The sequence below is a fragment of the Calypte anna genome, chromosome 3 (assembly GCF_003957555.1).
Source record: "Calypte anna isolate BGI_N300 chromosome 3, bCalAnn1_v1.p, whole genome shotgun sequence".
NCBI lineage: Eukaryota > Metazoa > Chordata > Aves > Apodiformes > Trochilidae > Calypte > Calypte anna.
Genome location: NC_044246.1, coordinates 109,234,893 through 109,358,535, shown reverse-complemented (window position 1 = coordinate 109,358,535; position 123,643 = coordinate 109,234,893). Strand labels below are relative to the sequence as shown.

The window sequence follows — 123,643 nt, the reverse complement described above, 5'->3', positions numbered from 1 at the left end:
GAATATAAAAACACAGTTGGATCCATCTAGCTCTGTGTCTTGTCTCCAGCAGCCAGAACTGGATGCTTAATAAAACAGTGTAAAAATAGACCATGTATTCTTATATTTACCTTGCAATTTTCCAGCAATAGTCAGGTAGGGATTTCAGGAGCTCATGGTTGTATCCAATCTACTATGCTTAGTAGCAGCCACTGGTCCTGTTCTCTAGGAGTTTGTCTTAACTCTTTTTGAGCTCATTTGTGATTTTGCTTCCCAAAATGCTCCATGCCATGATAAGTTGTCAGGGTATAAAAACAATTAAAAGTTTTCTTCCTGATTGTTTTATTAAGTGTTCCTTTCTTACAGAGGCAGCAAATTACATTTCTTTTCTTCTCACTATCATTATTTTCCAGACTTTAATTGGATTTCCCCTAGCCATAGCCCTCTTACAAGCTAATGTGCTTTCCTTTATTTCCAGTGAGAAACTTTATCACTCTCCTTTCCATCCTTCCTGAGATTACTAGAAAACACTAATGACTTTAAAACTGATTTTACTGAAATGACTATTTAATTTTTAAATTATTCTTTAATTATTTAATTTTGGGGTCTGAAACAGGTAAGAGCTGTATGGCTGAGGGACTCAGAACTCAGAGCATATGGGTGATAAAGGTACCCTCTTCATCCTAATGGGGAGTTACAGATCCCTAACATTTCTTTTGTCCTTTTGACTGCTTCCTAACCTCACACTAAAATTTTCATTTTCCACTTCTACGTCCAGATCTCCTGCAGCAGAAGTGGCAGCTTGAACAAGTGTCTCTGTCTGCATATATAGTCAGGGTTATTTTTTCCCATGCACACTGCTTTGCACTTATCACCACTGAATTTCATCTGCTATTTTATCACCCAGTCACTCAGTACAGTGAGACAACATTGCCTTGACACCTCCTCAGTTCCATCCTGCATGTGGATAGCAACTGCAAAGCAGCTTAAATACGACATATTGCAGATGTTTAAATAAACATGTGCAAAGGAAAGATTGTCTCCTCTTTTTTTTTCTTTTTCTTTTTTTTTCTTTGTTTTTCTACAGAGCATTTTGCACAGTTCTGGGTGCAAGATTAATAATTGCACTCATGAAGAATTGCTGCAGAAACAGAGAGGATCCTTCACTTGCTGTAAAACTTCAGTGCCTGTACTGCCCTGGTACGTGATACTTCATGAGCAGGTTGATCATGGATCAAGGCCATTTCCTTCTTTGAGGACTTGGGGATGCAGGGAAGCATCTTTAGATGTGCCCAGGGATCTTGGTGCTCTTGAAATCCCAAATGTGGGGGTCAGACAAGTGGGGAGAACCTGGGGACCCCTGAGCTCCCAGCCTTGCAGTAGGACAGCCCCAGCATTTGGTTCTCTTTTTCCCTAAACTCTTTCTCTGGTTGTTTCTGAGCATCTTCAGGGTCAGACAAAGGTCAGACAGGAGGCTCGTGGGTTTTAAAGCAATGAAAACAGGAACAAATAGTCTTGACATTTTCCATCCACTTCTGAGAGTGAGAATTGCCTGGAAAAAACCCTCATTTTGGTTTGACATTGCAAAAATTCCATATCTAACAAGAAGTCCCTCAAAACAGAGCTTTATTATCTTACAGCTAACCCTTAGTAGTTTTGAGGACAACAAAAATGCCACATCCCAGTTTCTGATTAAGGAATATTTTTAACCAAGAGATGTTTTTTTTTTAGTCTAGATGCATGGTAGATGAAGGGGGAAAATGGGTTTAATTGACTTTTAAAAGAACCTCCATTTCAAGAAAAGGAAAAAAAATGCCTTTTGTTCTGTAACAAATACCATCCTTCAGTTCTCTCAAGTCTGAAAAATTATGGACAGGTTTTAATTCTCCCATTTGAATGAGAATGCTGCAAGGCAAGGGGGCTTTCATTTTGTTGAAAGACATGAGGTATTTAAGATGATTGTTTTTCCCTCAGGGCTGGTTGATCTCAGCTTCCATCTCTATGTGAACTGAAGGCAGCACTGTGGGACCTGCAGATGGTGTGTGTACCTGCTTCCAAACTTCCAAGCATCTCATGGTGTGAAGTCAAGTGATGACAAGCTGCAGAGGTAGGATGCTAAGGAAAATTATTGCCTTGTTTCTTTAACAGAATGTATTTTCCTCTGTGTTTTTTTCCCAGGCATCTCTCTGCAGAGTCTTAGGCTGTTTATTTCATAACTGGTTCACTCGGGTCAAGGCCTGTGCAAGCTACCATGGAAATTCAGAAGGAATCTTGGAGGTATAGTCCCAATTCCACAGTATGACTGATACTGTCAGCTCATATTCCTCGTGAACAAACTGTAGTTTACTGCTGTGTGTTAATAAGCAGAAGTATCTTGGATTTATTCAATAAAAACAGAGGAAACTAAAACATCTGTCTTGTCAATATGATCCTAAACTTATAGAAGAAATGACAAAGATACCAGACAAATAAAATCCAGGAAATGAGTGCAGTTTAACCAGAACATAAGTTCAGTCTCTAAACATCTTGTCTTACCTTTCTGGGGCACTGATTTCTGCCTTTTTTTTAGACTAAAATTCTCTGGGAAGGAAACTTCAGGTATTTGAGAAAGTGCTAAGTATCCTGATGGTAACTGGCAAATAACTATTATCACCTTTCCTGCTATTTCTTAAATTTGTGATGAGAATTATTAGAAGTGACTTGCCCATTGTGACCCAAATGGAAATAAAAAAAAAATATGCAATGAGCCGTAGCTATGTGACCTCAAGCCAAACACTTCAAATTCATGTACCTAAATATAGACACCTAAATAAATGGCCTGATTTTCAGAAACACTCTGCACGCTGAGACTTGTAGGTGCTCTGAAAAATCAAGATGCTCATTTAGGTATCTAAATACAGGGTAGGATTCTGAATATATTATTTAATCTGCTTTAGAATATAAACAACTGATAAAACAAAGGTACATCAAATACTATTTTTACATATGCAATGAGAAGGCCACAGTGTAATCAACTGTAAGACACAATTTACTTCTATAAAGTGAATAGTGTGGTAATTATTGTTTCTTAATTGTTAAGAAAGTAGAATTTTGGAGCCCTTGGTCTGAAGAAGGGCTAGATAGGTTTGATGGAAAAGTCTATTCTACCAGATTTCTTAGCCTTTTATTAATCTTTATCCCTAATTATCATAGAATTGGCTGGGTTGGAAGGGACCTCAGAGATCATCAAGTCCAACCCTTGAACCACCATTGCGGTTGCTAGACCATGGCACTGAGTGCCACATCCAGTCTCTTTTAAATATCTCCAGACACGGAGAATCCACTACTTCCCTGGGCAGCCCATTCCAATGTCTGATCACCCTCTCCGTAAAGAAATTCTTTCTAATATCCAACCTAAACCTCCCCTGGCACAACTTGAGACCCTGCCCTCTTGTCTTGCTGAGAGTTGCCTGGGAAAAGAGACCAACCCCCCCCCTGGCTCCAACCTCCTTTCAGGGAGCTGTAGAGAGTGATGAGGTCTCCCCTGAGCCTCCTCTTCTCCAGGCTGAACACCCCCAGCTCCCTCAGCCTCTCCTCATAGGATCTGTGCTCAAGTCCCTTCACCAGCCTGGTTGCCCTCCTTTGGACCCGCTCCAGGACCTCGATTATAGAGATTTACATAGAAATGCTTTCAAAAATGTCAGATTAAAGAGCTTTGTTTATATTGAGAGATCATGAATATTATTTATGTGTTTCATTCTCTACATGTGTGATCCATAGTCTTAAGGCTTTTTGTGTTTTTCTTTTCTTTCTGATATGTTCATTCATTATTCTGACACTTTTAGGTGAGTGTTGAAGGTCTAATTAGAATATCATTGGAAACAGATGAGTGTGAATGGTGAGGTATTAGTCAGCACATGACACAACATCAACATTTCATTTAATACAAAATAAGCAGCTCAAGCAAGTAAGTAGCAGCTGAAACAATTTTTGTGCCTAAAAAACTTAAACACACAACCTTTTCCAACATTTCTACTAAGACACCTTAAGTTTAAACACATTATGTTAGTGTATGCTTATATAAGTTATTATTGTATATGGTCTGGCACTGATCTTCCAGACTCATCATAGAATGGTTTGGGTTGTAGGGGACCTTAAAGCTCATCCAGTTCCAACCCCCCTGCATGAACAGGGACACCTCCCACTAGACCAGGTTGCTCTAAGCCCCATCCAACCTGGTCTTGAACATTTCCAGGGATGAGGCAGCCACAACCACCATGGCAACCTGTGTCAGTGTCTCACCCACCCCCATAGGAAAGAATTTCTTCCTAGTGTCTAATCTAAATCTCCTCTCTTTCAGCTTAAAACCATTAGGTCTTGTCCTAAGCCCCTCCCTAGCTTTCCTGTAGTGTCCCTTTCATATCCTGGGAGGTGCCCTAAGGTGTCCCAGGTGCCTTCTCCAGACTGAACAAACCCAGCTGTTTCACTGTGTCTTCATGGCAGAGCTGCTCCATCCATCCCTCTGACCATCATTTTATCCATCCTTTGGACTCAGTCCAACAGCTCCATGTCCTCCATATGTTGAGGGGCCCAGAGCTGGACATAGTACTCCATGTAGAGTAGAGTAGAGTAGAGTAGAGTAGAGTAGAGTAGAGAGCAGAGTCCCTCCATGAGTAGATGGACAGAATGACCTCCTCCAACCTGCTGACTTTTGAAGCAGCCCAGGAAAGAACTGTCAATCCAACAGTGATTGAGAGAGTTGTCCCCTAGATGATGCCAGTGCCTGTGTAATGTCACAAGCACTTCTGGCAGGTGTAGGAGCTCAGGGCAGATGCTTTAGTGAATGCATTTTGCACTGCATTCTGTCACTTGGATTTATTTTACCTCGTGGGTACCAATTAGCTCCTGTATGTACCTCCACGTGCAAGCTGTGCACGTCCCCAAAACCTCTGAACCAGACTGCAAGGCCAGAGTCTGTAAGAAGAACTCAGCAAAGCTGAAGGTGTTGATTAATACCCAGTTAATCCTCCTGCTTTGAGTCTTTTCATTATTTCAGGGAACAACCAGTTCATTGTGACAGGACTGTCTTTTAAAAAAGTGGTGCTTGATTTCAGTTCATGGTAAGCAAAGACCAGTTGCCAGGTTTTTCAGATAGTAAAACATTCTTTGGTTTATTTTCTTTGAGAAAGGAACTTCAAACCTCAGGTTTAATGCCTGAACACACCCATGTAATTATCCTTTTTTTTTTTTATCTACGTATTATTCCAGTTCTATAAACAAGCTTAAAATAGTAAATTATAATACCAAGATCTGGACAGAAGAAGAGCATCAGAAGCAATATCTTGAGCTGTAATGAAATTATCTTGCATTGCTCATCTATTCACTTTAACCTGGGAATCACCCTTGGGCTGCCATGTCACGATACAAGAGAACACATCATTTTCTTCTGGTATCAAGCAAACAGAAGGACACATTTAATGCTTTTCTGAGCAATGAGAGTTTTCAGAATAAAGGCTGGATAAAAGGCCAGTGCCTTGAAATTGCCTCTGGATCTGTATCAGCAGCAACAAAGACCAAAACTATTAACTCAGTGAAACTTTTGTGTTTAATTTGAAAGTCAAGGCTTGCTGTGATTGAGACCTTGACCATGAGAGAGTGACAGAGCATTCTTTGCCAGTGCAAGACCCCACAGCTGGAAGAGGCTGGAAATGCTGTGCTGATTGACCACATCCATAGAGCCTCACTTGGCTCTCATTTGGGTCAGATGTTTACTGAAATCATCAGTAATTGTCTCTGATCCAGGAACCAGGAAAAGATGAAAGCCAAATCTTGCCATTCCCTAATTACACTTTGAAAGAACACAATCCTTCTCCTTAAGTTTTAGTCTTCTTTGGTCAGCTGAGATTACCTGACTGCCTTGTGTGGAGGATTATCCCCTTAGAAAATATGTTTCCTCTCTTTGTAGGCTACCCCAAAATTGCTTTCTGGAAGTGGGATGCTTGTATAGAGAATTTAGGTCTTCAGATGTTTCTGATTTGTTTTACATATTCCTGAAAAGTATTCAGGTTGCCCTTCCTTTCTCTCTCCACCCCAGGTATGCACAGATACAAGATCAAAAGCTTCTGTTCCAGAAAAAATATGCAATTTTTTTTCAGAACTAGCAATAGAGAAATGTAATTTCAGGACATAATAAAACAATTTCATTTCGTTATTTGCATTTTTACCTTGTTTCAGGTGGGAATCTGTTTTCACTTTAGTCTGCTGCAGAAATGTAGAGCAAGCTCCAAAGGCCCATCCATTACTGAACAGTTCTATCCTCAGCTTATGCCCAAATCACTTCTGAGCATTCACTTTCTTAAGATAACCAGACTGACTCCAAGTCTTAGCAGGCCCAGCACCATTTCCATTAACTTTCTGATTTAGCTCTCATCTCTGAAATTTATCAGCAGCTTTTGTAGTCACAGCCAGGGTGGTGATGCTGCTATCAGTCAGTATTTCCAGCACAGAAGTTTTCATTTTCATATCCAAAATCCACATTACCATCTTCAGCCACAGGACCTTGGACCCAGTTGTTTGCCAAGACTCTTTCCTCACTTGTCTTTCTCATAGCTGCAAAAATTCAACAGGAATTGTTGCCCTGTACTTGTACATTTCTAAATGCTTCTTATTCCAGTACTCTGCTTGGTACTTGGGAAAGGTGCTGTACCAGATCTCTAATGCAGTAAAAGCAGTCAGTACACAAGTGAAAAAGCCTGATACAATTTAGGGAATTAGAGCAGAGATGTAGCTCCTGTCTCACAGGTAGCTGCTAGACAACCTTCCAGGTAACCCTCCTCTGTAGTGGTTGGTTTTATTAAAAAGGGATTGCATTTTCACTCAACAAGAAAGTTGTCCATAGTCTTTAAATTCCAATCTTTGCATTAAAACCAATATATTTCTAAAGATGTTTGGGGTACAGCTGTTTCATCAATGTGTGAGCTAAGGGATTTAAAGTATCTCTGGTGAATATTTTAATGGTAACTCTATAAGTAACATTATTTACATAATTTACCTGTAACACAAATATGACAGTTCCAATTCAGGAAAGCAGATAGCTTATCCAAAGGCTTGCAGACATCCATTACTGCCAATAAGCAGGCTTGAGTGCTCTGATGAGTATGAGCAATAATTACAACTTTAACCCACACAGACTTTGCAGCAGTGGGTAATGAGCATTATTACCCCTATGTATAGATAAGGAAACTGAGTCACTGATGGAGTAAGTGATTTGCACAGGGATTAAATAGGAGAACTGGGAATAAAGTGCAGAATTCCCTGTGTTATCCATTAGAGTCCTCAGATAATATCATTTTATAAATGCTCTATCTTTGTCAAGACTTCAGTGCTATAATTATCTTCCCAGGACTCTCATGGAAACAAGATATTTATAACTCCATTAAGCCCTTCTGAGTAATTTTATGATCAAAGTGAAAAAAATAAATACTGCTGTGCCAATCACTCGCCAATGTCCAATGTCATTCAGAGTGTCTGTGTGATGAAAGCTTCTCCTTGGCTGCTTCAGTTAAACACTCACTATCTTTTAAATGCCTCTCTTGTGTCTGATTCCTTTACCACTGCATGCTGGTGGAGAGGAAATATTTTTTGCCATGTGATGAGCCACACATTTAGAATGTACCAAATAACTGGGAAAGATGCTTGCTGCCATTGAAGTCTACTGGCTGAGGCTATAAATGGGACCATTTAAAAAAATGTTTTTCCTAAAAGCCCTTAATGTTTACTGGTTTCATCTGAAATGAGCAAAGCTTCCTCAGTATTTCCTCTCACCCTTGTATATCTTCTAAATTATGACACAGATGCCAAGGCTAACTGGAAACAAGGGGTTAGCAACTGAGGCATTTGGACCTTGGTTCAGCAAAGCACTTAAGCATGTGCTTAAACTGAAACCCATTCTTATTCTCCAAACCCATTTTAAGTGTTTGCTTAAAGCAAACCACAGGCTTAAGTCAAGTTTGGCTTGGCACAGTGCTTAAGCACAGCACAGAGCTGGGGCCTTGGAATTAGTTTCTTTTTTGAAGGGAAGTTGTTATTTTTAGCTTACCTCTCAAAGTCCACAGGCATATCTTTTAGTCCCCAGATATCTATTTTCAGGAGGGATACGTGCTCAGCCTAAACTTCTGGTTTCTGTGGCAATCAGTGGCACAGAACTGATACCCAATGCCCTTCCTTGCAGAAAGAAAGAGACCACTTGAAATACTTGACTGCTAAGTGCAGATGAGAGGGGCCTTCAGTGAGGCTCATTAGAGGGAAGACATAAAAGCAGTGTGATTATTCTGGGAGGTGGATGCTGATAAGGAAGGGTTATCTTTTCCCCATGCTGACTGAAGAAGGTTCACTTGCAGCAGGTCAACAATTTAACTCCAACAGTTTTGATGAGTTTTCTGTCAAGCTTTGTGTTTCCATGGGAATTTTATGATTTCAGGGAAAATGTTTGTTCCTTCCTCAAAAGTATCAAAAAGGTTTGGCTGCAATATAAGAGTTCCTGTGTTTTGTTTTTGTTTTTCCTGAAACTCCAATTTAGCATACAACGAAGTCCAGAAATTATTAAAGGAAATTTGATTTAACATAGTTTTATGGCTCATTTCTCATAACTCTAGATTTCCTTTCCCTCCTTAAGAAGCCTCCTGCCATTTGTTTCCCTTGCTTGGCTTAGACATGGGAGTTGTTATCCCAATATAAATGTTCCCAACACATAGTTCTGATCAGCCCAAACCACAGGTTTTGCCCTGATAGATCTGGCCTGTCTGGAGGAGAAACAGCTGCATTTTCTAAGAAGGTTTCTGAGGGATGCCCCACTATATTCCTTTTAACATCCATACTTCACCCAGAAAATAGAAATGCAGAGATAGGTCAAAATACAAGATTTTTTCTTTTCTTTGTGGGTTAAAAATCTTCTGCTTGTGGAGAGGAGATACCATCCTTCTTTTGGTGTATCAATAAAAACCTCATCCTAACTTCTCCTACTGCTACATGGCAAAACTTTCTAGCCACAGGGAGAGTCGGGTAAGAGGGCAAATGCCCCATGGAAATTCAGCACTGCTGTTATCAAAACCAGCCTGGAGAAACACTTGAGGAAGAATTAGCTATTGTTAAACCAGTCCTGAGCAGGGTATCATGATGACCTTTTACTACCCATTTCATCTTGTCCCAGTGGGAAAGTGCTGTCTTTCCCTCCCCTTGAAGCTTCTGAATTATTTCCAGGTAGGAGCTCTGTCACTTGACCACTGCATTTCTTGCCTAATCCACCTCCCTTGTTTTTTTCACCTAAGAAAGTGTGGCAAATTCATGGACCTGCCACCTACCACAGGGCAGTCCCAGTGATGGGATCCCAAAGTCAAGCCCACTTTTTGTTCAGCATGTCTCTGGCTGCCAAGAACAGGTAGTTTTTTCCTGCCAAAAGCCTACACTTCAGTAACTATATCCTGCCTTTCAGGAAAGATATTTTTATGACTGATTCTGGCCTCTTTTGGAGCTGCTAAATCTCACAACCAGAGAGGTGAGGCTGCTGAAGCTCCATGCCTCCGGGTCCATCCTGTAGTGAGGCTGCGCATGGATTCCCCTCAAACACACACCCAGCATGTGGGGATGCTCTGATGGCCCCACTGCCCAACAAAGAAAGACTCAGCACTCCCACAAACAGCACCAACAGCTTCGTCCCTCTCCTCTCTCTAGTAGATCAGTGTGTGAAATGTCTGTAAAAATCCACATATTTACTATATGGATCCCTCCAGAGGCTGGTCCTGTATCCTCACTCTCCCCAGCTGCCTCCTACCCAAGACACACACTTGCACACACACCGACAAGCCAGATAGCCAGACAAGCTTACCTGCTTACATGCAACTAACCTCTGTTACCCCCTTATCCCTATTTTTTTTTCTCCATGTTTTATCTTCCCCAAACCTCCTTCACCCCTCCCTTTCCCCAGCTTTTCTTCCTCCCCTAAAAATCCCATAAAAAGTCTTGCACGACTGCAAGCTGCTCCTCACCTGCATTCCACAACCTGTCCAAACTGATGCTGACCTTCAGGTTATACTTCTGTTTAGGGAGATTTCAAGTTTAAAGTCAACTTTGCCACTTTTAATTACCTCTCTTGGAGAAAAAAACCCAAAACCACAAAAAAACCAACAAACCAAACCAAAACAACACGCACACAAAAAAAGCCCCATAACAGAAAAATAAAAATAAATTAACATTAGGGAGAAAAAATATGCCTGCAAACCTACAAGGTACCTGAACAGGTATTGTGAACATTTCCAAATTATAAACTTAAAATATATATTTTTGGCTAATGACACGACATGAAACCAAAGTTTTCAGTTATTGAATAAATTCTGACACAGCAGCTAAGAGTGCAAAGATTGCAGATTTAACCCTTATGAGCTAAATTAAAGTTGGATTAATTGTTTTCCAGCCATATAGGTCATTAAAGTTTTTTAAATTACTGCATCCATAGGTGTGGTAAGCCAACTATTTAATGAATTATATGATGTGTTATTTTCCTATAGACACTATTCCCATAGTTTTTACTATTTTACTACTGTTGAAAGTCCATTTGTGGTTTTCTTACAAGAAATTCTAAACTGATGAACAGTCTTTACTTAAAAGACTAAAAATACATGCCAATTATTATCATATATGAAATGTGACAGCAGTTAAAGTGCTGGTATCTGTAGTTACTTGACAGCTTCTTTGAACAGCTTTTGCTGGCTGTTCTTTATAGGATTAAATATTTTTAGATTTGTGCAATTTATTCTATTAAGTAAGTAATGTTAAAGGAAAAGCAAAAGTGTTCCAGCTATTGGACAACCAATCTAATGAATAGCAACAGCTTCTCTTGCTTCATTAGAAGGCAGACATCACCACCAAACCTTCATTGCATATTCATGCAAGGACCAATCCTGAATGCTGTGGAGCAAATAAAGCTCAGTAGAAATTTTAGGTGCTCCAGTGGAACGAGACTTCAGACTTTCCTAATCCTCTCAATTTTCCATTAAAAACGCATTTTAATTGCAAAATGTTGGCACTGATTGTAGGCAGTGCTGGCCAGATCTTCACCTGGAGAGTTCAGTGTATCAGATTTGCAAAGTCTGTGATTCACTGGCCCAGAAATCATGGATGCAGGAGAGCTGGATTTTTATATAGTAGAAGGCAGTCATTTGGGTGAAGAGCACAGATTTATACTGGTATGGCAGACCATAAAGCTGGAATTTAAAGCTGGATTTAGGAATTGTTAAGGCACAGAACCTATCTGAAGATGGAGCACAGGGAAGCAGCTCAGTGGCCCATCCATCCAGAGCAGGGGAAGGCAAAGTAGTGCTGGGCAGATTTCATTCCCTGCATTTGTACTGGACCCTGAAAGGTGCCATGGGTTGCTGTGTCCCCACCAAATGTAAAGGGCTCTGCAAAAGGAAGCAAGTCATTAGAAACATTAAAGTTACTTCTGTTTGTGGAATTATCATTGTGCTTTAATATTAAGATAGCAACATATTCATGAGGATTTGTTCTGGGAGAACCAAGACTAAAAACACTGAGAGTATTCCTCAGCTCTGCTTCACAATTACTTTTATTCCACTCAGTCTGACACATGAGATCTTAAAAATTGATGGGGTTTTGCCTGTGGGTGCAGACACAAGTTACAATAAACTCCAGAGCTGGAGAGCTGATGTGGCAACACAGCATCAGTGAGGAAGAGGCAATCTTCCTCCATATTCCATGGACTTTCTACCTCTCAGCATCTCACATTCCTCAAGGAGAGGAATTCAGTTCTTCCAGCTTCCAACTTCCAGCCTTAAAGGAAATCATTCAAAGCCCCTGCCACTCCCTCTTTGTCCTTGGCAGTTTAGCTGTGGTTCACATTTAGGCTGTGACAGGTAGACCTGCTCTTTTAGCAGCAATCCATGTTTGTGAGGAACAAGGATTTTTGGAAAGTAGAAGGGCCATGGTGCAAATGGGAAAGGAAATTCCTACAAGGCAGTGGAGGCTGGGCCACTCCTTCAATGGTAAAAGCTCTCTGTGCCATGGCTGCTCCTTCAGTCTTACCCTAATAATTTATTTTCCACCACTGAATGTTGTAGAAGAGCACTGCAAGTTCTGCATCTGATTTCACATCTTTAAAGCATTAATAATCCAGTTCCATAATAATTGTATCAGTGACAGAAAGCAATTGTAAAGTCTCTTAAAATGTTAAGGCAATAGTAAGACAAAATACTCCTGTAGGTGCTTTCCTGTATACACTGTGCAGCCCTGATCACACTGCTGCACTTACTCTGGGTTTTCTGAGTTACAATTAAAGCTGAGGTACACATTCTATGTTTTATTGACACACCTCTCAAAATTTTCCTTCATTACCCATAATCATAGTTGAGCATGGTTACTCAGCTGAGTGGGATGGATGAAGGATAGAAAGATGTGGAATGCTATGTAAATGCACGGATCTTTTACCTCCTTTGGTACTGCATCCAAAAGCACAAATTCATATTTGTAGAGGAATAACACCACGAACATCTGGATTTCCATGATTGCAAACCACCTGCAAGAAATGGGAGGAAAAAGTTGGCTGTCCAGCCTGACCATCCCACAAGTGACCATCCCATCAGACAAGAAACAGGGGGGCTTTGACATGTTCTATACTCCATGAAGCCTTGTTTACTGTGTCCAGTTCTGGGCCCCTCAGTTTAGGAAGGATATCGAGGTCCTGGAGCAGGTCCAAAGGAGGGCAACCAGGCTGGTGAAGGGACTCGGGCACAGACCCTGTGAGGAGAGGCTGAGAGAGCTGGGGGTGTTCAGCCTGGAGAAGAGGCGGCTCAGGGGAGACCTCATCACTCTCTACAGCTCCCTGCAAGGAGGTTGTAGCCAGGTGGGGGTCAGGCTCTTTTGCCAGATGACTTTCAACAAGACAAGAGGGCATGGTCTTAAGTTGTGCCAGGGGAAGTTTAGGTTAGATATTAGAAAGAATTTCTTTACGGAGAGAGTGATCAGACATTGGAATGGGCTGCCCAGGGAAGATTCTCCATCCCTGGAGATATTTAAAAAGAGACTGGATGTGACACTCAGGGCCATGGTCTGGTAACCACAGTGGTAGTGGGTCAAGGGTTGGACTTGATGATCTCTGAGGTCCCTTCCAACCCAGTCGATTCTATGATTCTGTGATTCTATGATTACCCAGTGAAGAACACAGAAGTAGGGGCTGCCTCTTCTTTCTGGTGAAAGATTGGGCCAACAGGATCCCTCATACACCCTAGGTTAGACCAGACTTTTATCATTATGGTTCTTTTCTACTGTGTAAACATTTATGCTGGCTTGAAATAACTTCATGGGAGTGAGAAGACAAATATAGAAAAGCTTATATGACTAATTGTTCTATATAAAGTTACATAATACAGCTGGGAGCCTGATGACATCAGAGTAGCTGTGACAGCAGGAGTTACTGAATGTGTCAGCATTTGGATGCTCCATGAGACTCAAGGGCATGATTTTTTTTTTTTTTGACACTCTCAGGAAGGTCTTTCTTAGTCACTCTGGAGAAGATTTCAGCTAACTGCAGGTGAATTTTAGGTTTTCTGCATTCAGGCCCCAGCAGGGACTTATGCCAGGTCATGGGGTTATTCACTTGCAGAATTTAGGCAGAAGTCTTTAACACCTCATCAAAGTAGCAAAACCACCTTGGTCCTCTACACAGTTATCTGAGGTATGCTGGAAATTTAGGATAAAACAACATTTGGGGAAGTCACATGGGAAGGAAGGTACATGGCACCTTCAGGTGTGAAGAGGAAACTCCTAAGACCCACAAGACCCAAACTAACTCCTGCAGGGCCATCCAAACCAGTGCTCTGAGCTGCCCTGTGCTCCAGAGGGGGAAGAAGCTTGTTTGGTTTGGTGTAGTTTCAGACCCAAATTATCTCTGTGAATTCACACTGGAATTACCTTGAGATAGGGGAGCTTTTGGTGACCTTGAGCTCAGAGGAATCCAGTGCAGAGATGCTTCAATGGAAATCACCTCAGATCAGGCAGGACTTGCTCACCCAAACTCCATGCTGGTGGTACCATACATTACTGCTGTGTTTGTACAGGGGTACAGGGTAGCCTTGGGCTCATGATGCTTGGAGTTCTGCCCCTAAGCCATCCTGAGTGGGTCTGGCAAGGATACACTGTGATGCAACTCAGTGCCAAAATGCTTCTAGGTTGGCCTGAAAGTGGAAATGCTGGATGGACAGAGGGCTGTCCTGCAAACAAAAGCACAGCCAGATGTGGGCTGCCCAGCTCAGAACACCTCTGTACCTCTGGTCCAAGCACCAATGGATGCAACTGACAGAAGTGCAGCACTTCCCAAAGTTACACCTCAAAGTGTTTTCCAAGCAGGCTGCTGCTCTAATTCTGCTCTGCAAACAGAGATGCTGAGACCTAAGGGTGGTAAGCAACACCCATGGCCCAGGGTGGCCAGAGGGACAGCCCAGGAGGGAAAGGCAGAGCTGCAAAGTCCCACTGCATCCTCCTCCCCCCCAGCTCATTGCACTGAGCAGAAACCATGAGCTTTCTTGCAGCTAAAGGCCCATTAGTTCTCACCTCTTTTGAATTCATGGCTGGGTTCTAGAGTAGTTTTCCTGTAAAAACTCCAAGTCACTGATGCCTTCCTGTTTTATTTAGTGACCAGGGGGGGCTGGCAAAGATGGGCTTTCTAAAATCTTGCCCCCATTGCACTTCTACATGTTGGTGTTGTGCTGGGACCCAGGTGTAGATTGAATTCCTGCTGTAAATGAGTGAAACCATGGCCAGTGTGCTGGGGGGGTTGCAGTGTCAGGAAGAGAGGAGATAGCAGCCAGGCAACCACAGGAGCTTTTTTGCCATTAAAATTTTTTTGTAGGTAAAAAAGAAGATGGCTCAGAAATGGCTTTGTAGGAGTTCTTCCTATATCAGTTTTCTAGAATATTTTACAAATTATTTTCTAGCTTTCAGCTGGATTAAATTAGCTTTTAATTACATTATGAGCTTTTGTAATGGAAAAATAAAATGTTTCATACATTTCATCTCTAAATCCCTGTACTGAATTTAAGAAAAATGCATCCTTAACTTGAAATATCACTGTTTCATTCAATCATGCCAAGGAAATCTACAGCCTGAAGTATAGATACATCCCTCGGGTTCATTTTCTTTCTTCCAAGACCACCACTTCATTCTTCTAGAATTACTGCTGAAAAATGTGAAGGTGTGTGTTAGCATATGGACTGCCAAAGGGTTTGAAAGGCCATTTTGTCTAGTAGCAAGAAAAGGATTTTCCATCCATTATCTATGTGGAAATGTGGAAATTTTCTTTCTAACCACAAATTTTCAGATATTATCAGAGTCCAGAGAACATCCTGAGCAAATAAATAGGTCAGGATATATAAACAAGCAGCTTTCAGAAACATTGTTTTGCAGCTTGTCCTGTACCTGTGGATGCCTCTTGTGAATTCCTTGCTGGGAATGAGGTTGCTCTCATATTTATCTCAGAAAAATGGTACAAGTCAGGGAGGTACCAGCAGCAAGTGAGTACTTTCCTCTTTCAAGCCTAAATAGTGAATGCAGTTTTATTCATTTTGTTTATGTCTTTAATGCTTTCACAATGTTTCTCTGACAGTCATGTCCAGCCTGCTACAGGGTGCAGATTCAAGAATCCAAATCCTCTGCAAGACCCTCTAGACCCCTTGGTCCACATGGGACTCTTGATTTTAACTAATTATAAGGATTTTTGGTTACTTTCCTCATAGAGGACACCAGGTTTTGAAGGCTGAGAATTGAGCATAGAGATGTTTGAACACAGAAACAAGGAGCAGCTGGCTCCTTGGGACTTGTTCCAGGAAGAGGGACAGAAGAGAAAACAGCAGAAGGAATGCAGGAAGCACTGAGGCTGGCATTGCTGGAGGAGTGGAGAGAGATAGGATCTTAAATTTAAGTCATTGTAACAATTGTGTGGGCCTTAAGACAAGATTCAAACATTTAAACAGAGATGAAGTAGTTAAGATACCTGAAAATTACCAAAGATATCAATAGCTTCATAGAGGGTGGAAAGAGTCTCAGGCCACAGAAATGTTCTTTAACTAGTTCAGAACTGGTTTATAGCAACCTAAATAAATGCCTGTGCATGTTTGCAAGTGGAACAACTCCCCCCTGATGAGAAGGTGCCCCAGCAGCAGCAGAGCTAGGCTGACTTTCCTCCCTGGGGGATATCCCTTCATGGGCCAGTCTCAGATTCTGTTTTTACATCATGAATTAAGCTGTCTTTTCCAGGAATGAAACCACTTTCAAATCAGTTTAAACAAGGTCCAGATAATACTGAGCATTAGGGGGCTGACAAAAAGCAAAGCAATGAAAACACTTTATCTCCAAGTGTAAGAGGAGCCCAGTTCAAGAGAGCTGCTCTCTGCAGGGTTTGAGAATAAATAAACCCCAGCTGTTTCACTGACCTTCCTGGACACTGATGCTTCCCTCCTCCAAATGCCACAAAGCTGTCCAAGAAAGCATTCTTCTCTAAATTTGCCTCTTTCCAACGATCCTGTGGGAAGAAACTTCTTTTTCCAAATCAGTCTTATATAAATAAAGCTTAACTTTATTTCTCTAGGCTAAAAATGACCTTGGACAGCTAATCCTCAAGATGAAGTTGCACTAATACTATTTTTTGCATTCAACCTGTTAGTGTTAAGAGTCTGGATTCAGAAGTCAGCACCCACTCAAGGAAAGAAATGAGGGTCCCATTTGAAGCATACTTAGTGCTGGAGAGGTTTCCAGAATCACCCTTATAAAGCATTCTTCCTATACCACCCCATTTTTCTAAATCCTGTGTCTGGAGCTACTGAAATGCCTATAAAATTGCCACCTCCTTTTAGATGGATGGACACTCAAAGCAAAGGTTCAACCAGGACCTTTCCTCAGCCACAAGACTCTATCATGGCACATAAACAGCTTGTGTACACCTTGCACACAAACCATTTCTAAGACTCTGTGCCCAGATAAATGCAATGAGCAAGAGAACAGCTAGGACTGCACAGCCCCATTCTCAGGTGGAAGCCAATGTGTGAAAAAACAAACCCTTCTCAATGAAAAAAAAAAAAAAGAGCCTGTCTGTAACCCAGAGGGCTCCTTGCTCCATCCTGAGCTTCTTTAAGAGAAACAGAACAATATGAGGAGCAAAACAATGTTGGGTATAAAGTTTGGGGAGGTGACAGTGACAGAATTAAATATCCTGAATGCTGGGTGACAAACGATGCCAACTTCCAGAAACTCAGCACAGCTCTACCAAGGACCTAAAGTAACACCTCCTGAAGTTCATGGTGGCTAATTCCTCTGATGAAACTGTCTTCAAGATGTAATCTTGTCATTATTTATTTGGGATTCTTTTCAGCTTGTTTAGAGCTTTCTGAAGATGAAATCTGTTAGCATCAAAAACCAAGAAAAACACAAAAAAAATAAGCTTGGTGGTGATGAAGAAATGGGATACCATTTGACAGTACAACATCCATTGGGTTCTCACCTATTCCTCATGGAAGAAGGGTGAATTTCTAAAAAATAAGCTAGCTTGCTCTTTAGGAATGAAGTAACTAAAGAAATTCTGTCATTCTGTGGAATAAGGTGCTGCATCAAGGTTTCTGTTCAGGGTTTCAAACAGGCAGGATTTGTTATGAGTTTTCCAATCAGTGAAGACTTTGCTAGAAAGTAAGTTTTGTTTAAATTAAAAAAGACAAGCTGGTCTATAGCAGATGATGATAAAAAGAGCAGTTACAAGACTGCCCACACAGCCACCTGGAGTGGAATAATAATCAAGAAACTCTAGATGAGCTACTGAATTACCAGAGTGGAAAAAAGAATGACCCTGGGTAAATAACTGGAGATGAGCTTTACAGGCAGATGCCAGGGAGAGGAGAATACTTGGAGTTGGGTTGAACAGTGAAGTGTGATCTTTCCATGGTGGGCTTTGAATCAAGCTCAAAGTGATCTAAACTAATACCTTATTATGTGGAATATATAATTGAAATTAAAGTCTTGCTTATTCCTACAAGCTCCTCCTTTTTGTGCTCATCTTCTCTGTATACAAGGCCATGTTCCAGACAATTGGGAATACCCAACTTTGTCTGTTGTGAAAGAAGTGAAGAGGAAATGGGATAACAAAATACCCATGCTAAGAACAACAACTTACAGGTTTGAACATTTCTGGGTCAGGAAAATATTTCGGGTTCCTGTGCATCCAATACGGTGACAACATCAGCATGTCACCTGCAGGCACAGTGAAATTCTGAAAAGGAGAAAAATCTTTGAGAAAACCATGGTTTCAGCTCACAAAACAGTCCCTCCTTAGTATTCCTCTGCCACCAGCAGAAGCTCCTAGCAGAGGACAAGTGAAGGTGGCCAGGCCATGTTGGGCATATGACTTGTTTGAAGCTTCTTCTTGCTGTTGCCCTTTTTTCCACAAGATAAACCTAAACAGTGGAGAATGTGAAAAGCCTGGTTTTGTTCTCATTTGGTTTCTCAGGTACAGAGATAACAGAAATGTTATTCCTGTCCTTCCTGCTTCTTGACGTACCATGTGAACTGGTATTTTTTTTCTAAATCTTTGTTAAGCACTTCCTTCCAAACATAAAGAAATTAATGGAAAAACTTAAATGGCAATAGACCTTCATGGCATTCCAGTAACTTCCTAAATGGATGTGAGTGCTGATTCCTTAAGGGAGAGTGTTTCTCTCCTGAAATCTGTTAGACTCTTGAAGGTTCATATTTCTCCTCTATATGCCATGGAAGAAAACAAAGAAAAAAAGGAGTCTTACAAGTTACTAAATTGGCACCTTTTACTGCACTTATTTTGTCTGATTGCTGTTTCATATAGCATCAATACAGTACCTCCACCTCATTTCAATTTAATTTAAATTCAGTTCATAACCGAAGGTAAGACTACAAGTAAAAGAAGGAAAGCCACTCTTAAATTAAGGATTATTAAAATAATGATGAATAAATCTGTTGAGCTAAATGGAAGCTATATGTCAGATTGTAAAATATATCTCCTACTTTAATTTTATGTATATCTTTAGAAAAAAAAAAAAAGTGAAAATAAGGGAAATATAAAAAGGGAAAAAAAAAAGGGAAATAATTCTTATGGGGTTTACTCACTTGAATTCTTATTGGGTTTACTACTTTCTTGGTGATTGCACCTGGAGACCTCAGCCTTATGGCTTCCAAAGTGCACCACTTAATAAAAGGAAGCTTCTTAAGGTCCTCTTCAGAGACTTCTATTTTATCTTTACCTATTGTGGCATGAGAAGGAAGACACTGTAAAAATCAGACTTCAGATTTCATACCTGTTTTGATACATTATCTTGCTTTAGACCTTCTGATAGAATACCTCAAGACTCCAAGACCTGGCTTACACCCAAATATTTTCTTTCTATTTCAAAGTATTTGGCCTAAAACCAGTATGATTGAAGAAAAGCCAATGATGATCATTTAGTAACTCTAAGGTAGATTGGGTATTTGTCACAAGAGGCTAAAGAGAGATTATCTTGGAAGTTAAGAGTTCTTAAAACTTTGGTAGGACACTGCAGGGAAATCTCTGTAGGCACCAAGTAGTCAAGGCTGAGCTCTTGGGCTGTGTTAGCACTAGCAAATGCAACAGGGCCAGGAGAAAGGTTTAAGTATTGGTTCATTATTATCCTTATTCATTAATTATTGACATGTTCCTTTATGTGGTTTTGACCCATGGCAACTAAGAGTCTTACATGAAAGTCTCAGCATTGTTTAGGGGACTGCACGTGTGAATGACTGCTCCCAGTAGGTGACTGGTTTTAGAGGGAAAGGGTCATGTGGAGGTAAATCATGGATAAATTGGCCTCAGATGAGAGAAAAGAGAACAGTTCCTGGACTGTTTTTCCATAGAATAGCTGTAATTCTGGTGAACATCACACCATGAAAAGCAGCTGAATTGAAAGACCTCATCTGACCTTATAGAAAAAAGCACAAGCATGGTTAATAGGTCTAAATGATAGGTGTGAAATTAAGAAACAAATACATATGGTTCTTTTTTTACCTTCTTTTGCTAAAAATTATTTTTGCTTAAAAATATGTATTGAGCATATGCAGAGTAAAGAACTCAGAGCTGGACCCTGTGTTATCAGTAGTACCCTCAGCAGTGAAATTCATTACTCCCAATCACTGACCATCAGCCATGTGCTGGGCCAACACAGAATAAACAAATTCTAGGTTTCAGAAGTACATTATTGGATTTATTACCTGCTTTGCCAAAAACAGAAGCCAGGTCTTCCATGGTTTTCTTGTAAATGGAAGGATAAGACAGTATGAAAACAAGGGTCCAGAATGCAATCTGAATGGAGATAAAAGCATGGAGCAGAATTACAGCATCTTTGTAGCAAGTATTAGGGGCAGGTAAACAATTATATTCTTGGATGTGCCTGCTGCAGTTGGGATGCACAGGGAGCTGTGCTTTCAGGGTAAATCCACATTTAAGGGCTCAGATCCTGGGAGATTAGGTCTAGTCATCTGCTGTGTACTTATCTTCAGTGAACATTACATAGCTTTGGCTTTGAGACACAGAATCCTTTATTTAATTTCAAATAACTAGGTGTTAAAATTAATTACTAAATCATTGTGTGTGATTAGATTTAGCTGCTTGAATGGAAGAAAAATTAAATAGTAAACTCTACTAATATTAGCAGAAATGAGGTGAAATAATTTACAGGGCACTGCCACAGTGAGTGACACTAGAACAGGCAGGAAAAGTTTTAATTAACAGCAAAACAAGCTGTAGTACATCCCCTTTAGAAATAATTTGCTAACTGATTATGCAATGAAGTTGAAAATCAAGAAATTTAGGAAAGGAGAAAATCCTCTTAAGCAGGATGAAACCAGAAGGACTTGCAGCACTGCCAGGAGTCCCTCTCCTCTTGCTGAGCTAGCAGGAGGTGCAGTTTGCATGCAGATCTGGTCTCAGGCCATCTGTGCTGGTGAGGGATGAGAACTCCTACTGTTATTTCCCAAATAGCCCCACGTGGATGAGCCCTCCTTCTGCAAAACAAATCTGATGGCTCAGTTTCCTTGCACAGCTCTCGGATGCTGCAGCTTCACTCCAGGGGCTGAGGAGGGATAAAAGGGTTTAATGTGTTTGTAAAAATCCCCTTGGAAGGTGAAAAGTCTTTTTTTTCCTCATTCCTCATAGGGAGAGTGGCTGTGACTATTCTGAGAAACGAAGAAGTATTTGTATGTCTATTTACAGCTGAATATTACAGAAGTAAGTAATGAGAGTGCTGTGGAAGGAATGTCAGTTATCCTGATAACAGGCAGCAGGCTATGTCTGTCACTTACACCAACATGTTAATCCACAGGAACCTCACTGAAATGGATAAAATTCCTTTGGGGTAAATTGTGGTAATATCCAGCCTACAAAAACATAGATATACCCATTAGGAGTACATATAAAAATAACCCACTATCATTCTTTTCTAAATCACATCTGTAACTGACATAACTGTGCTGGAAAGAGCTTAGTAGCCATGGTAAATACAGGATGTTTTTGCTGCTATGGATTCTTAAGCTGAAAAACTCCTATAATTCTTCATTGGTCAGCCTAAACTGTGTTAGATACATTGGGCTTGTTAGCATACATACATCTGTATCATTAATCTGTCAAATCTCTAACACAGACAAGATTTCAGTGGCAGTAGAATCAAGCTATTGATTTTCTTCCCCTGAAGCAACAGCAGCATTTGAACAGCATATCCCCCAAAGAGCCAAATTCACTGAAGGATTTACACCCAGCTGAAGTCCCTCTGTATTATGCTTTTTGATATTCTTTACAATGGATAACACAGGGCTATTTAAAATAGAGCCTCTACTACAATGGAGCCACAGTGCCTCAAAATGCTCTTCAAAGCTTAAGACTGTTATCTTAATAGCTCGGAGACACATGCTCCCAAAATCTTATGATAGGGGACACAATAATTTAGGAAAAATACAAGAAGAGCTTTTCTTGTCATCGCTTCTGTGACACTGCAGCCTGGGTATATTTGTAGTGATGTGTGTGGGTGTGATAATCCCTTCCTTGGAACACATGTAGTGTTTGTGACCTCTGGTTTGAAGCCTTTACTTCTGAGCAGGATGGAGACAAGGTGTTTCTCTAGCTGATATACTTACAGGCACAGCATTTGCTTGGGAAGCCCAGAGCATTAGAAGACCATAATTGGGAGCCAGATGTTTTCCTTGCAAGTTATCCAGGAGATGTTGCAGTAGGGTCTGTTATAAATAAAAGATAATGTGTAAATAATAAAAATGTTAACATAAAAATTATGTTAAAATATGCTTTAGGGTAAGACTTAGTAGAATTCAAGGAAATAATGTAAGACTAGTTTGTTAAAGAGAAGTAATGTTATTTATGGGGTTTTTTTGCACTCACAAAGTAGAGATGACAGCTGTTAAGAGAGTGAGACTCACTCATAGGCAGAGAGCCAGAAGAAGTCAATGCACCCCATGAATCCCCACTGAATACTTGCACTGCCCTCCACTTTCTTAAAGTTTTATGAGAATTTGGTTCCTTCAATCTCCCGTTGTTGATTTTATGTGGAAGAAAGAAAAAGAGAAATATCTTCGTTTTTATTCCTGCTCTACTTAAAAAAAACCTGAAAATGGGACTGAACAGGTTGAGTGAATGGAAATGAAGAAAATAATCTCTCTGTTCCAGCCAAAAAAGTGCTTGTTATGGAAAGATAGACTGATATATCAGCAAACTCTCTAGTTATTAGTAACCTAACCAGTGACTTCAGTGGCTTGATAATCTCTGAAACCACTGCAGCTGAATCATGTTCTAGGATCAGCTTATTTCCTTAAATATAGGACAATCATGCATTCAGGGCAAAGCTTCCTGTCTGTTTTTTGGAGGGGAAAAGGCTGCTGACCTTGAGTAAAAAATGACTGCTCATTTTCTCAGATTCCCAATCTAAGACACCGAGTTTCTTCTTCCTACTTCTTGTACCTTCTTAGCTCCCACCATCTCTGCTCTAGCCCTCTCCTTCTTTCTATTATTCTGGTTTATTTTATGAAATGAATTGTGGTATGTAAAGCTTTTAGAGTCTAAATAAAACCTGGTTTGTTTAATGATAATAATTTGGTAGATCCAAATTCCCAGGCCAGTCTGCCCTCACGTGTGTCAGCCATGTAGACAGAATTCCCACCATAGCTGAGAATAACCAGGAGGACAATTTATCACAGCTTTGACACAATCAATATTTAGAGTACTTGGCTTCCAATCCAGTAATCTGCTATTTTCTACTAGTCTGGCTGCTGGAGGATCTACTCACTCTACACCAGGGTTTAAAAATAGTACGTAGAAGGTTTTAAAATTTCACAGCACGATGCTCTCAGAGAAACAACTGAAGAGGTCCTGCTCTCATCTCTTGCAACTGCTGACTGCAAATGCCATGCTGGAGGCTGGTGATGGGTCATAGCTCTGAACCCCTGGCTTAAAATTCCCCAGAAGATGTAAATTCTAAGAACTGTAGGAAATAAACCAACTTGAGAAGTAGGACTCAAAATTATGGGTCTGTCCTAACAGAGGTGACAGCAATACTGGTCAATAATGGAACAGCTTAGAATGGAATGGAATAATATTTGGCTTATTTCTTCCATTAGTGTAACTATTCTTGTTCTTCAACACTTCAGTCAGAACATGCAATGAAGTTACCTTATTTTATAGCCTCAGATGTTTACCTTGGATGTGGTCTCTGAAGGGTTGGTCCTTTCAGCATCTGCCACTACTTTCTCAAATAATTTTAGTAGCCATTTTTTGGATTTAGACCAACTCCTGTACAGAAAACCAACAAAGATGAAGAACTTAATTGAGGCAGCACAAACCAACATTTCATTTTTAATGAGAAGGACTCCTTGTTTTCTTTCCAAGAGTCCCCATGCAGCAGTCAGGTGGTGACCAGGCAAGTGTCAGTCTGACTGACTGTAGTGTTGACTTGAGGAACAACTTGTCTGAGACTTTTCACCTTGGCCAGACTCAGTTTTGCAGGACCCATGACTTCAGGTCTCTAGATTTTCATAGCTATTCTCCTACCACTTTTCATTGTGGCTTTTGGCAATATCTTAAGTGAATCTTGGGGCCCTCCCTGAGAAAATAAAGGTCACAGGTTTAGAGCATCATTAATTCTTCCTGAAAGCTGTTCTGAGGTGCTTGAGGTGCTGTCATGGCCCTGAGAGCACTGACAAGCTGTCCTCCTTGGAGTTTGCAGTCTTGCAGCCCTGTAACCTGGGATCAGTCTGCTGGGAAACCAGCTAAAGGTGTAGGAAAGAGCAGAGAAATGAATCCCTGGGGACGCCCTCAACTTAGAGGTCACGTTTAGGCTTGGACCTTTGCCCATCTCTGCTGCTTTCTGACAGGTCCAAGCTGGACTCTCCCCACCTAAGCAAGGTTGTTTCTGCTTTATGCCAGGAAAATGCATGAGACAAGGTTAGAATTTTTTTGAAGAACCTCACTGAAAGGCTGCCTGACCCAAGGGTGGGTGCACCAGTAATAAAGGCAGCACATCCTCCTCCTTCATGGAAAACATCTCTTAGGGCTGGTATCCCAGCAAGCAAAATGCCTGGAGAGGGTACACCAGAAGCATCATCTCTGCTCTGTTACCTCAGAAAGCACTCAGGCAGCTGAGAAGCATATTCAAAGTCCTCATCATACTTCTGAAAATGTTCTTCAAACTCCTTGATTTCACTCTGGCTTGTCGGGCAGATGCCTTTCCCAAACAAAGTGTTCACCACTGCTGGATACATGACATGCCTGCAAGGACAAGATCCCCGTGACTTACAGGGCACAAGGAAGCTGGGGCAGCATCTTTAGGTCAGGCTGTGGCACGTGGAGTTGTCAGCACCAATGTCTGGGACTCAGGTGTCTCGAGGCTGAAAGTAACCAGGTAGTGTTTGGTCACTGGAGCAGTGACAGAAGGGCTCTGGGTCACCTTCTCCCCATGAATCACCACTCTTATTTCAGGTGAGCCCATGTGGACCTTCTGAATGTTGCACAAACCCTTCTGCATCCAGGCACCCTGAGAAAACCTCTGCTTGCAGCGTTCTGGACTGAACAATACTTTTTTTTCTGTTTTTTTTTTTTTTTTTTCTTGTTTTTTTTTCTGGGGGCAGGGGGGTTGGGTTGTTTTTTGTTGGTTTTTTGTTTGTTTTGGGGTTTGGGGTTGTTTGTTTGTTTGTTTTTGTCACACTCTTTCCCTATTTGCTCCTCTGTTATGCAAATCCTAAGCCGCTTTTCCAGCCCACTTCACCTCTGCTCTTTAGCTCTGAGAAACCCTCATGCAGTTTTTCCTGGGTTCCAGCTACTGCTTAATGCATATTTCAGGCATAACTCTTCCACTTTCTTCCTGTTCAAAAGATCATAAGGAAGATGGAGCCACCTGCTGGCTCTATGGATTTATTTTTGAGGCAGCTAAATACCAGTTACCCAGGGCACTGCATTCCAGTTCTATATTCTGTGTTGTTTGGGAAAATTGTGAGAACAGATCACACTCAGAACCAGTTTTCCATGGATGTCTCATATGGATTCTGTAGTTCATCATCTAGCCTATGAGTAGAAGCAGATGTGATTTTGATCTCAGAAGACAAGCTGGAGGAAGATCATGGGATGTGTGGGGTTGCATCTCATTACTGACACCACTGGGAGCCTTTTTCCCCCATGTTTTCCCCTGGTTAATCCAAATCTCAGTGATTGACATTACAGATTGTCAAGACAGGAAATCACCTTTATCCTGGCCCAAACCAGGACACAGATGCTCAGTATTTTAGCTGCAGTAAAAAGCTGTACCTTAGATATTTGATGTCTTGGAAATAGGTCCAAGGCAAATGAAATTGTAGTCCTGAGGACCAGGCGAGATACAGGGGTTATCCCAGGTGCTCAGGAAGGGGGAGGAGTTCAAAGCCCTGATGTTGTCACATGAAACTGTAACAGTGCCATTTGAGGGATTTTTTCACAGAAAGATGATGTTCCAGCAGCAAAGTCAGTTGCATAAATCTTATTTAAGTTTTGGGCCAGGCTTGGCCCAAAACATCCAGAAAAAGTTTTCATCAAGCATTTTGTCTGAGTTCTTTATAAACTCAGGAAGCTTTTATCCCACGTTTCAGGAAACAGGGTTTGTTGGCAGATGCTGTGTTTATTTTTTTTTTTTTTTCACAAATAGGCAATTCAGATGTTTCTCCTAGCTGGGAGAAGCACCTTCAGATGAAACTCTGCCCACTATGTGAACCACCTCGCACTGGGAAGCAGTGTTGAGTATCCTGACACAGCTCTGCTAAACCTTTTGAGTCTGAGCTCCACCTGCTTTACAGTAACACCTCTGCTCCCATATGGGACACTCAAGTGTTAGAGGGGTCCTATAAACTGCCTTGCCTTACCTTACCTTACCTTACCTTACCTTACCTTACCTTACCTTACCTTACCTTACCTTACCTTACCTTACCTTACCTTACCTTACCTTACCTTACCAGGTCATTGAGGTCTCCTGTGCCCTCCCTGCCCAGGTGTGCCATGTGCTCATGCAGTTCCTTACACAAAGTGTCTGTGAACACGTGCAGGTTAGAAGGACCCATCTTTCCCTTCATCATGCTGTAGAGGTTACTGTGGTTCTGATAAAATGCTTCTGCAGGGACAGAAACTAAATTTAAAAAGAATAAAAAAAAAAACAAAGAAAGATGTTTTTGGAAAGCAAACAGATGAAGTGGATTTTCAGAGTGAAAATCTTTACACATAACTTGTGACTCTAATTGAAATGCCTTAACCCTCTTTTTCCTAGAGTGCAGTTCCCAGAAAGCTTCCTTCTGACCCTGGGGAGGGTTGTCAGGGAGCCCTCTGCTTCTGCCAGTCTGTGCAACAACCTCCTGCCTCATGAAGCTTCAGTGCCACCATCAACAGTCGAGAGGTTTCCCCTCTCCTTCCCTGTGCATGAGCTCCACAGAGCTGAATGACATGAAAAATAAATTAATCCAAGTAAAAACAGTTTGGGTCCTCATGCTCTAGTACATTCTCTCAATCCCAGCAGGAGAGGCTGAGTGTGCTGGACCTGTTCAGCCTGGAGGAGGCCCAGGGGGATATAATTAATGTGGATAAAAATCTGGTGATGGGAGTAAAGGTGGTGCCAGACTCTTCTCAGGAAAGGAGGTAATGGGAATACAGAAGATTCCATTGAAACACAGGAAAGTTTTTATTGTGACAATGGTCAAACACAGGAACAGGTTTCCCAAGAAGGTTGGAGAGTTTCCATCTTTGGAAATATTCAAATCCCAACTGGACACAGCCCTGAGCCACTTGCTGTTGCTGACACTGCTCTAAGCAGGTTCCTGGACTACCCAATCTCCAGTGGTGTCTTCCAGCCACAGGGTTTTTATGATTCTGTGATTTCACTTCACTGCCAACTTGCTTCTCTTTTATTTCACCATCCAAAACTTCCAAACTACTCAAATAATTCCTGTCTGTGTGATACTATATGGATGTAAGTACATGAGCTGATATACACCTCACCCCTTTCTGATGACTGCTGTACAACAGGGTAACACCTGGCTACTGCTACAACCTCATTTTCAAATTCAGTGAGAGGACAATATATTATAGCTCCAAATGTGGTAGATATGGATCGAGTGTCCAGCCACAGAAAAACACTTGTTACAAAACTGGGGTTGTTTAATGATGAAAGGAGTAATAGTGCCTGGATCAGAAACCTTGAGACTGAATCCACATCAATTTACAGGTTTGCAATGCTACCCTCTACATGAGGGAATTTCATTTTCCCTTCATTTTTTAGCATGGTCATGTTAAGAGAAGCATTCAAGGCATGATGAAAAAGCCAGTGGGCTTTGGATTGGGATTTAATGCTCCTGGGTAATTAGATTTGATATCCATTAAAAAAGAGCTAGGTCTCCATTACCTGCATTCTCGACAGCTTGTTGTACTGCCTGTTCAAAATTTAAGTCTTTAGACTTAAAAAAAGCTTCAGCTCCTTCTTCCTCAGTCACAAAGGTAAATCGCTTTCCCAGAGCAAATATTGTGAACACAGGTCCATGCTGGAAGAAACAAAACCTCATATTAATGTCCTGGTAACATCTTGGATGGAAGCCACGAGAGAGCTGCAGAGATCACTGAGAGAGCAGAAGGGAGAATCTGGTCCTTCCAGCTCTGGTCCAGCTTGGTTCAGAAGTGCACAAAGATGAAGATGAATCAGACAAAAATTTGTAGACTTACAGACCAAAAGGGAACAGGAGAGTGAGCTGCTTGACCTCTTGCAGAGTAGAAGAGATTCCTTTTCTGAGATGAGCATTTTATAATTGAATTACCTTACAGTACAAACAATACACGAAGAACCCAAGTGATGGATCAGCTACTGCATAACTTGGCTGCCATAGCAAAGTACTCATGTTGTAAAACTCCAGAATCCTACCTATTTCAATCTAATTATTATTAAAAACTCCCCACTCCTGCATATTTTCATAGTATTTTTTTCCCCTTTTCTAGTTTAAAGGTTCTGCTACTACAAATGGTTTCTTTCTTGTAGAGGTTTTTACAATTAGTATCAAAATAACTAAGAAGCTTTCAGCAGCATAGTTAAGAGTTTGCTGAGTCCTATAATTAGAGATTTTTGATGTCATAAATCATTCACTCATTTTCCCTTAATCTACTATTCTGGAGCCCTCTCAAAACTTTCAGTGATAGATATTCAGTTATGAATTCTGGCATTATGAAGGAGAATCCTGATATTGTAGATACTCTAACCTAGCAAGCAAGTGTTCAATACCTACTAGCTGTCTGATTTAAATCAAAATTAGGAAATGAAGCATCTTTAACATCTTTACTTGATCAAGGCAATTCCTGTTCACAGGCAAAAGCCTTGGAAATCAACAGTATTTACATTTAGATGAGTTTACCATTTCTTTTGTTGTCTGTGTCTGTATTGTAAAGCCTGCTTCATCAAAAGCTCTTTGAAGCCAAAGACAAGATCCCTCTTGACACAACTGATTTTTGATTGTGTTCTTCAAACTATAAATCATTAAAGAAAGAACAACTGATTAAACTCTCTGGGGGATAATAAATATTACACCATTTTAATAATAACTAAATTGTTAAGGTTGCTTTTTATGGATAACAGCACGTCCTCATCACCAGGCTGACTAAAAATCAGTGAATTTGTACTGTGTTTGTTTTTAAATTAGATTTTTAAATTTTAAATTAACGTTAAAATGTACTTAAACTTCAGGATAAAATTAAATTTGAACTAACAGCAACTGCAATAACACTTAAATATTCAATTAAGGTCACAGTCAATTAAAGATTGGAACCCTTTATTCTAGATGATGACATGTGAGTCAGATGCCAATAGAGATCAAGTCTCTGGAGCCTGGGGAGTCTAAAAATTGATTCATCTGACCATGATGAGAGGCAGATCTGAGCCTACACACAAGTAACACTCCAGAGAAACAAAAACTTCAGAAAGATGTTCTCCAAAATCCCACAGGAAGGAAATCAGGGAAATTACCATTTTTCCCAGGGGAACTATCAGGCAGGGAGCAACCACTCTCTCTTACAGTTCTGTCAGGAATGATGTTGGTGCTCTGGGCTGGTTTTTCTGTCTCTTGGGATGCAGACAGACACGAGTTCAATGCCATCATGTTCATCACATTCATGTCCCCTCCCAATCTCAGGGACTACTCTGCATGGGGCCATTAGAGACTCAGCTGTGGATACTTAATCTTCTGAAACATTCTACCAGAAGCCCCTTCTCTATCCTGTTCCCCTTCTACCAAACCTTATGCAGGATGCATGTCCCTTGCCACGTAACCCAGGGAGCCATCCCTCCTGCAACCAGCCACAGAGAATCAGGCTGAGAGGCTGAAATATGGAAATAATATGAAATATGTGAAATATGGATCTGCAGGCCCATTCAGCACTGCAGAACAATCTCATGGCTTTACCTGAATTTTTCTTGTTAGCTCAAGCTGAGTAGAACCATTTGGATTTTCTTATTAATGCTCATTAATGCTCTTATTAATGCCAGGCAAAATTGGGAACCATGTCCCTGGAAGCCCTCATTAAACAGCTGTCTGTATTTATATTGCATGGTGCCTCTGGTTATCCACCCCAAAATCACCTGCAAAACTGCTTTAACTTGGCAGGCAGCTTTAGGAAGAAGAGGTAGTATCATACAGCTCTTATTTAAGTGTGTACATCATATACCTCTTATGGGAGCTGATGCATGGTGCTTTAATACAAAACTGACAGCTCTTGATGTTTGTACACCTTGTACTTCATCTGATTACACTTGAACCCCTGCTTTCACTTAAAACAAGTTTATAACAACCACGGCTACAAAGAAATACATGCAAGTATAAATTTAATGCTTCAAAATGAAAAAGCAAAGTTTAAACATTCAGTATTTGTTAATATTTGCTTTCAGAGGATGCCCCAGTGGCTGCATTTTTAGCTTTTTCAAGTGGTGGGTGGTGTGATCCTTCAGTACTGAACAGCTGAGGCTGACTACATTGCAGTATCAGGTGATACCATCACTGAATAAAAATGGGAAATGGGGTTTTATGCCAGTATTAGCTGCCTGGAAATTAAGTATCTATTCTAAACTAATCATGTCAGCTCTCTCTATCAGACAGACACAGAGAAGGAAAGGTAAGACCAAGGAGCAAATCTTTACATCTGTCTTTGCCAAGTTTTTTTAGGGTGGAAAAAGCTGCCTGCCAAGGATTGCTGTGGGAGACCAGCTGCTCCTCAGAAATCTCACCTAGCTTTAGGTAGGCAAATAATTAGTGTCCTGGCCTCAGCACCTGGCACAGGACTGTCCACGTTTTTTGAAAACAAGATTAACAAGTAGCCAGATTGCAAAAGCAAACCAGCAGAGGTGCTGGTCCAAACAGGATGATTTCAGTACAGAGATCATACAGGGATCAAATCCACAATGGAGCAACATTCCTGGTGCAGAGATAGTTCTTCACCAGATACATGCTCCTGACGTTATAAAATCTGTCAGGAAAGGGAAACCTCAATGCAGAAGTTTCTCCTTGCTTTTCCCTTTGCAGGCAGCCACCCAGAGCACCCACCCAGCCACAGCCATTACCTTCCTCCTGGCTTGCTCTATAAACTCCAGAGGAGCTCTCCCGAACTGGAACGCAGCTCCAACCCAAGGGATCCAACTCCTGATGCAAGGAGGGGAACTTGGGTTTCTCAGCTGAAAAGAAAGAGCCTTGACAATGAGAAGTCCCAGGATTGCTGCCAAGAGGAAAGCAAGAGCCATTTTGCCTCTTTGCTGCCTGATGCTGCTGCTGTTTCCGTGCCTGTCCCGGCACCCATCACGCCTGCCCTGGCAGGGATTCAGCCAGGCAGGGAACAGAAGCCTCTTTTATCAGTCTTGCCAGCTGACCACTGCCATGGAGACAAGATGTCAAATCACCAAGCAGCCCAGAGGGCAAGTCCTTGTTTTGGATGAGGCAGAGCCAAGTCTCTCCCATTCTGGGATAGTGACCAAGTACACTGCTTGCAAAACTTAGATGTTGCCATGACAAATCCTTGGACTATGCACCAGTTGCTGGAGGGGGAGCTCAGCAGCCAGGGACACTGTGGCAAAACAGTGCTTTGCTTTCTTTAGTTTAAAAAAAAAAACAACTAATTTTTGGCAATAGCAGGATTACAAAGCAGAAGAGGCTGTGGTGTGCAGGCATTTAGCTTTCAGCAAGGCAGACTGCAAGAAACACCTGCAGGCATCACCTGAAGCAGTAAGCCTCAGGAAAGTTCTCTCTGACCCAGCTGAGATAATCTCAGCAAAGGCTAAAAGTGTATATGCAGTGTCTGAGAAGCAGGGAAAGGTTTGGGAGGTTGAACTGACAATTCAAAACTTGCTGGTGGCCACTATAATGTCACTGCAATGTCAGATTTCAGAGTGACCAGAGTAGTTTCTTTGCTTGTGTGGAACTGGCACACCAAAATGATACACAGAATTCATTAAGTATAAAAAAAAAAAACCTAGGAAGGGCTCTCACAGCCTACCCCTGCTCACCCAAGTTTGAAGAGAATACAAAACCAGAAGGAGCAGTTTCAGAAGAACCTCAGCAAGCTGGAGAGATGGGCAAAGAGGGACCTCCTGAAGTTCAGCAAAGGGAACCAGTAAGTCCTACCCCCTGGACTGGAACAACCCCATGTCCCATTACAGGCTGGGAGCCACCTGGGTGGAAAGCAGCTTCCTAGATCTGGTCAAACATGAGTCAGAAATCTGCTTTTGCATTCAACCCACTCTGGGCTGCATTAGGAAGCTTGTTGCCAGCAGGACAAGGGAGGTGATGCTCCTCTTCTGCTCAGTGCTGGAGAGATCCATCTGGAGTGCTGGGTCCAGCCCAAGGTTCCCCAGGGCAAGAGAGTGAGGGGGAACCCAGCAAAGTGCCAAAAAGTTCAGACACTGAGGGAACAAGGACAGTGCAGGCTGGGGAAGAGAAGGCTCAGGGGGATCTTTTCAGTGTCTATGAACACCCAAAGGCAGAGTGCAAAGATGATGGAGCCAGGCTATTTTCAGTGATGCCCAGTGAGAGGAAAAGAGGCAATGGGCACAAATACAGAAAATTCCACTTAAACGCCTTTTTGTTTTTTTTTTTTTATTATTCTGATGGGGGTCCTACTGGAGCAGGTTGGCCAGAGTCTGAGGAGTCAAAAAAACCCCAGCTGGACACAGTCCTGAGAGTCTGCTCCCGGCAGACCTGCTTTGAGCTGGGTGTTGAACTAGCCAGTCTCCAGGTCCCTTGCAATCTCATCTGGGGTTTGTTTTTTTTTGTTTTTTTGTTTTTTTGTTTTGTTTTGTTTTGTTTTGTTTTGTGATTTTTGTTTTCTTTTGCTCTAGCTATTTGTCCAGATCTCCTGCTCAGTCCCAGGACCTGATCCTCGGACCCAGAATGAGGGTTGGACAAACTCTGGTCAGCCTTTCCCACTATTCACCTGTTTGTTCCACAGGGAAGCTTCCAGCCACACATCACATCTTCTGCTTCTCCCTTCACTCAAATCTTACCTTCACATCTGCATTCCCTTTTCAATCAGTCTCAGCCTTTCTGGCTCTGCTCCCAAAACTGCTTCCCCATGTTCTTCATTTCAAAGCCCAGATCCTGCCTAATCCTGTCCCATTCTCTTCGTATCTGCACTTCCAAATCTCACTGGAATAAAAACACACTGGTGTCTGAGAAAAAGGGGACCTGGACTGTGCTTGAACTTGTCCTCAGGTATATTTTTATACTATTTTAATGAAAGTTAATTGCCTTCCTATACAGAAATAGGTGCACAGAACTGAATCTTTGTACCTGTGCAGACAGGCAGTGCAGTAAAAGCAGCAGAGCAGAAATACACCTGATAGCAGGAGGTTAAGAGCTATGAAAAACAGATCTATGACCTTCATTAAACATTCATGCTGAGATACATTGAGATGGTTCCTTGTTGGTCTTAAGTGCAGAAGAACAAGCCCAAATATTTAAACTGACAACCAGGATATGGATCTCCACTTTGCAAACAGTCTGGAAGGGACAAATCACTTTTACCTCTGGTATTACTACGGCTCTATGTTTAGCTCCCACAGGTCTTTGTATGTTTATTTTCTGGCTTTATTTTATCCATTAAATTCTTTATTTACCTACAAAGTGATGAAAGAGAGAAGAGAGCTTTGTAATATTGGGAGTATATTTTCATTATATGGACAGCCTGAGCAGTGAGTGTAAAGTGTTCTATGTATTGATGTCAAACATGCCCTCAGCCATCTTTGAAGACATTAATTAAAGCATTTTTTGCTTTTTTTTTTTTCACTTGTTTGTTTTTATCTTCTACTCCTGGATTATTATTTGCTCAAGGACATGGGGTGCTACTGAAAAGCACTGTTGTGAGGAGGACTCAACCAGTAGTGTGATAGTCACTGAGTTTCCTCACACTGGGTCCTGGTGAATGATCTTTCCAATGTGAACTGATGAAATTATCACTGATGCAAGCAAGTGAGAGGACTGGGCAGTTTGAGTGCCTTTCTCCAGCAGCACCCAGCCCTCCCAGGCCCTGCTGCTGTGTTTCCATCACACCTTGAGAGGCTCCGAGGTAACATTAAATTTTATTTTTGTTTTAGATCCGCGAAACAAAGTCCAATGGTAGAAAGGGGCAGGTACAAGCAGATTTTATTTGACAATTGACACAGGCAAAAATATAGAGCCAGGAGAAAGAGGGAGAGAGGAAAAGAAGATATAAGAGAGAGAAAAGTGGGAAGTAAGAATGAGAGAAAGAAAGAGAGTCACCACCAGGGGTCCAGCTGTCCAGTGAGTTTCTTCAGGATGGCACTGATTCTGGACAGGGTCCAATGCAGAACGGTGGTGGGTCAAGAGACAACCCAACAGCCAGAGCATGGACAGGACAGCCATATATACCCCTCAGTTCCTTTTGTTCCAAAGGGGCAGCTGTCAGTCAGCCAGGTTTGTTAGAAGACAGGCTGCCTGGAGGGGAGTTTCTGCAGAAGGGTGTAGTCTCCCACCCAGTCATCAGTTCTTATCTCCTTCCAGGTGCCATTCCAGCCACTTTAGCCAGGTACATAATCCTGCCTCCAGGGGCATCCCAGCATTGCAGGTTGGCCCTCAGGAAAGGGGAGCAATCTCCACCCAGTCATCAGTTCTTATCTCCTCCATTCCTCCTCTGTTCCAGCCCCCTTAGCCAGGTACTTCCCAAGTACAGTCAAGATGGCTCAGTCGTGTCTGGAGGGATGTCCCAGCACTGAAGCTCAGAAAAGGGGAGCAGTCTGTACCCAGTAGGTCTTATCACATCCTGAGGTGTCACCCCATGCTCAGCTCTGGCCAGCCAGGTCCTCCACCCTAAGCCAGGGCTGCTCATTATAAAATTGCTCCTTTGGAACAGTTGCAAATCAGTGAGGTCAGACTCTCACACACCTGAACTCCACACTCCCTACGTGGATAGGCAGCCTTTGAGCAAACTGGGTTTGGATAGAAACCAGACAAAGATTGCTCAGTCAAAACTGAAATAAATAGGAAGGGTTCCCTCTGCTGGAGCTGTCTCCCTGAGGATTTATAAAATCCAGCTCTTTGGTGGACCTCCATGAGCTCTGGCCCTTCACTGTTCCACAGATCAGAGAGATGACCCCTCCCCAGGTCAGATTCATTTCTATTGTCCTGTGGGAAGAGAAAATTCCCCATCAGCATCCCCAGTCAGTCTCATTTTAAAAAGAACTTATTTCCCCAAACCGAAAATGACCATGGAGAGCTGCTCTCTCCATGGGATGCCATAAAACCATGGGGTTTATTTTAGGGAAGAATCTAGTTGTTGTCTTCTACCCCCTAAGTCATGGTTAGAGAGAAGACAGAGTGAGGCTGTCCCCAGAGGTGCACATCTAAAGGATGAGAGGCAATGGATGTAAGGTAAGAAAATTCTGACTGAATATATGGAAAAAATTTTCACAAAGTGGTTAAGCATTGGAACAGGGTGTGGTTGTGAAATCCCCATCCTTGGAGGTTTTCAGGCAGTGACCAAACAAGACCCTGAGCAACCTGATATAACTGAAGCTATCCCTGCTCTGAGGGATATCCCTGATCTAAGCCTGCAGTAGATGACCTCTGGAGGCCCTCTTCACCCTAAACTACTCTGTTAACAGGCTGATATATAGGGGCACAAGCTCACCCAAGCCCAGAAAACATCTATGGAGGGAGGCACAAAAGCAGTAACAGCAGACTGTGTAAACTGCCTAGAATAAGGCTCAGAACTGCTCATACCCTCAGTGCAGCCAAGCACGTTTGCATTAACTTGCAATATGCCTTCTGCCCCTTTTAATCAGGGTTTTGTCAGTGGTCTGTCCCATTACTGCATGAATTCTAACAAATTCTAACCCAAGGAAGTATCCAACTTAAAACTGGTTACTGATGACTGATGAGCTGAATTAATATCACTTTAGCTGAAAGTGAAAGTGAAATATTTGTCCCTTCATTTGTCTGAATTGCTGCAACCAGGACCTCACACCAACAAGTTAATTCAGGCAGGCAGGGGGGTGGGGGTTGTTCTGGGATGTGTTTCTTCTGACCTAAAAGAACTCCATATCCTCAGCATGAGGACTAGTGATTAATGGCTAATGATTAACTTAGTGATTCTGCTAAGCCTTAATGACAAATGAAAAATAACACATTCCTCAGTCCATTTTTTTTCTTTTTTTGTGATGAGAACCTAAATTAATTAATAATAACCTACATTATTTTTGGAGAAATTAGGACTAGCACACAATTAGCAGGGCTTCAGAATTCAGCTATGAAAAGCTTTAAACTTTTCACCTACAGGCTCAGTTTCTGCCTTCCCAGGTTTTTGTGCCTCTCACTCCAACTCCACTGCTCAGTGCCTCATTCCCCAGGAGATGCGAACTGCTACAAACGCGGAGAAGTTCTCCAGCTCAGCGTCCAGCTGGTTGCTAAGGATCTGCATCAACCCATCCATCTTGGATGCCCTTTGGCACAGGGAAGCAGTTTGGACCTCCCGAGGCAGTGCTGCCGGTACCAGCACCCCGTAAAGCAAACAGCCCCCACACGCTCCCATCACCTTGAGCTCTCTTTAATGATTTCTTTTATGTAGATAACTGGCAAAACTCTCTCCGTGCCTGTACCTGCGCTGCCTGTTTCCTGGCAGAGGGTAGCACTGGTGACAAACTACATTTCCCAGGAGCCTGTTGCGCAGGATTCCCTCCTGTCCCTGCACTGGGACCCCGCAGCTTTGCGGGAGGCACCCGGGCTGCTGCGGTTCCCGGTGCTGGCGCTGGGGAAAGATGACCTTCAGCAAATTATCTCCTAAACGGCTCAGAACAGAGCTGAGCTAGGGTGTGCTTTATCCTCCAGAGCCTCCAAGGCTGGCTGCTTGGCTTTATTTCAGGTTTGACGCTAGATGTCACCTGCAGGAGAAGAAAAGAGCTTTCCTCTTCCAGAGAGATGGCCCCGAGCCAGCAAATTCGCTCTGTCAGCCTGTGCAGCGGCTGTGGCAGAACTAGGTACCATCCACCGGGATTTTCCGAGAGGGAAGGGGGACAAAATTGACTTCTGAGGGATGAGGGGTGGGTGGGGTGGGGACCTTCAGTCCCTCTACGCCTCCTTCTTTGGTCTTCACTCCGTTTTTTTCAACCCAGCAGAGCTGCTCCTTCCACTCGTGACTTTTCAAGGATTTCAGCCTTGATAATGCTTTAGGCCACCTGACCATGGCAGGAAGGAGATGTTTTATTTCGGGTTGAAATGTTTGGCTCCAAGGCTGCAGTCACATCTGTGACTGGTTTAAGTTATGCTCTTTCTGGGTGCCTGCAAGAAAACTAAAGATGCAGGATGATCTGTTGCCTGTTAGTAGCAAGAGGCAGAGTTTTTCAGGAATTTACTTAGTGCAGGTTAATAATAATAATAATAATAATAATAATAATAATAATAATAATAATAATAATAATAATAATAATAATAATAATAAAAGAATCTCACTATTCTGGTTATGGTGGAGGTTTCTATAAAGATGGAGTAAACTGCTCACTGAAATGCAAGAAAGAAGCACTGACATCTGCACAGCACTGTGTTGTGGCCAGTCATTTATTTGGATATTTTCTATAATTTCTGCAAGCTCTTACAGGCAAATCAGTTGCATCCATCTAATGATTTGCAACTTCTCAATCTTTGCTTCTCTTTGGACATGAATACCCAACTTAATTCACAAACTAAATCTGCTGAGGGTCTGACTGCATCCCCCCTCCTCTGGAAGGACCCTGTAGCTTTCTGTCTTGCAGAGGTATCAAACCAAAACCAACTCCTGCTCCTGGGAACACAGCACCTGAGACAGGCTGGGAAAGTCTCTCACCCCATGAGACATCTCTGGCCTGAAACTGAAATTAAAGGCAACAAATAAAGTATCCATACTGTTTCAGGAGCAGCCCTGGGGAGCTGAGGTGGAGGTGGGCCACCTTCTCTGGCCACCACTTAACTCCAGTGAGAAAAATAATGAGCTGAATTGATTTTTGTGTCTGCATCAGCAAAGCAGAATGTTTGAGGGTGGTTTGTAGGCTTGATGCTCACTTTGCATGGTTGTCTTCATTATAGTGGCCACTGTGGGATTGTTTCTAACTCTGTTACGTGTGCTTTTACCATGCTGGGGAGAACTGAAAAAGCCACATGCTTTACAAGAGATTTGACCGATCTTTAATCAGGGGGAGTAACTGGACTTTTAACAGGATTTTTAATCCAGAGTCTCTTGCAAAGCAGGCATATTGCATGATGAATCTGCAAAAAGAGACGTGGTGTTTGGCAGAAACGTCTTTTGGTTACTTATGCTCTGAGCCACTTTTATCAGATCTGGACATGAATCTCCTCTTCTCCACAGATCACCTGCACTCACGTTGGGTACAGTCCCTGCTGCCTGCTGGTGCTTGCACAGCCCCCTTGGCCACAGGGTAGAGAGAACTGTGTAACCATCGTGGCAGTTCTCCCTGCAGCTTCACCCAGAATCACATTTGTTCCCTGCTTTTTCGTTCCAGTGACTTTTCCCCTGGATCTCACAAAAACTCGGCTGCAGGTCCAAGGTGAAGCCGCTGCTCGTCGCCATGGAGCTGCCTGGGGCAGGAGGGTCCCTCACCGGGGCATGCTGGGCACCATGGCTGGCATCCTGCAAGAGGAGGGCTTGCAAAAGCTCTGGCAAGGAGCCACACCAGCTGTCTACCGCCAAATAGGTGACTATCTGCTCGTGAGAGGACAAGGTTGGGTCCTGCCTTCTGCAGCCAACAGCCTTTTGGTGTGAGCTTGCACTGTCTTCTTGTACTTCCAGTATATCTGAGAGGGTTTCTCCAGCCTGCCCTTCAATCCCTCCAGTCTGCCAGGGGTGGTTTAGACTAAGTGTTAGGAAGGATTTCTTAAAGTATGGTCTTAAGTTCTGCCAGGGGAAGTTTAGGTTGGATATTAGGAAGAAATTCTTTCCAGAGAGGGTGATCAGGCATTGGAATGGGCTGCCCAGGGAGGGGGTGGATTCTCCATCCCTGGAAGTTTTTAAGAAGAGACTGAATGTGGCACTCAGTGCCATGGTCTGGGAACCACGGGGGGAGTGGATCAAGGGTTGGACTTGATGATCTCAGAGCTCCTTTCCAACCTGACTGATTCTGTGATTCTTTACTGGAAGAGCAGTCAAGCACTGGAACAGGCTGCCCGGGAAGGTTGTGGAGTCACTATCCCTAGAAGTGTTCAAAAAATGAGTACATGTGGCACTTCAAGACATACTCTGCTGGGCATGGTGTGTTTATTTCTGGGGTGACAGACTCTGTGATTTTAGAGGCCTTTTCCAACCATGTCAATTCTGTGATTTGAAATATGTAAGATTTTCACTCAGTCCCCTCTTTTATGTCTCTTGCCCATTCTGTCACAGCTTTAATGTGGCTTCTGGGAAAGCAAAATGTAATTTTCCTGTCATCTTCACAGGAAAGTCTTCAGTGCAAGCAGGCACTCAAGGGTCCTCAGAACAATAAATATCCTTTATTTGAGGGAAGTGGGCATGGGTTGGTAAAAAAAGATGACATTGCAAGCACAATGATGAAGAAATATATTAGTGGTTTGGCTACAGGTAACAGCTTTCTGTGTTTTATTTGGAAATAAGGTGACAGCAACAAACCTCAAAAGCACTTGTGGGAGGTTTTGTGCTTGGCATCAGCTGAGAGGGAAGCAATGCAGTTGCATGTCCTTAGCATGCAGGTATAAGCTCCATGTAGGTACAAGCATCCTCCTGGCAGACGTGTGGCTCAGCCAGAGAAATTCCTGATGCTAAAAATTTCCAGCTCTAGCATTGCTACCAGGAGCCCCCCCACTTTCCCCATTTTGGTCACTTACATGAAAGCAGTGACCCAAGCAGGTTCCAGAGTGTTTTACAATCAGTCTCTTGACTTCTTCATCACAGCATGACCTCCAGAAATAGCAGACCCAAGAATCATCTCTTGGTTTTGTTTTCCACAGTGTACTCTGGTGTTCGGATGGTTGCGTACGAACATCTTCGTGACTCCATGCTTGGCAAGTCTGAGGATGAAACCTTTCCTTTCTGGTAAAATTTCCTTTCTGGTAATGTTGCATATTTATATTTTTGTCTGTTTGGGGATCTTCCTTACTGTACGAGTCCTGCAGCCCTAAAAACTGCCTTTTTCTCACCTACCCTAAGGAGAGGAAATAGAAAGTAGGGGGCTAAGGACTGATACAGACTTTCTGATTTGAGTTCCTGGGGAATCTCTTTTCATTCTGTTGGGAACAGAACTTAAGAAATATTGAAAGAGGTTTCTCAGAGGCTTAAGTAGGATGATGAGTACTCTAGTAAGGATACTAAGGAGATGGAGAAGCATGATAAACCACATTGATAGGAACAGCTGCCCAAGGCTGGCAGGAGTTGACCTGGATGAGAATGGAGCCAGGGTGGCTTTACCATGACTCCAGGTCTGTGATGTAGTCACAGCTCTTTTTTCATTTTCATGTGGGTCAAGGGGTAGGAAATGCAGGTAAATTCTGGCTGACAGTGCAGCTGTGTGTGACAGCTGCTGGAGAAGCTGTGAACAATTGCACAAACCTGACACTAGGATGAGGAACTGTGACCACAGCTGCCTGGGTAATGCAAACCAGAGCTTCAGCTGAGCCAAGCTGGACTTGCAGCTTCTGCTCTGCTCAGCTCTGAGATCATCCAAGACTCCATTAACTCCACACAGGGTGAGGACACAGTTCCAAAAGTATGATGGATATGTCAAATACCCTCTGGAGTTTCGAGGAAAAGAAGTGAGGGGTGGTACATCTCACAGCTGCCAGAGGGTTGGATTCTGCTGGATGTTGGCCAGCAGCCATATGGCAGTGCTTTGCTGGTTTGCTGTTTTCTGTACTGCCTGGGTAAGGCACTATTGAGCCATTGGATTATTACCTGGGGTGTAAGAAGAGGCAGGTGTGCTGATCCTGGTGGTGCATTTCAGCCCAGGAGATGGAAACATTCTGGCTACTGAAGATTGTGAAGGAAAAGGCAGTATTTCCTCCCTCAGTGTGTGGCAGATGATAACCTAAGTGAAATCCGTGCTTCATCCCTGAGGAGTGATTCCTATAAACAACAAACCCAGAATCTTTGTTTTGCAAGTTCAACTCAACAACAGTTGAATCTCAGTCTTTTTTGACAAATCAAGTAGTATGTAGCCACAGCATTAGCTCTTCATCTGTGGGGAAAGAAGCAGCTTTTTCTGTAAGTTCTATAAAAACTGATCATTTCTAACTGTCAAATCCTTATTGTTAAAATGTTGGCCGTGTATTTTTACAATCACACACAGTATCAAAACTAATCAACTATTTTACTCCAAAATCAAATCTTGGCTCCAAAATGTAGCTGGTTCCAAGATGGGATTTATAAAATCTAATACAAATTAGTACTTATCATGCTTGGTGCTATGGGAAGGGATATAGTACCACGGTTTCTGGTTCAATTAAAGTAAGAAGAACCAGAAAATTAACACAGCACATCTATTAGCAATGGGAGGTAAAAAAAGTTTTATGTATCAGCAAGCAGTTTAGAATTTGAGATTGGCATTCAGCTATTATAATATGTGAAGCCCCATCCCTTACTTGTGCACCTTGCCATCCTGCCTTTAAACTTTAAGCAAAGAGCACAAAGTAATCTGGAGAGGAAGCAGAGTATCTTGGTGATGTTTAATAACTTGATTTTTTTTCCCTAGAGAAGCTTTAATCCTTTCTTAAATTTGACAGAAGTATTTCTGAGCACCTTAACTACCTGCAGTCCCACAATGATTACCTTAACTTTAGCTGTTCGAATAAGCAATAACCCTTTGCACTTCTTTCCCTGGGGTTGTGCTGCTCAACTCTGCAGCTCGAACGCTGCGATTTGTAAAAAAAAAATGCAGTTTATTCTGGAGCAGATTTTCTTTCCCGGTTTGGCAGGAAAGCTGTAGTTGGAGGCATGGCTGCCGGTGCCATTGGACAGTTTTTTGCCAGCCCAACTGATCTGGTGAAGGTGCAGATGCAGATGGAAGGAAAAAGGAAGTTGGAAGGAAAGCCATTACGGTTGGTTCCTCTAAAAGCTGGTATTTTTTTCCTTACTTTCCTTACTCTTTGGTCCCCAAGCTTGGTTCTCTCTGTCTTCTGCCATCCCCCTCCCAGCTTCTCAGAACCTTTTTGGGAGAAGAGCAGTGCCTGGGAGGCACCTGATGGCTCTGGACAGCAGAGAGGGTGACTCCCAGATGTCCTTACTCTTGCCAGTGCTCTGCAAGGAGAAGGGAAGGATGCTTTCTGAAGAAGGAAAGCTGGAAGAAAGGATGGGGTAAAAGGCTCATGCAGGATGCACTGGGGGCAGGGAAGGGCTGCATTGCCTGCAAACATCAGGGCTCAAGACTCTCCTGCAGATACCAGGACATGCTGCTCTTTGAATGCAAAACTGCTGGCACCTTTTAGTGTCTTCTACATTTAGCATTGCAGCCCAGCTGTGGGATTAATGGGTTGTCAGTCATTAGTAATCAGATTGTTGCTTCCCTGAGTAACTAGTATGCTTAGTAAATATTTGGCATGAAAGTCAGAGATGGATCCAAAAATTGGTTAAAAAATTGATCCAGAGGGCCAGATCCTTACAGGTATAAATTGCCTTTCTTATGGGAAGATGTGGTGCATCAAAGTGCTGGAGTATGCAAGGATTTCTCCAATAGCTGGGCTCTCTACTTAATAGCTGGGTGCTGATTTCAGGTTTCAAGGAGTGCACCATGCCTTTATGAAGATCCTGTCTGAAGGAGGAATACGAGGTCTCTGGGCTGGATGGGTGCCAAATGTCCAGAGAGCTGCTCTGGTGAACATGGGAGGTAAATTCCAGAACTTGCTCTGTAGTGCTTAAGGCCTCATCTAAGTTTTAAAGAAAGTCCAGCTGCTCTCCTGGTCTTTGTCTGCTGGTTATCAATACAGGAGGCTTGTCTGAAGGACACTGCAGGTGACTTCTTCCTTGAGCATTTTGTTCCTGTGGAAATCAGGCTGCATAAAAATAAGACTGTGTCTGTGTCTGTGTCTGAAGGATGGTGGGCAGGGAGCTGATGGGGTGGGTCCCTAACAAAGACCTCCACAGGCACACCCCAGCTCCCTGATGCCCATGAAAGGTGAGCAGGACAGAGGCAGCAAAGGCAGCCAGGTTCCACTGAGATCCAGATCCTCAAGAAACATGTGGTGAGGAGACAGGTCTGAGGCCAAGCCAGGAAACTAAGCCAGCATCAGATCTGGTGATCAGATCATAGAATCATAGAATCATAGAATCCTAGGGGTTAGAAGGGACCTCGAAAGATCATCTAGTCCAACCCCCCCTGCCAGAGCAGGGCCACCTAGAGTACATCGTGCAGGAACGTGTCCAAGCGGGTTTTGAATGTCTCCAGTGAAGGAGACTCCACAACCTCCCTGGGCAGCCTGTTCCAGGGCTCTGTCACCCTTACAGTAAAAAAATTTTTTTGAATATTCAACTTGAACCTCCTGTGCTCCAATTTACACCCATTACCCCTTGTCCTATCACTGGTCATCACTGAGAAAAGCCTAACTCCATCTCACAGCTCAGTGATTACCAGCAGGTCTGTGGTGGTAAGAAATGTCCAAGGTTGAGCTTGGTAGACAGTCCATGGAGCAGTGTCCTGACCAACAAGCTCTACAGCCCAAGGATGGTGTGATGGAGCTGTGGATACACCTGAAGTGTAGTTCAGGCAGAGACTGAAGGTTGTAAGGTGTAGTGGCTGCCTGTGTGCTCGTTTGATCCGAAAGGCATTCCCTCCTTCCCTCCTTTCCTGTGCCTCTCCAAAACCTCTAGGATATGTTGGGTGGGTAACAGGATGAGGTTCAACATGGCCAAGTGCCGTGTTCTGCACTTTGGCCACAACAACCCCATGGGGAGCTCCAGGCTGGGGACAGAGTGGTTGGAGAGCAGCCAGGCAGAAAGGGACCTGGGAGTTTGGATTGACAGGAAGCTGAACATGAGCCAGCAGTGTGCCCAGGTGGCCAAGAAGGCCAATGGCATCCTGGCCTGTATCAGGAACAGCGTGGCCAGCAGGTCCAAGGAGGTGATTCTGCCCCTGTACTCAGCGCTGGTGAGGCCACAGCTTGAGTCCTGTGTCCAGTTCTGGGCCCCTCAGTTTAGGAAGGAGATTGAGGTGCTGGAGCAGGTCCAAAGGAGGCAACTAGGCTGGTGAAGGGACTCGAGCACAGACCCTGTGAGGAGAGGCTGAGAGAGCTGGGGGTGTTCAGTCTGGAGAAGAGGAGGCTCAGAGGAGACCTCATCACTCTCTACAACTCCCTGAAAGGAGGTTGGAGCCATGGGGGGGTTGGTCTCTTTTCCCAGGCAACTCTCAGCAAGACAAGAGGGCATGGTCTCAAGTTGTGCCAGGGGAGGTTTAGGTTGGATATTAGAAAGAATTTCTTTACCAAGAGGGTGATCAGACACTGGAATGGGCTGCCCAGGGAAGTAGTGGATTCTCCATCCCTGGAGATATTTCAAAAGAGACTGGATGTGGCACTCAGTGCCATGGGCTGGTAACTGCAGTGGTAGTGGATCAGGGGTTGGACTCGATGATCTCTGAGGTCCCTTCCAGCCAATTCTATGATTCTATGATTCTATGAAGAGGGAGATATCTTAGGGACCAAAAGACACAGCCAGTGGGAGCCCACCATAAACCCTCACTCTGTGCTTGGTGGCACACCCTGTAGCATCACCTTGGCAATGTTTTATTTTGCATGCTTGAATTCCTTTGGCATGGTGACTATCGAGTCCTGCAGCATTCAGCACAGGGGTGTGTTAGCAACACGACCAAAATAATATCTCTGAAGGCAGAGTATCAGGGGTGGTGTAAGCTGAGATTTTGCTGAGGAGTAGTAGTGGAATCACTGGATGGATAGTTTGTAGCTGGAGCTGCTAAATGAGAGCTACATCATGACTGTTACCTGAGCTATGTATCTCCATACACAGCATTAATGTGCAGTCTGAACATGAAAACTGAGACAAGGAAACCTTTTTACAAGTGGGAAGTTATTTTTCCCTGGGTATGTTTGGGCTGTGAAGCACCATGAAGTGCCAGGAGGGTCACCCTGGTTGGCAGGTTGGGCTCTGAAGTTTAAGGGCTGCTGTAAACTTCCCAGTCACTGCTGCTGAGATGCCCAGAGTCTGTAACTCATGTCTGCTTTCAGAAGAAGATGATATAACTCTCATGACATCATCTACATTTTTTTCCCCTAACATTTCTAATGCTTTTCTAAAAGGTGGGAGAGGTAGAACCACCCTTACAGTTTGAGGCTTGAGTTATTTTGCAGAATTTTCAATTTGGGATCCATTTTATCATTTGTAGGGTAAATCAGAGACGATTGTAGTGGCATGGAGGATGTACTCACATGTCTAACAACAGGACCTGGGTGGCACAACCACGATCAGAACCTGGGGGCAGAGTTCTAGCTGTGCCAGGGGGAGGACCTGCACTGGAAATTTTATGTCATGCCAAGCCATTCACTTCTGACAATGCTGTTTTTTCTCATCCTCTTTACAGATCTGACCACATATGACTCAGTGAAACATTTTTTGCTTCTGAACACTCCTCTTGTGGACAGCAGTGTGACTCAAAGTGTTGCCAGGTGCCCTATTCCCTGATTTTTTTTCTGCTCTGGAGCATTTATTTAATCCATTAGTGGATTCTCCATCCCTGGAGATATTTAAAAAGAGACTGGATGTGGCACTCAGTGCCATGGTCTAGCAACCGCAACGGTGGTTCAAGGGTTGGACTCGATGATCTCTGAGGTCCCTTCCAACCCAGCCAATTCTATGATTCTATGATTCTATGATTTCCAGCCTCACAGTCTGAATCTACCTCTCTGTGCCAGCAGAAGCCCCTGCTGCTTGGTTGTGATATTGCTCATAAAATACAACTTTATAACTATTTTTTTTCCCCTGAGAGGACTTCTGAAAAGATGCAAAGGATGCAACAGCCACTGCTATAAAACTGCCCTCGCCAGAAGTGCCTTGCTGATACATTTAAACACCTCAAATTTGTGAAAAGCACAGGAATTTTCACTTTCCTAGATATGCTACTATTTTCCCCAACCTAGTTTTAATTTTAGCAAGCTGTAAGAACGGGCAATATAAACTCTCCCTTAAATTATGAAGAAATCTGCTTTGTATAAACAATGTCATAAATTGCCTGCTGTGGATCCTTTATCCCTGCCTCAGAACTGCACCCAGAGAGTGTGCTGGTGCTGGGAAGACATCAAGAGCAATACTTGCAAGCCTTCTCCCAAATCAAGCTTATGTTATGAAGTATTACTCATTATTTTGTGCTTTATGAAACAGTATGAAACTATTCATGAAACTGTTTGGGGTTTTTTTGAAACAGTATGAAACTACTTATGATTTTTTTTTTTTAATTTATTGTTAGAACTGGAATCATGATGCTTAGATTGTCACGATAAATCTTAGTTTCTTTGTTAATTATCTGCTTCCCTTGACAGCTGCTGCTCTGGCCTGGTTGCTGCTGTCCTGGGAACTCCTGCTGATGTGGTCAAAACCCGGATAATGAACCAGCCCAGAGATGCACAGGGAAGGTACAACAGCCATGTCAGAGATTGAATTTTCTGTAAAAAACTGAAACCCTGAGTCTCAATGATTTCACAGGGAGCAAAGTGCCAAGTCTTCAATTTGCTTTTCATCTTCCTGACAATCATTTTACTATTTTAGTTTTGCATGTCCAGGAGGGCTTGTGGTGATGCCCAGTTATTATTTAGTGCATCTCAGTGCTGATGAGACCCCAGGGAGCTTACAAAGGAGGAGCTCTGTCTTGTACAGATGTCTCTGATACACATTATTTTTCAAGGGAGGTGGGATTTATTTTTTTTTAAATTGCATATTTGTAGACCTAACAGTATTTGTTGTCCTCACACATTGCCAGAGGTCTGCTGTACAAGTCTTCCATGGACTGCTTGGTTCAAACTGTAGAGGGTGAAGGGTTTCTGTCTCTGTACAAAGGCTTTATACCCACCTGGATGCGAATGGTAAGGCCCTTTTTATTCTCTTTACAAGAAGCGTGAAAAAGTTTGCATTAAAATATAAGGAGTTCCTTCTCAGTCAACACTTTTCCAAAACTCTGTGGGTCTCTTGATTTATTTAATAGGAGTTAGTGGAGTTGAATGTAATGGATGACTCAACTTCTTGTACTGACACTTCCATTATGCAGCCTCTTGCATCTCTTTAACCTGGAAAACGCCACACTCCTTAATTACTTGTGATTTTCCTTATTTTTTTCACAGTTTCAGGCTCCCTCCTTTCTCCCTTCCTAAGCTCTCCTCTCTTCCCTTCTTTCCCCCAGCCCTGGACTCACTTTGCATCCCTCTTACTTTCATTCCTCCTCTCCTGATCCCAGAACTCATAGAATCATAGAATCATAGAATTGGCTGGGTTGGAAGGGACCTCAGAGATCATCGAGTCCAACCCTTGAACCACCGTTGCGATTCCCAGCCCATGGCACTGAGTGCCACATCCAGTCTCTTTTGAAATATCTCCAGGGATGGAGAATCCACTACTTCCCTGGGCAGCCCATTGCAATGCTTGATCACTCTCTCTGTAAAGAAATTCTTTCTAATATCCAACCTAAACCTCCCCTGGCACAACTTAAGACCATGCCCTCTTGTCTTGTTGAAAGTTGTCTGGCAAAAGAGATCAACCCCCCCCTGGCTCCAGCCTCCTTTCAGGGAGTTGTAGAGAGTGATGAGGTCTCCCCTGAGCCTCCTCTTCTTTAGGCTCCACCTTATTATTACAGACTTCAATTTTTACAGTGTCAAGAGACTCTCTAACATATAGAGCTACCCCTCCACCTCTCCTACCCTGCCTGTCTCTTCTGAAGAGCCTGTAGCCACCCATGGCTACAATTGTTTTATTACTGCACTATCCCAGATCTCACTTTTGCCCCTCTTGTGTTCAGGCTGGCAGCTGGAACTCAGCTGCCTGAACTCTTAGTTTGGGCAAGGGACAATTCCCAATAGCAAATTTGGATGTGACCACATATTTTTTGATTGCTTTGGGGTTTTTTTGGGGGGGGGGGGTTTTGGCTTTTGTTTGTTTGGGTTTTTGTTTTGATTTTTATTTTATAAGTGTGTAAGAATTTAACAGTGTGGCTATGTCTGAACTCTGCCAGCTGGCTGCAGGGTCTTGACACTGTTTAACTCACCAGATTCAGCACTGTGATCAAAGGCAAAATCCTCCTCTGGAGGAGCAGGAAAAAGTGTTTTCTAGGCACAAGGCAGCCTGATCTATTGCAAAAAAATATTAAAAATTAAAGTAGCTCAACTAAGTGGATGCATGATATAAATTTTATGCAATGAGAACTGTGTAATTTTCTGGTTAAAGTTTTATAACAAGTAAAACCTTAAAAAAAGTGCTTTGAAAATAATTCAGGCTGAAACATTTCAGGGCAAATATTTATGGGCTGGCAGAAAAAAATATTTTAGGTGTCTTGTGAGGGACTGGGTAATCTTAACCTTGTGTTACACTATAATTTTTGCATGAGAGACATAATGTGAAACTGAGTATAAGAATATGATTTTTAAGAGGACACAATTTAATATGTTCATTTATTGGATCATTTCTGATTTAAGCCTCTGATTCTGTGTTTGCTTTTGCAGGCTCCTTGGTCACTGGTATTCTGGCTTACCTATGAACAAATCAGAAAGATCTGTGGAGTTAGTTCTTTTTAAAATCATGAAACCACTTCAATATTCACAAAACACAGAAGAATTGGAAGGCTGAATTCTCATTTCACAAGACATCTGGATCCCACAGGATCTCATTTAGAAGACTGGTAATAGGATCACAAGTCTAGGTTGCAGCCCCAAATCCAATCTTCATGTGTTAAGAGTAAACATGACTTAAGGATGCTATTTACTTGTCAGACTGCTTTAAGAAATTCAAGTTATCCACAGAATGTAATTGCCACAATAGTACTTCAGTTGGCAGCCAGCTTCTGAAACAGTAAACAAAATGTACCAATCAAGTAGAATATAATAGTGTTTGCTTGTTTGATAGTAGAGATTGTTCCTATTAAGGACAAGAGCACGTTGAACAACACAGCACTGAATATCTTCTCTGGCTAAAATGTCTATAAAATTATTTGGGATTTTTTGTTGTTCTTACCTTTGCACAGACATAAAAAGCTACTTCTGTTTAGTCTGATGCCTCAGCAAAGCAAGCCTGTAGTTCTGGGAACTTAAAAAAATTAAAGCAGTTTACCTGATTTCAAATTTGCTTGGCAATAAAGGTGGCAGGGGTTGTGTTCTTCCTGCATTCCAGAGACCACCTGAGCTCTTCACTCAGCCCTGGAATTTCCATGAGGAAAATGCAGTCCTGTGCCCAGGGGATCAAAAGCTTAGGTTGCTCTGCCCCTCTAGCAGAAGCTCCTGATGTGTCAGACTGGATCATCTTCCATGGGAATACACACTGCCCTTTTTACATCTCTTGTAAACAGAGAATAAAATGTTCTCTTAAAAACAAAACAAACAACTCCAAAATATTTGAATATGAGTGATTTTTTTTTTAAACCTAAGGGCTTTTAGATTTCATAGGACTGCTTCTGTCACTAGGCTTATCTTTGGCAACCAGGAGGCAAAAATGCAGTACAAAAGCAATCAGAACAAAGCTGGCTTTGGTTTAGCACTGTCTAGAAATGAACTGACTGTGCAAGTCTTAAGTTTTCTGAGTAACTACTCAGGATTCCTCCTAAAGTAATCTTTGCTACTAGTGTCTTCAATGGGCCAATTTCTGACTAAATGCACTTTGGGCCTCTTCTTGGCTTGCACTTGTACTTTTTGATTTTATTTTAGTTCCGGTGGGGCTACGTGCAATTGGGTGTGTGGAAAAGAATTCATGTCACCATTATTAGGAGGTGAGAAGTTTTTGTTCAGAGATATTGTTATTTTTCTACTTGTTACCCTGGGAAAAAATCTGAGTTCTTTTCTTCTTGCATATCATCACCATGGATTATAAACCAGCAGTCAAATCTGCTTCTGTTATATCCTGAGTGGTCCTGCCTGCTCTCCCATTACTCAGATAAACCCAGTGATGGATATGGAGAAATATCTGATTTGTTTAGTTAAAAACCTTGTTTTAAGAGTCTTGCAGTGAGAATTTAATTAGTAAAGCTTTTGTGTGTGTGTGTGTGCACATGGAAACATTAAAGAGATTCATCACAGGGCTGATTCCTAGTATTTTGTATTAAAAAAATAAATAACTTGAATAAGAGAACTTGACACTTGCTGCATTGCTTCTTAGTGTTTTGTAATTCCAAATTTTTCAAGCAGAAGTTCCTACCCTGTGAAGCACATGACCATATTTATTTACTTTCCAGATTCAATTTCAGAAACCAACAATTAGCAAAGGAAACCAAAGAGCTTACTTTCCTGGACCCTCCTGTAGCTCCCTTAAGCCCCTTTTACTCCTCCATTTCTGGAGCTGGAAGGGAGCCCCATCCAAACCCACATGGGAAAAGAAGGGAAAAACCATCACAGAACAACTAGTTGGAAGGAACCTCAATGATCATCTGGTCCAACCTTCGTAGGTAGTGACATGGTTTAGATGATATGGCCCAGCACCCTGTCAAGCCAAGTCTTAAAAGTGTTGAATGCTGGGGAATCCCCCACTTCCCTGGGGATATTATTCCAATATCCTACTCTTCTCATAGTGAAAAATATTCTTTGTGGTGTCAAATCAGGATCTCCCCGGGATCAACCTGCACCCATAACCCCTCATCTTTTCTACGTAATTCCTTGTAAAAGGGAGGGTCTCCATCTTCATCATAGCCACCCTTTAAGCACTGACACATGGCAGTATTCATAGAATTACAGAAATTTAGGGGTTCGAAGGGACCTTGAAAGATCATCGAGTCCAACCCCCCCTGCCAGAGCAGGGTCACCTACAGCAGGTCACACAGGAACACAATCCAGGTGGGGTTTGAATGTCTCCAGGGAAGGAGACTCCACAACCTGTTTTCCAGGGTTTCCAACCAGGGCAGCCTGTTCCAGTGCCCTGTCATATTCCGTGAAAAAATTCTTCCTAATATTTATATAGAATCACCTATGCTCCACCTTACAACCATTGCCCCTTGTCCTATTATTTATCACCCCTGAGAAAAGCTTTACTACATCCTCCTTTACGTATCTATAAACATTAATGAGCTCACCCCTCGTTTTCCTCTTCTCCAAGCTGCAGAGCCCCAGCTCCCTCAGCCTTTCCTCACCAGGAGATGTTCCACTCCCTCATCTTGGTTGCTCTGCTCTGGACTCTCTCAAGCAGTTCCCTTTCCTTCTGGAACTGAGGTGCCCAGAACTGGACACAATACTCCAGATGCAGCCTCACCAGGGCAGAGTAGAGGGGAAGGAGAACCTCTCTCGACCTACTAACCACATCACCCCCCTTCTAATGCACCCCAGGATGCCAATGGCCTTCTTGGCCACAAGGACACATTTTTGGCTTATGTTCATACATCCCCCAGCACCTCGGGGTCCTTTCTTTTCTTAGGGTCTCCCCTAAGACACGACTGCAGAGGGAACAGATGCAGTGGGTGAGCCCAACCCAATCCCCACATTTGGTGTTTCCCGGGGTCCTCTGAGGTGGCTGCCCCAACCATAGGCAGCACAGCCCCGCACACCGCTGTCCCTCTGTGCGGTGCCACCCTCCCCGCGTTGCAGATGGCTCAGCCAGCCACGGCTTGGCGGAGGGAGGGATCTGTAGGGCTTAGATAGGACGGTGACTGACAGGTCGGTGACTGACAGGACGGTGGCGGACAGGGCGGTGACAGAAAGGACGGTGACTGACAGGGCGGTGACGGACAGGGCGGTGACTGACAGGGCAGTGACTGACAGGGCCGTGACTGACAGGGCCGTGACGGAGGGATCGCGGCCACCGCCTCAGGCGAGGCGGGAACCTGAGGCCGCCCCTCCCACCCCGCCCCACCCTCACACTGCCTCCCCACGCTGACCAATAGACGCCAAGTTCTGACCTCAAGCCCCGCCCCAACCTCCTGCTCTGGCCAATAGAAATTAAGCGCTCTCTGAGGGCTCTCCCCCCTCCCCTCCTCTCCCCGCCCCTCGGGCAGTGACCATACCGGCGTGGAACGTTCCATTCTGGGAGAGGGAAGCTCCGGTGGGCTCTGGGCTGATCTCTACTGCCCCAGCGTGCTCCGGTGATAGCTGACCTCTTTGTAACGCATTCGAGAAACTTCTATTTATCAGAAAAATTCTATATTTCTTCTTCTCTCCTGTTCCCCTTCTTTTCTCTCTTCCCCCGCCCCAACTCCCACCCCTTTTCGGGGATCAAAATGGACTCGACCAACGGGGCGCAGCCGCCGGCTGGTTCCTCGCAGGGGTCACGTGGGCGGCGCGTGCCCATGAAGCCGGGGCGGGGCGGCCATTTCCTCGCGTGCCGGCGGCGAGGGCGGCAGCGGCGGTAACGGCAGCAGCGGGATGAGCGGAGGCGGCAGCTCCGGACCCGGACCGGGCTCCGGGCCGGCGGTACCCGGTCCCGGTACCACCGTGACTCTGCGAGTCTGTGCAGTGGGCTTACGCCCTGAGGTGCCCGTGGTGCAGCTGTGGGGGGTTCTTGGGGAACGCGGTGCTGACTACGTCCGCCTGCGGCAGGAGATCCAGGAGGCGGTGGGACCGCGGTTGGCGGCCGGCCCAGGCGGAGTGGTGGCTGGTGGGGCTGAGCTGTGCACTGGAGACGTGGGTCTGGTGGAGCTAGTTGGGCTCTGGTACCGTTGCTGCGTGGTGAGTCGCCGTGGCCAGGACTACCGGGTGTTCCTGCTCGATGAGGGCTGCACGGTGGTCACGGCCGCCTGTTACCTGGCACGGGGCTGCAAGGAGTTTTTCCGGCTGCCCCCTGAGGTGCTGGGCTGTGTCGTGGCTAATGTCATGCCTGCTGGAGGCCCTGGGCTGTCTGTCTGTGGGGATGCGCCGGGCTCCACCTGGACAGTGGAGGCCATGGAGTTTCTCAGTCACCTGCATGGCAAGGAAGTGTCTGGCCAGGTCCAGGAGGTGATAAGCCCCCAGCTCATAGTGCTGGAGCTGCCACAGCTTGTGGCCCAGATGAATCACCTGGGCCTGGTCATGCAGGTCACTCCCAGTTGGTTCTGCCAGGTGCTGAAGTGTTGCCTGACTGGTAACCACTTGAGGAACCAGGCCAAGCTGCAGCCCCCAGCCTGTTCCCTTGTATCTTCTGCAGTGCCACAGCTTCTCCACGTCCTGCACATGTATCAGCCTGTGTTACGTGCCTTGGATTATTTCTACCCACAGCTTCAGCTGGGTGTGGCAGAGCCTGTCCTGGTCACCCATGTCTCTGACCCACACCGTATCTACTGCCAGCTGCAGAGCCTGTCCCAGGAGATCCGGTGCCTTTCTGATACCATGTCCCACACTTATGACCGCTGGGAGCAAGAGGTATTACCTGAAGTGGGCTCTCCCTGTGCTGCTCGTGGCAGAGATGGCCACTGGTACCGTGCACTCCTGCTGGATCTTCCTGCTGGGGAGCAGGACCAGCAGGTAGCTTTGGTGATTTTTGTGGACTATGGCAGGAAAGAGACTGTGTCCAAAGCTGACCTGCGCCATTTGCCTGTTGAGTGTTTTCGTATGCCTGTGGTGACCTACCCGTGTGCTCTTCAGGGTATCTCAGACAGGGGTTGTGGCTGGTCCCTGTCTCAGATTGAGGAGCTGAAAAGGTTGGTCCTTGACAAAAGAGTGAGTGCTTGCCTTGAAACCTTTAACTCCTTTGAGCGTCTCTATTATGTGACCCTGTATGGGGAAAATGGCAGCAACTTGAATCATCTTTTTGGGGTGCAGGCTTGCTGCCTGGTGAACAGCCATACAGAGGTCAGCCACACTGAGGCTCAGAAGCAGCCAAAAGTAGAAGAGTCAAGAACTGAAGAACTGGAATTGCCACCAAGAGCACCTCCTTTTGCTTTAATGTGCAAAGATTTGTCCCCTGTGTGTCTGAAGCTGGGAGTGTTCCATGATGTGCAGGTCTCCCACCTCCAGGACCCATCTGAGTTCTGGCTGCAGCTCCATGAGCATCGTCTCCTCTTCAGGCAGCTGAGGCAGAGCATGTGGAATTTTTATTCCCATGCCACAAATCTGGATGGTGGTGGGTGGGACCTGCAGCCTGGATCCCTTTGTTGTGCCAGTGGGAAAGAGGGGGTCTTCTATCGAGCGGTGATCACCAGGGTACTGGAGAGTGGGGTAGAAATACACCTGGTGGATAGAGGCAATACAGAAACTGTGGATAAGTGTGCAGTTAAGGAGCTGCTCCCTCAATTCATGGAATTACCTGCTTTAGCTCTTAAGTGTTCCTTGGCAGGTGTCTCTCCTCTGAGGGGGAGTTGGAGTGAATTGTCTGTGTCTGCCTTCAGGGAGATGGTACTGAACAAGGGCCTAAACATTCGTTTTTTCAGTGCTCAGGGTGACAAATACATGGTTGAAATTTTTGATGATTCCCAATTAGGAGAGAAAAGTGTAAATAAACTCATGGCCCTGTTAGGGTATGCTGAATACCAGAGGTGTGAAATACCTGAGACTCTTCAGAAATCATCTGATACAGCTGTGAGCCAGGCCTCTCCCCTAGCATGTGCTGGTGAGGAAAGCCAACTAAATACAGTGAAGAGGCTCAGAGAAGAATCAGGTCAAGAGAGAAATGATAGAGCACTTAATCCCTCCTCAGTTGTGGTGGTCAGAGAGAGCCCTTTTGCAGCCATCCACAATTCTAATAGTAATGAATCTCTTCCTGCCCAGAAGTGTGAGGGTAAGGAAAACCTGCCCATCTCTTGGAGACAGAATTATGTGGCAGAGAAGCAAAGTTCCTTTTACGGAAGCCAATTAGAAGTGGGAAGTACAGTTAATGTTGTTGTGACATATGTTGAAAATCCTAGTTATTTTTGGTGTCAGCTAAGTAGAAATTGTGATGACCTTAAGGAATTAATGGCGAAAATTCAGGAGTATTGTAAAAAATCATCCCACCCGTGTTCTTGGCCAAATTCTGTATGTCTAGCACAGTACTCTGAGGATGAAAAATGGTACAGGGCTTTTATTATTAGTGAGGTTTCTTCTGCAGGAAAAGTAGAAGTCCTCTATGTTGACTATGGCAACAGGGAGCTGGTGTCTCTCGTAAACCTCCGCTCAGCTGAAGAGAGCTTTCTAAGGTTAGAGCCTCAGGCTTTCAGGTGCAGCCTTTACAACTTCATCCAGCCAAATGGGCAAGATCCTTTTGCTTGGGATGAAGAAGCAATTCAGACCTTTCAGGAGTTTGTTGATTCATCATCCCTCTTTGAACTAAAGTGCACAATATTTGCCTTGGCTTCGATAAACAATAACGAGCTCTTTAACATTGTAGATTTAATGACCCCTTTCCAGAGTGCTTGCCAGTTTTTGACTGACAAAGGTGTGGCCAGACCTTTATCTCCTCAAAAGCCTCTGGTCTCCTCAGTTCAGCTTCATTCTTACTATTATTCCACCCATGGTATCAAAATTGGGAATGAGGAAGATGTTTATATTACGCATGTTGAGGATCCATGGACATTTTACTGCCAACTGGAAAGATGTGCGAATGTCTTAGCACAGCTTAATGAGAACATTAATCATCTATGTGAAAAAATGACCAGCTTGGGTACCTTGCATAAGTCTGGGAGCTTGTGTCTAGCCAAGTATACTGACAATCACTGGTACAGGGGGCTAATTAAAAAAACAAAACCTCACACAGAAGTCTTCTTCGTGGATTTTGGCAACACAGAGACTATAGAGGAAGATCATCTCCTTCCTTTACCCAGTGATGCATATGACATCTTGCTTTTACCAATGCAGGCTGTAAAGTGTTCCTTACCTGATATATCTAATGTTCCCAAAGAAGCTACAACATGGTTCAAGCAAGCTGTCTTAGAAAGGCAATTAAAAGCAATAGTAGTAGCAAAGGAATCTGATGGTAAACTGTTGATTGAATTGTTTGATGCTAATACTCAATTTAATGCAAAACTGAAGGAGAAGTTAAACTTAATGAACAATGCAGAACTGTTTAGGCATGTACAAACTGAAACTTTGGGCACTAGAAATACAGATGTGAATGAAAGGAATGAGACTGCAGAGTCTCCTTTAAATGCAGGTAGGCCTCTTGAAAGAGAAGAATGTATATCTGGAACCCAGGGAGGAGGCAGGAGTAGCAAAAGGCATTTTAAAGAAGATGTAAACCTTCTCCAGCCTCCTTCAGGAGAAGTGGCAGCTGCATTGGTGGAATTTGATGAAATACTTGGCAGTAAGAAGGATGCTTTTTTGTTACACAAAGCAGAGGAGGAGTCTCTGCTCTCCATCCAGCTGGGTACAGAGTCAGACAATAAATCTGATGCAGAAGGTGGGTGTGTAATGCTTAAAAATCTATCTGACCTACTGGAGCAGAAGATAGTGCCTGGTCTTAAATCCTTAGTTTATGTGTCTCATGTAAATGATCCACTGGATTTTTATGTTCAACTTGGAAGTGATGAGGCTCAGCTGAACAGCATTTCAGAAATCTTAAATGATAAGGCACAAGCAAAGAACCCTTGTGGACAACTTTTCCAAGCAGGAGACTTAATCAGTGCTGTTTATTCAGAAGACAGCCTGTGGTACCGAGCTGTAGTAAAAGAGAAGATTTCTGGCAGTTTGATAAGTATACAGTATATTGATTATGGTAATACATCAGTAATTAATGTTGATCAAGCATGCAGACTCCCTGAAGACTTGTCATTTATTCCAGCCATAAGCATTCACTGCTTCCTAAGAGGACTTAAATGGAAAAAAAATGCAGACTGGGCAGAGAAAGCAGTGCTTTATTTCACCAAGAGAACAAGTGAAATTCTGCTAACGTGTGAATTTGTAGAGAAGGTTGAGGATAAGTGGGAAGTTATTCTCAGTGACCATGAGGGGATAATAACAGTGGATTTGGCTGATGAAAATCTTGGAAGACTTTGCTCAACAGAAATACTCGATAGAATGGAGAACAGTGACGTGATAACTGTGTGTGAGATTTCACCTTCTCAGTCACAAAACAAAATTTCCTGTGTAAGTGATTGTAAATTGTTTACCTGGAAGCTTCCAGAGGCAGGACAGATTATAAAAATTTATGTGACAGTGGTAGATGGTCCAGAATACTTTTGGAGTTGCAGTGCTAATACAGAAGACATGAACTACATAGAGTCAAAAATAGAGGAAGCTGAAAACCTTGGACTAAATTCTTTGGATGATTGCAGGTCTTGTATTAAAAGTGGTGATTTCTGTCTAGCAAAATACAGTCAAGATGGAAAGTTCTACAGAGCTAAGGTCATCAGTATAAAAGGTGACAACGTAGTTGTTAGGCATGTAGATTATGGAAGTGAGGAGGCTGTTAGCATGGAGATGGTCAGACAGATTCCATGTGAGTTGCTCAAAATACCTTATCAAGCATTTCCTTGCTGTCTGTCAGGTTTCAAATCCTCAGAGGGCTCGTGGCTTAGTGAAGCAAAAGACAAGTTTTATGATATCACCAAAAGCCTCTTATTAGAAGCTGAAGTAATAGAAATTTTGGAAGATAAAGCTTCTGAATTTGGTCTGTTTGTTCTTAAGTTGGAATCTTCTGGCAAAAGCATTAATGAAGAGATGAAGTCTTTTTGGAAAGCTAGCAAAGGGGCTGGTGGCAGCTCTTTCTCAGACCTTGAGAATCCCTTAAGCAGATATTCAAATAATGATGCAGGTCTGTGTCTCGAAAGAGAAACTACTGCTGTTGGTGGGTCAGCTGAAGAAGAAAGTGAAAGTGCTTTACTTGGTTCTGAACTTCTGGGTGTAACTTCTGAGTGTTTAAATACTGCAAAAGCAGATGTGTCAGTGGGAGCTGTTGAGGTTATGTCTGGGGAGGCTGAGGATGGATGTGAAACAGCTGAGCTCCACAGCAGCTTTGATAAAAAGGTCTCTGTAGCTGAGGGAGAGAGTGATAACACTGAATTACCAGAGCCCTTGAGAAGCTGCAGTCCTCAGATTTTGAGGAGTGAAATGAAAGCCACAGAACAAGAGTCGTCTGAAGTACTGTTTCAAGAGGATTCTGAGCTGAAAGCAGAACTGCCAGGCAGGGCTTCAGCAGCCAGTCTTTTTCTAGGAAACAAACAACAAGAACTGCAAAGATTGCCAGTGCTCCAGGTGCAGCCTTTGAATGATGAAACAGGGAAGTCAATAGAACTGAGTCAATTACAGATGCAATCTTCATTTAAGGAGTTCATTATGGGGATAGAGGCACTTTCGTTGCCATCTTCCTTTAGTGAAGAAACAAAGGAAGCTCTGGAAACAGAGACCCTTGAAATCCAAACAGTTTCCAGCAGCAAAGCAAGAGAAGTGTTGAAACAGGAATCATTTGAGCTGCCAGATGTGAGTGGGGAGACAGGGGTGTTGGAAGCTCTGAAATTTCTTAAAGTTTTACCATCTCTTAATGAGAGACAGAACTTGGTGCCTTCAGATAGTGATGGAGAGAAGGCTGCAGAGCTGATTGAACCTGATGTTCAGCTTTCTTTGGGAGAGAAGGCAAAGTCTCTGGAATTGGATTTGCCTGGAATTCATAAAGCAGAAGCTGTGCAGGAAGATTGGATGGAAGTAGAGCCTGCTTCCCTGTCTTCATCTGGTGGTAGACCTGAGAAACAGGACCTGAAGCCCCATGACATGCTATTAATGCTTGGTAATGAAATTGATCAGCTTCTGGAACGGCTGCTGCCTGATACACAACCATCCCAGGAAGATGGGGAGGAGGATTTCTTAGGATTGGAACACCCTGCACTGCAAAGTTCTGCAAACAGTGGCAGTCGATTTCCATTTCTTACAGAGGACTTAACCAATCAGAGGACTGTTTGCACTGTGAAATCCTGTGACTGTAAAGTTGAGAAACATCAGGAGTGGCAGAGGAAGAAAGATTTTGGTTATGTGGAAGAATGGATAAAACAAGACTTCACTAAGTCATTTGAAGGATGTGGAAGTGTGCAGTCTTCCGACTGTAATCCTGGGGATGAAGAAATAGGAAAAAAGCAAAATGAGAACTTGGCTGAGTGTGGTGCAGGTAAGGCATCTGATTATAAGGAGCTAAATAATCAAAATGTTGTGCACATTCAAACGAGATTTTTTTGTAGAAACCTAGTTTTCATTCCCTAGTGGGTTACAATATTGGTAATAATGTTGGTACACTTTGGGTTAAGGGTGTCAGACTAACTGTAGTATCTCTTGGATAATGTGACATTGTAACAGTAACCCTACTTTGACAGCTTAATGATATTATGATTGAAAATCCATTTTTGAACATGAAATGCATATTAAAGTTGGGCCATAATGACAGATTTTTACCTTTCAAATATTGAAAATAGTTGGAGGGAGGTAAGGACTAGGGGAGCAGGGTTGTGAGGCATTTGAATTTTTGAAGGCATTGCTGTTATATTTTGGTTTTTTGTATTTTTTTTCCTTCACTAATATGTCATTGTTTTTGCAGAACATGAGTATACTTGTCATCTAAAGGGCTTTGCTGTTGGTTCCAAATGTGTGGTGTGGAGCTCTCTAAAATGGTGTGAGGCTCGCATTTTGGAGATATCTGAAAAAGGTACCAGGGTAAGTAGGGTCTGAGTATTCTTTCTGCATTCTTAAGATTTGGCCTTTCTGTGGTCTTTATTTTATACAAGTTTATTACACAATTTAAGACTTAGTATTGCAAAGGCTGATCCTGGACTTGCAGACTACATATAATCATCTGTGTCTCAAACTGAGTGGATGTTGTGTCAGCACTTGATATTCCCATCACATCTTATTCCCCTTTATTGACTGAAGCCTGAAGGATCTGGATCCAGTTGTAGATGCCTACTTAAATGTATCTACATATGTATCTTGTGTGTGGTTCCTTTTAACCTGCAAGTTAATGTTGTGCTAAGGAGTGGTGTTACCATTACATACTAAAGGAGCTTGGCATTATTTTACTGATGTTTTGAGGAATTCAAGTTAGAACAGTAGAAACTGGAGCAGAAACTTAAATTATACTATAATTAGTGAAAAATAGGCAACTGTTCCTTCTTCAGTCAAACTGGGTAATGTATTAGTGGTTGGTGAGAGTTAACTTTAACAGATTATGATCTCATGGGTTGCCTTGTTCTGCTGGTGTTTAAGCTATGGGATAACTGAACCTTCCTCTAGTTCAGGAGGTGTGTGTATGTAGACACATGCACAGATGTTATGCTGACACAAAAAGGCTTTAAAGTTGTAATCTAAGGTTTTGCAAATCCAAGAGATCATTTCATAAAAGTAACTTTATGGAAGATTGACTGTCTTACGTTTATGGAAGACAGTGCTTTTGCTGGTAGATTCCTTAGGTAGCTAAATCTAACCACAGTTGTATTCAGATGAGTGTCAGGTATGTAGTGATATCCCTGTTCATCAGTTTCTTACTGGCTCTGATCTAGTAAGATGTTTTCCAGGTTTCTTCTTAATTAGAAGCCCAGAAAATTCAGAACTAATATTTAGCTTTAGTACAGGTGCTCTTCCTTGCATAATCCAGACTAAAAACCTTTTAAAAGGCAGGGAATCCTCAATTGTATTTTTCTACTGCTGCCTTTCCTTCCTGAGTGCATTCTCAGGCCCCACTGCTGTGATGGTTATGTGTTGGGTTTTTCTTTGTACAGGTCTTGAATTTCTCTAGTGGCAGTGAGGAGCTTGTGGATCCTGAGAATGTCTGGAATGGTATTCCTGACTGGGCTGGCAGATCATCTGAGGTATGGTGGTGTGGTAGTGGACTTGGGGAGGACAGTACTGACTTTTAGAAAGGATATTCTTGAGTTTAGATGTGATTCTTCTTTTGTCCCCATGAAAAGAGGCAAAGTAGCATTAATCTGAAACTGCATTCATGCCACCCACTAGAAGTACATTATTTATGTTATGGTCTTTACTCTAATAGATCTCTCTGGAGACTATAGAAATTTGTATAAATCTATTATATAAATAGTTTACATAAATTATATCAGTTATATAATTATATAAACTGTCAGCCATTTGGCCAGAGGACTGTGAATCCAGTCTGGGAATAGATTAATGAACACAGTTTGAAGAAAAAAATGGTACTGTAAGGCTACTGTTAGTGAAGAACTGCAGAACCACATTGAAATGTGGTTATTGACAGGTGATGCTAGTAGAGCATGTAACTAACTGGAAAATCATGAAAAACACTTCTGTTTTGAAGCATTTAGGAAGTGATAGTAAACTTTTCCCTTTTGTTGGTAGCCAGGCTACCAACAATGATAACAGCATCAATCTCCAGTTCCTTCTTCACAGGGCAGTTTTTGCATCAAAGCTTAAAGTGGTCAGGCTTCTGTTGTCACATATAAAAAGGTGGAAAACAATGGTAAAAAAGAGTCCAGGAGTGCTGACTGGAAAATTTAGTCTTCTATTAAAGGAAGTCTCTCAGTGGAAAAACTATCTTGGCAGTAGTGCCAGCTTCCTAACAAATTTTTTAATTTTATTGATTTTTAAGGCAATAACCCCTGCAACAGAAAACTTACAGTCCTCACCAGACGAGCCCTTACTTCAAGGTAAGACTACATTAAACCTCTCAAAGAGGTTGTGCACTCAGTGTTTCCATGCTTTTGACTTTTCAATGAAATGCTTTATTTTAGAAACACTTTTTTGAGCTTATGTATTTGCTCTAATTCTGTTGTAATTGTCTTACTAGCATTAGTTTATGGTAGTTTAACTGCCTTAGTGAATGCTGCTACTTTGTCATGATTAGCAATCAATTTAGTATTTATTCAACCTAGTGGATTGAGCCTGTTGGACAATCTGAGGTGGTACACCCAAGTTACAGATTTTGGTAGGGTTCTGAGCATCAGCCACCAGCATGGTACCCTTGCTCACATTTCTGAGGCAAGGTGAATGCTAATCAGACTTTACTGAGCATTGTAGCTTGGGATTTGAATGACTGAATCCCTTAATAGATCTTGGTCTGTGAATATAAACCCATAGTCTTACCATCTTTAAGTTTTTAAGCATAGTTTGTGAATAGTGTATGCACATCTTTGTTGGTTTAAAGTGTTGAAGTGTTACTGGTGAACAACTATTCTGTGTACCAAAGAAAATAGTACAGGTTCTTTGTGAATGTTTTATTTTTAGAATTTATGGAATCCTAGAGTAGTTCTGGTTGAAAGGAACCTGTTCCTGTTTGATCAGTGGTTGCCTGGTGGAGACTGAGTTAAAGTTTAAGTTGAGATAACGTTTGTGTTTTCAGTGCTTGAATTGACAATTGTACTTCAGTACAACTATACTGAAAGCTGAGTGGTTTATGGCTAGCAAATAACAAAGCCTGCAACAGAGATCTGGTTAATTGTTGAGCAAAAAAAATAGTTAAAAACTTGATTAAAATATTAAACTGAATCTACAAATCCTCCTTTGATAGCATCATTCAAAACCAGTACTATTCTTGATCTTGTTGTTTCTTTGATAGTATTTTTACCACTTCATTTTAGTTCCCCCCCTTCCTTTTTCCAATTATTATTCTCCCAATTTCCCCAGTCTGTTTTTTAGTCCTCTGGATGCTGTTACTTAGCAACAGGGCAGAAAATGTGAGCTAAGGTCATGCAACCATGAGGCAGAGAACTGCATCTTGTTGCCACTCTCTGAAAAGGCAGTTTTGAGTAGAAAGCTCCTGCAGTGGGCTGTGCCAAGCTCCCTGAGGGCTGGAGTGGCTCCAGTGGCAGTCTGGGAGCAGTGTTTGGGCAGTTCCATTGTTTCAGCTCTTTTGTCCTTACACAGGACAAAGTCCTGTGCAGTCTCTTAATAGGATCCAGTTTGTTGACAATCTTTAGTCTGAAAGAAGTCCTGTGAGGAGAGGCTGAGAGAATTGGGTGGGAATGTTTAGTTTGGTGAAGAGGAAGGTGAGAGGAAACCTTACTGCTCTCTCTGACTACCTGAAAAAAGGAGGTTGTAGGGAGGTGGGTGCTGGGTCTCTTAGGTGAACAATGATAGCACTAGAGGAAATAGTCTGAATTTGCACTAGGGGAGGTTTAGTGTAGATTTGAGGAAAAATTTCTTTACTGAGAGAGGAGTTATGCATTGGAACAGGCTGCTCAGGGAGGTGGAGTCACCATCCCTGGAAGTGTTTAAAAACCATGTAGATAACACACTTCAGGACATGGTCTAGTGAGTGGGAAATGTTGACAGTTGGATGCAGTGATCTTAGAGGTCTTTTCTTACTGACAATTCTGTGACCTATGGCTTTAGATATTAATGCATTTATGCATGTATAGAGAAACAGCTTAATGGGTCTAATCTCTTCTTCCCTGTAGAAGAGCAAGTGGGCTGCAGTTCAGATTTAGGTGAAGAAATTCTCCTGTCTTCCAACACACCTGAAACCCAAGTGGCAGGTTCACCACATGAAGCTGAACAAAGTTAACAAACACTGCTATGAAAATAAGGAAAGCCTGGAGTGTTTCCTCCACTCAACTGAGCAAATGTCACAAAACTGAGCCTGTCACTACCATGCCTCTCTGTCAAGGAATAGTGCTTGTTGGTAGACTTGGTGTCAGCTTTGTTTCCTACAGCTGTGCTTTCTTTACTTAAATTTAAGAATTTGCCTCTTGACTGGGATTTCTTCCTGATCGTGTGTGCATATTAACTTGTATCTATCTACCTGTTGGAGGGTGGTTCTTGAACAAAGATTTTCTGTGAGTTGCTGTATAGGCTACTGTATTTTACAATACTGCTTGCTGATGTTTGCTTTTTGAAAAGTTGCATTATGTTTTTTTTTTTCCTCTAGGAAAAGTTGAGCTTTTTTTTTTTGGGGGGGGGTGGAGAGGAGGGTGGAAAGATTTTTTTTCACTGTTAGGGGAACTTAGTTATATTTTTGATGGAAGTCTTGCATTTAGTGCTGTTTATAAAGCAATGGAAGAAGGTGGAATAAAGCTTTGGCTGGCACGTGATGCTCATCAGTGTTCTGTTAATGATTTGTGTTCTTTCCCTGTGCATAAGCCTGAATGCTGTGTGCATACTGAGTAGCTTCAACTGTACTACTGCAGTGACTGGTTCTGTTTTGACCTTAAACAGTTCTCTAGAGCAGTGAGTTTTGCTCTGGTGAATGCTTTGAAATATGACACAGTCATGTATGAAACAGAACTTGAATTTATGGCATGGCCTTAATTGTACTAATGAAAGATGAATATATTAGATGAATATATATATATTAAACAGACCTTGCAGAATGGTTTTGCTGCTGCATGTGTGCAGTGTGGTAAGGACTTCTTAAAAGAGCTGCAGCTTCTCACCTTTTACTTCCCCTGCTGTGTTGAAAAGGGGTTTCTGTTTTCCAGTCCTGTTCCATGCTCTTGATGGCATAGATGGCTCTTCATCTTCAGAGGCTGTGGATTTTCATCCTGCCATAATGTCTGAGGAACCCAAGATCTGACAGTGAAATTGTCTGGTTGATTGTCACTGCAGATCTCAAGTGTTTGTGCTCACTAAGAGAAATATCTGCATGTTGATTCCCTTAATAAAGACAATACCTGAAGTTGGCTGGAGAGAATTTAATTAAATTCTGGAAAAAAAAAAGCCTTAGATGTTGTTGCAATCTCCTCTTAATGCCACAGATTATATAAATATTTAATTACATTGTTAATTGCTTTGCTTGTTCCACTTGCATCAGTTATTTTGCTGTAACCTGATTTTGAAATGAACAGCCTGCTAACAGCAGCCCCCCTTTTGCAAGGTTTATTCATGTAGAAGTTACCATTCCATGTGGCAGCCTTGAGGAGTTTTGCTCTAAAAATCAAAGCTGCCTTTAGGTAGTGACACAGTCAGCTGCTTCTGCTGACAGGTAAGAGCAATGCTTGCACCTGCACAAAGACAAGTGGTTGGAGAGCACTGCAACCATGTGAGATGTCAAAATGCCCAAGCAATGCTTACATACCCCTTTTAAAGGGAGTGGTAGAAGTGACACATCTGTCATTTCACCTACAGTAGAATGAGTGGTAGTGGTAATACAGAGATTAACAGGAGAGGCACTGCTTGGAGCTTTGCCTATGAGGAATTAACAGTTGCTAGAGTGACCATTTCAGCAGCTTTTGGAATGGAAACATCTGAGTATGGCAGGAAATACAGATTTTAAATGTAAGTGGATTAAGTTCACGTGGTAAGTCCTGTGTTTGATCAAACAACTTTCTCTGCTATTACTTCAAACTATTTCCTGTAGCTTTTCCTGTGATTTACTTTGAGAGTTTTGAAGAGCTTCCACTGGCACCTCTTTGTGACTAGAAGGAGCAAAAACCTGCTCCAGCTCTTAACTGTTGTCAGAGCATAGCTGAAATACTAAAATAATCTTTGTTATTAAACTTAATTACGTTGCAAAACAGGCTTGCTGGGTGCAAACTGACTTAAAGCTTGGTAAGCAGAACTTCAGTTGAATTTCTTGGAGCTTATTTTCTCTTTGCTAACTTGATTCTGAGTCAAAACCAGAAAGACCATTTAAATTACAATCAAGTGGTTTTCCCTTAGCTGCTTATAAAGCAGAAGTTACCCTGTTGCAGTATTTCTGAAAATCCCACTGACTTATTTGAACTAAAACCTCTCTACATTTTCATGATACTGTAACCTTAATGCCTTTATCTTTTTAGTTTTTTGTTCCGCACCCCAAAAGCTATGTAAGTGGCCAATACTATCATTTGTCTGAGTAATGCCTGCCCAACATTAGTGTCCTGATGTCCATAGCATTTTCAGTAGTTCTTCGTATTCCTCATTCAGGTCCAGCTGGAGATAAGTCAATATTGGTACCAGGAATAACATTGGGTCCTATGCCATCCACAAGAGAATCCCACTTATCGAAATCTTTCTTAAGACCTACAAAATGAGGGAAAGAAAACCCAAGAGGTAATGAATTAAGGAGTCAGCTTTTTGGAAAGCTGTACTGAAAACTGAAATTATAGGACAGCTGATCAACTTGGCAAGCCAGAGGGAGGCACGGTGTTTTAAGGAGGGAAAAATTACAGTCCAAGGTTTTTATCTATTAGAACAAAACTGCAATATTCCTCCTGAATTGCTTGGATTACAAAAGTAACTAACAAGCCTCCAGAAAATGGATCTGAATTAGGTTTTTCTCTTTCTAACCTTTTCTGACACACTTTTGATCTTGTTCCAAACAGAATGGCTATTTAGAAAACTTAATAGGAGTTAAGTATTAATTTAACTTCGTACTTTAATGTAAACAGATACTTACTCAAATGTTTCTGCAGGAAGGCTAAGGAAGCATGATTGCTTATATCAATTGCTTCATTTGGATCTATTTCTCCTTTTAATTTGAAAAACCTCCCAATAATTTCTCCACTCACAAAGGTAAAGTCAGGAAAGCTCTGGTGCACTGTCCCCCTGCAAATACAGCAGTGACAAACAGGTTTCTAAGAATGCAATCAGCTGGTTAGAAGCAGCCATGGGTTGCACAGACTTCTTCAAAGACACACATATTATGGTGTCATCTTTAGCAGAAGATAAAACAGGTTAATCTCAGAGCATTCAAGATCAGCAGTAAATTCTTCCCTAACCACAGAAGAAAGGCTTTGAATATGCTTAACTTTAAGACATTAATTGCAATGGCAATTGCAATAAAGAGTAGGCTTGGCAAAGCTTCAAGTTGTCTCTCTGCTCTCTGTCTCTGTGGATTACAGAGCCATCTCCTGTATTAGTGCTTTCTCTAGGTAAGTACATCAGTGCAACCCAAAGGCTATTTGAAGTGTTCAAATACAGGTGATGAATGAGGCACAGAGCAAAACACCATCCCCTGGACAGGAATGCCCACTTTGGAGTATCTTAAATTTAAGATTAAAGGCTGCTATGAGATAGGTCTCTGGGGGACAGTCTAATTTAAACATCCAGTGAAAACCTGGGCCACAAGGAAGTAGTGACCATCTGTCTCAGTGCAGTTAACAAGAGAATAAAGTTTCATCTTTGACTACAGAAATTATGAATCCTGGACACTTACTTGATGGTGATCATTTTTTTGTTTGTGTCATTGGAGCTGAGCTGCTTCATCTTCAAGATATTATCAGCCCACTGGAATTTTTCAGAGTTGATAAAAAGCAGTGGTTGCTGGACACTGTTTTGGTAAATGTCATCACCTACAGGGAGCATCCATGCATCCAGGGCAATGCCACACCTGTCAAGAACAACTGGATATGGTCACTGAAGTAGAAAGCTTTGCTGTGGAAGTTCTCTGCATGTGTTGATTTGCAGGTGATGGGGGAAGAGAAACAGTCTGTAATACTGAACAAGTCAACAGGTTAATTAATCATTTTATTTCAAAGTTATTTCTACTCTGGGGGAAGAGAATGCATTGTTGTATTTGTTGGTCTCTACTACCAGATGTACCTGGGCAGAGGAGCTTCTGCAGGGTCCCACAGTATTATATAATATGATAATTTATGATATGTTCCACCACATCCCCACAGCTGAAAGAAGCATGACTTCAGAAAACAAGACATGCCAAACAAACTAAATAATTAGTAGAATTAGGTGAGGTTCCCCTGCTCCAAACCTTTAAAGTGCCAAATGTCCCTTGCCTTGATTTCCATACTTACCTGAATCTTATTTCTTTGCTGAGACTCTCAATAACTGTAGCACCACCAAAAGAATGTCCCATCACAGCTATTCTGCTAGTATCAACAGAATCCTGTCAAAAAAATCCAGGTGCTGTAAGAGACTTTATTTCTCAAGCTTTTTTTTTTATTAAGGGGAATAATTTTTTAGGCAATAGATTCTATTGAAGCAGAAAGAAAGCTCCACTTCTATCTATCCAGCTTGAGATGACCTAAGAATATGTGCACAGATCTGCAGTCTGATCTTCAGAATAGTTTACAGGAACCAGTTTAGAAATGGAAAACAGAAGCATTATTAGGTGCTTACCAAAATGCAGTCACCCCCTTTCACTCACCTTTAGGCTATTCCAGTCAAAGTTTGAATTTAGTACATTTGTTACTTCCTCTCCTGAATTGATTTTAAGAATGAGGTTGAGAGCTTTGATACACTCCTGTGCTCTTTGCTGCACCTGGGGAGAAAGAGAAGTTGGGGCAGAGTGGTAGAAGGAATTACCAGAAAACTGCTAGGCCTGCTGGCCCTCTGAACACCAAACCTAAGTAATTTTTTTATCTCTAAGTGTCTGATAGATCACTGGCTTTTCTGAACTGCAGAATGGATCTGTAAAATGGAACTGATGAGGGCTGACCAACAGCAAAACTGATTTTTGGTGGTTCAAAGAGTTGAAGCTTTTGCACAGATCCTCTGCATATGGAAAAAATTATCCCTATAAATTATGCCAAAGACTTTCAATTCCTTTGTACTTTCACTACTTGGAAAAGGGGTTGTTGGGATGTGCAAAGGCTTAGGTTAATAAAGTACAAGGAAAGATGACTTTGCTGCTCCTCATGCCCAGTTTGAGCAAATGGTATTACATCACCCCATCTGCACAATAATTTTGAAATTGTTTTTACACTGGATAAACCCAAAACAAGGAAGAGTCAAGCCCTTCCTGTTTATACATATGTATTATTGAAATCTGTAGGAAACCTGTTGCAAAGAAAGGCTTTCATTGTTTGGTCTAAGAACCAAAGTATAAGTGGTTTTGATTTTGGTATTTTAGTAAAAGAAAAGCTTCAAGAACTAAAAAACAGCAGCATCCTTGGCAACCACAATGTGCAAGATGTTTATGCATCAAATAAATCTATAATAAATTAAGAGGTAAAGTTGTGAACTTTGCCAACAGCTTCTGGAGGTTATTTGCAAGTTCAGATGTTATGTATGCAGACAAGTGAGATAAGTAAGAAGTTGTATGCACACAGGAAATGACACTTGCACTGCTGCCTGTATGGCCCAGGGAGATAAACCCCTCCCTGGCTGAGACAGCATTAGCTGGAAGAAAACACTCCCATATTTTAAGGTCAGGTCTATGCTTAGATGAGCTCATAAGTGTGGCCGTATCATACCTGGCATGGATGCTACTTATAATCAGGAAGTCTGCATTGTGTACAGTGCTACAAACCACATAAAAGTGCACTGAAACAGAGCAGCCATGATTCATCTTGGTATTCAAGAATAAACAAACACTGAAGCAAGCCTAAGGCCACACAAACATTTGACTTCAACTCTGTGTCACTTAAAACCTGGGCAGAGGGCAGCAGGAGTGTGAAAACACAGAGAAGAAACAGAAAGCTGAGTGTAACCAGGAGAGAAACAGCTGGGTAGGCTTGATGGTGCAACTTCAGGAGAAAGCTTTACTGAGGAAGTGGTTTATGCTCTGAAGAAAGCTGCTGCTGGCTTTCCCATCATCAGAAAAGTAGGACTTGAATGCCTTTGTATATATTCCCTGAGCCAGGGCAAAAGACTGCAGATAGGGCCAAAGGGAAAGGGCCTGCCAGTTAGCCCTAACTAGTCCTAGTTAGTTAAACCAATCCTGCCTGACTTCCTCAAGCACAGCCCAGGATCCACACCTGCTTATGGCGCAAACACCGCTCTTCTTCTCCAGTTCTTAGTTTCCTGTAGTAAATCCACTCCTTCTCCATGTGGGATGTGGTCTCTTCCTCTGGTACAGAAATGGACCTTTTTTTGCAGTAATACGTTGCTGAAGCAGATTCATCTCTGTAATAGCAATAAAAGGTTATTCTGGAGATATAGTCCACTTGGCTTGGGATGAAGTCAGCAAAAGTTTTGGATTTTGCTAGAGATATCCATCTACCATTGGTTTCCATCTACCAACCACTGCTGCTGCAGGCACTACTCAGTGTGGTCAGATGCAATAACCCTATCAAAACTCCCACTTCCTTTCTATTCTTCAGGTTCTAAGAATAAGAGATGGAAAAATAACATGCCTGAGGAATCATGAATGATACCTATCACTGGATTTTTAATTCAAGGGCTTATCTAAGCAAATTCCCATTGCTTAGGTAAGAGTTGAGCCTAGAAGGAGTTAGCTAGAGAAACAGAGGGTATGGGCAGGGCTGAAGATGTTAGTTTTTCTTTTTTTAAAAAAAAAAAGCTAAGTTCTTCTTTACAATAAATATAAGATCTTTACAATAAATAACATTCTATTTAATTTGAGGAAGTTCCTTTCCACCAGAACTCACGAACATGCAGTATACACACCTGTGCTCCACAGCAGCCACTATAAAGCCCTGGGAAGCCATCTCAATGCAAATAGCAGAATAGATTGTCCTGCAATCAAAACCACACTCTGGTGAGAGATCCACATCCATGATTTCAATTACACTGCTCTTTAAATCTTGACCACATTATGTATCTGCTAACCCCCACTCAGTATTTCTTCTGTCTGAATTTGGTAGCCAGCAGAGCATGCTCTTGTATGCCAGTCACCATAGCCTGCTCACAAAACCCTGTTATACTTTCTGTCTATTCAAGTGGAAAAATACTATAATGCTTTTTAAAAAGTAGCACATAAGGCACTTTGAACCTTCACAGAGCTGTCCAAAAATCAACTATCTAATTGTAAAGTCCTAGAATGGTAGGGATTAGAAGGAACCTCTACAGATTATGAAATCCAACCCCCCTGCCAAAGCAGGATCACTTGGGACAGGTTATCTTCATAACATGCTCATGGATTGCTAAATATCTTCACCCCTAAAATACAAAGGGAAAATACAAATAAATACATCAAGCCTACTTTTATTTAATGCTGTTGATTTTAGTGGAGGCATAATGATCTACAGCAGCCCATGCTTCAAATCTATTTCAACTCCACAGGGATCTCAGCTCCCTACTGAAAACCTGTTCAGAACCATCTTTGGAGACTTCTGTTGCTGTAAACAACAAAAACTTTTTGTCAGCAAATTGCAGATTTACCGGAAAGCTCCAAGTCCATGGGAAAAAATGAGGAGTGGGTATTTTTCTCCCAGTTTAAAAGCAGCATTTGACTTTGCAGGACATGTCACTGAACCTAGGTAAAAATTGAAGCAAATGTCATTACTATTGAAATGACAGAAAGCATTTGTTCCTGTGTGAGAGATTACAAGAGTCTGGTGATCACTGATTTCAAATAAGTCATCTGAAGATAAGGTACTAAATTTAATCTTTAAAATGCAGAAAAACAAATAAGGATCTGATTCTGAAAATCCTTTCTACCTAGCAAAAGATACTTTCCTTCTCTTCCCGTCCACAGCCTAGTATAAGGCCTCTTAAACCCTACTAGACCAGATTTTCAAGAAAAATCCAGCATCCAAGTCTTGTTTGGTATTCAGACCTTAGGATCTATGTATATATTTACACATATTCTTGTGGGATTTAAATTCTGACACATAGAGGCAGCTTACCCAAGCACTTCCTAGAGCAAATTGCCCCCAGAAACTCCTATGCTTAGCACTCAGAGACTACAGGTCTGCCTGAGGCTTGGGTCATTTGCTACACAAACCCTTTCCAAACACATATATTTCCTCAGGAGAAACTTATTTTTAATTTCTGCAGCAATACCACTGCTTACAGAGCAGTGAGGCAACAACCTGCACAGAGCTCACGAATTCACACTACTCAAGGAATAAAACCAGAAGCAGTCTTACCAACATAGTACTGGAAAAGTCTTTCTCCTACAATTCGGTACATATTAAGGAAGTCAGAGAGTCCTTGGTAATACTCTTTATCTGGAATCCACCGTGCCTCTTCCTTATCTGTGGCATTGCATGATGGATAATACAGGCGCAAGAAACTTCCCTGGGATCAGGAGGAAAAAAAAAAAAAAAAGACAAGACAATTGGTATTTATTTATATGTTTTGGTTTAGTGGTCACGATGAACTGAAAACCAGAGAAGAGAGTTGCTCTCTATTATCCCCTTCACCCTCTGGAGGGAAAGTAAAAGGGAAGGAAGAAAGACTTAAAGGTTGGAAATTAAAAGTGAAACAGATGTACTGCAACAAGAAAAGGACAGTAACATGTGGGAATGAGGAACAAATATATACAAAACCTGATGTCAGTGGCCACAGATGTAAGTGTGGAAGGGTACCTTGTGGCAGGGGCAGCTTAGGATAAGGGTGCAGGACCCTCTAGGTCTTTGTATCACCATAAAATCAGCCTGGCTAACTGTAACATTATATGTAGCGAAGAAAAAAGAAGATATAGACATTTATGTCAAGGTTTTTAGATGCAAGAATGACAGCCCAAGAGAATGAAGAGAATCTAATAAGAAAGTCAGTATGCAATACAGACTTGGATGCCAATCTCATGCCATTAGCTTTTTGTCCCAGCTATGAATTTAAAGTAGCATAACTGTTGGCATCCATGTAGAGATACACATCACCCTCTCTAGGTTAGCCTATAGCTATTCAAAATGCTCCATGTAATTAATAATTACAAACACTCAATACCTGTTTGCTCTATTTATTATTCTAGATCTTTGCTCCTGTCCTCCTCACTATGCCTCCCTTTGGGGAATGGGAGGATGCTGCAGTTTGATCAGGGTGACAGGTGACTGTGTCCCTTTGACCCTTCCAGCTGGGAGCTGTCATCACTTTCTTTGCACCAGTGAGTCCCGTGTCAGCTTGCTAAACTGGGTGGGAAAATGGACACTCCTGACATATACTTTCCCACTGGGTTAGCAAGACAAATTTTACCCAGATTCTAGTTTCTGGAAGTGAGGTCCAGCAGAGGAGATGCAGACAGAGTCAGGGGCATGGTCTCAATGTGCCTACAGTGTTCCTGGATAAAGTGAGCAAAAGGCTGTCAGTAAAGCTCCTGTGCAGCAGCCCAGCAAAGGACTGCAATATATTTTTCTCCCTCCTTATCAAGATTTTGGCAAGTCTGTATTGGTTGAACAATTTTGTTGAACTGTGTTTTATGTCTCCATTTCTTACCACCAGTTTGAATCCTGTCTGTACTCCACATCTTCCCAACTTTCCACACTCATGTGGATCTTCACACCCCCTTGCAAGTATTTTTCCTATGCAAACAGCAGCAATATACCAACAGCACACCTTAAATCAGATCTCCTGGCAGATGAACTGTCTGTAATTTACATTTGGAAGGGAATTTGCAACATGCTATTCAAATTCACTGTCCTGCTCCAACTTGGGGCTTTGAGCAGCCTGGTCTGGAGGGAGGTGTCCCTGCCCATTCAGAGGGATTGGAACTTAATGATCTTTAAGGTCCCTTCCAACCCAAACCAATCTATGATTCTATGAACTGTTACTTTTGTTTTAACAAGATAAGTCTAGGGCCAAAAAGAACATGAGCTTTGGAATAAAGTTCAGTGTCTTAAAGACTTTATCAGCTTCATACACAATATGCACTAAAAGCTTGTTTAATGAAGCTTATTCCTATTTACTCCTCAAACTTAAATCAACCTTTGACACAAGGGCCACTAAAGAAGAAATCATGAAACCTTCACCATACCTATATGATATTAATTTGATCCCAAAGTATTCCTTGGGAACTTCCTCAGGTGACTAACTGCTTGCCAGAGAGAGAAAGACATTCCTTATCCATATCTGAGAGAACTCTAATTATACAGATTGCTTATCAAAGAAAAACACATGGGCTGATTGCAAAGAGAAACTCATTCTTCCTTGTGCTAATACAGAGTAAGCTCAGTAGGGTAAAGGAAAACCTATGAGTAACCACTACAAACTGATCACAAGTTCCACTATCACTGGCTAGTCTGAGGAGTAAAACCACAGTGTAAATGGAGGCATATTCTCATAGAAAAAAAACCAAAAAAAAAGCAGGAGGATTGGAAATGGCAACCTATAAGCAAGCTCATCAGCTGCCTATTTACCCTCCATGTCTTACGGTGTTTTTTCCCTCTGTACCAACCACCTGCAGAATCAACATCCTGTTCTTCCTCAGACAGCATTTCAAGAAGACATCTCGTACTTTACCCTGCAGCTGAAATATTACATTACACACTCTCCTCACCTTACCCTGCCAGATCCCATTGGGATCTTTCTCAGAACAGCTACAGTCATGGAGAATATATGTGGACTGTCCCCAGGAGCCCAGTGCAGAAAGGAGAGGGGGGGTGGATGGGAGGAGCCCCGTAGGTCCTGGGAGGACACAGTTTCTCTTGCAGGGGGGAATCAGGAAGGTTAGGATATTAGAAGGAAGGGGGAAGTACCCCTGTGGAAGACTTGCAGGCTACAGGTAGACAGAACCAATTTCTGGACACAATCTGATATTTCCTAAACTGTGCCCAGTACACATCCTGCATTAGGACAGAGAGGACAGAAACCCCAGCTGTGAGTATCCACTGTGGAGCACCCCTGCACACAAGAGATTATGTTTGATTCTCCTGTAAAACTACAAGTTGTTTCACTACCAAATACAGAGGAGGAAGAACCGAGGGCTTTTACCTCAGCTGCATTTTCTGTCATCAGGTCTGTACATCCAACCGAGTGAGGTCCCTTTCCCTCAGGGATCCTGTAAAACTTCTCAGTGCTGCTGCTCCCCTTTTCCATTGGTGCCTTCAGTGACAAACCTGAGGAAAAACACAGAGGAAATAAAGAGACCACCATGGCCTGTGGGGCCAGATCACCTACCCTGAAAAAAATTCGGTGTGCTGAAGGTCAAGGAGTAAGAAATTCAATGGTTGAACCTGCCTATGAGAATTACAGACATGAAATCCCCTGTCACCAACCTGACTTGCTCTATCAGGAGCAGAGTGTCCTGAATCCCAAGGGATCAGATAACTCAGCAGACTCAGCAGAGGGGCAGGAGGGGAGGAATCCGGCTGGGAGGTCGCGGTGGCACTTGAGAAACGGAGGTGCTGCGATGCAGAGCAGCAGCAGAATCTTTCCTTGGGCACAAACTGGGAAGCCCAAACCCCCGAGCAGATTTCCAGGCTGTTCCCTCCCTCCCTGCTCCCTGCTACGACCTTGAGCTGCTCCTCCTCCTCGTAGGAGCGGCAAAGAGGGACATTTTTTGCAGCTCCTCCGTAAACAAAACTGACCTGGGAGAGAAGGAAATCGCGGAGAAAACCAACGCTTTCCCCAGCGGAACGACGAAGCCTGTATTTTATCTCTAGAGAGAAAAGGAAGAGCAGGAGAGACTGCTGGGAGGGTCTGACCGTCCCCGACCCGTACCTGGGATGACAGCTCGGAGCCAGCCTCGCCCCGGGGGCAGCCGCAGCATCTCAGCCTATGCCGCAGGCGTGAGCTGCAGCCCTGGGCCCCGGCAGCCGGGCTGGGCTTGATCGGCCGCGTCTTCCTCTGCCCCCAAAGCGTTGAAGAGACCCGGGACCATCCTCACACCCACAGGAGGAGCTGCTCCGCTCGGCTCCTCCTTCTGCCAGACCTCCGGCGACGGAGGGTGGGAGGCGGAGCGGCGGTGGTGATGGTGGCGGCCGGGGGGAAGCGGCTCCTCCCCGGAAGGGGCGGTCGGTACCCGGCGGCGCGGAACTGTGCTGGTCCATCCCTTCAAGATGGTGCGGAAGCTGAAGTACCACGAGCAGAAGCTGCTGCGGCGGCTGGAGCTGGTGAGCTGGGAGGCGGCGGCGGGGAGCTTGGCTGAGGTGAAGGCGCTGCGGCGTTACCGGGTGGGTCGGCGGGAGGACTACGTGCAGTACAAAGCTCTGGCCCGCACCGTCCGCGCCTTGACCCGACGCCTCCGCGATCTGGGTCCGGCCAGCGCCGCTTTCCGCGCCCGCTGCGCCTTCGCGCTGCTGGAGAAGCTCTACGGGCTGGGGCTGGTGAACAGCCGGCAGTCTCTGGCCGTCTGCGAGAACCTCTCGGCCACTGCTTTCTGCCGCCGGCGCTTGCCCTGCCTGCTGGTGAAGCTGCGGATGGCCCAGGACCTGCGCCACGCGGTCACCTTCGTGGAGCAGGGACACATCCGCGTGGGGCCCGAGGTGGTGACAGACCCCGCGCTCCTCGTCCCTCGCAACGTCGAGGACTTCATCACCTGGGTGGACGCCTCTCGGCTCCGGCAGAAGGTGCTGGACTACAACCAGGAGAGAGATGATTTCGATCTGGCTGCCTAAGGGATGCCCGGCATGGCCGGACTCCGCTCTGCTCTGCTTCTCGGGATGGAACGTGGAATGGGAGAACCACGGCCCTTCCACCATCGCATCACACACCTCTTCCAAACACACTCGAAAAGGGGAGCAGGGATGAAACGTGGAGTAAACATACTCGCTTCTAGTGACGAATTACCCTGTTCCGAGCTCCCCTTCACAGCTCCGTTCATCTGCCTGGAGAAACGTCCCCTCTGCATCCATCACTCCCAGAAAAGGTCCAAGAGCACGGCTCCATCATCCATGCTTCCCGTCAAGCCAGAGTGCTTGGAAAGATCTCTGTCTGCTGGGAGGGGCTGTATCCCTGGCCAAGTGTATGTTTTAGGAGTTGGCAGCTTTGCTGCTGCTTTTCAAAGAGGTTGCCCGGCCGGTTCCTCCTGCAGCTGACAAGTGTGCAGCAACCAGAGGAGCTGCTTCTGGAAGGGACTTCTCTAGAAAGTTGTGTATGGGGGGAGTGCAGATGTTGTTTGGGGTCAGCACTAAGCAAGGAAGCCAAGTACTGCATTTCTGGAACTGTACAAGTTTTAGCTAAAAACATTTTTTTTTTAAATTTTTTTTTAAGCCAACTTTATGTGAAGCTGTAAAGGGAAGTTTGATATTCTGAGTTCAGTATCTTTGCTGACAATTAGGCATCGTTTATGGAGCAGGATCTAACTGGGGAGGTGCTGGTATGAAAGCTATCCCAACCGTGACTGCACGTCTGGCATATAAGCCAAATGAAAATCAGTACCTGAGGAGGGGAGGGGGACTCAGGCTTTCTGGGGCTGTTGGGGACTTTATTCCCCTTGGAAATATAGAGTAGAAAAGAAGAAATAAAGCCTTTGTTTTAAGTTGCTAAACAAATGCGTGTGCCATTTTATGATGTAGCTTCTGTGAGAGTTTCTTCTGATTTTTAAATATTCCAGTAAGCCCTGTTTGTCATCTTGCATAACTTTTTTTGTTACGTAACTTCTTTCATGTTTGGTTGGGTTTTTTTGATAGGTAAAAGGCTGTTACTGAGTTATAAAGTGTTATTTGTTTGGGGGGGTTTTGCTGGAAATGCTTTTTTTCCCTTAGTGCTATGAAAGGATTTGGCTCTAGGTTTAGGATTTGGAGACTGTCAGTGTCCCAAGTCCAAAGGACTGGAGTTCAGCTGCAGCCACAGCTGTGGTTCTGGATGCTTCGGTGGTTCTCTGGTTCTTCTGAACAGGAGAGATGTTTGGGTGAGGGGTATTTTGGGGTACTGAATGACCAGAAACTCATCAATTATGGACGTTATTTAAAAAGGGAAGTAAGTGTTAGAATTCCTACCAGTCTCATAAGCCACATGTATTAAGCAGAGCATTAAATTTTAAAGTAATAATAGATATTAAGAACATAAAAGGGGTGGGGAAGCCCTTTTGTTTATCCTGTGGACTATTCCTATTTATATTTTAATTTATATCAGCAAAACATCACCTGTAACACCTTAACACCCTTTTTCCTTGGGGCATGCACCTTGCTTACAGTAGGAAACACAAATTGAAAAGATGTTTTGTACCTGAAGTGTGATTTTTTTTTTTTTTAAACACCTTTTTAGCTTGCATCTAGAACAATGTCATTATTCCTTGGGAAATCTGCGAGGTGCCCAATTCACTTGTGGGCAAAATGGTGCATTTGCTCTGCTTTACTCTTTTGAGGGAATTTCAACAGTGATTTGCACTGTGCAGTTCATTTTATTACTTGGATGCTAAACTGCTGCTCTGCCCAGTTTGTCCAGCCCTGGAAGGAACAGCAGAAAAAGAAACCTTGAGCCTCCTGCATGGAGGGTGTGCATGATGCCTGTTAGTGTCAGAATTTTACATCCTCAGCCTCTTCTTTTTGTCCTAAACCAAGTTTTGATCATTCATCTCTGTACCTCCAGCATCTTTTGTAGCAGAAGTAGATGCAACCCAAAATCCTGTAGGCTCTTCAGGCAGGGGGAATTGATTTCCCTAAAGATACTGTGGGATAAGAGAATCCATCAACGCTGTTCTCCTGTGGTCTCAGAAATCAATTTTTATGTGGTCTTTTGAAGAAATGCATCAGGCTGTGTGTACATATATCTTTGTATGGCTTAATTCTGGCATTCTGCAGCTCTGCTGGGTGTACAGTAGCTGAGACCTGGAGTGAGTGCCTTGCTCCTAAATTTTTATAGAGTCCACTCATGGCTCGGATAAGAGCTGGGGCCACTTCAAATGCAATAAACAGGGTGTTGTCCTGAGCCTGAAATAGAAGTTACATCTAACAGCAGAACACCCACATTCTGCAGTCAAGCAGATGATGGCTTCATTGTGCTTAATGGTGTTTTGGCCTTTAGTTCATGGCTTGAGTTTGTTCACCAGAACTGTGGCTGCAGCTGGGCAGTTCCTGCAGAGGCTCCGGAACCAGGAATTGATGGAGCACGGGAAGCAGCTCCCACAGCCTTTCCTGGCACTTGGATAAACACTGAGGCTTTTTTTTTTTTTTAATCCTGAGGCTGGATACAAAGGATTTCCCACAAAGGAGCTTTCACTTGGGTAGTGGGCAATGGAAAGTTTAACCAGAACCTATGATTTTAGTTGTTGTTTTTTCCATTTCTCTCTCTCTGTTTTTTTTTGTTGTTGTTGTTGAAGGCTGCCAGAGCAACCAAGCTAAGCCTGGAGAATGTGGGGGAGCTGAAGGAAGTCCTTCACACTGATCCCTTTTGTGTTGCAGGGTGTAAATGGCAGAGGCTGTCACTGGAATGCAAATGTGTATTTTTCCACTGAGATCTGAGACACTTTTTTTCCAGTAACCAAGCATATCAACAGCAGGCAGAAATGGAGATTTGAGCATCTCCAGTTTCCTCCTCATTGGAGCATTCCTGCACGTTTGAAGATCCCCTGTGTCCCCAGCAGTAAGACACCACAGCTTCTCAGCTGCTTTAAATCATGTCAGGGGGGTTGGGAAGTGCAAGTCAGGACAGCATTGCCTCCTTCAGTTCCTACCCCCACGACCCACCACCTGCTGCTCCTGGAAAGGCTCAGAGGGTTGTGACAGGGGGTAAAGTACAGGCAGGCTCTCTGGGAGGGTTCAGCTATGGTTAGAGTACCTTGAACTCAGTATCTGAGCTCATGAGGCTTCAAACACACCAGCAGGAACACTCCTGAACCTACTGTCTCTCTTCCCACCTCTTTTAGCAGCAGCCAGGGCACAGGGCCCTGGGCAAGTATCCACCTTGCAGGTGTCAGATTTGGGGGAGGTGATTGCTGGCACAGCACCCAAAACCCCTGCTCTCTGTCCCTCACAGCCACCTGGAAGACTTTTAAGTTGGGAAGGGCCTCTGGAGGACATCCCAAACCCCTGGCCAGAGCAGGATATCGAGTGGTTTCTCACATCTCTGCACCAGAGATCTGATCACCCCCCTTGTGTTTTTTTTTTTTCCCCCCCCACACTTCCATCTCCCGCTGCAGCCTGGGACTGCAGTTTCCCATCCCACGCTGGCGACGTCTCTGTCAGGAGGCAGTGAAGGTGTTTTTCCCTGCAGGAAAACTCCAACCCCCTTTTATTCTCGGATTCTTGCACCCAGCGGGAAAGGGTCCCTCGCATCCCCCTCCTCCTGCCCCGGCCGCCCTAATCTCACTGCTCCGCAAGGACACGCAAGGATTTGGGGCCAGATAAGGCTTTGGAAGGAAGGAAGCGCAGGAGGGCGAGTCCTCAAGGATTGGGAACAGGCTTCGGGAAGGGCAGGCTGAACCCAGGCAGGGGCTGCGCAAAAAACCCTCCAACCACCCGCGGTCGCTCCCTCCCGTGCTCTCCCCACCCCTTTTAGCAGCACCCGGCGCTCCTCATACCTGGTGTGCGGTGTCCCAGGTGCCCTCTGCTCATGTCCCTCTGTCTGGAGGAGCCAAATGGACCCTGGGGCCGCCCAAGGCTCCCCGGAACCGGGCGGGAGGCGGCTGAACCCGCAGGATCGCGGATCCCCGGCGGGCAGAGCGACTGCCGGGCTCTCCCCGAAGGGGAGGGACCAAACTTTGCCTTAGTTTTCAGATGAGACAATCTTGCTGGGAGAGGTCTTTTCTGGGCCTGGAAAACAAGTTTTCGGCATGGAGCCATCTGTTGGAACAAAAAGCAAAACCAAAAGAAAAAAAAAAACACCAAAAAACGAAACCCTGCACGCCTATAAAAGGATCCCACTGTTGCTTAGATGCCGGGCTGTGCCTTTGCAGGGCAGGAAAGGGGTTAAATTCGGGCTTGTCAGCATGTGGCTGTGGAATTGTGGCTTTCCTAAGGCAGCTGCTGGGATCAAGCACTGGGAAGCCGGTGAGAAAAATTCGCCGGGCGAGGTTACAACATCCCGCGGAGGAGCTGCAAGGCTGGGCGAGGAGGGGAGACCTTTAATTCCAGGTTCCTCCATAAATACCCAAGTCTTTTCTCCTGGCCTCATGAGAAGGGAATAATAAGCCCCTAAAGAAGCTGGTCTTACTTTTGGGACCAGCTTTTGGAGTGGTTTAAGTCGAGTGCAGGTACCTAGAGAAGGGATGGATCTGCACAGCCTCGGCTTTGACCTCTCCGTCACGCTGAGTTTGGGGAATTCACCCTAAATCCAGCAACACTAATAAAAGATTAGTTTTCAGAGAGATCAACAGGTTGATCCAGCTGATGAAACAGTCCTATGAGGTTTGGGGCTGGCAAAGGGAAGACAGCAGAGAAGGGAAAGTGAAATTTGGCCTCAAGTCTTTATGAAGCTGTGCCCAGGGATTGTCTCCTTGGAGAGCTGGTGAGCTCCTGGGGTGGGATCAATATATCCACTTCCTCTGCCTTTGCATGCATGATCTGAAATATCAGAGCACAAAGGTGCTTGAGATTTATTTTAAATCTTTAAAGTTTTAATTTTGTTGGCATTTCCTTGGAAAAGAATAGGAAAGGTGAGTAAAAAGGTCCAAGGTTATTTTTTTTTTCTGTATTTTTGTCCAGTGATCATTTCAGTGTCAAGCTGGGTTCATTGAAATTTAACGTTTTCAGGATAAATTTTGTGCACAGAAGAGCTTGAAGCAAAACTCTGAAGACCTTTGTTTAATCAAGGAACAGATTCTTTAAGGTTGGTGAGAAGCAACGGTGAGAAGGAGAGGGTAAATGAGTGGCTAAAGTGCTGAAATATGGCAAAAGCCAACAACACTCTTGTGGCTCACTAAGGAGCTCCAACATTTATTATATCTGTTCTGTTATTCCCAGATGTGCTGGAATAAAACTCAATAGAAGTCATATATAGGTCTTTTTCTTGGATCTGGTCTACACAGTCCAACCACCCAAGTTGGGAGATCTACAGAAGCAGCTCATCTTTTCTTATAAGAAAGCAGAGGTGACATGATGATGTGTCCTGGATTTGGGATGCAGTCGGGATGTTTCTGGGAGCTGGGATCAGGGAGATGGCCCCATTTACCTCTTACTTCCAGGATGTAGCCCCTTGCAGAGCAAATGTTCCTCTCATTGACCTCTGCAAGCTCTAGCATTGATCCTTCCCAACATGATGAACGTAGAAATCACACTGTAAAAATTACTCCATGTAGTAAAATCAATGCAAAGATGAAGAAAATCCTACAACTTTTGTGATTTCTGTGGGAGACTGGACTAATTAGCTCAAGACCAGCTGTCAATATGGGAATATAAACATTTTCTCCTATTGATTTGGCCAGACTGGAGAAAATATTGCAGTGTTTCCATCCTTAGGGGTATCATAGTGATCCCTGCAAGCTGCTTGAATTCCTTGGCAGCAAAGCAGCAAGAAAACAAAACCTTCTATCCCTTAGCATGGATATAATAATGGAAATCCACATCCTTGCAGGGACTGAAGGTCTGATTATGTTTCACGAAGGGGCTCTGATATATGTGGTTGGAATTGGAAAGCATGGCTATGGGGGTGAGAGCTTTGAGCAACATGCCACAGCTTGATTATTCACACCAGAGCACATCAGAAGAGACTTACACAGACTTTTTTTTTCATTGCAGGAAAACACTGCCAATAATGGAGCTGCAGTATTGGCAAGGGAGGAACCAGTTTCCATGGTATGTGAGTACTAACAGACCCAGGGCCAATGTTTGGCCTGAGCTGGCTGTTGATTAGCAACATCTTTTAGAACTGAAATGTGGTTTTATCTACCAGTCCTTTATATAAAGGGCTGCACTTCACTCCAGATTTCCCTGTGCATTAAACTTCACCATTACTCTGCCATTACTGGTGTGAAGATAATATTTTTTCTTCCTCTCCTTTATTTTCCTTCATCCCCCCCCCCCCTTTTTTTTTTTATAAAATCCTATCACATGTTTCATTTTTAATCCAGATGCTGAAAAATTGCTCTTGAGACCAGCTGGTACATTAGTGAACACCCACTACAAGACATCAAGACATCTCCCTTTTTACCAGGCACCTTCTAAAGTGTACAGCATGACAGAGCTCCATGAAGCTGTGGCTGTGGGGGACTATGACCTGGTGGAAAAGATTTTGAGGGCAGGGCACTGTGACCCAAACCACAAGGATGCTGACTGGCACGACAGGACCCCACTGCACTGGGCTGCTGCAAGAGGTAAGAGCACTCTCTGCTGTGTTAGCACACATTTTAGTAAAAGATGATGCTGATTATAAGCTTGTTATGATGGCAGTTAGTGCTGGTGGCAGTCATAGCTTGTATCTCATCATTTTATCCCTAAAAAGAAAAGGAAAAATAAAATAGGACAACATTTTAAATAGGACCTTTGCTTCCAAAATAATTTATGGGTTTTCCATTAAAGTGATCTTTTATTTTTTTTTTTCAGTCACATGTGGATATTTACAATTTACACATTCTGTACATCTAGCATGTCTGCTTGTCCCTCACATTCTGAGAGATGATTTTGTACAGTGCAGGATTTAATTCTCATGAACCCCTGCACAAATGAGCAGAAAGTCAAACCCACTGTATTTGTACCAGCTATTTATCAAACCAACTAGCACAGTGTAATTACAGGGTGTTATACATTCCCCTTCCTTTATCCATGTGGTCAGATGAACAACACGGGCCCAGAGGTGTTTGCAGCTCCCTTTTTGTCCTTCACCATCAGAAACATCTGTTCAAGTCAAACACCCCTTTGCAGCCCTGAGCAGAGATGAATACAACAATATATAATGTATAGCTGGACACAACAGAAAATGAGAAACTGGACCTGTACTCCCCCCTGCCAGGGTGCTTGTTACATGTTAGGATCTCACATCGTGGCTTTTGTCTTTGCTCAGAAATCAAGTGTGTGATTTGCTGCTGTACACTGACACTCTGCTTTACTTTTGCCTTCATTACTTATTGGGCATCAGGAAAGGGAACTGAGAAGTTTAAGAAAAGCTGTTTCATGTATATATCCATAAATATACATAGATATTATATATGAAAAAGTTAATGTGATGAAAAATATAAATTGTCAAAGTCTGAAGCTGGGGGATGAGGAGTTGTAAATGATGTGGCTGTCTCTGATAAATCCAAAATGATAAGCACTGAAAACCATGGCAGGCAAAAAAAATCCCCTTTTCCAAAGCAACAATTTATTATGGAAGGATGGTGAGAGGGTGGCATAGCCTAGGTGTCCCTTTTTTTAATTCTTTAAGCAATTCCACAAGCTAGAAAAATTCGAAGGTTACTGAAAACAAGTAATTCCTCTATTTCCTGTCAATCATTCCTTTTAGTGAATTCGTTAACACATTTTCCATTTTTTTATATTTAAATTTTATTTTGCATTAAGCTAAAAACCAAAATGACACAGCAAAATAGACAATATATTGCTAATTGGCCAATGACTGACTGAGAAGTGCTGCTCAGAAATTTGTAAAAAGGTTTTGGTTGTTCAGTTGTTTTTGTTTGAGTTGTTTAGTGGTTTTTTTGTGTGAAATGCTTCTGGAAGCAGTCTAGTTTGGAAAAAATCTCTCATCTTTTTCTAACGAGTATCATTGATTACATTAATCACATGGCCAGGTGGTGGGTACCAATCCATCGTTATATGACTGATGGAATTACCATCAGCTGTGTGACTGCCTTCTGCATCCTGAAGGAATGACAACTGATGCAGGTGCTTCTTCTCCCCTAAATCAAGGGCAAGCAGAGCTGGTCAAGCTCCTGGTGGCTCATGGTGCCCGGCATTGCCTCCGGAGTGATGTGGGCTGGACCCCAGCTCACTTTGCTGCAGAGTCTGGGAGGCTGGGGGTGCTCCGTACCCTTCATTCCCTGCACGCTGCCATGGATGTGCCCGATCTCTTTGGCCACACTCCCAAGAGGTTGGCAGAAATCTACGGCCACCAAGACTGCTCCAGGTTCTTAGAAAGGTGAGTAGCAAGGGTGGGATCTCCTCTGGCAGCTGGGGGTGTCACAGCAGTGAGAATTAAACTGACTCCTATATATAGGACCTGAATAAATATGAGTGTGTGACTTATCTTTCCACCCAGAGCCTGTCGAAACCACCAAACACAAGCAGTAGGTAAGCTTGTCACCTGTTCTTTGTCACTGGGAAGGCATTCATTTATTCCACTGCCTTCTCTGGTTTGCCTCAGTGTGTTTTCACACTCATTAGCACTTCATGACATCATTGTTTTTGTAGGGATATTACAGTAGTGATTATTAAGCAATGGAGATGGAAGGAAAGGCTAACCCCCTTAGGGTGGTTACTACACAGGGTGAATTGTTTGAGAACAACCCTTCAGCTGTTGGTGTTAGGGTATGCACATCTTTTGGCTTTTCTATTAGTAAAGAACAGAACTATCCTTTTGTAAAAATCTTTTAAAAAAATTATTTTCATAATTATTTGAAATTATACCATTTGATCTGTTTAAAGGAAGTCCACATATGACTTCCAAGTTTTGGAAAAAACTCCTTATTGTCTCAGCTCTTTACAGTTCCCTCAGGTGCTCTTTCTAAGATTTGTGCTCCAGCCCCATTGCCAGCTCTGATCATGCTCCAGCACCTCAGTGTCCTTCCCTGTCATTCTGTGAGTACTGCTGTAGTTTTGCTGAACCTCTACAGCTTGTTGGTTCCTGCTGAAATGCTCCACGCCCACATTTTATCTGTACACAGCATCGGTGTCCTTCTGTGGGAAGACACCCTACACCATGCAAAATCCCTCTGTGTGAATCCCAAAAATACTTTCTGGGAGAGCCACAGGTCCTGGCTGTTGGGAAGCTGATGGAACCATTCACATTTAGGAAACCTTACAGGTAAAGCCTTGCTGTTATGGAGCTGATGTGCTGCAGACCCCCCTTCCTTCCACACAGAAGAACCAACTCTTGTTGTCCTTAGGCCTTCAAAACCAAGCAGCTGATACCTCAGCTTTGCTAATGAGGTTTTTTACTACCCAGACCCTATCTGGGATCAGCTCAGGTTTCCCTTCCTTTGTGAATGGGCCACTTTCTTCCAGAGGAAGTTTTTATCTTGTTCTCAGGCTTTGAATTCCCTGGTTTCTATATCAGAAGAGGTAAATATTACCTGTCCTGGAGAGCAAAAGGTCTGCAGCCTTGTTGCCCTGGGTTAATCATAGCCAGCAATGGGTGATCTATCCAGTGCTGTCATTTTTGCACTAATCTCACCATTAAGTGTTGCCAAATCTGTAACATTTGCTGTCTGTGTGGCTGTGGGTGGTGCTGGGACAGCAAGGGGGTGGTGAAGTGCCTGGGTGTTGCCCATGAGTGATGCCCATAGTGCTGCAGAGGTGGCCAGGTTTGCCAGGGTGATTAACACCCAGGTCTGAGCCAGCCAGGCAAGAGCTGAGGGTGACTGGTGGAGCTGATGGAGGGTTTTCTGAAGTGAAGGGCTGATTTAAGGTGAAAAACTTGACTTTCGGGTGTGCAAGCCTGACTCACCTTGCAGCTAAGGAGCATGGCTGGGAAAACCTAGTAAATGGGAAAATGCTTGGAGTGCCCAAGGCCTATGGGACATTTTATAAGACACACAAAGTCTGTGCAGTCCTGAAGGGGAAAAGGAAACTGCTAAAAGACTGGCAGGAGAGAGGAGAGGGGAAGGTGATGCATTACATGTTTTGGGTTTTGTTATTTTTTTTTTTTTTGCTGTGTCCAGTTCTTGGGTTCCTAACATGAGAAGGACATGGAGCTGATCAACGATGATCAGAGGGCTGGAACAGCTTTTGTATGGAGAAAGGGTGAAAGAGCTGGGTATGTTCATCTTGGAGAAGAGAAGGCTGTGGGGAGACCTTACAGGCTGGAGAAGACTTTGATCAACCTGATCTAGTGGGAGGGGTGTGTGCCCATGCAGGAGGGTTTGGAGCCAGGTGAACTTTCAGATCCCTTCCAACCCAAACCATTCTGTAATTCTGTTAATTCTCTAGCTGGCAACTTTTGTGCAGTTCCAGTGCTCAGCACTTTGCAGTGAGCAGCAGGTGGGAGCCAAGGTAGCATCCATCCAGGGTAAAACTCTTCTCATGCAAAAAAAAAAACCCAAACCAAACCAAAACAACTGATGCAAATGAAATGTTTGTTACTCAGCAGCAGCTGGGCTTTGAAGGCAGTTTCTTTGCATGCTCATGCAAACCTCAGTGAGTGGTACTGATACTCTGTAGCAGAATATTCCTAATATTTCCATATTATTAATATACACGTGCTGATACATCTTCTATTTCCATGCCTGTGGAAACAGCCCCCAGCCCAGGTAGAAGCTCTGAGTTCCTGCAGGCAGCAGCCCCTGGGGCCAGACACAGCATTTCAGGATCTCAGTGGTGCAAGAGGGGTCTGGGCTGGGTGTTTGGAAGTATTTGGATGCTCACAGCCCTGTTCAGATGTTTGTGTCAGCCTTGCATTTGGCACAGGCTGTTGTTTTTGAAATTGTCTCTTCTCTTTTTGCATGACAGGCAAATTATCCAAAACTGAGGGTGATGCTCTGTAACAAAATCTCCCTCCTATTTACATCCCAGTCCCACAAAGGCTGTGAGCTCACACCTGAACCATGGGTATCAGCTCTGGGACCTTTTGCATGCCTGAAATAGCAGAGGATAACTGTGATTATACTACAAATGCCAGTAACTCCTCCTGGTTAACTCCCAGTTTGCTGATGTGAGGAGGTGAAACTGTTGGATGAGGGTGAAGGCATCCAGTGGAAATAGTAAATAGTAGTGGTTTGGCTTAAAAAATGATTCCTGAGCTCCTGTCATGTTTTAAAAAAACAAAAAAGGACATGAATGCTCAGGTTCAGTTCTGTATTTGAAGGCCAAGTTTAGCAAAATTTCAGGGTTGAATTGGATTAGGATTAGATATTTTCTTCGGATTAAATATTTTCTGAAGTTAAAAGGTTTTCAATGAAGAATAACAATGTACAAGCCCTCCCAAATTTCAGTCATCTTCAGATCTGATGTTTTGGCATCAGGAACTATGTATTTTCAGGTCTATTTAACAGCACTCAAATTCTCAAAGTCAGTCTCTGAGAGCTTTTTCTTTCTAAAATTACATTTGCAGTGGTAAAAGCCTGATTTCACTGCAGATCCTTACCCAGTGTTTCCCACTTTAGCCCAACTCTCAGTGAGCACCTGGGGTGATGGATGCTGCAGGATTTGGGATGGACCTCAGTGTTTCCTCATGTGTTGCTGGCAGCTGTGTTTTGATCATATGAATAGATGATGCCCTGAGATGGGATGGGCATCCTGTAGGTGGACAACTCCTGAACAGTGGTGTGACTGTGCTGTCCTCAGTATCTGAAGTATCTGAAGTATCTGAAATATCTCAGTATCTGAAATATTTCAGTATCTGAAGTATCTCAGTATCTGCCCTCTTGCTTTCTTCCTCAGAGCAGAGGTGGAGAGCAGAAGCTATCTCAGGACAGCTGCCATGAAAGGAATCACCTTAGACCAGAGAGATGAAGACTGGGAACTGAAGAAAGAAGAGCTTGAGAGAAATCTACCATCTTCTCAGGAGAACTACACGACCTGTCCTCAAAATAAAAATAAAATTAAAAAAAAGAAAAGGAGGAAGCAGTAGTGTGCACTGACTATTTGGTGCCATGGAGAATTTGCAGTGCAGAGTGAAGATGCTGACAGTCCTCAAGTGCACCTGCAGGGGGAAATGTGGGTGAACAGGAGAAGCAGATGGACAGAGAAATGCATTTTGTGATGTACTGTAGTTACTGTAATTAATAGGGAGCAGGGAGAAGTGCTTCTCTCTGCCTGTGTGTCTATATTTATTAGATCTCAAGTATCAGAAACCCATATATGTTGTTTAGTTATTCTAATAATTCGATCCACTGAAATGTAGAAGTTTGCAGAAATGACAGCAGCTGCCCATATTGTCTGAGAGGGAAATGGTTTTGCTCCTGGTTGATTCATAAAAGTATCTGGGACTGTGGTTCTGCTCACTCTGGTGATGTTTGTCTTGCTTCTTGCTGGTCCTGAGTCAATCAGGAGACTCCATAGAGTCTGATAGCCTCTGGTGGTACCTTTTTCTTCATTTTGGTAGTGGTTTAGGTGTAGCTGCTTCTTGTGGCTGGAGAACAGATGTTGGTGTTGACCTTTCACTGGACACATGGGTCTAACATCCTGTAGGTACCATTCCTGGCTCAGCAGAAGGGAAAGCATGCTCTCTCATTGCCACTTTCAGACATCTGTGATTTCCAAGGCACTTGCCTCATTTTTAGCAGTGCCCCCTGTGCACTATGTCTGTGCTTATAGGAATACCATGGAATTGGTCCTGAGCTATCTCTTTGCTCATCAGCACTCTCCAGGGTAAAAGTAGTTACCCTCTGCCCCTCGTCCAGTGTGGGTCACTCCCATGGGCTGCAAGGATAACCCTGCTCCAGTGAGGGCTCTCCCATCAGCTGCAATCCTTCAGGATAATCCTGCTGCAGTGAGGGCTCTCCCATCAGCTGCAATCCTTCAGGATAATCGTGCTCCAGGAGGGCTCTCCCATCAGCTGCAATCCTCAGGATAACCCTGCTCCCGTGAGGGCTCTTCATCATATGCAATCCTTCAGGGCACACCTACCTACTCCAGCATGGGGTCCTTCCTGGGATGCAGGTGTATATCTGGATCTCCATCAGCCAGAGGGGTTAAAACTGTATCACCACAGGCTGCAGGTGAACAACTGCTCTGGCCCCTGGAGCATCTCCTCCCCTTTCCTCCTCTCTGACCCTCTTTGTTGCAGGACATGTCCTCTCTCTGCACTGACAGGTGGATTTTTGCTCTTTCTGAAACATATTTCCCAGAGGAGCCACCAACACTTGTGATGGGCTGAGCTGGGTCCTGGGGTGTGCCCATTGGAGCCAGCTGGAAGGAGCTTTCCTTGGCATGAGGCAGCCTTGACCTTCCCTCCCAGAGATTTCCATGGATCCTGCCTGGAGGCACCTGGCATGGACACTGCACAAAGCTGCTGCTGAGTCACTATGGTGTTAAAGTCTGGTTGTTGAATGCCACAGTTTGAAGGAAAACCACATTCTTCAGTGTTTTACCGAGCCACAGTCCACTGGTAAAATCAGATCTTGTGAATAAGTAAAAATAATGAGAAGGGACAGAGAGCAGGGGAAATGGTGTTTCTGGTTGAAGAGAGGCAGAGAGAGGGCAAGAAAGGCTGTGGTGAGAACTGGGATCTACACTCTGAGGATTTTGCTGCATTGCAGTTTGAGCATCAGTAACCAAATGGTGAATAACCATGCTTGCCACATTCACACAGAGGTTATAAACCAAAGCAAGGCAGGGATACAGCTTGTGGTATTCTAAAGCACAGGCACAGCAGAATCAAATGTAAACCACAAAACAGTTATGTGTTGTTTAATGAAGCAGTTTCCGTTAGAAAACACTAAAGCAACTTCAGATGGTTTCCAGGATTATTCTGCCCCTTTTCTTAACCAGCCCGTGTACCAGGTCTAAATTTCTTTGGTTTTGACAATAAGTCAACTCAAAGCATCATCATGTGTGAGATGAACCCCAGCTAGTGCTGGAGAGGAGAGAGAAGACCTCATCCTTGGAACCTGGTAGCAGTCAGATAAGGTAGAAGGGGTGAGCAGGGCATGGGGCAGAGGAGAGAGAGATCCAAGAAAGGTTAATTTTGGGAAGTGAAGATGGAGAGGCTATGAAATTTCTGCAAGGATTGTTTGGTAGGAAGCCCAGGTATTAATCTTGACTTTGAAACCATAGACCTGCTGAAAGCTCAGCAGCCCCTGGCCTGGACCTGCATCCCTACTCCCTGTGCCCTTTCTGCAGGGCACTCCTGGAGACACCTGAGCAGTGGCACCAATTCAGCTCCTTCCTTGTTGAGCTGCATTTGTCTTGAGTGAGTTAATTGCTTTCACAAGACTGATGCTCATGATAAGAAGCTTAAATACCTTCCTCTCTGCCCCAGGGTTTCAGGGTGTTGCTGTGGGAGAGGTTGGTTTCCTGGCATTGCCTGAGAGCTGCTTTGTGCTCTGCTGACAGAACAGAAAACATGGGGTTAGTATTTTTTTTTTAAGGTGTTTTTGTTCTTCTTTCCAGATATATGTCAGGAGTATGTAAATTATTTCTTTTATAAAAAGGCTTCAGATGGAGCCTCTGTGCTGAGGGGTGTGTGTGTATGATGACTCTAAATGAAAATATTACAGTAGCAGGACCCCCTGGCTGGGGTTTGGACTAAGCTCTGTGTGGGGACTGTGGCACCCTGGAATAGAAGGGTCTAAAAGAAGCATCTCAGATGGTGTTTTTAAAATCTGGAAAACATGGATCAAGGTGTTTTTTTCCCTATTGAGTCTGTGGTATGTGACCTTCTGAGGCCTGATGTTGCATGTGATGTATGGAGTGAGAAGGTTTTTCCATGGTGCTTTAATGAAAGTGATTGGGATTGTGGTGTAAAGGAATCATCTACACTGAGCTACAGGAGGGACAGAAGAAAGTGTGGGGATGCCTTTCCTTTCAATACCTTTCAGCTGGGAAAATATGTCCAGTGGAGTTTGTTTAAGATATGCCTTCACTGGGACATGGGAGCATAGAAGCATAGGTATTTTTTAGTTGAAAAGCAACCACTAAGACCATAAAGTTCAATGTTACCACAGCACAACTGAGTACATCACTAAACCATGCCCATAAGCAGCACCTTTACACAATTTTTATGCACCTCTGGGGATGGTGACTCCACCACTTCCTTGGGAATTCTGTTCCACTACCTGACTGCCCTTTCAGTAAGGATGTTTTTCTCACTCTCCAGTCTAAACCTCCCCTGCTACAGCTGGAGATCTTTTCCTCTTGTTCTGTTTCTTTATTCTTGGGAGAGCTTTATAGAGCTGGTGCTGGTGGGGGTTTTGGTGCTGCTCCTATTCAAAGCAGGGCAGGTGGATGAATGCAAATGTGCTGGGTATTCCCTTACCTGGTCTCAGTGTCAGTCCTCAGTATTTGCATTTCCCTTCTAAAGAGCTGTGTTGGTTGCCACAACCCATGCAGATGTTTTTGTGGGATGATCCCTGTTGGGATGTAGTGATTGTGCCATGATTGATGGCTGTTGGGGTTCAGGATCTGAGTTTTCCTTCCCCTCCACCCCCCATGAGAGTCACAGAGAGGTGTGCTCAGCAAAGCACAGCCAGGGGACTCCCTGTCCTCTTTCATCCCAGAGTCCAGGAGCTGCCAAAACTCAACCAAGATGCTGCAAACAGGAGGTCACTGTGATCCTCCACAGACAAAAAAAAACCCCAACCCTGATAGTTTTCTAATGAAGAGGATCATGGAATGGGGAGGTTGTTGCAGGAAAATCAGGACTTTGTATTAAAGATTTCAGCTGAAGCATGTAGAGGAAAAGGAAAAAAATAATTATGAGACCTTGTGTCAGGGTTCAAAACTCATCTTGTAGTAATGTGAAGATTTTTTGGGGCTGGGGCTGGGTTTCTGCCCCACTGGAATTTTCCCAAGCTTCCAGAGTGCTTTAAATCATGAAAACTTTGTTTTTTAAGAGGCAAAAGGTGAGGAATCCTTCTCCCTGAGGAGGAAGGAGAGGCAGAAAACAACCTGTGAGGTTGGGGCTATAAACCCCACTGCCTGTCCCCCCGTGCTGCTGGGCCCAGGAAGAAAGGAGGGATGGGGGAGAAGTATTTAAGCTATATTTTCTCTTTGCCCTGTTTTATTTTGATTAATGCTAAATTAAACTGTTTTTTCCCCAAGCTGTGCCTCTTTTACCTGTGACCATAACTGGTGAGTGGAACCCTTCTAGTCCTTTGAACCACAAGGTTTTAGGTGGATTTCCTCCTGGTGGTCTCAAAATGGGGGTGAGGGGATGAGCAGCCATGTGGTCCTTTGTTATCAGTGAGTCTCAAACCACCACAACTTGTGACTGACAGCCACCTAGATTTAACTTCATTCACTTCACAGAGCTCTTTGGCCCTGGACATCCAGTTTTTTCACCCAGCAAAGCCTTTGCCCATCCAAGCCATGAGCAGCCAACCCTCTTCTCCAAAAGAATGCTGTGGGAAGCTGTGTCAAATGCCATCTAAAAGTCTGGGTGGAAAACATTCACAGCCTCTCCCTAGTTCAATAAGTGCATCACCTTGCCATAGGAGATTAGGTTTGGAAAAAAGGACCTGCCTTTCATAAACCTGTTCTGGCTGGACCTGATCTCCCCGTTGTCCTACATGTGCTGTATGATGGTGATGAGCATCATCTGCTCTATACCCTTCCCCAGCACCACTCCATATTTTGCAGGATGTACCGAATTGAAATTACTTTATTTTTGACAATAATTCAACCCAAAGCATTATCTAAAGCAAATGACAATAATAGGTTTTTTTATCACATTCTAACTTAGGTCAAGGCATTCTAATGAATCTTTCTGAGCTTAGATTGTGAAGGCAGAACACCACAGCTACACTTGGGGTGATTTAAGTAATTGTTTTTAACATAAAATAATAATATTTTTTCTGGGGTTCAGCTTTAATTACAGTTCCTACTTCATGCAAATCTTGCACTTCAGACAGGACAGGGTCCTTATCAGTGTCTCTTCAAGTTTGGGGTTGCTGAATATCAGAATAAGGGAATAAATACTTGGAAATGAATGCTTAAATAATGAAATAACTATCATCACAGCCGTTGCCTTCTTTGTGGCATAAATCAGTTCCATAATTGCACATATAAAATGGATGCTGTAAATTAGTAAGAAGGAGAGAATTGATTTCATGGCTTTGATATGGGCATCCACACTGACGTTCTTCCCTGACTTTGCCTGCATCTTGTGTTTGTGTCTCCAGAGAGAAAAGAGCAGGAGAAGGGCAGAAGAGATTACTGCTATAAATGCAGCCACATATTCAAAGCCACTGATGAAAAAAATAGGGAAAAAACGTCGATCCATTTTGATATTTAATTTCCAGATATTTCCTGGTGCAGTGGAATTGTGGTTGTTATTGAGTGCTTCATCTGCAATCCCATAGATGAGGAAGCTGATGACAAGAGATACAAGGACTGAAGCCAACATTAGCCATGGCACGATCCTGTCAATTCTCATTTTCAGGTAGATGAAGAAGGTGTGCTGGAAATTTGCAATTTTGATACAGTAAAACACAGACAGAAAGGCAGAGACCCACAAATTTGAAAAGCTGAAGAAACTTTGAATAGCTGAAAACAACTGGGCTAGGTGGTGAGCATAGAAGCGACACTGATACAGTATTTTAAGAAAGGAATACACCCAGGTGATGCAAAAATAGCAAAACCTGACACATCCCAAGAAGAGCAAGATCTTCTCATTAGAGTTAAAGCTTCTCTTTTTCACCCAAGAAACACAAAGCACAGAAACAATGAAAGCATTTATCCACATGCCAGCAAATGTCTGGAGGGTGATGATGGCCATTGACATGGCATTGTACGTGGTGACATTAAATTTCCCTTGAGAGGAGCAAGCTTCCATCCTCCAAGATGGGAAGGGGTGCTGGGGTAGAAAAGGAGGTTGTTGCTCCAGGGATTAGCAGAAGTTGGCAGCTGCTGTTCCCTGAGCACCACGTGTGGAAGTGGAGCTTTATAGAGCTGGTGGTGGTGGGGATTTTGGTGCTACTCTTATTCAAAGCAGGGCAGGTGGATGAATGCAAATGTGCTGGGTATTCCCTTACCTGGTCTCAGTGTCAGTCCTCAGGATTTGCATTTCTCTTTGAAAGAGCTGTGTTGAGTGACATGGGCCATGGAGATGTTTTCTCTGGTTTGATCCCTGTGGGGAGGTTGTGATTTTGCCATGATTGATGGCTGTTGGGGTTCAGGATCTGGGGTCTCCTGTGTCCTTGTCCTCTAAGATGCTCAGGTGGAGTGGTGCACCCAGCAAAACCCAGTCAGGGGAATCAATGTCCTCCTTCAAGACAGTGCAAACTGGGGTTCATAGGGATCCTCCATGGGCAATGAAATCCATATTAGTTTTTCTACTGCTTATGTGAAGGACCATGAGGTAGGTGAGGTGTATTGCAGGAAAAACCAGGCTTTGGGTTAAAGGTTTAAGCTAAAGCATGTTAAATAATAGGTGAAACCAGTCACTACTCCTTCTGGAAGGGTTCAAAAGTAATCAGCTAGCAATGTGAAGTGCTTTAGGGACCATGCTGGGTTCTGTGCTAGAATACTCTCAAGCTTCCAAAAGATTTCAAGTCCTGAAAGCTTTGGTTTTCCTGCAGTCCAGTTGTGTTAGGCTTTGTGGGACGTGGACTGCCTGTGGACTTTTTGTTTGTTCTGGACTTTGCACAGTGGGACCAAAGTTTCCAAGAGTAGAATTGTAGAATCTTAGGTCTCCTTTTTTTATGTGCATTTGTCTTAAGTGAGTTGATTGGTTTCACAAGACTGATGCCCATGATATGAAGCTTAAATACCTTCCTCTCTGCCCCAGGGTTTCAGGGCATTGCCTTGAGAGAGCTTTTATTTCCTGGCATTGCCTGAAAGCTGCTTTGTGCTCTGGTGTGGGTTTCCTCCAGGTTTGCTGACAGAACAGAAAATATGAGGCTGTTTTTTTTTTTGTTTGTCTTTGTTCTTGTCTCTGTTTTTAAAGAGAATATACATCCATTTTTTTATTTTTTTATTTTTTTTTAACAAAACACCTAAAGGCTTACCTTTTGGGCTGGAATTGTGTCTGTATGATGGCACTAAGTAAAAATATTACAGTAGCAGACCCATCCTGTGGCTGGGGTTTGGACTCAGCTCTGTGTGGAGAGAGTGCCACCTTGGAAAAATAGTGGTATAAAAGAAAAGTCTCGGATGGAGTGTTTTTAAATGCTGGAAGTTGTGGATCAAGATGTTGTGTTTGCCTTCTTAGTCTTGTGGTATGTGAGCTTTTGAGGGATGATGTTGCATGTGATGTGTGGTGTGACAAGGATTTTCACAGAAATACCATCATTGTTACAATAGGAAAAGACCTCTAAGATCTCCCTGTTCAACTGTCTACATCCCTCTCCCAGTAATATATATATATATATATATATATATGCATGCATCAACCATGTCCTGAAATGCCTCATTTACACAGATTTTAAATGACTCCAGGGATGAGGATTCCACCACATCTCTGGGCAGCCTATTCCAGTGACTGACTGGTCTCTCAGTAAAGAAATTCCTCCTCATATCTGCTTTAAAACTCCCCTGGTGCAACTTTAGGGCATTTCCTCTGATTCTGTCATGATTGACTTGAGAGAAGAGGCCACCACCCTACAACTTCCTTCCAGGTAGCTGTAGAAAGCAATAAAGTTTCCTCTTGTCTTCCTCTGACCCAAACTAAATATTCCTAATTTTCTCAGTCTCTCCTCACAGGATTTGTTCTCCAGAGCCTTCACCAGCAGCTCAATGCCCTTCTTGTGGTGAGGAGCCCCAAACTGAACACAGTACTCAAGGTACAGTCTCACCAGTGCTGGTCCAAAGCCTTTCCCTTACCCACTGGGTGGGTTTCCTGCTCATAAGACAAGACCAGGTTGGTTGAGAAGGAGCTGCCTATCCTGAACCTAAGCTACCTGGGCCTGCTTCCCTGTCTGCCCTGCACTTGCCATGTGATTGCACTAACAAGGACCACTCAATAATTTTTAGAGTCCTTCTAACCCTTCTTGTCGCACTATGACAAGGCTCCAGACATCTGGGACCTCCCCTGTGAACCAATACTGCTGGTAAATGATGGAGGGAGGCTTGGTGATCTCCTTTGTCAGATCCCTCAATACTCTTGGGTGGATCCCATCCTGCCCATAGACTTTCCATGGTTATTTTTTGGGAAGCAAATGGGATTGTGGTGCTAAGGGACCAGTTGCATTGAGCACAGGAGGGGTAAAAGGGGAGGTGTGGTGGTGCCTGTCCTTTAGAGGCCTTTCAGCTGGGGAGATGTGTCCAGATGAGATGTTTAATATCTGCTTCTGCTGGGACATGGGATGGTGCATAGTGTCTGCTGCTGGGGAAGTGGGACTCAGTGCAGTTTGGTATCTTTTTGAACAAATGCAGTTGCAGCCAAAGGCATTTCTGCACTGCAGTCTGTACATCAGGAGCCACCTCTTGTGAATAATAGTGATCAATACCTACAGACTGAAGTTATAAACCAAAGCAAAGCAGGGATACAGCTCATAATGTTGCAAAGCACGCAGGCACAGCAGAAACCAATGTAGACCACAAAATAAATATAAATATGTTTTTTAATTAAGCAGTTTCAATCAGCAAGCAGCAAAGCAATTTCAATCGTTTTGCAATATTGTTGTGCTGCTTTTGCAGCTATCCCATGTACCAGGCCTGAATGAATTTATTTTTGACAATTCAACTCAAAGCATTATGTAAATCACATTACAATAAAAATTGATTTAACTCACACTAATTTAGTTCAAAGAATTTTAATGAAGTTTTGTCAGTTCAGATTTCAAATACAGAACTTGTGTTACCTGCTGTGACCAGCAAGTTGCCAGTTGGATATTAAAGTACATTTATTATGATAAAATATCAATATTTTTCTTGGGCTCCAGCCCTTATAATGTTTCCTACTTCATGCAAATATTGCACTTCAGACAGGATAGGGTCCTTAGCAGTGTCTTTTCCAGTTTGGGATTGCTGAAAATCAGGATGAGGGAATGAACAGCTGGAAAAGCAAGCAGTAGTACTAAAATGAGAATTGGCATAGTACTTTCCCTCTTTGTTTCATAAATCAAAGACAAGACCAAACATATAAAATTGATGCAGTAAACAAAGAAAAAGGAGAAAATCGATTTCATGGCTTTGATATGGGCATCCATACTGATGTTCTTCCCTGACTTTGTCTGCATCCTGTGTTTGTGTCTCCAGAGAGAAAAGAGCAGGAGAAGGGCAGAAGAGATTACTGCTGCGAATGCAGTTGCATATACAATGCCACTGAGAAACAAAAATAGAAGCAGATCTTCATGAGTTTTGTTACTGTCTTTCCACAAATATTCTGCAGAAGTGCAGTTGGTGTTGTTACAGATCGATTCACTCAGGACCTTGTAGGAGAAGCTACTACTGCCCAGGGATATAAGGACTGAAGCCAACATCAGCCATGGCACAAACCTGTCAATTTTTACCTTCAGGTAGATGAAGAAGCTGTGCTGGAAATTTGCAATTTTGACACAGTAAAACACAGAAAGAATGGCAGAGACCCATAAGCTTGAAACACTGAAAAAGTTTTGAGTTCCTTGAAGCAGTTGAGTTGCAGGGTAAACATCCATGCAAAAGGGGTAAATATATTCAAAAAGGAAAAATACCCAGGTGATGAACAAATAACAAAATCGGGAGCATCCCAGGAATAGAAAGATCTTCTCATTAGAGTTAAAGCTTCTCTTTTTCCCCCAGGCAACACAAAGCACAGAAACAATGAAAGCATTTATCCACATGCCAGCAAATGTCTGGAGGGTGACGATGGCCATTGACACAGTATTGTACGTGGTGACATTAAATTTCCCTTGAGAGGTGCAAGCTTCCATCCTCCAAGATGGGAAGGGGTGCTGGGGTAGAAAAGGAGGTTGTTGCTCCAGGGATTAGCAGAAGTTGGCAGCTGCTGTTCCCTGAGTGCCACATGTGTAAAGTGGAGTTTTATAGAGCTGGTGGTGGTGGGGATTTTGGTGTTGTTCCTATACAAATCAGGACAGGTGGAAGAATGCAAATGTGCTGGGTATTCCCTTACCTGGTCTCAGTGTCAGTCCTCAGTATTTGCATTTCCCTTCTAAAGAACTGTGTTGAGTGACATGGAACAGACAGATGTTTTTTCTGGTGTGATTGATCACTACTTTTCTGTAGTGATTGATCACTGCTCAGGACCTGGGGTTCAGTATCTGTGCTCTCCTGTCCCTTTTTCCACTACGACACTTACATGGAGTGATGCACTCAACAAAGCAGAGCCAGGGGTCTCTCTGTCCCCTTTCATCCCAGAGTCCAGGAGCTGTGTTGAGTGACATAGAACAAACAGACATAGAATTTTTAGGGTTGGAAGGGACCTTTAAGATCATCTAGTTACAAATTCCCTTGCCATGGGCAGGGACACCTCCCACTAGGTCAGGTTGCTCAGAGCCCTGTCCAGCCTGGCCTTAAAAACTTCCAGGGATGGATGGGGCTTCTACTACTTCTCTGGGCAACCTGTTCCAGTGCCTCACCACCCTCATGGGGAAGAACTTCTTCCCCACTTCCAATCTAAATCTCCCCTCCTCTAGTTTAAATCCATTCCCCCATGTCCTATCACTCCCTGACATCCTAAAAAGTCCCTCCCCAGCTTTCTTGCAGCCCCCTTCAGATACTGGAAGGCCACAATCAGGTCATCTTGGAGCCTTCTCCTCTCCAGACTGAATAACCCCAACTCTCTCAGTCTGTCCTCATAGGAGAGGTTCTCCAGCCCTCTGATTATCCTTGTGGCCCTTCCCTGGACACACTCCAGCACATCCCTGTCCTACCTGTAAAAGTGGCTCCAGGACTGGACATAGTTACTCCTGGTGGGGTCTCAGGAGAGCAGAGTAGAGGGGGAGAATCACATAACTTGACCTGCTGGCCACAGTTCTCTTGATGCTGCCAAGGATAACGTTGGGTTTCTGGGCTGCAAATGTACACTGACAGCTCACGTTGAGCTTCTCATCCACCAGCACCCCCAAGTCCTTTTCCTCAGGGCTACTTTCAAGCCAGTCACTGCCCAGCCTATATCAGTGCTTGGGATTGCCCTGACCCAGATGCAGGACCTTGCACTTGGTCTTGTTGAACTTGGTGAGGTTGGCATGGGCCCACCTCTCCAGCCTCTCAAGGTCCCTCTGGATGTTATCCCTTCTCTCCAGTGTGTCAGCCACACCACACAGCCTAGGGTCACCAGTGACATCCATGTCACCAACAAAGGGATTAAGCAAGACTAGTTCCAACACTGATCCTTGAGGGACTCCCCTTCTCATTGACCTCTTCTTGGACGTGGAGGTTGACAGCCTTGTTGACAGCCACTCTCTGGGTGCAGCCAGCCAAGCCAGTCCTTTGTGTAATCCATCCATCCATCCATCCATTTAATCCATGTTTTACCAGCAATCAATACCCTTCCCAACCTACAGGCCAGCACTGCCACCTTTCCTGCTTTGCCCCTCTCTTTTGAATAATGTGTAAGCATTGACCCTGGAACTCCTGTGGTGTGAGTCCCTCCACTGTGTTGCTGTGCTGGCAACTAAGTCACAATATTCCTTGATGCTCAGTGGCTTCCAGATCCTCCTCTTGCATGGATGGGTGAAGCCCAAATTTCTCCCTGATCATTTGCAGGCACTTGGGTGGTTCCTAACCTGTCATTAAGCCTTGTGTCCTTGCTGCCACATTTCTTGCACTCTCCTATGTCCAATGCAACTGCAGACGGAAGCAGGATGTTAGCACACAGTCCCTCAACCAGTGGGTGCTGTCTTCAGGCTTCCCTCTTGGGCAGCCTGGATTTATAACTCAAATCAAGTTAAAAGCTCTACTGATGAGCCTTGTTAAATGCTGGGCCAGAATCCTTTTCCTCCTTTGAGACAGGTGTATTCACCCTGTTTGTCACCAGCAGCCTGGTGTCATGGAATCTTAACCACCAATCTTAACCACAAAATCCCAAATTACCCCAGTGACACCCGGCTCAGAGCCAGGTATTGATCTGCTGTTCCTTTCCTCATCATTCCTAGTCACTCAAGGGACAGTGAAAAGCACAAGCTATGCTTCTGATCCTTTAACCAGTTGTTCTAAATCCCTTAAGTTTCTCTTGATTTTCCTCCCCCTTCTTGAGCAACTTCATTGTTGCCTGCCTGAGAAGTTGTAAACCAAAGCAAGTAAGGGATAGAATGTGTATATACCACACAGACACAGCAGAAAAAAAAGTACAATATGAACTAGATATGAATGTGTTGTTTAATGAAGAGTTGCAGCAAAAACAATGTAATTTCAGTCATTTTGCAGTATTGTTCTTCTCTTTTGGCAGCTAGACCATGTATTAGGCTTAAAATCCTTATTTTCTTTTTAACAATAATTTACAACAACATCTAAAGCAAGTGAAAATAATAATTTATTTATTTCATACTAATTTAGTTTAAAAGATTTTCATTACATTTTGTTAGCTCACCTAGTGAAGATAGAAGAACTGCATTACCTACTGAGGATGGAGAGTTACAATGGAGATTTAATGACAAGATTTCATGGTAGAAGATCAGCATTTTTCCTGGGCTTCAGTCCTTATTATGTTTCATGCCTCATGCAAATTTTGCACTTCAGACAGGAGAGGGTTCTTAGCAGTGTCTTTTCCAGTTTGGGATTGCTGAATATAAGGATAAGGGAATGAGCTGTTGAAAAACTATAGAGAAAGAATTTAATGAGAAACATCACAACCTTTTCCTTATTCAGGGAATAAATAAGTGAAAGGTTTAAAATTATAAACTGGATCGTGTAAATGAAGATAAAGGAGAGAATTGATTTCATGGCTTTGATATGGGCATCCACACTGACGTTCTTCCCTGACTTTGTCTGCATCCTGTGTTTGTGTCTCCAGAGAGAAAAGAGCAGGAGAAGGGCAGAAGAGATTACTGCTGCAAATGCAGTTGCATATACAAAACCAGTGAAAAAATAAAGAGGGAAAAAATGTTGATCAGGTCTGACAGTCAGATGCCACAAAGATCCTGAGGTGGTGCAATTGTTGTTGTCACAGCGTGCTTCATCTATGACAATGTAGACAAAGACACTGACACCAAGGGATACAGGGACTGAAGTCAGCATCAGCCATGTCACGATCCTGTCAATTCTCACTTTCAGGTAGATGAAGAAGGTGTGCTGGAAATTTGCAATTTTGATGCAGTAAAACACAGAAAGAATGGCAGAGATCCATAGGCTGGAAATGTTGAAAAAGGTTAGAATAGCTGAAATTATTTGGATTTTCTGGTGAACATACACGCAAAAGGAGTAAATTTTTTCAATAAAGGAATCTACCCATGCAGTGCACAAGTACCCAACCCGGGAGCATCCCAGGAGGAGCAAGATCTTCTCATTAGAGTTAAAGCTTCTCTTTTTCCCCCAGGCAACACAAAGCACAGAAACAATGAAAGCATTTATCCACATGCCAGCAAATGTCTGGAGGGTGATGATGGCCATTGCCACGGCATTGTACGTGGTGACATTAAATTTCCCTTGAGAGGAGCAAGCTTCCATCCTCCAAGAAGGGTAGGAGTGCTGGGGTAGAAAAGGAGGTTGTTGCTTCAGGGCTTCATGCAGGTTGGCAGCTGCTGTTCCCTGAGTGCTACGTATAGGAAGAGCTTTATAGAGCTGTTGGTGGGGGGGATTTTGGTGCTGCTCCTATTCAAAGCAGGACAGGTGGAAGAATGCAAATGTGCTGGGTATTCCCTTACCTGGTCTCAGTGTCAGTCCTCAGTATTTACATTTCCCTTCGAAAGAGCAGTGTTGAGTGACATGGGACAAACAGATGTTTTTTCTGGTGTGATTGATCACTACTTTTCTGTAGTGATTGATCACTGCTCAGGACCTGGGGTTCAGTATCTGTGCTCTCCTGTCCCTTTTTCAACTACGACATTTACATGGAGTGATGCACTCAACAAAGCAGAGCCAGGGGTCTCTCTGTCCCCTTTCATCCCAGAGTCCAGGAGCTGCAACATTTGAAAGAACAGGATTTTCTCAGGTTCAAAGCTTACCTGTTAGCAATGTGAAGTGATTTAGGGATGGGATCATTCTGGGTTCCTGCCACACTTGAATACCCTCAGTCTTCTGAATGTCTTCAAGTCATCAAAACTGCCTGTGGAGTTTGGATTGGTACTGGACCTTGCACAGATGGATCTCCATGACTAAGTTGATCTTGCTGATTCTGTGTGATTATCAGGAAGATTCTAAATGAGGAAAGACATTTAAGATAAGAACTCAAAGAAATCAGGTAGAGTGTTGAATTATCACAGGGATCTGAGCTGACCTTTGGGGACCACAAGTCTGTCAGTAATGATGGCCCCAGAGAACACTTAAAGCTCATTCTTAGATGAGAAAAGTCTGAAATGTATCAAGGATGTGGTGATTGTTGCAGGGCAGTTAAAATATGTGGGATGGACCCCAGTTACTGCTGGAGAGAAGGGAGAGGAACTCAGCCTTGGAGCCTGGTAAGAGCCAGAGAAGATGGAAGGGCTAGAGCAAGGCATGGGGCAGAGGCCAGAGGTCCAATAAAGGTTTCTTTTGGAAAGGGAAGATAGGGACACCATGATCTTTCCAGGAGGATAATTTTGAAGGAAGCCCAGCTATTGATCTTGAATTTGGAACCAAACTCAACTGCTTCTGTTGAAAGCTCAGCAGCCCCTGGCCTGAACCTCCATCCCTCCCCACTGCACCATCCTAGGAGACACTGCAGGAGACATTTTTTCAGTCACTCCAATTGAACTTCTGCTATGTGGATGTGCATTTGTCTTAAGTGAGTTGGTGGGTTTCACCGTGGCTGAGTTATGAAGCTTATGTACGTTTTTTGCTGTCCCAGGTATTCACAGAATCACAGAATGTCAGGGGTTGGAAGGGACCTCTGAAGATCGTTGAGTACAACTCCCCTGCCAAAGCAGGGCCAAAGCTAGGGCAGGTCACTCAGAAATACATCCAGAGGGGTCTTGAAATTCACCAGATAAGGAGACTCTACAACCTCTCTGGGGATCCTGTTTCAGGTCTCTGTAACCCTTACAGTAAAAATATTCTTCCTCGTGTTGAGGTGGAAGTTCCTGTGTTCTACCTTGAATCCATTGCCCTCATCCTCTCACAGGGCACAAGTGAGAAGAGGTTGTCCCTTCCTTCTTGATACTCAGTCCTCATATATTTATACACAGTGGTTAGATCCCCTCTGACTCTTTTCCTCTGCAGAGTGAAAAGCCCCAGGTGACTCAGCCTTTCTTCATAAGGCAGGTGTTCCAGTCCTTTATTCATCCTTGTGGCCCTCCATTGGATTCTCCCAAGTAAATCCTCATCCCTCTTCAACTGGGTAGCCCAGAACTGGATGGAATAATTTAGGTGAGGTCTCACTAGGGCAGAATAGTGGAGGAGGAGAACCTGCCTCCATCTGCAGGACACACTCTTCTTAATGTATTCCAGGATACCATTGGCCTTCTTGGCCACAAGGCCACATTGCTGTCCCATGGACAACTTGTTGCCCACCCCGATTCCAAGGTCCTTCTCCATTGGGCTACTCTAGCAGATCACCATCTAATCAATGCACCTGTACTAGTGCATTTTGGTGTATAGCATATTTTTTGTATGCAGAACTCTGCACTTCTTCTTGTTGAACCTCATTAGGTTCCTCTTGGCCCAGCTCTCCAGTCTGTCCAAACCTTGCTGAATGGTCACACAGCCTTCAGGTGAGTCAGTCAGTCCTCCCAGTTAAGTGTCACCCGAAAACTTGAGGAGAGGACATTCTCTCCATTCATCAAGGTCACTGAGAAAGATGTTGAACAGGACTGGACCCAGCACTGACCCCTGGGAGACTCCACTGGTCACAGGTCTCCAGCTGGACTCTGCACCATTGATCACCACTCTTTGGGCTCTACTGTGTAGCCACTTATTAATCTGTCTCACTGGCCATTTTTCTCTGCCACATTCCTTGAACTCATGAGGATGTTAGGGGAGACTGTGTCAAAAGCTTTGCTAAGGTCAAGGTAGACCACATCCACTGGTCTCCATACATCTAGTAATTAAGTCACATCATCAAAGAAGGTGATCAGATTAGTCAAGCTTGATTTTGGTAAATCCATGCTGACTACTCCTGATAAGCTTCTTCTCTTCCATGTGCTTAGAGATGACCTCCAGAATGAGCTGCTCCATCATTTTTCCAGGGATGGAGGTGAGGCTGACTGGTCTGTAATTGCCTGGATCTTGCTTCTTGCCCTTTTGGAAACTTGGGGTGATGTTGGCTTTCCTCCAGCCCTCAGGCACCTCTCCTGTTTGTGAAGTTCTCTCCAAAATGATGGAGAGTGGTAATGCAACAGCAGCAGGCAGCTCTCTCAACACTCTTGGGTGCATCCAATCAGGGCTCATGGAGTTTTGTATATTCAATTTGCATAATTAATCTCTAACCCAGTCTTCCTTGACTAGTGGAGAGACTTCCCTCCTCCAGGCTTTCCATCTTTTATCCAAGGTCTGGAGAACATAAGGGCTGGACATAGGGATAAAGACTGAATCAAAGCAGGCATTCAGCAACTCTGCCTTCTCTGCATCCTCTGATACCAAGGATCCTGCTCCATTCAGCAGTGGGCACACATTTTCCCTATTCTTCCTTTTATTTGGAGCAAGCTCTTCTTGTTTTCTTTTACTTCCTTTGCCAGTTATACTTCTAAGACGGGCTTTGGCTTTTCTGCTTGCCTTCCTATATACTCTTTGCTGGGATTGTGCCTGAATGATGTCCCTAAATGAAAACCCTACACTAGCATCACCAAACAGTGGTGAGGTTTTGGACTCAGGTCTGTGTTGGGAATGTGATATTTTGAAAATAGAGTGGTATAAAGGAAAAGTGTCAGATAGTGTGTTTTAAAGCATGGAAGATGTGGATCAAGGTGTTCTTTCTGCCTGCTGAGTCTTGTGCTATGTCAGCTTCTGAGGGCTGATGTTGCATGGGATGTGGGGAGTGAGAAGGATTCTCCACAGTCCTTTTGTGAAAGCAAATGGGATTTTGGTGCTAAGAGGTGCCCTGCACAGAGCAACAGGAGGGACAGAAGGGAGGTGTGGTGGTGCCTGTACTTTAAAAGCCTTTCAGCTTTGGAGATGTGTCTAGAGGAAATGTTTAAGATCTTTCTTCACTGGGACATGTGATCATGGAAACATAACTTTATTTTTGATTAAAAAATTTATAAGCCTTCAGGACCTATCCTGGCAAGTGCTGTGGAAACACCATTGTAGGTCCTGGAACCAAACTAAAGGACTGGCTTACAAAGGACTGCCCTGGGCATATAGAACTGGCCTTGTATATGGGCTAGTGCCTGTGTATGGAGACAGCAAGAGAGGAAACACCGAGGAGGAGGGGAGGTGGAGGCCCACCCTAGTTGCTCCCTCTGATACGTCTCAATCAGGTTTACTCATCCTTTTGCTACCATTGTTTAAGGGGATCAAGCCTCTAGAAGGATGACCTGTGATGGTTGTATCTTCAGGAGCTTCCCTGACTCCAAAACATTCCCATTGGCTGGGTCCAACAGAGGTGATTTTCTGTTATGTGTCTCTCTAACTTTTTTTCTCTGGTTCTCTCCCTCTCTGCCCATCATCTGCAAAGACATTAAACAAGACCAGTTCCAACACTGATCCTTGAGGGACTCCCCTTGTCACTGACCTCTTCTTGGACGTGGAGGTTGACAGCCTTGTTGACAGCCACTCTCTGGGTGCAGCCATCAAGCCAGTCCTTTGTCCTTTGTGTGATCCATCCATCCATCCATCCATCCAATCCATGTTTTACCAGCAATCAATCCATCTTCTACCAGAATCAACACCCTCCGAACCTACTGCCACCTTTCCTGCTTTGCCCCTCTCTTTTGAATAAGTTGTAAGCATTGACCCTGGAACTCCTGTGGTGTGAGTCCCTCCACTGTGTTGCTGTGCTGGCAACTAAGTCACAATATTCCCTGATGCTCAGTGGCTTCCAGATCCTCCTCTTGCATGGATGGGTGAAGCCCAAATTTCTCCCTGATCATTTGCAGGCACTTGGGTGGTTCCTAACCTGTCATTAAGCCTTGTGTCCTTGCTGCCACATTTCTTGCACTCTCCTATGTCCAATGCAACTGCAGACGGAAGCAGGATGTTAGCACACAGTCCCTCAACCAGTGGGTGCTGTCTTCAGGCTTCCCTCTTGGGCAGCCTGGATTTATAACTCAAATCAAGTTAAAAGCTCTACTGATGAGCCTTGTTAAATGCTGGGCCAGAATCCTTTTCCTCCTTTGAGACAGGTGTATTCACCCTGTTTGTCACCAGCAGCCTGGTGTCATGGAATCTTAACCACAAAATCCCAAATTACCCCAGTGACACCCGGCTCAGAGCCAGGTATTGATCTGCTGTTCCTTTCCTCATCATTCCTAGTCACTCAAGGGACAGTGAAAAGCACAAGCTATGCTTCTGATCCTTTAACCAGTTGTTCTAAATCCCTTAAGTTTCTCTTGATTTTCCTCCCCCTTCTTGAGCAACTTCATTGTTGCCTGCCTGAGAAGTTGTAAACCAAAGCAAGTAAGGGATAGAATGTGTATATGCCACACAGACACAACAGAAAAAAAAGTACAACATGAACTAGATATGAATGTGTTGTTTAATGAAGAATTGCAGCAAAAACAATGTAATTTCAATCTTTTGGCAGCTAGACCATGTATTAGGCTTAAAATCCTTATTTTCTTTTTAACAATAATTTACAACAACATCTAAAGCAAGTGAAAATAATAATTTATTTATTTCATACTAATTTAGTTTAAAAGATTTTCATTACATTTTGTTAGCTCACCTAGTGAAGATAGAAGAACTGCATTACCTACTGAGGATGGAGAGTTACAATGGAGATTTAATGACAAGATTTCATGGTAGAAGATCAGCATTTTTCCTGGGCTTCAGTCCTTATTATGTTTCATGCCTCATGCAAATTTTGCACTTCAGACAGGAGAGGGTTCTTAGCAGTGTCTTTTCCAGTTTGGGATTGCTGAATATAAGGATAAGGGAATGAGCTGTTGAAAAACTATAGTGAAAGAATGTAATGAAAAACATCACAGCCTTTTCCTTCTTCAGGTAATAAATAAGTGAAAGGATTAAAATTATAAACTGGATCGTGTCAATGAAGAAAAAGGAGAGAATTGATTTCATGGCTTTGATATGGGCATCCACACTGACGTTCTTCCCTGACTTTGTCTGCATCCTGTGTTTGTGTCTCCAGAGAGAAAAGAGCAGGAGAAGGGCAGAAGAGATTACTGCTGCAAATGCAGTTGCATATACAAAACCAGTGAAAAAATAAAGAGGGAAAAAATGTAGCTCAGGTCTGACAGTCAGATGCCACAAATATCCTGAGGTGGTGCAATTGTTGTTGTCACAGCGTGCTTCATCTATGACAATGTAGACAAAGACACTGACACCAAGGGATACAGGGACTGAAGTCAGCATCAGCCATGTCACGATCCTGTCAATTCTCACTTTCAGGTAGATGAAGAAGGTGTGCTGGAAATTTGCAATTTTGATACAGTAAAACACAGAAAGAATGGCAGAGATCCATAGGCTGGAAATGTTGAAAAAGGTTAGAATAGCTGAAATTATTTGGATTTTCTGGTGAACATACACGCAAAAGGAGTAAATTTTTTCAATAAAGGAATCTACCCATGCAGTGCACAAGTACCCAACCCGGGAGCATCCCAGGAGGAGCAAGATCTTCTCATTAGAGTTAAAGCTTCTCTTTTTCCCCCAGGCAACACAAAGCACAGAAACAATGAAAGCATTTATCCACATGCCAGCAAATGTCTGGAGGGTGATGATGGCCATTGCCACGGCATTGTACGTGGTGACATTAAATTTCCCTTGAGAGGAGCAAGCTTCCATCCTCCAAGATGGGAAGGGGTGCTGGGGTAGATAAGGATGTTGTTGCTTCAGGGCTTCATGCAGGTTGGCAGCTGCTGTTCCCTGAGTGCTACGTATAGGAAGAGCTTTATAGAGCTGTTGGTGGTGGGGATTTTGGTGCTGCTCCTATTCAAATCAGGACAGGTAGAAGAATGCAAATGTGCTGGGTATTCCCTTACCTGGTCTCAGTGTCAGTCCTCAGTATTTACATTTCCCTTCGAAAGAGCTGTGTTGAGTGACATGGAACAAACAGATGTTTTTTCTGGTGTGATTGATCACTACTTTTCTGTAGTGATTGATCACTGCTCAGGACCTGGGGTTCAGTACCTGTGTTCTCCTGTCCCTTTTTCCACTACGACATTTACATGGAGTGATGCACTCAACAAAGCAGAGCCAGGGGTCTCTCTGTCCCCTTTCATCCCAGAGTCCAGGAGCTGCAACATTTGAAAAAACAAGATTTTCTCAGGTTCAAAGCTTACCTGTTAGCAATGTGAAGTGATTTAGGGATGGGATCATTCTGGGTTCCTGCCACACTAGAATACCCTCAGTCTTCTGAATGTCTTCAAGTCATCAAAACTGCCTGTGGAGTTTGGATTGGTACTGGACCTTGCACAGATGGATCTCCATGACTAAGTTGATCTTGCTGATTCTGTGTGATTATCAGGAAGATTCTAAATGAGGAAAGACATTTAAGATAAGAACTCAAAGAAATCAAGTAGAGTGTTGAATTATCTCAGGGATCTGAGCTGACCTTTGGGGACCACAAGTCTGTCAGTAATGATGGCCCCAGAGAACACTTAAAGCTCATTCTTAGATGAGAAAAGTCTGAAATGTATCAAGGATGTGGTGATTGTTGCAGGGCAGTTAAAATATGTGGGATGGACCCCAGTTACTGCTGGAGAGAAGGGAGAGGAACTCAGCCTTGGAGCCTGGTAAGAGCCAGAGAAGATGGAAGGGCTAGAGCAAGGCATGGGGCAGAGGCCAGAGGTCCAATAAAGGTTTCTTTTGGAAAGGGAAGATAGGGACACCATGATCTTTCCAGGAGGATAATTTTGAAGGAAGCCCAGCTATTGATCTTGAATTTGGAACCAAACTCAACTGCTTCTGCTGAAAGCTCAGCAGCCCCTGGCCTGAACCTCCATCCCTCCCCACTGCACCATCCTAGGAGACACTGCAGGAGACATTTTTTCAGTCACTCCAATTGAACTTCTGCTATGTGGATGTGCATTTGTCTTAAGTGAGTTGGTGGGTTTCACCGTGGCTGAGTTATGAAGCTTATGTATGTTCTTTGCTGTCCCAGGTATTCACAGAATCACAGAATGTCAGGGGTTGGAAGGGACCTCTGAAGACTGTTGAGTTCAACTCCCCTGCCAAAGCAGGGCCAAAGCTAGGGCAGGTCACTCAGAAATACATCCAGAGGGGTCTTGAAATTCACCAGATAAGGAGACTCTACAACCTCTCTGGGGATCCTGTTTCAGGTCTCTGTAACCCTTACAGTAAAAATATTCTTCCTCGTGTTGAGGTGGAAGTTCCTGTGTTCTACCTTGAATCCATTGCCCTCATCCTCTCACAGGGCACAAGTGAGAAGAGGTTGTCCCTTCCTTCTTGATACTCAGTCCTCATATATTTATACACAGTGGTTAGATCCCCTCTGACTCTTTTCCTCTGCAGAGTGAAAAGCCCCAGGTGTCTCAGCCTTTCTTCATAAGGCAGGTGTTCCAGTCCTTTATTCATCCTTGTGGCCCTCCATTGGATTCTCCCAAGTAAATCCTCATCCCTCTTCAACTGGGTAGCCCAGAACTGGATGGAATAATTTAGGTGAGGTCTCACTAGGGCAGAATAGTGGAGGAGGAGAACCTGCCTCCATCTGCAGGACACACTCTTCTTAATGTATTCCAGGATACCATTGGCCTTCTTGGCCACAAGGCCACATTGCTGTCCCATGGACAACTTGTTGCCCACCCCGATTCCAAGGTCCTTCTCCATTGGGCTACTCTAGCAGATCACCATCTAATCAATGCACCTGTACTAGTGCATTTTGGTGTATAGCATATTTTTTGTATGCAGAACTCTGCACTTCTTCTTGTTGAACCTCATTAGGTTCCTCTTGGCCCAGCTCTCCAGTCTGTCCAAACCTTGCTGAATGGTCACACAGCCTTCAGGTGAGTCAGTCAGTCCTCCCAGTTAAGTGTCACCCGAAAACTTGAGGAGAGGACATTCTCTCCATTCATCAAGGTCACTGAGAAAGATGTTGAACAGGACTGGACCCAGCACTGACCCCTGGGAGACTCCACTGGTCACAGGTCTCCAGCTGGACTCTGCACCATTGATCACCACTCTTTGGGCTCTACTGTGTAGCCACTTATTAATCTGTCTCACTGGCCATTTTTCTCTGCCACATTCCTTGAACTCATGAGGATGTTAGGGGAGACTGTGTCAAAAGCTTTGCTAAGGTCAAGGTAGACCACATCCACTGGTCTCCATACATCTAGTAATTAAGTCACATCATCGAAGAAGGTGATCAGATTAGTCAAGCTTGATTTTGGTAAATCCATGCTGACTACTCCTGATAAGCTTCTTCTCTTCCATGTACTTAGAGATGACCTCCAGAATGAGCTGCTCCATCATTTTTCCAGGGATGGAGGTGAGGCTGACTGGTCTGTAATTGCCTGGATCTTGCTTCTTGCCCTTTTTGAAGCTTGGAGTGATGTTGGCTTTCCTCCAGCCCTCAGGCACCTCTCCTGTTTGCGAAGATCTCTCCAAAATGATGGAGAGTGGTAATGCAACAGCAGCAGGCAGCTATCTCAACACTCTTGGGTGCATCCAATCAGGGCTCATGGAGTTTTGTATATTCAATTTGCATAATTAATCTCTAACCCAGTCTTCCTTGACTAGTGGAGAGACTTCCCTCCTCCAGGCTTTCCATCTTTTATCCAAGGTCTGGAGAACATAAGGGCTGGACATAGGGATAAAGACTGAATCAAAGCAGGCATTCAGCAACTCTGCCTTCTCTGCATCCTCTGATACCAAGGATCCTGCTCCATTCAGCAGTGGGCACACATTTTCCCTATTCTTCCTTTTATTTGGAGCAAGCTCTTCTTGTTTTCTTTTACTTCCTTTGCCAGTTATACTTCTAAGACGGGCTTTGGCTTTTCTGCTTGCCTTCCTATATACTCTTTGCTGGGATTGTGCCTGAATGATGTCCCTAAATGAAAACCCTACACTAGCATCACCAAACAGTGGTGAGGTTTTGGACTCAGGTCTGTGTTGGGAATGTGATATTTTGAAAATAGAGTGGTATAAAGGAAAAGTGTCAGATAGTGTGTTTTAAAGCATGGAAGATGTGGATCAAGGTGTTCTTTCTGCCTGCTGAGTCTTGTGCTATGTCAGCTTCTGAGGGCTGATGTTGCATGGGATGTGGGGAGTGAGAAGGATTCTCCACAGTCCTTTTGTGAAAGCAAATGGGATTTTGGTGCTAAGAGGTGCCCTGCACAGAGCAACAGGAGGGACAGAAGGGAGGTGTGGTGGTGCCTGTACTTTAAAAGCCTTTCAGCTTTGGAGATGTGTCTAGAGGAAATGTTTAAGATCTTTCTTCACTGGGACATGTGATCATGGAAACATAACTTTATTTTTGATTAAAAAATTTATAAGCCTTCAGGACCTATCCTGGCAAGTGCTGTGGAAACACCATTGTAGGTCCTGGAACCAAACTAAGGGACTGGCTTACAAAGGACTGCCCTGGGCATATAGAACTGGCCTTGTATATGGGCTAGTGCCTGTGTATGGGGACAGCAAGAGAGGAAACACCGAGGAGGAGGGGAGGTGGAGGCCCACCCTAGTTGCTCCCTCTGATACGTCTCAATCAGGTTTACTCATCCTTTTGCTACCATTGTTTAAGGGGATCAAGCCTCTAGAAGGATGACCTGTGATGGTTGTATCTTCAGGAGCTTCCCTGACTCCAAAACATTCCCATTGGCTGGGTCCAACAGAGGTGATTTTCTGTTATGTGTCTCTCTAACTTTTTTTCTCTGGTTCTCTCTCTCTCCGCGCATCATCTGCAAAGACATTAAACAAGACCAGTTCCAACACTGATCCTTGAGGGACTCCCCTTGTCACTGACCTCTTCTTGGACGTGGAGATTGACAGCCTTGTTGACAGCCACTCTCTGGGTGCAGCCATCAAGCCAGTCCTTTGTCCTTTGTGTAATCCATCCATCCATTCATCCATCCAATCCATGTTTTACCAGCAATCAATACATGTTCTATGAGAATCAACACCCTCCCCAACCTACAGGCCAGCACTGCCACCTCTCCTGCTTTGCCCCTCTCTTTTGAATAAGTTGTAAGCATTGACCCTGGAACTCCTGTGGTGTGAGTCCCTCCACTGTGTTGCTGTGCTGGCAACTAAGTCACAATATTCCTTGATGCTCAGTGGCTTCCAGATCCTCCTCTTGCATGGATGGGTGAAGCCCAAATTTCTCCCTGATCATTCGCAGGCACTTGGGTGGTTCCTAACCTGTCATTAAGCCTTGTGTCCTTGCTGCCACATTTCTTGCACTCTCCTATGTCCAATGCAACTGCAGACGGAAGCAGGATGTTAGCACACAGTCCCTCAACCAGTGGGTGCTGTCTTCAGGCTTCCCTCTTGGGCAGCCTGGATTTATAACTCAAATCAAGTTAAAAGCTCTACTGATGAGCCTTGTTAAATGCTGGGCCAGAATCCTTTTCCTCCTTTGAGACAGGTGTATTCACCCTGTTTGTCACCAGCAGCCTGGTGTCATGGAATCTTAACCACAAAATCCCAAATTACCCCAGTGACACCCGGCTCAGAGCCAGGTATTGATCTGTTGTTCCTTTCCTCATCATTCCTAGCCACACAAGGGACAGTGAAAAGCACAAGCTATGCTTCTGATCCTTTAACCAGTTGTTCTAAATCCCTTAAGTTTCTCTTGATTTTCCTCCCCCTTCTTGAGCAACTTCATTGTTGCCTGCCTGAGAAGTTGTAAACCAAAGCAAGTAAGGGATAGAATGTGTATATGCCACACAGACACAGCAGAAACAAATGCACAACATGAACTAGATATGAATGTGTTGTTTAATGAAGAGTTTCAAACAGCAAAAACAATGTAATTTCAGTCATTTTGCAGTATTGTTCTACTCTTTTGGCAGCTAGACCATGTATTAGGCCTAAACTAGGTTTTTTTTAAAACAATAATTTACAACAACATCTAAAGCAAGTGAAAATAATAATTTATTTATTTCATACTAATTTAGTTTAAAAGATTTTCATTACATTTTGTTAGCTCACCTAGTGAAGATAGAAGAACTGCATTACCTACTGAGGATGGAGAGTTACAATGGAGATTTAATGACAAGATTTCATGGTAGAAGATCAGCATTTTCCCTGGGCTTCAGTCCTTATTATGTTTCATGCCTCATGCAAATTTTGCACTTCAGACAGGAGAGGGTTCTTAGCAGTGTCTTTTCCAGTTTGGGATTGCTGAATATAAGGATAAGGGAATGAGCTGCTGAAAAACTATATAGAAAGAATGTAATGAAAAACATCACAGCCTTTTCCTTCTTCAGGGAATAAATCAGTGAAAGGGTTAAAATTATGAAGTTGAAGGTGTAAATGAAGAAAAAGGAGAGAATTGATTTCATGGCTTTGATATGGGCATCCACACTGACGTTCTTCCCTGACTTTGTCTGCATCCTGTGTTTGTGTCTCCAGAGAGAAAAGAGCAGGAGAAGGGCAGAAGAGATTACTGCTGCAAATGCAGTTGCATATACAAAACCAGTGAAAAAATAAAGAGGGAAAAAATGTAGCTCAGGTCTGACAGTCAGATGCCACAAATATCCTGAGGTGGTGCAATTGTTGTTGTCACAGCGTGCTTCATCTATGACAATGTAGACAAAGACACTGACACCAAGGGATACAGGGACTGAAGTCAGCATCAGCCATGGCACGATCCTGTCAATTCTCACTTTCAGGTAGATGAAGAAGGTGTGCTGGAAATTTGCAATTTTGATGCAGTAAAACACAGAAAGAATGGCAGAGATCCATAGGCTGAAAATGTTGAAAAAGCTTAGAAGAGCTGAAATTATTTGGATTTTCTGGTGAACATACACGCAAAAGGAGTAAATATTTTCAATAAAGGAACCTACCCATGCAGTGCACAAGTACCCAACCCGGGAGCATCCCAGGAGGAGCAAGATCTTCTCATTGGTGTTAAAGCTTCTCTTTTTCACCCAAGAAACACAAAGCACAGAAACAATGAAAGCATTTATCCACATGCCAGCAAATGTCTGGAGGGTGATGATGGCCATTGCCACGGCATTGTACGTGGTGACATTAAATTTCCCTTGAGAGGAGCAAGCTTCCATCCTCCAAGATGGGAAGGGGTGCTGGGGTAGAAAAGGAGGTTGTTGCTTCAGGGCTTCATGCAGGTTGGCAGCTGCTGTTCCCTGAGTGCTACGTATAGGAAGAGCTTTATAGAGCTGGTGGTGGGGGGGATTTTGGTGTTGTTCCTATTCAATCAGGACAGGTGGAAGAATGCAAATGTGCTGGGTGTTCCCTTACCTGGTGTCAGTGTCAGTCCTCAGTGCTTAGTATTTGCATTTCTCTTCCAAAGATCTGTGTTGAGTGATATGGACCATGGAGATGGTTTTGTGGGGTATGTAGTGGTTGTGGGATGTAGTGATTGTGGCATGATAGATTGCTGCTGGGATCTTTGTTATCCTATCCCTTTGTCCTCTGAGAGGCTCAGACAAAGAGGCTCAGCAAAGCACAGTGAGAGGGCTCTCTGTCCTCTTTCATCCCAGAGTCCAAAAGCTGCAGCATTCCAAAAACCCAGATGCTGAAAACTGGTGACTGTTTATATCTTTCATTGGTCCCAGATTCCATGTTTGTTTTCCCATGCAGAGCCACAGGGTTGGTGAATTGTGTTGCAGGCAAAGTAGGACTTTTACTAAGTGTTTAAGCTGATACATATAGAGGAAGAAGGAGATTAAGTCTGGAAAGCAGGAAATGTCTTTCTTGAGCCCATGCTCATTGGGCCCTATTTTTCTTATTATTTGTTCTATGTCATGGCACGCACCATACTACACAACCTTCCTACACCATACTACACAACCTTCCTCAGCACTGAGGGCAGACTGAGAGCCCTGTAGCTCCCTGGATCCTCCTTCTGTCCCTTCTTGTATATTAGTGTCACATTTGCTTCTCTCCAGTCAAGAGGGACCTACCTGGTGAGCCCAGACTTCTGGTAGATGGAAAGAGACTTGGTGAATACTTCTGCCAACTTCTGATTTTTCTGCCAAAGACTGAGCACACAAAAACATTAAGTACCTCAGCCTTTCCTCATCATTTGTCACTTTTTCTTACCATGCCCAATAAAGGATGGAGATTCTCCTTAGCTCTCCTTTTGTTGCTAATATATTGGTAGAGACATTTTTTATCGTCTTCTACAGCAGTAGCCACATCAAGCTGTAGTTGGGATTTGACCCTTCTTACTTTCACCCTTCATAGTCTACAAAGTCTTGTAGTCCACCAGAGTTGCCTGGCCCTGCTTCCAAAGCCCATAAACTCCTTTTTCCCTGAATTCCCACCAAAACTCTCTGTTCAGCCCAGCTGGTGTTCTTCACCAGCTCATCCCTCAGCACAAGAGGATGGCCTTCTCTTGTGCCTTTAAGATTCTTTTCTCAAAGAGCCTCAGGCCCTCCTGTTCTGCTTTGCCCTTCAGGACTGTGTCCCAAGAGACCCTGTCAACCCATCCCCTCCACAGATCCAAGGTGTCAGTTCTGCTGACTGAATTTTGAAGAATTAAATACTCTATCATTTTGTGATTGCCATGTCCAAGCTGGCCTCAAGCACCACATAACCCAAAAGTCCTTCTCTGTTGACAAGCAGCAGGGCCAGCAGGCTGTCTGCCCTGGCTGGGTCACTGCCAGCTGTGTCAGGACGTTCTTTTCCACAAGAACTTTCCATGGTGAGACGTCTCCCTGCTGCTTAGGGAATATTTGGTCTTCTTCTTCATCCTGCCTGGGTGATCTGGGTGGCAGACTCCGACAGTTATCTGTCTGATTGGGGTTCCCACCATGTTCTGTGATTGTTATCCATAAATACTCAAGCTTATCATCAACACCATTAAGCTCTAACCCGTCACAATGCTCTCCAACATTCGGGGCTCCCTTGATGCATCTCCCTCTTTACCTCTTACATCTGAATTTTTTGTACCCATCTACTGTGGCATTCCAGCAGTGAGAGACACCCCCCCATGTCTCTGTGATTGCAACTAAACCTCAGTTTTCCTGCTGCACAAAAGCTTCCAGCTCCTCTTGATTATTGCCTGTGCTGTTGTCACAGGTGTAGATGCATTTCAGTTGTACAAGTGAAGATGCTGCCACCTCCCTAAGGGGAGAAGCTCTAATTCCTTCCTGATCATTCTCAGGCATTTCTCTGCTTCCTAACCTATCAATATCCCCTGTATACTTCCCCATCTTCTTCCTCCATAGTGAGATGGCAAACTGAAGGACCCCACTGGCACACTGTACCCCAAACACTGGTGTGCCACCTGAGGCTTAGCTCTACCAAGCCTGGGTTTGTGCCCTCTCTCTTCAAATCTAGTTAAAAGTTCTATTGATGAATCTTGACAACTCCTGGGCTAGAATCCTTTTCTCTATTTGAGACAGATGTACCCTGTATGTCACCACCAGGCCTGATGTCATACGAAATTACAAACAACCCAAAAAAAAAAAATCACACCAGTGACACCAAGCTCAGAGCCAGGTATTGATCTGCTGGCTCTTCCTGTTCCTTTCGTTGTCATTGCCAGCAACTGGAGTGATAAAGAACACAACTTGTGCTTCTGATCCCTTAACAAGTTGCCCCAAAGCCCTCGAGTCCCTCTTGATTGTCCTCAGGCATATTGGAGCAAAGTCATTGTTGCCTGCCTGAAAAACAATCATGGATAATAAAGTGAGAGCCCCCAGCAGGCAACAGACTTCCCTAAGAAGAGGACCTGTTATGCTTTCTGAGCTTTCTGTTCCCTTACGAATGGAAATTCCTGAGAAAATGAGCTGTTGTCCTGTTGTGGAAGTGACTGGGATGTGGTGCTGAGGCATCAACTGCACTGAGCAGCAGCAGGGAAGGAAGGGAGGTGTAGTTGTGCCTGTCCTTTAAGCCTTTCATTGGGGAGACCTGTCCCAATGAGATGTTAAAATCTGCCTCCACTGGGACATGGAATGGTGCAGAATGTCTGCTGCTATGGAAGTGGGACTCAGGGCAGTTTGGTATCTGAAAAAATGCAGTTGCAGCCCAAAGCATTTCTGCACTGCAGTCTGTACATCAGGAGCCACCCTGGTGAATAATGGTGATCAATACCTTCAGACAGAAGTTATAATCCAGGGCAAGGCAGAGATACAGCTCATAACACTGCAAAGCAAACAGGCACAGCAGACAAAAAAAATCTATCACATAAAATAGTTACAAATGTCTTGTTTAATTAATAGTTTAAATCATGAAGCATTAAACAATTTTAAACAGTTTGCAAAATTGCTCAGCCTGTTTTACATCTAGTCCCTGTACCAGCTTTAAATAATTTTTGTTTTGACAATAATTTCACTCAAATCATTACCTAAGGCAAATGACAGTAATCGTTTATCTAACTCGTAGTAACTTCCAAAGAACTACAATGCCATTTGCCTAACTCAGATGGTGAAGACAGAACCCCTGTAACACTCATGCTTGCTGTGGGGTCTCACTGGAGATATAAGCACTTGTTTTCTAACAGAAAATATCAACATTCCTGGGCTCCAGCTCTTATGATGTTTCCTACCTCTTGCAAATCTTACACTTCATACACGTCAGGGTCCTGAGCAGTGTCTTTTCAAGCTTGGGATTGCTGAAAATCAGGATGAGGGAATGAACAGCTGGAAAAGAATGCTGAAAGAAAAAAATGAGAAACTTTGCAGCCTTTTGGTTCTTCATAGGATAAGTCAGCGTCAAGACCAAACATACAAAGTTGATGGTGTAAGTGAAGAAAAAGGACAGAATGGATTTCATGGCTTTGATATGGGCATCCACACTGACGTTCTTCCCTGATTCTGTCTGCATCTTGTGTTTGTGTCTCCAGAGAGAAAAGAGGAGGAGAAGGACAGAAAAGCTCACTGCTGAGAATGCAATGGCAAATACAAATCCAGTGATTAAAACATACATGGAAAAAAGTTGATCAATTCTGATGCTATATTTCCAGATATGTCCAAGCATGGTGCAATTGACATTGTCACAGATCGATTCATCAACAATCTTGTAGACAAAGATGCTATAGCCCAGGGATATAAGGACTGAAGCCAACATCAGCCATGGCATCATCCTGTCAATTCTCACTTTCAGGTAGATGAAGAAGCTGTGCTGGAAATTTGCAATTTTGATACAGTAAAACACAGAAAGAAAGGCAGAAACGCACACATTGGAAACGTTGAAAAAGTCTTGAAGTGGTACAAGGAACAGGTATACGGAGTAAACATACATGCAAAGAGGATAAATATTTTCAAAAAAGGAAAATACCCAGGTGGTGAACAAATAGCAAGATCGGGAGCATCCCAGGAAGAGCAAGATCTTCTCATTAGAGTTAAAGCTTCTCTTTTTCACCCAGGAAACACAAAGCACAGAAACAATGAAAGCATTTATCCACATGCCAGCAAATGTCTGGAGGGTGACGATGGCCATTGCCACGGCATTGTACGTGGTGACATTAAATTTCCCTTGAAAGGTGCAAGCTTCCATCCTCCAAGATAGGTAGGGGTGATGGAGAGTTTGTTGCTCCAGAGATTATCTCAGGTTGGCAGCTGCTGTTCCCTGAGTGCCAGGTATGGAAAGTGGAGCTTTATAGAGCTGGTGCTGGTGGGGATTTTGGTGCTGCTCCTATTCAAAACAGGACAGGTGGATGAATTCAAATATGCTGCCTATATTCCCTTACCTGGTCCCAGTGTCAGTCCTCAGTATTTACATTTCCCTTCCAAAGAGCTGTTTTGGTTGACACGAACCATGCAGATGTTTTTGTGGGGTGATCCATGTTGGGATGTAGTGATTGTGGCATGATAGATTGCTTCTGGGATTCAGGATCTGTGTTCTCCTTTCCCTTTGTCCTCTGAGATGCTCAAAGTGGTTTGCTCAGCAAAGCACAGTCAGGGGGCTCTCTGTCCTCTTTCATCAGCATTCCAAAAACCCAGATGCTGAAAACTGGGGATTGTTTATATCTTTCATTGACCCCAGATTCCATGTTTATTTTCTCACGCAGAGCTACAGGGTTGCTGCAGATTGTTGCAGGTAAAGTAGGACTTTTGTTAAGTGTTTAATCTGAAACATATAGAGGAAAAGGGCAAAGATAACTGTGAGTCCTCGTGGCGGGGTTCAAAACTCATCTATTACAAAAGTAAAGTGCCTTAGGGATGGAACCATTCTGGGTTACTGCCACAATAAAATACCCTCAAGTTTCTAAAGTTTTTAAAGTCATGAATTATTATTTTTTTTTAATAGGCAAGTTGTGTTAAGATCTGTGGGGCATGCAATGCCTTTGGACTTTTTTTTGTACTGGACCTTGCACAGAGGGGCCATGGTGACTAATTAGATCTTGGTTGATGCTGTGTGGTAATCAGGAAAAATAGAAACAAGAAAAAACATTCAGAGAAAAGCTCAGGTGAGTCAGGAGAGTGATCAATCTCTCCTTACTGTCTCATGAGATCGTAGATTCATAGCATTTTTTGGTTGAAGAAAATAATTAAGATGATGAAGTTCAACCCTTTACTCAGCACTGCCAAGACCACCAGTAAACCACGTCAATATGCACCACAGCTACATGTTTATTAAATATCTCCAGGAATGGTGACTCAACCACTTCTCTGGGCAGTCTCTCCCAGTGCCTGACAGCACTTTCAGTGAAGACATTTTTCCTAATATCCAATGCTTTGGGCCCAAGCATCCAGCCAAAAAAGCATGCACCCCTCCAAGCCATGACCATAGAGTTTCATTACTAAAGTTTCGGTAGACAACATCCACAGTCCCTCCCTCACCCACGAAGCACATCACCATGACATAGAAGGGGATTAACTTTGGAAAGCACAAAATGCCTTTCCTGAAACCACACTGACTGGGCCTCAGTTTCCACAAATATCATGATGTTCTGCAATTGCTGTTGTCACAGAGAGCTTCATAAACACACATGCTAAAGCCTAGGGATAAAAGGACTGAATACAACATCAGCCATGGCATGATCCTGTTCATTTTCCCTTTCAAGTAGATGAAGATGTGCTGGAAATTTGCATTTTTGAAACAATAAAACACAGAAAGAAAGGAAGAGACAAACAACAAATTGGAAACGTTTGAAAAAGCCTTCAATACCTGCAAATAGTTTTGGTACATGGCGACGATACATGCAAAAAGGATAAATTTCTTTAATAGAAGAATCTACTCATAATGCATAAATAACAAAACTTGGGGCATAATAGGAAGAGCAAGATTTTCTCATAGGAATTATAGCTTTTCTTTTTCACCCAGGCAACACAAAGCACAGAAACAGTGAAAGCATTTATCCACATGCCAGCAAATGTCTGGAGGGTGATGATGGCCATTGCCATGGCATTGTACGTGGTGACATTGAATTTCCCTTGAGAGGAACAAGCTTCCATCCTCCAAGATGGGTAGGAGTGCTGGGGTAGAAAAGGAGGTTGTTGCTCCAGGGATTAGCAGAAGTTGGCAGCTGCTGTTCCCTGAGTGCCAGGTATGGAAAGTGGAGCTTTATAGAGCTGGTGCTGGTGGGGATTTTGGTGCTGCTCCTGTTTTTCTGACTTTCCACCAAAGCATTTTGTTCAGCCCAGACAGTCTTCTTCTACCCCTTTTATATGTTTTTTTTCCACAGAGAAGCCTTTCATGTTAAGCTTTACACAATCACAATGATTTCCAACATTCAGGGCTCCCTTGATGCCTCCCCCTCTGTCTCCTATTCTCGAATCATTTATATCCATCTACTGTGGCATTCCAGCAATGAGAGATATCACAACAGCTTTCTGTGATGGTATCTAAATATCAGTTTATATCAGTTTTCAGGTTTTTTTTTAATATCAGTTTTCCTGCTGCTCAATGCCTTCCAGATCCTCCTGTTTGTTGCCCACGCTCTGTGATCAAGATTTTAGATGCATTTCAGTCACGCAATTGAATATGCTGCCACCTTTATAAGGGGAGAAGACCTAATTCCAACCTAATCATTCTCAGGTGCTTTTCTGGTTCCTAACCCATCAATATCCCCTGTGTCTTTTCTGCCACGTGGCTCTCCATCTTCTTCCTCCAGTGAGATGGCAGACTGAAGGACCTCAATGGCACTCTGTCCCCCAAACACTGGTGGTGCTGCCCTGAGGCTTAGATCTACCAAGCTTGGTTTTATGCCCTCCCTCTTCAAATCTAGGTAAAATCTCTATTTATGAGTCTTAATAACTCCTGGGCTAGAATCCTTTTCTTTATATGAGACAGATGTACCCTGTATGTCACCAGCAGGCCTGGTGTCAAGTAAACTGACCAAGAATCAAAAAACATAAAATTTTGCCAGGGACTTGAGGCTCTGAGCCAGCTATTGATTTGCTGCCTCTCCCTGTTCCTTTCCTCATCATTGCCAGCAAGTGGAGGAATAGTGAAGAACACAGCTTGTGATTGTGATACTTTAACCAGTTGTCCCAAAGCCCTTAAGTCTCTCTTAATTGTCCTCAGATTTCTCGAAGCAACATCGTTGTTGCCTGTCTGAAAAACAATCATGGATAATAATGTAACCTGGGCCCCTGAGTGTCAACAGATTTTCCCAAGAAGAGGGCAAGAGGGTTTGTCCTGCTTACTGGACCTTCTGTTGCCTTCAGAAGGAATACTCCTGAGAAAATGAGCTGTTGTCCTGTTGTGGAAGTGATTGGGATGTGGTGCTGAGGGATCAACTGCACTGAGCAGCAGCAGGGAAGGGAGGGAGGTGTGGTTGTGCCTGTCCTTTAAAAACTTCAACCTTCCACCTGGGGAGATGTGTCCAGAGGAGATGTTGAAGTCTCCTTTCACTGGGACATCCAGTTGCAGCCAGAGGCATTTCTGCACTGCAGTATGTACTTTGGAACCACCTCTGGTGAATCCTGGTGATCAATACCTTCAGACAGAAGTCATAAACCAAGGCAAGGCAGGAATGCAGCTCATAATAATGGAAAGCAAACAGGCACAGCAGAAAAAAGCTAGCACACAAAATTGTTATACATGTGGTTTTTAATTTGGTAGTTTCAGTTAATGAATAACAAAGCATTTTTAGGCTGTTTGCAGTATTGTTTTTCCTCTTTCATATCTCGCCAGTGTATCAGTTCTAAATAACTTTGTTTTTACAATAATTCAACTCAAATAATTATCTAAAGCAAATGACGACAATAATTATTTTGACTCATGCAATCTCAGTCCAAAGCATTTAATTAAAGTTTTCTTAATTTGGATGTTGAAGATAGAACATCTGTACCACCTAGAGTGGTCCCACTTGTTGTGAAGTGTCACTAGAGATTAAAGTACTTGTTTTTAACATAAAATATCAACATTTTTCCTGGAATGCAGCTTCATTTTCTGTTCATACCTTACATAAAATTTGAAGATAAAACGTCTATATCATCTATAATATCAGGTGAGTTGATTTGAGATTAAAATAGCTGTTTCTTATTATATAATATCAATTTTTTGTTTTTTTTTCCCAGTCTTCATCTCTTACTGTATTTCCTAATTCTTGCAGATCTTGCACTTTGCACAGGACAGGGTCCTTAGCAATATCTTTTCCAGTTTGGGATTGCTGAAAACTAGGATAATGGAATGAACAGATGGAAAAGCATGCTGAAGTAGTGAAATGAAATATGGCACACCAGATCCTTCCTTGACCCTGTAAACCAGTGACAGGATTAAACATACAAAGTTGATACTGTAAATTAACAAAAAGGAGATAATTGACTTCACGGCTTTGATATGGGCATCCACACTGACGTTCTTCGCTGACTTTGTCTGCATTTTGCATTTGTGTTTCCAGAGAGAGAAAAGGAGGAGAAGGGCAGAACAAATTACTGCTATGAATGCAATCGCATATGAGAAGCCACTGAGAAAAAAAAGGGTGAAAATATATTCATTAATTCCCATCCTCTGCTTCCTGAAATTTCCCGGTGTGGTGCAGTTGATTTTCTCACAGACGACTTCATCCATCACCTCAAAGACATAGATGCCATAGCTCAGGGACAAAAGGACTGAAGCCAACATCAGCCATGGCACGATCTTGTCAATTCTCACTTTCAGGTAGATGAAGAAGGTGTTCCGGAAATTTGCAATTTTGATGCAGTAAAACACAAAAAGAAAGGCTGAGACCCATAAGTTGGAAAAGTTGAAGAGGCTCTGAATTCCAAAAAGTGTCTGGAGTGTGGGAGAAACATATAAGCACAAGGGGTAAATATTTTCAAGAAAAGTAAATACCCAGGTGATGCATGAATACCAAAACCGGGAGCATCCCAGAAGGAGCAAGATCTTCTCATTGGTGTTAAAGCTTCTCTTTTTCACCCAGG

At 43.5% G+C, this 123,643-nt stretch overlaps 12 protein-coding genes across 22 annotated transcripts in view; 4 read left to right on the top strand and 8 right to left on the bottom strand.

Moving 5' to 3' along the window:
* Positions 1-10,221: 10,221 nt before the first annotated feature.
* Positions 10,222-31,400, bottom strand: LOC103533924 (24-hydroxycholesterol 7-alpha-hydroxylase). Of its 9 annotated transcripts, none has more exons than XM_030448508.1 (13): positions 31,152-31,235; positions 28,957-29,068; positions 27,963-28,098; positions 26,522-26,696; positions 24,668-24,817; positions 23,749-23,842; positions 22,180-22,278; positions 20,263-20,353; positions 19,147-19,280; positions 18,182-18,277; positions 16,455-16,543; positions 12,457-12,544; positions 10,222-11,414 (listed from the first exon to the last, which is right to left on the bottom strand). In XM_030448508.1, exons 2-13 carry the CDS (start codon positions 28,957-28,959, stop codon positions 11,343-11,345), a joined length of 1,227 nt encoding a protein of 408 aa, XP_030304368.1. In that variant the 5' UTR covers positions 28,960-29,068; positions 31,152-31,235; the 3' UTR covers positions 10,222-11,342. The 9 variants fall into 9 exon arrangements, with proteins under 9 accessions (XP_030304368.1, XP_030304365.1, XP_030304366.1 ...); XM_030448507.1 differs by lacking the exon at positions 28,957-29,068 and adding an exon at positions 13,177-13,252 and having other exon boundaries at positions 11,329-11,414; positions 31,152-31,400; XM_030448505.1 differs by lacking the exon at positions 28,957-29,068 and having other exon boundaries at positions 31,152-31,400.
* Positions 31,401-36,967: 5,567 nt separating this feature from the next.
* Positions 36,968-48,814, top strand: SLC25A27 (solute carrier family 25 member 27). Its single transcript, XM_008499839.2, has 9 exons — positions 36,968-37,070; positions 38,586-38,777; positions 40,045-40,129; positions 42,004-42,126; positions 42,799-42,911; positions 45,615-45,699; positions 46,570-46,662; positions 47,007-47,109; positions 48,736-48,814. The coding sequence occupies exons 1-9, from the start codon at positions 36,968-36,970 to the stop codon at positions 48,805-48,807; spliced, it is 969 nt and encodes a 322-aa protein (XP_008498061.2). The 3' UTR covers positions 48,808-48,814.
* Positions 48,815-52,566: 3,752 nt separating this feature from the next.
* Positions 52,567-62,387, top strand: TDRD6 (tudor domain containing 6). Its single transcript, XM_008499856.2, has 5 exons — positions 52,567-59,185; positions 59,609-59,724; positions 60,786-60,875; positions 61,631-61,716; positions 62,381-62,387. Exons 1-5 carry the CDS (start codon positions 52,567-52,569, stop codon positions 62,385-62,387), a joined length of 6,918 nt encoding a protein of 2,305 aa, XP_008498078.2.
* A 2,270-nt stretch (positions 62,388-64,657) lies between these two features.
* On the bottom strand, positions 64,658-80,219 carry PLA2G7 (phospholipase A2 group VII). Of its 3 annotated transcripts, none has more exons than XM_030446900.1 (11): positions 79,943-80,219; positions 74,473-74,597; positions 71,691-71,841; positions 70,981-71,074; positions 70,267-70,335; positions 69,615-69,762; positions 68,063-68,176; positions 67,710-67,801; positions 67,115-67,288; positions 66,356-66,504; positions 64,658-65,979 (listed from the first exon to the last, which is right to left on the bottom strand). In XM_030446900.1, exons 1-11 carry the CDS (start codon positions 80,202-80,204, stop codon positions 65,876-65,878), a joined length of 1,482 nt encoding a protein of 493 aa, XP_030302760.1. In that variant the 5' UTR covers positions 80,205-80,219; the 3' UTR covers positions 64,658-65,875. The 3 variants fall into 3 exon arrangements, with proteins under 3 accessions (XP_030302760.1, XP_030302761.1, XP_030302762.1); XM_030446901.1 differs by lacking the exon at positions 79,943-80,219 and adding an exon at positions 75,202-75,469 and having other exon boundaries at positions 64,841-65,979; XM_030446902.1 differs by lacking the exon at positions 79,943-80,219 and adding an exon at positions 74,757-75,195 and having other exon boundaries at positions 65,724-65,979.
* Positions 75,445-76,673, top strand: IMP3 (IMP U3 small nucleolar ribonucleoprotein 3). Its single transcript, XM_008499840.2, has one exon. The coding sequence runs from the start codon at positions 75,540-75,542 to the stop codon at positions 76,095-76,097; it is 558 nt and encodes a 185-aa protein (XP_008498062.1). The 5' UTR covers positions 75,445-75,539; the 3' UTR covers positions 76,098-76,673.
* A 2,305-nt stretch (positions 80,220-82,524) lies between the features above and the next one.
* On the top strand, positions 82,525-88,080 carry ANKRD66 (ankyrin repeat domain 66). The gene is made up of 3 exons (XM_008499841.2): positions 82,525-82,672; positions 84,204-84,432; positions 87,891-88,080. Exons 1-3 carry the CDS (start codon positions 82,534-82,536, stop codon positions 88,078-88,080), a joined length of 558 nt encoding a protein of 185 aa, XP_008498063.1. The 5' UTR covers positions 82,525-82,533.
* A 4,911-nt stretch (positions 88,081-92,991) lies between these two features.
* On the bottom strand, positions 92,992-93,945 carry LOC115598095 (taste receptor type 2 member 9-like). The gene has a single exon (XM_030447862.1). It carries the CDS (start codon positions 93,943-93,945, stop codon positions 92,992-92,994), a length of 954 nt encoding a protein of 317 aa, XP_030303722.1.
* A 3,064-nt stretch (positions 93,946-97,009) lies between these two features.
* LOC103533928 (taste receptor type 2 member 40) lies at positions 97,010-97,963 on the bottom strand. Its single transcript, XM_008499842.1, has one exon. The coding sequence runs from the start codon at positions 97,961-97,963 to the stop codon at positions 97,010-97,012; it is 954 nt and encodes a 317-aa protein (XP_008498064.1).
* A 2,731-nt stretch (positions 97,964-100,694) lies between these two features.
* On the bottom strand, positions 100,695-101,657 carry LOC115598075 (taste receptor type 2 member 8-like). Its single transcript, XM_030447586.1, has one exon. The coding sequence runs from the start codon at positions 101,655-101,657 to the stop codon at positions 100,695-100,697; it is 963 nt and encodes a 320-aa protein (XP_030303446.1).
* Positions 101,658-113,461: 11,804 nt separating this feature from the next.
* LOC103525759 (taste receptor type 2 member 8) lies at positions 113,462-114,424 on the bottom strand. The gene has a single exon (XM_008490734.2). It carries the CDS (start codon positions 114,422-114,424, stop codon positions 113,462-113,464), a length of 963 nt encoding a protein of 320 aa, XP_008488956.2.
* Positions 114,425-117,872: 3,448 nt separating this feature from the next.
* On the bottom strand, positions 117,873-118,826 carry LOC115598099 (taste receptor type 2 member 9-like). The gene has a single exon (XM_030447912.1). It carries the CDS (start codon positions 118,824-118,826, stop codon positions 117,873-117,875), a length of 954 nt encoding a protein of 317 aa, XP_030303772.1.
* A 3,993-nt stretch (positions 118,827-122,819) lies between these two features.
* The window catches only part of LOC103525760 (taste receptor type 2 member 13), a 954-nt gene continuing 130 nt past the window's right edge, over positions 122,820-123,643 (bottom strand). Inside the window, exon 1 of the mRNA XM_030447585.1 lies at positions 122,820-123,643. This exon is cut by the window's right edge and continues 130 nt beyond it. Within this exon, the coding sequence (XP_030303445.1) occupies positions 122,820-123,643 (824 nt within the window).

Bases quoted from the DNA above. Each gene is read 5' to 3' on its own strand.
- SLC25A27 (XM_008499839.2), top strand. From the start codon at position 36,968: ATGTCACCTGCAGGAGAAGAAAAGAGCTTTCCTCTTCCAGAGAGATGG. The intron at 38,778-40,044 runs GTGACTATCTGC...TGTTTTCCACAG, and splicing joins AGCTGTCTACCGCCAAATAG to TGTACTCTGGTGTTCGGATG. The intron at 46,663-47,006 runs GTACAACAGCCA...ACACATTGCCAG, and splicing joins CCCAGAGATGCACAGGGAAG to AGGTCTGCTGTACAAGTCTT.
- LOC115598095 (XM_030447862.1), bottom strand. From the start codon at position 93,945: ATGGAAGCTTGCTCCTCTCAAGGGAAATTTAATGTCACCACGTACAAT.
- PLA2G7 (XM_030446900.1), bottom strand. From the start codon at position 80,204: ATGGCTCCATGCCGAAAACTTGTTTTCCAGGCCCAGAAAAGACCTCTC. The intron at 71,075-71,690 runs GTAAGACTGCTT...ATTTTTACCTAG, and splicing joins ACTTTTCCAGTACTATGTTG to GTTCAGTGACATGTCCTGCA. The intron at 65,980-66,355 runs GTAAGTATCTGT...CTCATTTTGTAG, and splicing joins CTTCCTGCAGAAACATTTGA to GTCTTAAGAAAGATTTCGAT.
- LOC115598075 (XM_030447586.1), bottom strand. From the start codon at position 101,657: ATGGAAGCTTGCTCCTCTCAAGGGAAATTTAATGTCACCACGTACAAT.
- LOC103533928 (XM_008499842.1), bottom strand. From the start codon at position 97,963: ATGGAAGCTTGCACCTCTCAAGGGAAATTTAATGTCACCACGTACAAT.
- LOC103533924 (XM_030448505.1), bottom strand. From the start codon at position 31,328: ATGGCTCTTGCTTTCCTCTTGGCAGCAATCCTGGGACTTCTCATTGTC. The intron at 24,818-26,521 runs GTAAGGTAAGGT...TTGTCCTTGCAG, and splicing joins GACCTCAATGACCTGGTAAG to GCATGTCATGTATCCAGCAG. The intron at 23,843-24,667 runs GTAACAGAGCAG...TTTTCTGTACAG, and splicing joins CTGCCTGAGTGCTTTCTGAG to GAGTTGGTCTAAATCCAAAA.
- ANKRD66 (XM_008499841.2), top strand. From the start codon at position 82,534: ATGACAGAGCTCCATGAAGCTGTGGCTGTGGGGGACTATGACCTGGTG. The intron at 82,673-84,203 runs GTAAGAGCACTC...CCCTAAATCAAG, and splicing joins GCACTGGGCTGCTGCAAGAG to GGCAAGCAGAGCTGGTCAAG. The intron at 84,433-87,890 runs GTGAGTAGCAAG...TTTCTTCCTCAG, and splicing joins TGCTCCAGGTTCTTAGAAAG to AGCAGAGGTGGAGAGCAGAA.
- IMP3 (XM_008499840.2), top strand. From the start codon at position 75,540: ATGGTGCGGAAGCTGAAGTACCACGAGCAGAAGCTGCTGCGGCGGCTG.
- LOC115598099 (XM_030447912.1), bottom strand. From the start codon at position 118,826: ATGGAAGCTTGCACCTTTCAAGGGAAATTTAATGTCACCACGTACAAT.
- TDRD6 (XM_008499856.2), top strand. From the start codon at position 52,567: ATGAGCGGAGGCGGCAGCTCCGGACCCGGACCGGGCTCCGGGCCGGCG. The intron at 59,725-60,785 runs GTAAGTAGGGTC...TTCTTTGTACAG, and splicing joins TATCTGAAAAAGGTACCAGG to GTCTTGAATTTCTCTAGTGG. The intron at 60,876-61,630 runs GTATGGTGGTGT...TTGATTTTTAAG, and splicing joins GGGCTGGCAGATCATCTGAG to GCAATAACCCCTGCAACAGA.
- LOC103525759 (XM_008490734.2), bottom strand. From the start codon at position 114,424: ATGGAAGCTTGCTCCTCTCAAGGGAAATTTAATGTCACCACGTACAAT.